The following is a 144,179-nucleotide window of genomic DNA, read 5'->3' on the forward strand; positions in this document are numbered from 1 at the left end:
TGTTTGTGTTTACCATTAAAAGTCACACTTTTATTCACCAAAAGAGTTGCAAAATGAATAGGAAATATAGTCAAGACATTGACAAGATTAGAAATATTGATTTTTATTCCAAATAAAACTGTTTTCAGCTGTGCTAACATCATTGCACAAGGGTTTTCAAGGGTTTTCTAATCATCCAATAGCCTTAACAGTTTTCCCAACCCTGGTCCTCAGGGAACAGTGCCCTGCCATGTTTTAGATGTTGCCCTGCTCCAAAAACACCCGATTCAAATAAATCATCAGCCCGTTAACCAAGCTCTGCAGAAGCCTGATAATGAACTTTTGTCAATAATTATTTTTCTTTCCAAAAATTTAATGTTTCATCTGAATCAGGTGTTTTTGGAGCGGTGGCAACATCTAAAACATGGCAGGGAAATGTCCCTGAGGATCAGGGTTGGAAAACACTGGAAATGGGCCTCTATACACCTATGTACATATTCCATTAAAACCAGCTACACTAGAATAGTCGTTTACCACATTAACAATGTATAGAGTGTATTTATGATTAATTTAATGTTACATTCATTGAAAAAAAGTGTGTTTCCTTCAAAAATAAGGACATTTCTAAGTGTTTAACGTTCAGACATGTTCAGATATCATTTCTTGTGTGTGTCAGTGGTGCTGCTGGTGGTGGCGTGCGTCCTCCTGGTGTCCAGATTCTTCACGGTCATCTGGAGGAACAAGTGGCGTCCGCTGCACTCTCCGGGCTCGGCACGGCTCATGGTGTCTCCTCTGGACAGCAGGAAGTTCCGTCTCTTCACCTAAAAAAACGCAGCAGGAAGTGTTCGACAGGTGCCAATCGTCAGGTTTTACATTCACACAAATGACAGTGGCGTCAGTCTTTTATTAAAAAATCTAGTCACAGGTTTGTAATGAGAAGGCAGGATTAACCTCTGTATCTATAGAGCTTCTTTTTTGTTTTACACGTAAACACATTTTAGTTTGAAGTACTAATAGACTACTATGTTTACCACCACGTACATGAATATCGTTGAAGTATAAAGTACTTTGTGCTCAGTTATCCATTATATATATTGCTATTTTAAGCAAATGTCTGTCTCATATTTACTTAATTTACGTTGGCTTTTTGTTGTTTATTTAGTCACAGATCCGCACTTTTACATTTAAAACACTTTACTGAAGGACAAAAATAACTAGAAGAAGTAGAAGTACTTGGTGCTCAATTATCTTTTTATATATATGTGTATTGCTATTTTTTAGCAAGTTTATTATGCTTGTTTATTTTGTATATGCACGGTGATTATGAATGAGGAAGGAAAATGTGCCTTGACGTCCTTTTATTCTGATAAGACAATTAAAGCTCTTGATGTCAGACTGATATTTTCATATTTTTCCCCCACCTTAAAAAGCCTCGTTTTACTTCATAAACAAGAGATAAAACGACCTTTGACGTCTTACTTTCTGCTCAGGAAAATCCCATTGTTTCAGGCAGCCATTTTATTTTCTTCCCTCTCGTGCACGAGGTGCTAAAATCTGCAGCAGGAGTCATTATTTGAGGTTTTGGCAGCACGTGGAGAAGTTGATCTGGAACATAAACATGTGTCTTAGCAACCGTTTACTTCCTGTTATTCACAGTGAGTTGTCATTTTTTTCACCATGAATTGGATTTTCCCCATTTTTTTTATCGCCTTATTTTGTATTTAGAGTTTTGTTTTCTTAATTCTGTGGAAGTTTAAACAAGTATGTTTGATTTAAATAAGATCAGAACAGAAAGAGCTCATGCGTGAGTGTGTGGAGAGTCACGTAAGAGCTTTAAAGAGTCATCAACGTGTTCTAAATGTGAGCTCTAACATCACGTGTAACGCACTAAAATTACATTTTAAGATTTATATTTGGTTTGTCACTGAAGGTTAAATGTGTGTGTGTGTGTGTTACTGGGCTGACTTGGTTTTTGCATTGTTTTTCTGCCCCCCTGTGGTCATAATTCGTGACTGCAGGCTTTATAACATAAACGTTTTATACACATTAAATCCCTACAACCCTGGTGCTTTTGTTCATTGGGCTCATACTCTTTGTTACTCTTTGTCGGCCGACATGAGGATGAATTGAACCAAAATAAAAGTTTCAACATATGGTTTTATATGTGTGATAAAATAAGACATGATAATAAGGACAATAAACTGACATAAGTGAGGAGAAGGAGATCATTTACGAACGTAACATCAGAATAGGAATGGAACAGAAGGTGATTAAGTGACTGCAGTATATAAATATATTAATAGTACATTGTACATGTGTGTATATATATATATATATATACATGTACAAAGTGTATTTACAATGTGTGTATGAACTGGTTGGACAAGGGGACTTGAACTCAAAACACTTATTTTAATATAGGTCATATTTATCAAATTAAAATATAAATTCAGTATTTAATATGAATTAATAAGCTTTAATGACAATTGTCTATGTGTTATTTTGAATGAATGTTTTGATTCTATTTTTTTTCTCTGTCTGTTTCTGTTCTTCAATGACCTTTTCCCCCTCAGAATTCTTTACTTTTATTTTGTAAATGTTGTTTTGATATATATATGTATGTATGTGTATATACACATATATATATACATATATATATATATATACATACATATATACATACATATAATCAAACTAACAGTTTATTTTTTGCCATCCTTCTCACCAGACTAGAAGTTCTCTGGCCCCCAGGGCATTTTGAGTTTGAGGGCCCCTGGGTTAGATGTTGAAGACTAATCAATAAATACTGCAGAATTTAGAACTGTGTTTATGTGATGTTTAGGTGTTTATGGATCGTATTGGATTGAAGGTAAAGAGTATCCACAAGTACCCCCAAAATCTGCTCGGAGATGCAGCGTCCGATGAGCTGGGGTCCAGATGAGCGCGGACTGTGCATTTAACAGAGGAGGAGGAGGCGACAAAGCAAGAACAGGTGAGAAGGTCAAGTCAAAGCCACACCCAGAGCAAGGCAGCTCTTAACAAGGTTATTATGGGATGAAGCACCACCTCAGCCACGTCAGGGTTTTTTTGTTGGTTTTTTATGAAGGGGTTAGTAATGCGTTGCTGCCTGTTCCTTTAATGATCAAATTAGGATCACATTAGACGAACTCTTACCAGGAACACGGGATAAATCACTGTGTGTGCTGTGGTGTTTTTTTGTGATGTCGTCACCTGAGGGCGATGCTGAGCAGCTCATGTGGAAGACGGGGAAGATGTCCATGCGCTCGTGTTTCTGTGGATCGCAAAACAGAGGTTGGAACCGATGGAAAGTAACTTGGGAACTATCTAAACATAGAACACTCATGTCCTTTTTGGCCTTAAATGTGTCTCAGATGTCATGTTTGACTTCCTTCCGTCTTGTAATGATAATAATAACTCGTCTAGTTTCCACACAGTGGGATGAACATGGAAGTATCTGCGAGTAGACATATTTGTCTGCAGTGCAGGAGAGGACTGCGATTGGCCGGTTTAAGACATTTGTGTTAACAAGTTGTTAAACGGGTTCTTTAATGTGAGTATTTTCTGTTTTCTTTGCTCCATTATAACAAAGAAATCCTTCAAACTGACAAAACTAGAATGAATGTCGAGGTTTGTCGTCATTTTATGGAGCAAACTCAAGTACTCAATTGATCAATTATGAAAATAATCATTAGTTTGAGCCCTAAATGGGTAAATATTCTCCGGGTTGAAGTACAGACCTTTAAAAGACACTCGGGTTGTTTCCGTGATCATTTTAAGGCAACGCTAACTCAAACCGTGATCTATGTGACAGCGAGGATCAAAAAGGTTTTACGGTTCCCCCTGGGGGGGGGGGGGGGGTGGAGTCGCTAAAAAACCTCTACCTCTTCTAAAACAAATCAAAAGTTAAGATAATACCCCGAGCGAACATCTATAATTCAGCACTGAAAGGTCGTTTAAACTCGACCAGAAAGCCCCCACTGCGTTTTAATCACAGGAGCTCTCGTCTGAAACCCTGCTCACCTTTTGACCTCCCGTATCACCGCCGACATGGTACGGTCGGGCCTCTACGACGACGCCGCAGCCCTCCAGTCTGAGTGCTGCCGATCTTCCAGGATGCGCCGTAAACGTTAGAAACCACCCAGAGGACGTATTTGTCGGCATATCAGTTCTTTACGATCGGGCCGACATCCTGGGCCGGCGTGCATTAACATGAGCGTCTTCCTGAGACGATAGAAGCCCTGATGACACCACTAAGCCGACCTTCAGTCATCCCGCTAATGAATGCCATTACCGCGCGCATCAATTTGCGAGAATAAAATGGCCTCTGAAGCCAAAAGTCTCTTACGTCCACGCTGATAACGAGACAATCAGGCCCGTGTTTGCAGTCGAGTCGTTTGGGCTTGGTCCATTTGTCTTCCCCCCTCTTAGTGGAGCAGATTATTGCATTCTTTCACAAGTGGAAAGAAGCACCAGAATTTGACTGAGTTTACGTCTTGGGTCATTCTTTTGAAAAGTCCCATTATTCACGTACTTTTCCAACCGTCTTTTACGTCAGAATTTTCATTTTCTGAGCCGATTTCAGTGATTTTGGTGTCAAATGATTTTTATATCTCTTTCTGCCATTTACTTAATGGTCAATGTATTTGCTCATGAGGAGCTGAACCCTCTGCTTACTACTACTAACAAACAAAATGTCAGAACCAATCAGAATCGGTGTACGCGGAGCACATAACGGCACAGTTTACCGCGCTTTGTTAACGCGCGGTTTGCTATTAACGATCAGCACAATAATAACCAACAACAGGAGGTTGAGTCGCATTAATGCGCGCACATTCTTCGGTTACAACGCAGATTTACTGAGTCTGTGTCTGCGTTCCTGAAGAGACGATCGGCCCCGCAAACCACTACACGACGACGCTAAAAGCCCACTTAAGCAGCAGCAGCACCTTTAGAGTGCATGGAGAGTGCATCCATGTAAATATTGAACACACACACACACACAGAGAGAGAGAGAGTTTAGGTTTCTCTTGTGGATCAATATTGAAGCAATCCTGACACTAACCTCATTTGCACTTCTGTTTTCTTCTTAGCGAACGCTGCTGACGTCAGGCTGCGCGGTATTTTTGTGTTTAACCCTCAGGAGCTCCTTTAAAAAAAACTTCCTAATTTTCTCCTCGCGGCCGAAAACGCCACCTTCCCCAAAAACTGCTATAAAAAACATTGTATATTAATATTTTTCCCCACTTTAAATTGTCAGTCTTTTAAAGCTATTTCAGCCTGAAATAAACATCAAATCAAATATCAATCATATTTGGGAAATTCTAAGTTTTTTATTGCAAAATTAAATAAATAAATACAATACAATAATTTCCATAAAATACATTCCAAGGGGAATTTTATTATACTTACTATTAGGTGTTGAGATGGGTCAATGATTAGCAGATACATTGATTTTGAAGCACTCCCTAATTTGTTCCTTTAATTTGGATCTGTTGAATATATGGTGTGTTGACACACACACACACCAACAAGGACCTGACCTGGTGCACAGAAGCATTGTTACGTCAAAACGGAAATTGGCGCTTCAAAATTAATCTAAATATTACTTTACTCTGGTACTTCAGTGCTACCCTCAGATTGACAGAGTGGCCACATGTTTTCATAACACAACTAGAGAGAGTTGAAAGATTTACTGAGCCCAAGAACCGCAAGTCAACCAAAGAACAACAAAGATAGGATTACAAATGTCCATTTTCTGGGCTGCGAGCTATTGTGACTCTTTTTAAAAGTGTCTCATTCCTCTGCAGTCCACTCTTCAGAAGCTTAGCAGTAGACTGGACTGGACTTTTTGTTGTGCTAAGTTGAAGGCCTTTCACGTCTCATACAAGAGGAAATAGTTCTTCAGAAACTCTGATGAAAGTTCTTCAAAAACTCTGATTAAAGTTCTTTAGAACCTCTAATGAAAGTTCTTTAGAACCTCTAATGAAAGTTCTTTAGAACCTCTAATGAAAGTTCTTCAGAAACTCTGATTAAAGTTCTTCAGAAACTCTGATGAAAGTTCTTCAGAATCTCTGATGAAAGTTCTTTAGAAACTCTAATGAAAGTTCTTCAGAACTGATGAAGCATCTCTGATAACTTGGCTCAAGGAAGTCCAGTTGCCTTCAGCTAACGTCTGAAGATGACTATGACCTGAAGAACCTTCACAGAGGTTATAAAAACACTAAATGTCCACTTTATTAGGTACAAAGGACACAACCGTACCTAATACCTTGACCTTAATTGCTGGTATATGATTGGCTGATTAGATATTTGCGTTTACAAGCCAATAAAAGGTGTCCCTAATAATGAATCCTTGTTGATGTCGAATTTCATGGTGAATTCTGCCTAAAAAGTGGTTAAATGATTATATCTTCAGTGTCACTACCTCTGTGCTCTACTAAATAAGTATTTGAAGGCCTCAAAGAAAAGCAGCTACAATAATAATTCCTGTCGCGTTTATATCACAGCTCTGAGATTAACCTCCGCCGTTTACGCCGGAGTAAAAACTGTTGCGTCCATTTGTCCGAGGGCGAAGCTTATCGATACGTTTGTCTCTCAAGAACGGGATGAATAATGGATCAAAGTCAAACGTTACTTAAGATTCACATCCATCTGAGGGATCAGATCATCAGGTCTGGACTTCAAACAGCAGAGACAAATCAAGGCCTGGCGTGTTTCGAGGTCGGTTATCGATCGACCGCTGGCTTGCGGTTCTGTTGCCGACCGTCCGGAGCGGAGGACCCAGCCCGTCTGGGTTTCCAGGGGCAGGAAGAGCCTGTTGAGGATCTGTCAAAGTCAGCTTTTCCTTCTGCATCATTCAGCTGTTTGTTTGTTTTTTTTGTTTGTTTTTTTGCAGAACTTAATCCAGTTTTTGTGAGTTCTGCCAAAGGTGAGTCATCACATCACAAGCAGGACCTTTTGCTGCTATCGGCGCAGAAAAAAAGTGTTGTTTAACCAAGTGTTGTTTAATCATGGGAAATTATTGCAGATAAAAATCTATTACATTTTATTTGTGACATGTCAACATTTTCTTTTTTTGGAGGGAAAATTCTTACAAAATGGTGGAGGGGACAGTTAGCGCGAGCCAAGCAGCTAACCACAGTTTGAGACCAAGTGCAGGCTGAACGTCTTTGTGTTTTTATGGATTTCCCCATTTGTTATGACTGCGTTTTATCCCAATGACGCACTGTGTTTTGTGATGGACAGGATGCTAACGCCACAAGGAAAAGCCACGATCTGTTCCTGTGCCTTAACCAAGCGTAATACAAGCAGTTAAAAACAAACATCACGAGCTCACGTGTATGTGTGGATTTTTTTAGAAAGGTGAGGATTGTTTAAATGGACGAACTATGGTGGCCTTCACGTGCCAGAAAGGATCATTTTCTCCTTTTTGTTTTTTTGTCGTTAGCTTGCAAAACTCACGCTGTGGCTGGTTTGTCTGTTTAGGCTGCTGAAAAAACACATGAGCAAGAGATGATGACCTCCGTAAAGTAAGCTAATACAATATTATAATAATAATAATAATAATAATAATAATAATAATACATTAATTTGGATTTGGACCAATATGCTACAAGCTAAGTACAAGCTGCTAGCGGCCTCTGAAGCTCTTCTTGGGCGACCCTGAGAGCAGCTCACCTGGCTGTTATAGCTATTATAAGTAGCAGGAAGTTGCGTGATAACTGGTATATACTGTATATTTGGATGTCATCAGCGTAGCATTTAAAACCGCAAAATGAGCGTATGATCTGACCTAAAAGTCCCACGTACAGCGAGAACATTAGCGGACCGAGGGCGGAGCCCTGTGGAACACCACGCCTAATGGAACAGGACTCGAGTAGATGAGTTTGCTCTGATAGATGCAGGATTTGCTGAAATGCTAAAACCCAAACACTTATTATTGTAATTTGATTATACACTTTATATATAAACATACTCATGCGTAGCGTATTCCATTTCGTCCTCCTAAACGTTACGCGATGGAGCTTTAAGTGCTCTGCGTCTCAGAGGCCTCGCCGAAGAACTTCCTCCCTCCCACCTAATGTACTAATGAGGAAATAATAGCATTGATCATTTCCTCGTCAATATAGTTGTCAAACGTGTGCTTGATTGGCTCTAATCATGAGTTAATGCTCCTGTTAAAAAAAACAAAAAAACTTGGCCGCTCCACCTTTGTCCATAAACGAGTAAACACGAGGTCAGCGCTCCTCAGCTTCTTCTTCGACGCATCGCCTTTTAATGGCTGAGCGATAAACAACCTTAAGTGGAGTTTTAAGTGTTTTTATCTGGTATAAATCCCAGTTACAGTAATTTCATACATCTGTACATCATAAATTTCCCCGGGAAAGCGTCTCGGCTGCTGGCGCTTCCTGGCAATCAGGGACTACGACGATAAAAAACACGTTTGAGTTTGTCCTCGATCTGATAACTTTGTAAGTGAGAGGTTTATTTGGATTTAACACGATGGAGATGAACGAGCCGTCGCTGTGACGTTTGAGCTAATGGAGAGATTTAATGAAAATGGACTTGGAGTGAAAGGGAAAGAAAACAATCTGATACTCGGAGTTTGGATGTGGAACATGGAACTGGTTGTTTATTTAAATAAAGATTCACGTAAATGTTTTGTGTGAATGTTAAAGGTGCATTATGTCATAAATCATAAAATCCTCCTAATATGTCACAGAGACTCAGGAATAATGTTCATATAACAAACTGAACTCACCAACAACAACAGTACAGACAAAACATTTGCATAAACAAATATATATTTTGCAGACTGCAAATCATGTTTATGTTTTGAAATCATGTTTTTGGCGTCATGTGGCGCCACCTACCCCCGTCTACCAATCATTGCAGTCAGCAGAGTCTCAGCTGCCGAGCAACCACGGGTTGCCAGTTACGTCAGAAAACCAAACCTAAAAGACCTCTGTGTTTTGAATTTGAATGTAGTAACTGTTTTTGGCCACATTCTTACATATGGCGCCTTTAAAGATTCGGCGGCAGCTCACGAGACTTTTCTCTCTGTATTTTTATTCCACATTTCAATTATTCATAAACGACTCAAACTCTAAATACTGACAGGAACGAAGCGATACATCCTAGTGACGTGAAAACAGCTTAATAACTTTATCTCCTTCATCGACGTCTATTCCTGCACTTTCATTCTCTAAAAGGTCTGTATGTTATTCTATATTCTTATATTATATAATTCTACAATGAGAGTTTAAACACATATTTGACACTTGGGCTTTTTACTTTTGAGTATTTTTATGTCTTTATACTTCATCATTTTTACTTCTTTACATCTCAGTCTTGTACATAACTAGTTTTTAATGTGTTTGCTTTTCTTACGACCATTTAAAAAATAGATGATTTAAACTATTGTCCTGTTGGCTTGCTTTAAATGTTGTAAAATGTTGATTATCTTATTTAGTAATATATATATATATATATATATATATATTTAAATTTTTTTAATAATAATTTAAATATTTTTTAATTGTGTTTTTATGTGTGTTTTATGTTTTTTTGTGCTATACAAATACGTTTTAAAGCAAAAACTGATCAGGAATATGATTTGTTGACTAAATAATATTTTTAAAAAAGTGCATACAATTATTAAACATGACCTAAAATAATCATTCTTAACTACACTGTGATGCAGACAGGCTTGGGGATTTATCCATATTGTCATTTTGATGAAGAAAAGAACACGGAAAAAAACGAGTATTAATCAATAATTAACTGAATTGGTAATCAGATCAGTATTTTCAGATGCTGAGATTATATATGTATATATATTTTATTTTTTATTTTTTTGCTCCATATATGAAATTATTAAAAGTAAATAATTTTTGCTTTGTGGGCAAAATGGGACATTTATTGTCCGTGAATCAGGTCCAACATTCTAATTCATCTTGAGGCCTCATAAAGGCCTGGATTATGATCATAGAATTATATAATCCTGGTCTTTTCTGATCGGTCCTGGTTGCTTTGTTCTGTGCACCTGTAAAAAAACACACACACACAAAAGAAACCGACACGAATGAATCAAATCTAATTTCTTCTCGTCTTTCTTGAACATGAAGAACTAAAAACCCTGACGTCTGAAGCCGAAGCTCAGATTATTGTCATCATTTTTCTCTTGTTTTCGTGCCACGACGACGGCGACGACTTAATCTCGGCACAATGTGACATTCAACAAACGCAACAACAACAACAACAACGACGACGACGTGGAACTAAACAGAAACTCTGGAGATGAATCCGTAAACATCTCCGAGCTTTTGAGTCACGTGACGCGTGTGTTTACTCTGTGTTTACACAAACATCTGAATTCAACCTAAACACGAGAAGATTGTTTCTGTGGAATGATCATTATTGTTTTAACTAATGAAAACATCTCAGTGGAACACTTTTCCTGCCCTGGGAGGAGAAATGGAAACACATTTATACACTCAAGAGAGTGTGTGTGCGTGTGTGCGTGTGTGCACAGTCGCCTGCTGCCAGTGGGTGTCGCTGTTTCTCTCTATAACAGCAGCAGACCTGTGCAGAGACAGTTGTGAGTATTTTGACTTTCATAACATCTGGAGTCGCAGTTTATTTCATATTTTTAGACTTTAAAATGTTGAATTAAAATGGTTTAAATCCATTAAAAACAATCAAAGTAAAAGTTGCGCATGTGTCTCTTCTCTGGAGGTTTGTGTCCACCTCTTGCTTCCAATTATGAAGGAGGGCCGGACCAGCTCCCCCCAGAGGAAGACCTCTGATTGGCTGAAGCATGCGTCAATCACACAGCCTCTCACCCTGTCGTCTCCTGTTGGGTGAATTCAGTCCACGGCACAAGTCAGAAAGTCAAATTTCCTCCAGGGTGTCCACGGGAGCAGGACGCACGGATGCGGTTCTCCTGCGCGAGCTTCACGTTGCGACAGTTTCGCTTCCTCGTGTTTTGTTGTTGTCACTGTTGATCCTCACGTGGTCATTAATGAGCGTTAATTGGATTTGAGGACTTTGTTTGCTCTCTTTTTTCCCCTGCGGTGGTTCTCTTCTCTTCTCTTCTCTTGTCTTTACGCGCGGTGCCAGAGCCAGAGCCAGAGCGCGCCGGCTGTTTGAGCACCTGAGTCCCGGCGGCGTCAGCATGACATTAAATCGCTCCAGAGCCGCTAAAGTGCGCACGGTTGAAAACTTCACTTGACTTCTTCACCGGCGTCATGTTTGCTGTGGTGAATCCCAGTGGATTAAGCACCGAACCACAGGTCCAGGTGTCATCCTCCTCATCCTCATCATCATCCTCCTCACGCAGGGCTGATGTGACCGTTTGCAGGAGCGCACCAGTCTGACGCCAGCTGGAGTTTGGGGATGCGAGAGAGAGAACATTAAGAGACTTCATCTCCTGCAACTTTGACCTGGATTCATCCAGGAGTGCGCGCCGTCAGCCATGGCCTCTGAGATGGTGTGCGGGCTGATCTTCAGGCTCCTGCTGCCCATGTGCCTCGCAGCTGGTGAGTTGTCTTTTTTTTTATTTATAACAGTTGTTGTGCTGTTTTTAAAAATGCAGAGAATCTCAGGGTGACGTTTTCAGTCAAACTGTTTTGTGCAAAATCCGTTTGCCGACTTCATGCATCCAGTAAAATCATCACCAATCAGGACTTCCCACGATTAATCCATGACACAATGTATCTCCAGTCGATGAATCAGCTCTTGTTGTTTTTGTAAATAAGTAAAATGTGGATTTTTTTCTGCGTTCTTTGCTCCACATAATCAAAAAGAAATCATTAAAATTGACTGTTGTTTGAGGGACTAAATAAAACATTGGAGAACTTCATCATGGACCAAACCACTCCATGATGACAGTGATCATTAGTTCCAGCTGTGAAGACAGTGACACAGATTCTTAGTTTTAATTGAATTTGTTCATGTTTATATGATTTGACTCGAGGCTAAACTATGACAAACTGCAAACCTGTTCATTAAAGGCTGAGATGATGAGGTCAGGAGGTCACGTTCATCACTTCTGAAGGAGACTCTTAGAGACCACATCATCTAAATAAACCACAAACAGACACGGATTAAGTCGTGGGAACTCGTTTTTCCACCACGAAAACATTCAAATGAGTCAGTAGACCACGGTGAAAGACACTTGACACGTCCGTACGTGGTGTTTGAATGATAGTAGGCAGCTGTTTTATGGCGTTTTGACATTAAAATCAACCTTTTTGTTTGTATTTGAATCTGTTTTCTTATCCCAGTCAATGGGAAAATGTCATTTCAATCACATTTGAGCTGTCGCTGAGCACTTTTGTGGTTTCCATCGTGGTCCATTAACGTGTCATCATTATTGTTGTCATTATTGATTCTTTAGCTGCTGACTGGATAATGAAGTACATCACAGGTTGTGTGGCGTTAATATTATCGATTAAAAACCAAATGTCCAATGGCGTCGTCAGAGTCTCCGTCAGCAGAGTTTGTTTCCAGCGTTTCTGACTTTATTTGCGTTATTGGACGTAATTTGGACAAAAAAAAAAAAGCAACTTCTTTTGCAGACCGGACGAGTCTTGAGGTCGCAGACTTTAATTGCACGATCGCTCCTCTGACTTTTAGTCTTCTTGATCTACTACGGTGCAAGCTAACAAGGCCAAAAAGCTACGTTTAGTATGCTAGCTATTTCTTATTATATTATTATATATTTCTTATTTCATAAAGAGTTTTCTTCACTCATAATTATGTTGTTTTAGTACAGTACTGAAAGCTACGCTAACTATCACTTTATTGGCCGTGTTTAGCAAAGGTTAGCTTGAGCGAGTTAGCGGTCAGCAGAGTTTGTTTCCAGCGTTTCTGACTTTGTTTGCGTTATTGGACGTAATTTGGACTAAAAAAAAGCGACTTCTTTTGCAGACGGTCGAGTCTTGAGGTCTCAGACTTTAATTGCCCGATCGCACCTCGGACGCCCGACTCTATTAAATGCGATTTACTCGAGCAGCGGTTCTGCGGTAGACCGCAGCTGAAAAGTGATTAGCGTCTAACCGCCGCGGAGCTCCCACTTTGGTGTCTGCGCGAGACTTATAATGCTGACGTAAAAGCTAACAGCATGCTTTCTATAGATAAGACCCACTCAGTACCACCATAATGCATCACTCCGCAGCCCCGACGCCCCCTTTATTTCCAAAAAGCAATCGCGAGGCCATGCATCGTCTCCATTAATTCGTGGAAAGTCGTTTTAACAGTATGAATTAATAATGCGGTTGTGAGGGAGACAAGAATTGCCTTCCCTTTTATCGTAAACATACCTCTTAATATTTTATGTTTTTTCAAAGTGCAAATGAGCAGAGTTGCTCTGCAGCCGTGCAGAGTGGCCGAAGGAGGAGGGAATGTAAAAAAAAAAATAAAAAACGCAGGGATGGAGGACGAGGGGACGAGGTTAGGGGTGAGAGAAGGTCAACACAACCAGTTTGAACTGTTTTTCCATGATTTATCTGCTGTTTTGGTAAAAATGAGAATAACCACCAGACAGAGATGAGACGATGTCATACTCAGTGTTGGTCAAAGTTACTTGATCCAAAAAAACCAGATATTTCATTTAAACGTCTCCACAAAGCAAATATGAGCTGTTTATTTCTTCTTTAAAAGAAGCAGAATACGTGTCATACAATCATCATTTGGGCCGAAGCGTTTACTAATCGATTACTTAATGAATCGTCGACTATTCTGATCATGGATGATTCTATTTTAGATGTTTTTCTTTCTGATTTGTCAGCTTCTTCAATGTGAATATTTGCTGGTTTCATTGCTGCATTTTTGACAAATTAATCATTGGAATTGAAAGAGTTTTGTGTTTGTGGGCAAAACAAGACATTAGAGAACATCATTGTGAGCTTTTCTGACATTTTATTGAGCAAACAAATCACTTTTAGTTGAAGTCCATCTGTAAAATCAACATTTTAGTTTGTTCTTAATTGTTTTTTTGTTTATTTTCTTATCTGTTGTATGTTTCTCGTTTTGGACCAAGATTTCATAGTTTTCTTGGTGTTATTGTACAGAATATTGCGTCACATCTCAAATGACATATACACAATATATATATATATATATATATATGTATGTATATGTACATATATGTTTATATGTATATATGCATATGTAAATGTAAGTATGTATATGTTTGTGTATATGTATATATGTATGTATGTGCATGTGTATATGTGTATATATATATATATATATATATACAGTATGTGTGTATATATATATGTATATATACATATACATACATACATATATTTATTCATATATATATACATACATACAAATACATATACATATACATATACATATACATATACATATACATATACATATATACATACAAATACACAGTATGATGGTGTATGTTGTCCATGTGAGACCTTGTTCTGGTGTCCCAGTGAAGCCTGGTCTGCTGTCTGTGCTTCCTGTTGGCCGTCTGACAGCACCTCTATTGAAAAGCACAAAACTGCCGGGCCTGTGTGTACACAGTGGCCTCTGCCACACACACACACACACACACACACACACACACACACACACACACACACACACACACACACACACACACACACACGCACACACACAATTTGCACACAGTTACAGTTTTCTCTGATCAAACATGGCCGCTCGCCGTTATGTTTATGTGTTTACTGGCACAGTTTTTCGGAGCGTGCACAGACTTAACTCCCCCGTGATGTCAAGCGTGAGACTGTCCCAGACTCAGGAGCAGGTTTTAGCCCGAGCTAAAGACGGAGAGAGAGAGGGGTGACGGTGACGGTGACGGTGACGGTGGGGGTTGGTGGTGCAGCAGTGGAGGTGCGGTTTTGAGAGCATCACTGGGAACATGACGCTTGTTTCTGTTTTTGAGTTTTAATTTGAGGCTATTTAAGACAAAAATCAATGTCTGCCCCCGTGGATGCTGTGCTGGTGCATCACAAATCTCCCAAGCAGCCGCTGTTGGCACAGTGTTGTGGACACTGAAAGAAAACTGGCTGTGGAAACAATTGCTTTTAACTCAATGAGAGTAGTTTTCACCGCTGGTAGCAGCAATACACCAACAAAACACCAACAATACACCAACAATACACCAACAAAACACCAACAGTACACCAACAATACACCAACAAAACACCAACAATACACCAACAATACACCAACAATACACCAACAATACACCAACTGCCTGTTCATATTTGTTATTACATATATATATATTATATTATATTATAATATTATAAACATCATATTCTACTTTAAAGGGGCTCAGGTGTCAAAACAGGTGTCATTTCAGTTGATCCTCTTGATGACAAATGACAAAAGACTGTTTTGATGATTGATTATTCATTTATAGGTTGTTGTTTTTTTAAATCAGTTTTCTAGATTTTCAGCTTCTTAAATGTGAATATTGTCTAATTTCTTTGCTCCTTTTCACATAGAAATCATTCAAACTGAAAACTTTTGGTTTCTGTACAAAACAAGACTGAGAATGTCATCATTATGAACAACACATTTATAATGTCACTGTAAAACATATTATATCCAGTCAGTATGCTAAACATGCTATGCTAATAGCCTTGTTGCTATGCTAACAGCTCAGCTACTAAACCAACTCAGACTTATGTAAACAGCTTAAAAGTGTTCAGTTTTTCAGTTTCTAACAAAAACAAAATCACTCTAAAGAAGATTCACAAACGCATTATAGTGAAAACAGAAACGATGATGATGCTAACCAGTCTAGAGGTAGCAGTTTAGTGCTCTTGATCTACTACGGTGCAAGCTAACAGCTAGCTATTTCTTATTATATTATTATATATTTCTTATTTCATAAAGAGTTTTCTTCACTCATAATTATGTTGTTTAGTACAGTACTGAAGGCTACGCTAACTATCACTTTATTGGCCATGTTTAGCAAAGGTTAGCTTGAGCGATGACTCTGCTCAGCTAAGCTAATTCTCCACCAAACTGGATTTAATGTATTTACTCAATGATTGGCAACGAAATAAACTAATTATTCTTTCTTTAGTTTAGAGTCGAGTGCCTGGAGAAGATTTTCATTTAAAGGCGCCATATGTAAGAATGTGGCCAAAAACAGTTACTACATTCAAATTCAAAACACAGATGTCTTTTAGGTTTTCGTTTTCTGACGTAACTGGCTTGGCAGCTGAGACTCTACTGACTGCAATGATTGGTAGACGGCGGTAGGTGGCGCCAAATGACGCCAAAACATGATTTCAAAACATAAACATGATTTGCAGTCTGCAAAATATTTTTTTTTATGCAAATATTTTGTCTGTACTGTTGTTGTTGGTGAGTTCAGTTTGTTATATGAACATTATTCCTGAGTCTCTGTGACATATTAGGAGGATTTTATCATTTATTACATAATGCACCTTTAAATATAGAGCTGCAACTAACCATTGTATTAATATTCGGCTAATCTGTCGATTATGTTCCAGATTAATCCTTTGGTCCGTAAAACGGCGACAGTAAAAACGATGACGTGTCTCAAATATCTTGTTTTGTCCACAAACCTTTTCTATTCTTTCTTAAATGGAGCAAAAAAACGAGAAAATTAATCGCATTTAATCCATTTTTAAATTAGTAAAGAATTTTAGCCCGGCAGTGAAAATCATTCTGTTAAAAAATAAATGCTTAAATTGACAACATGTGGAATCTCGTGGCCAAAGTCTTCTCTTAATAAGAGTTTTATAGTCGTGATGAGGCACGTCGATGTTCTCTCCCCGTGCTCGACCTGACCTGACACCTTATCTTCTATCACCACATTTATGTTTTTGAGCTTAAACTCTGAAGTCACTTGGCTCTGATTTCACGTGGGGGGTTTTTTATTTTCATTTTTTTTTAAATGTGCGACTGCAATAAAATCTTTCTCTTTGGGAGGAAGAACAAACGCCCGATTCACCGCCGGAGATGTTTTCTTTCGCAGTAATCTGATGTCTGAAAACAATGGCGGATTATTTTCATTCCCTGTGTTAAAATAAATAAAAAAAGAGTCACATGGCCGGTCAGGAAGGACCGCGGTCAAGTGTCTGGTAGATTATCTCAGCATTAAACTGTGTTAGATTTGTAACAGAACAGATGAATTATGAGAGAGTCTATTCACCGACTTTTTAAAAAAACTTCTTAATAAGAAACTAAGTTGTGCTCAATGTCAGTGAATAGGGTCCATTGAGTGTGCAAAGATAAATAAAGCACTATTTTAAGGAGTTAACCTCTAATTTTCTCAGTAGTTCCAGACCAGTATCTGATCCCTGTGACTCGTGACAGTAACTCATCTGCTCGACCGGGTCGTAAACCTTGTGCTTGTTGGCATAACCGCGCAGAGAAGGTTTGTGAGGCCAGACTGTGCTGCTCCATGTTTCACATTAAAGTCGCTGTGTGATTCCTTCCCTTCCTTCGTTTCCTTCCATTCCTTCGCTCGCTGCACCACCGCCTGTTCTTAAGAAAAATAATAACATCAAATAAAATAAGAAATGTACGAAGGAGTAATAGGGCCAACCAGAAGAAAAAAAAGAGCACAAAAAAAACCGGCACAAAAAAAAAATCAGGCACAAAAAAAAACCGGCACAAAAAAAATCTGGCAGAAAAAAATCCGGCACAAAAAAAAAATCAGGCACAAGAAAAAAAATCCGGCACAAAAAAATCCGGCACAAAAAAAAAAACAGGCAAAAAAAACCGACAAAAAAAAAATCTGGCACGAAAAAAAAACGGCACAAAAAAAAAAATCAGGCAAAAAAAAAAATGCGGCCACCTGCAGTATGGTTTCTCCTCCTGAACAAACCAAGTTTCCAACACAGTCTCTTCAGCGTCCTAATACTTATCACCACACTGTTTATGAGCCAAAAGAGAGAGAATTTCCTTATTATTAAAGCCGATTCTGAAGTACTGCTTAATCATAGAGTGTCTGTAGAGGCAGCCGTGGCCAATTCATTTATTTTTTTGTGCCGGATTTTTTTTTTTTTTTTTGAGCCAGATATTTTTTTTTTTGGTGTGCCCTAATACTCCTTTGTAGAAATGTGAGTTATCTGCAGAACTCACATTTCTCCCACATTTCACACACAGAGGAGATGCTTTAAAAGCGACGTGTAGTCGTCAGGTGATTCTGGAGTCGTTTAACTGGTAAAAGCCCTGGATCATCAGCGCGGTCACTCCGGCTCTGGGAAATGAGGTGCGCTTCCAGATCAATACGTCAATGAATGGTTTTTGGAAGTCGGGTTTATGCACTTAGGCATTTTAACTTTTATCACGAGCTCAAAAGACTTCCTTGACGTGCTCGGACAGGGGGGGGGGGTGGGAGTGTTAATGTTTGTGGAGTGTGTGTGTGTGTGTGTGTGTGTGTCAGGGGAGTGTTTGGGAAAGGGTGTGTGTGTGTGTGTGTGTGTGTGTGTGTGTGTGTGTGTGTGTGTGTGTGTGTGTGTGTGTGTGTGTGTGTGTGTGTGTGTGTGTGTGTGTGTGTGTGTGTGGAGTTACATAATCCACTGTTGTGTGTAGTGACACATCCTAAACACGGCAATGGTGCTGAAACAATTCATCAATCAATCGATTATTAATCCATTACTTAATTAATTAGTATACAACTATTTTGATAATTGATGAATCGGTTTGAAGCTTTTTTCATGATTAAAACAAGATTTCCGATTGTTTTAGCTTCTTAAATGTGAATATTTTCTTTGTTTCTTTGCTCCATATATCCAAAGAAATCTTTAAAACTGAATCATTTTGGTTTGTGGACACATATAAGAACATCGTCATTTCCAGGTTTGACTAAACAGTGATCAACGTTTAATCGATTACTAAAAGAATCGTTGTTTAAATTATTGTAAATAATGGACATTTAAAATTATTTCAAATAGTTTAGGGCTACAACTATGTTTTTAGGGGTAGAAATCGACCAATATGGGTTTTTCTATGGCCGATAAATGGCCAATATTTATTTATTTTTTGGTCCATATATCAAGTTGTTTTTCTTCTTTTCCTCTTTCTGATATAATATAAATAAAACTGTTTTAACGATAACAATTACAACAAATTTAAAGGGAAATATTAGTAAACCAACTCAGACTTGTAAACAGCTTAAAAGTGTTACTGCTAACACTTTTATGCTAACCAGTCTCCAAATAACTAGCTAGCAGTTTAGTCTTCTTGCAAGCTAACAAGGCCCAAAAGCTAGGTTTAGTATGCTAGCTATTTCCTTTTCCGCTAACACGACGTACGTGATGGAATCATTTATTTTATTTCATAAAGAGTTTTCTTTACTCGTGATTATGTTGGTTTGTACAATAATGAAGGCTACGCTAACTATCACTTTATTGGGTGTGTTTGGTTTACTGCAATAACTCAGTGATATACAGTACAGTATTTTCAATAAAAAACATTATGAATAAATTAGTTATTATATAAATGAAATAAAAATTTAAAAAAGTTCACTTTTGGATAAAAAAAAAAAATAAAGTTTTAGTGGCAACATTTATCAAGTTTTAATAAATACATTAATAAATAGTAATTGACCAATGCTGATTATTCCAGATTAATTGGTATTGAATAAGATTTTAATCTTCTTTAATCTGAAATCTGTGCATTTTATTAACTGTATGTAGAGTTAAAAATATCATTTTCTTCTTGTGTTGAAAATGTGATTTCACTCATTCATTTGTTTTCTTCCTTGTGTTTTTCTGCAGCTTGCCTCTTCAGGTACAATGCCCTGTCCTTCGTCTACCTCATCTATCTCCTGCTTATTCCACTCTTCGCAGAGCCCACGTGCTCGTCGATGCAGGGTAAGATCCACACTGAAATATCTCTCTTTTTGCATCTTCACACCACAAGTTTCGATTAGAGCTTTTGCCGTTTTCCATCATCTGAATGTTTCCCTGCAAAAAAAAAAAAAGCCTCCAGTTCAGAATCATTTCTCTGTAATCAAAGCCTCCGGAAGGAAAGTTGAATTTCCTGCCACATTTAAGTCCACGAAAAGGTAATATCAGCTGTGTTCGTCGGGGTTCGTTGTCACCATTTGTGCTAATAAAAATGATCCACGACGGCCTGAGATCTGAGATTAAGGGCCAATTCCAATTCCTATCTTAACCCTCAAGCTCAACCCTTAATCTTAACTGGCCTCAAAATCAAGTGTTGAGGGTTATTTTGTCACTTAGAAATGGGACACCCCTTAAATGCAGATACGTCTTCAGACTGTAGGGGGCAGAATAACGCCAAAGCTGCGTCCAGTCTGTCAACTCCAAAAAAGAAGAAGAAGAAGAACACATTTACGTCTTTTTATTATTATTATTTGATTATTTATTCTGATCCGTTTGTCAGTCAAGTTATTAGGTTGTCAGTTAGTTATAAGATGATACTCATACAAATATTCAGCTGACAGTTACCACACACCACGACTTATTGAAAAGTAAACCACACCGGCCGACTATTGACAAAAGATGGTAAAATAAAAATAAATGTTACGCAACAATGACGTCAGTAATCCATAATATGGGCCTAAACTAAGATCATTTTTATATCTCTATTAACAAAAAAAATACTTCATTTGTATCGCACTCGTTTCGCTGCTTTGATGCTTCTCATGGACGCTTCTGTGTGTGTTCCAACCAGAACCGCAACGATTATTGGATTAACCCATTATTCATCGATTTTTTCAATAATTAGCTTAACTTAAATGTGAGTATTTTGAGTTTCTTTGCTCCATAAAACAAAGAAATCGTTGAAACTGAATCATTTCATTTGAGGATATCATTATTTCCAGGTTTGGGAAAACACCGACAAATATTTTCTGACAATTTAGGGACCAAACAAGTACTTTAATTAATCTGTCTCACTTTACTAGCACAGTGTTGTGGTGATCTCCGTCTGTCTTGGACATAAAAAAATACACTGCTCTTCTAAGGAACACAGAGAGAAGAAGTTATGGACTTGTTTATATTAAAACGTTACACATTTCTCTGTGAAAAACCATGTCGTCCTTCATCGAGGAGACGTAAATCCCTGAGCTTTGACTGTGGTTTGTGAACAGTGACTGACTTACACAGGTGACGACCGCGGGTTTGCGCTCGCCGAAGCTCCGCCACGCCTTTACGCACTCGCCTCGCCGCAATCCACTAAACGGCCTCATAATAATAATTATAATAATCTGGGGTTTCTGCAGGAGACCACATGCATCGCTTAATAATACATGAAGCCTTATTGGCAGAGGGAACAAACATCCAGCGCCGAGAGCTGCTCATCTCCAACTGAAATAACAATCAGGAAGTAAAGGAGGAAGAGAGGGGGGAGGAGGAGGAGGAGGAGGAGGAGGAGGGCAGGAAATAATGTGGACCACTTACGCTCTCATCAATAGTTAAAGAGAGAAGTCTTGGAGTAAAGCTCCGCGTCTCGGAGAACTGTTGACCTGGACACTTGTGTCGGGATTTACGTACTCTTACTGCTTTTAGGGAAACATGCGAGTGTGAGCTCAGTATGCTGTTTTTACTGGAGATGAGATTATAGACGTGATGTCACCAACTTTATATGCAGAAGTTAAGAAACCGCGACAAATAAGAAAACTTACAACCACACAAAGTGTTTTCCTGAGTTTCTTTCGCTCGATCGAAACCAGTTCTGTTCCCTGTTATTGCCTTCGATAGCCAGATTTGACGAGGTCAAGATGCTGCACTTTCTTATCACACTTTCCTTTATTTCAATATATCCCACAAAACAAGACGCTTATCTTCTGAGTTGTGTGTCATTAGTACATTCAACAATTCAAAACGTTAAGCCGCAAGCTCTGAAATCGGGTCCTCACATCGCAGATGTCTTCAAGACGGGAGCATAACCAATCCTAGCAAGTTTGATTCAGATTGCTACTTTTAATCCCTTTCTTGTTTAGAGTGACCTGAGCTAATTTGAAGGTGATCGCAGCAAAGCTGTAGGAGGAGTTCATTGAAACATTATACGGGCGCCAAATCACCAAAATTGCCCCTAAAAATGGATCCAAATTCATGGGTCCAAATTTCTCTCAACTTTATCTCCACTAAAAACCTCTTAAACGGCCCCTAAACCTTCAGCTTTCACCTCTTCTTTCTTTCCCCAGTATGTGTTTATATGTAACCTTTTATTCAGGCATCGGTGCGTCGACTGTAAAATGTTGATGTGAGATAACATAAACACTACAGTACGACCTCAGGTGTCTGTGATTAGTACGAGATCGTCTCCGTCTAAATCCTGTCGCTGCATGAATCCACCAGGGAAAAGGACTGATATAGTAGATACTGTGGAGAGAGGAAATGTTTGGCATTTAAACGAAATATAAGATCAATGGTGAGACAATAAAAGTATATGAATTTTACTTCATATAATACATGGATACGCAGACCATAGTACAGCTCTAAATGCCCTATGAATGTATGTATGAATGAATGAATGAATGAATGAATGTTAGAATGGCCAGACCTTTAATGTTATGAATTTAATGAAGCTGCTCTGCTGTTACTTCCTCGTCGCAGCTCACTTTCTTTGCTCGGTTTTGTATCGCTGTAAAATATCTCTGATACATTTTAAGAAATACTTCCATGGCGTTTAAATTATGTATTATTTTTCATTTATCTGACCCAGTAAAGCAGGTAATATATGTGTATATATATATATATATATATATATATATATATATATATGTATATATACTTATATAACAGTATTGTGTCATTTTGTGTGTAAGTATCAGTGTCAGCAAACAGCCCTTATATTTCAGTATTTGTACTAAATTTTTTCATTTTAATTCATAAATTGTTATTTATGTTGATGGATAATAACCCATTCAAATAGTCCAGCTATAATACCAATTTAATATTTTTACCCAAAACATTTCCTCTTTTTTGCTCCAATTTGTGCCTTTTAGTGAAAATGTACTTTTGTACATTTGTACAGTTAATAAACTGTAATGTTATATTTCCCTACAACCTGCTAATGCCCATGTATATCTGTACAGTGTAAAGGTAACCGCTCCATGTTGGTGTCGTTTGAATTAATAGACACGGATTAAAAGCGATTTTAAGACGTTGTGTTTATCTCCTCACGCTTGGATTAATCAGCGTAAACCAAACTGTAAACATTCAGCATATACAACCTTACAAAAACACTGTTATTGTGCAATTAAAATAATTCAATTTCACATTCAATGTTGTTGTTGTTGTCGTCTTGATGGTCCGTTTCATTTTGTTTCCCTCAGTCTTAAAGGACATGTAATCGGTTAAGTTAATTTAAACCAAATGTTATACATGAATTATGCACCGGGTTTAATTTGCTTTAAAAAAACAAACACACAGCTGAACAGTGTTGAGGTCCAAGGATATGTCAGCTTGTGAGACTGTCTTGTTTTGTGATTTACTCTCTAATGTTTGTCTCCCACTCTCTCTCTCCCAAGGCTTTCAATGAACACAACCTAAACTAATCCTCTCGTATGAGTCGCCGGGCGTTTTAACAGCCTTTACAGCGGTTGCTATATGCCTTGTTGAATGGGCACTGACATGACAGTTTCCCTTGGAGAGTCTTTTAGTGGTGTTTGCATGAAGTTGTATAAATATTTGATGTTATGGCTGATTTATCAGGTTCAATGTTGCAGCAAGTAGAATTCTAAGAGAGAGGAGAGAGGACGTGAGTTTGGCCTAAAACATCCATCTTTATTGATTGAGATTAGAGAATGTTCTTTATTTAAAGTTGGAAAAGCTGTGAAAATAGTTATTTTATGTATTGTGTTTGCCGCTCTCTGATCTGCTCAGGTTCTTCCCCATCACTTTTGTCTCCTCACGATGCTTCAATTTAAATGTCCTTTTCAATTGAGGTCATTTTGAATCCCTCAGGGATAAATAACTAAACGACAAAGATGGATATCAGGAGTTTTAATTGCTAATGTTTAAAGCTCACATAAAGTGGTCCTGTTGCACATATATGTTAGTTATGGAGGTCTACTTACATACATTAACTTGTTTTTATGCTTGTTTTTAAACCTCCTAGTTGCTGTAAACGAGCCGATAGAAATCCTCTTTTCTGACGCTGTTTCCCCTGGAGATTTGAGACTCAACTCTCTCACCCAGAAAACAGTCTTGTGATTGGCCAGCACCCGGAAGTGACATATTCAGCACACCCGCTCTCAGAAGCGCAGCTCCCCCCTCTGGAATGGTGGATGCACTGCTCCTCATTATCAAAACAATGTTTAAAAATAGCTTCTTCACGACTCCCCGCCGCTGTCCCTTTGACGACCTTTGACCCGGAGTCAGATTCGTCGATTGTGAAAATAATCGTTATTTGCAGCTATAATCATGAAATGTCTCTATAGGATTGTCACAGAATTGTTGTATCGTGATATATTATCGGTATCACGCAGGCATGGGACGAAGAAGAAGAAGAGAAGTTTAGCCTTTCGTCTGCACTCTCTCACGATATTAGCTTTCTGACGGTAAATTTAGTTCCCTTGGATTCGGTTAATACCCATGAAGTAATGGAAAACGAGTGGAGCCGAGCAGTGCTAGAACTGTATGGAAAAGCGTCAATAGACGTCATTGAGCCGTCATACCTCGCTCCGCCTCTCTAGCTCATCAAGAATCGCCTTTAATAGAAACTGGAGGATGTGCGGAAGTGTCCGTCTCGCTCATATCATTAGATTTACATGACTCTGATAGCAAAAATTCAGACTCAAATTTCTGTTTTCTAGCGTGGACTTCTATTTTCTGGCCAATCTGCAGTAACTGTATCCTAACAATGCCTCCTGTTTTGAGTGTATTTAAAAACACTCTGGGGACTCAATAATGAAGCGAAGCAAAACACTTCATTTAAGATGAGCATCAGGGAAACTACGACAGATGGTCGTCGGACAATAAAAACGTTTTATATCAACCGGGGAGGGAAGCCAAACAAGTTTGTTAACAGTCCTCGAAAAAACCTCCGTATTTACAAGCATTCTTTTCCCTCTTGGTGAAAACCCGGGGAATTGCAAAGGGAAATTTACCCCAAATTGTTTTGGAGTTTGCCGTCAGTTGGCCTGAGGCTCGGCACAAGTACTGCGTTGGTTTTTGCCAAAATATTGTGCCACACTACAGTGAAACAATTGTGTGTTCCCGGCAGTAGATTAAATGAGATGGAAATGCTTCCCCCCCCCCCCCCCCCCCCCGCAAAGAAGCAGTGGACCCAACCGGTGTAGATATGTGATATGCACTTTAATCCGTCACCGGTGATTTATATTTCACCGTCTCATTAAGCTCATCCTTCCCTGATCGGGAGATTCCAACTGAAGAAAACGATCACCATAACAACTCCTGAAATTATCCCAAATACCTGTAGGTGCGCTATAAAATGGCCATGTGTTGAGCAGCTGCAGCAGCTCCTTCTCCACCTCCTCCTCCTCCTTCTCCACCTCCTCCTCCTCCTCCTCTATCCCTTACAGCATCAGCACTGTTCAGCTGACAACTGTAATCTTAACCCAGACTAGTGCATTAGAGGAGATGGTTCTCTCGGTCAGCACATGCATGTGGCACTTGTGGTTTTTGGGGAAAAGCCACATCTTTATCTGTGAACTTAAATAGCTTCTCGCACAGGAAACCAACGAACGAGATAGGTATTAAGTGTCTAGTGTTGCTCCTTTGATGATTAGCTGGGGACTTGGAGGGAATTAGTGGTCTTGTGGTTCACCGGAATGTTTATTTGACTTTGCAACCATTATGAGCTTTGCGCTGTAGCCGTGTTGCCAGTTATTAACGTGCGTCTTTATCCACAGAAAATCTCCTTTGGGTGCTCTCCCAGTCTCCAGTCGAATCATTGGGAAAAAACAGTTTGATCAGCTGATCACACGGATATGAATCATTGTTCTCTGCGTTCTGTGTGCCAACACAAACCCTCGATCTGCACTAAAAAATACTAAGGGCGCTTTCACACCACTAGTTGGATTATTTGATCCGCACCAGGCAATACAATTGTTATTATGTAACATATGACTCCAGTGTGGTCCGCTTTCACACCAGCAAACCAACCAAAATTGGCCCGATTGACGTTTCATTAATGTGTTTATATCTTCTGGTAGAAAAGCGCCAATTTTGACTCACTATGGAGCAACACGTTTGCACACACACACACGAGACGCGCTATTTTCATGAATGTGGTCGTCATAACTATGAGACGAAGATTGCTTCAAAGACCTACAAGGTAGGCTATGTCCATGGCATTTACTGCAGAATATGGTGGGACCACACCAGAGTCTGACATTTGGTGGAGTCAAGCGGACCGGGACCACCTCTTTTTGGCGGTCTCGGTCCGCTTGATTTGGTGTGGACCCGAGTGCGATTGATGTTTTCACACCAACGAAAAACGAAATGAACTAGAGTTTTTGGGTCGAATGGATCGTTTGGTGCAGTTGGTGTGAAAGCACCCTAAGAATGCAGAAATACCACGTGGCCCAGATCCTGGTATCTAAAACAGAGAAAGAGCTGTGTTTCAGTGCACAAAGAAAAGAAAGAAAATAACATGTGGAAATCCTTAAAGTGAGTGTCTGTTGTCGGCGGTGAACTCACTTACGCTGTTCTTCTCCTGCTCTAGGCCACACAGGGCGTCTGCTGCAGTCCTTGTGCTTCACCAGTATGTCCTTCCTGCTGCTCCACATCATCTATCAGATTACCGTCAACAGCCTCTTGGCCGGGAAATCCATCGCCTCGGACTTCAACTGTGAGTAGCGTTTCGCGCACACACACACTGCAGCCTTTATAGGTTTGTGAGGTTTGAAGAAGTACAAGTGTGTTTTTGAAGACGGTTTGGCCGACCAACAAAGCTCAGTCAACTCTTCAGAGAAGTGTCACCAATGCAACAATCAATTCTCTGCAGATACGTACAATAAAACACTCTTAGGTTATTGCTCTAAACGTACCAAAATTAAAGAAACCAAATCCACGTGAAATCAGTCACTCTCTCGGTACTTATCTACGAGAGTTATGTAAACACAGAAGTAAGAGAGAGAGAGAGCGAGCGGCGCAGCTGTTCTGGCTCATCATGAACCTACCTTTGTGCTCGAATCATCGAGTGTATATAAAAATTTATGTAGTGTTCTGGCAACAAACGAACTCCTGCTGTGAAAACCTTGTGCTTCGCAAGTCGAGTGGTGCCACGACATTTTTTTGGAAAGCCAAAAAGTTAAGAGGCATCATCAACATCTGCAACCAGGCATTTATGGGGATTTTTTCATTATACAGTTAGTTCTAGCTCTTTATTTTTCAGTCAACAGACTGCCGGCCACTGATTGGTCAGATAGTGTCGTCACTGGAATATTCACGAGCGCGACAGTGTCCGACACAGGAATCAAACCCCTAAGAGCTGTTTTCGCAAAAATACACTGTGGTCCGTCAACGAGGTGCAGACTTTCCCGAGAATCCAGGAATCCGGATTTCATGCTAGCTGTCAGTCACCTATATGTGTCGAGCTTAATCTACGACAAAATTGTCGTCATGTTCTATTAAAGAAGACCTGAAAGAAGCGATTGAAACCGTTATAAAGCACACGAGACGTAGTCTCATTTTCCCATTGACTTTCTGGTAACTTGTGGAGTCGCCCCCTGGTGGCTGACGGAATGTTCTTTCAAAGTTAATTTAAGAATCACAACATTTAAAACTTAAACGGCTTGACCCAACAGGAGCTGCGTTATGTACTCTAATATTTGCCCTCAAAAAGCTGTAAAAAGTTTTGGAAGTTTGAGGGAACCGCTATTGAAAACGTGACGCGTAAACAAAGCTATTGCTTCAAAACTTGCCGTTGCAAAATAGAATAAAAATATAATTTTTGCGGAAATGGACACGGAAAGTTAACTTGGAGTCTCATAAGTGTTGGCAATTTAACGTGGTTTAAAAACCCCGACAATACCAGAACTGGGAGTCTGTTTTATCCGGATCATTTCACTCACTCTCTTCCAGACATGTGAGACCAAAATACTGAAGAAATCCAGACTGTGTGTGTGTGTGTGTGTGTGTGTGTGTGTGTGTGTGTGTGTGTGTGTGTGTGTGTGTGTGTGTGTGTGTGTGTGTGTGTGTGTGTGTGTGTGTGTGTGTGTGTGTGTGTGTGTGTGTGTGTGCACATGTGACCGATCCGTCACGCAGCTTAAACTCCGACCTGAGTGATTGACGCGTCTCTGGATTGTTTCACCAGCAGAGAAGAAGGTGTTGTTGCTGTTTTCACCCACAACACAGAGTGAAAGACGTGTTTCTTTTTTCAAAATCTGCTCTGCGTTAATACTAAACCGACTCTAAACCAGACATCGAGCCACATATCGGGAGATTTACGGATCCAACACATTCTTTAATGTCACGGCGTAGAAAAGGGGATTTTCTTTTTTGAAGTTCAAACACTGTGTTTGGGGAAGGTGTTAACGGCTGCTGTATCAAACACATGTGAACATCTGAACTTGTCTAGACAGGACAGAGTCTGACCTTGTGTGACTTATTTTTACTCTAAATATGAGCAAATTCACTTCCCTGAAAATCCCTGAAGTGCAGCCAAACCTTTAAAAACCTCATCATCTGCAGCAGAAACACACACAGAGTGAACTGTCGACTGTTACTGAGGTTCAACGTGGGGTCAGCGTGATGAAACCATTCATTCAGTCCATCTTAACATGGTTTATCCACATATTACTCGCATTAACGCGATCGTAAATCGGTAAACGGATGTTTTTGTTTGCACAAAAAGCTTCCAAATGTATATTTAAACGACATTTTTTTTTTATTACGTCCATCATTTATTTATTTATAACTCCAAGTTCGGCTCTCATATTTTTATGTATAAATCGAAATCTACATAAATCAATACATAACGTTAGACTTAATCATTTACAAATTGAAATTGCGGTTCAGATACAAATACGACACGAAGCAAATCACAGAGGCTGTAATTCATTGTTGCGTTTAGCATCGATCGGCTTTCAACTTTATTACATTATAGTGTTTATTTATCCAGCTGTAGTTAACGTGATTGACGGAGCGTCGGTCACTATAAAAGTGTTAAAAACACTAAAGCAGAAGCAGAAAAATTAGTGCTGTGCCGTTAGCGGCGTCAACGCTAACGCATGAAGCGTTTCCATGACGACTGGCTGGAAAAAGACGGGCATGACGTCATGTTTACGTGACTCCCGATGAGTCTCTAAAGTAACGCTAAACTTTAAAAATAGAGACACACATACGCGGTACACAGGTACGCTAGTTATTTGTAGCGCTGCTCTTTTCTTTTAATAAACACACCGCTCCAGTTCAACTGTTGGCGTGCTAGCAGCGCTAAAGGAGCTAACGGAGCTAACTGGTTAATGGTGCCTGGACTCCGGTGCCGCGGCACGAAAACATGACATCACACGCGTCTTTTTCCGGTCAGTCGTCAGTCAGTGGCCAGCAGTGCAAGAAATCTACATGTTATATTGTGTGTCCAGTGTGTGTAGTGACGACTTTGACGTCGTTTGGAAAACATTCGAGGTTCTTTATTGTCACGAAAAAAACAGCCGTGCAATTCCTTGTGCTCAGCGTCGTCACCTAAACTTTACAAAGTAGTGTAGTAGTAGCTAAAACTATAATTTTACGTCATTACAATGGAACATTGCTCGTGACTAGAAGGTTTGTTGGTGGTTAATTGGATGCTAGCAACAAGGACTACATCCAGTGTTGTACTCATGCTAGTGCAGACAACTTAAATCTCTTTCAAATCATCTGCTGTGGCGACCCCTCGATATCGGTATTTATCTTTCATATAAAAAATATCAGAACCTTTGTTGTGTTATAGTAACACTGACCCACACTGCACAGTGTTGCGTGTTGCTAGCAGCGGAGGCTATACCCTCCGTTTGTGCTCCAAAACTGAAAAAATGTGCAGAGTAATTGGATGAATTACCACAAAATGTGTTGCAGAAAGTGGATTTAAACAATCCCCTGACGGTTTCCTGTTGCACCCACGCCAGCAGGTCAAGAGAATTCGTTCACGTCGTCGAGAGGGTGACGCAGGCTAACGTTAGCGTTTCAGCTGCGTGGGAAAAAAGGACCTGTTGAACGGGTGATTTTTAACGTCTCTCTCTCTGACGTCAGACAAATAAAGTAGCGGATGGTAAATATAGCACCTCCGCGCCGTAAAATAGAGAGCGATTTTAGACACAGTTATAGTCTTGTTAAGTTTTATGTCTTCAGAATGAAGGAACGGCGTCTGGAGGTGGTAAAGCGTTAACAGACTCGCACTCGGCACTTTGATGATTTCAAAATGAACACAATAACAACACAACCAGCTCGGATTATTACGTTGGTATCTTTGAGGTCGTGTGAGGAAGGTTTAGTTTGTCTGTTTGGGGTGGATGTAGGTTTTGGCACTGGTTTGGTTTGGTGGTGATCTGGGTTCCAGGAAACAATGGTTGGAGATGGCGCTTTTTCCTTGTTCCAGACTTAATAAAAATAAAAGTCCATTGAAGCTCAAATGAATAACACATTGAGCCATTATGGACGTCATTGAGCAGCAGCAGCAGCAGCAGCAGAGTCGCTGTACGAGCACTGTAGCACTCCCAATCACTCCACAGTGAACAGCTGGTGGATCAGAGCTCTTATTGGGACAAATTAATGAGGCACACAGTGAGGGAGTGTAACTCAGAATGTCACATAAAAGAAAATCATTGTCATTCTGTGTAGAAATCATTCTTATTTTGTACGACACTCAAACAGGAAGCCAGACGTTACTTTAAGTCCACTAAATCCACCGGGGGGGGCCTTATCTCAAGTTTCTATATCTGTTGTTTGGCCCCTTGACACCCTTTTCCTTTTGGCCGCCAACTGCAGTATAAACAGGGGAGTCCTTCTTCCACGGCGAGGCGGTTACAACACACAGATGACTTCATATCATTTCCTCTGTTTGCTGTCGCCAAACACAACCATTAGAGGAGTAAACTGAGTGAGAAAAACCTTCACTCACAAGGGACGACGCCTCCAGCTGTTAGTGCAGGTCAGACACTGGACACCACACGAGCTGGGGGGGCGGCTTTCTTCTGAGTCATCCATCGCCTATCATTCCTCTGTGCTGAGTCACCGTCAGTGGGAACTGCCCTTTTTTTTTTCCTCCCTTGACTCATAAAACTTCTGTTATGAACCGTCAGAGAACACCTGACGGGTGGAGGCAGTGTTGTTTTTGACAACCATCTTAGATTAAGTCTTAGTCTTAGTCTTTTGGACGAAAATGCTTATTAGTTTTAGTCACATTTTAGTCACTTCTATATGTGATAGTTTTAGTCCAGTTTTAGTCGACGAAAACTCAAAAAGGATTTAGTCTAGTTTTAGTCGAAAAAAGAAGTATAGTCTTTTAACAAATGTATTTAGGTCAATAAGTATTGGAGATTGTTGTTGGGCAGTGTCACACATAAGTTGAAAATAGCAGCAGATCTATAAGTTCAACACACTGTGAGCTTGTACATTGGCTATTATTACACACAAAGAGATCACCACACTGTCACTGAATGTAAACATGGCTAAACATGCTGCTAAAGAAACACACACATAATGAATTGATGTTAGCGTAACAAAAGCTAACTTTAGCCACTACTACTAACTACTGTGTCCAGTTATTGTCATGTCCTGCTTTCTTTCTGCCTCTAAAAAATCTGTTTGTTGTTTGCTAACACGTTAGCATAAAGATCGCTAGCTTAAAATGCGCACGCACACACACACACACACACACACACACACAGCAGAAGCAGTAGCGGGGTACGTGCATATTAAGTAGCCATGTGCTTTCTCCGTGACCGTTAGGTGATTGGCCGAAAAATCTCGTTGTCATGCGTTTCAAACGTCTGACAGACCACACCCACTGACATGTTCGTCCATTCTCGTCTCGTCAACGAAACTCACACACGTCTCGTCATGTTTTCATCATCAAAGAGTCGCGTTTATCTCGTCACCGTCTCGTTATCGTCATGAAAAAAAGTGGCGTCAACGAAAAAGATTTCGTCATCGCTGACGAAAACAACACTGGGTGGAGGTCGATCTGTCGATTAGTACATGTTATAGTCTGCAAAATGGTAAAAAAGCTTAAATAGTTGTTCAAAATAGTTGACGATTGATTCTTAGAGCTGCAGCTAACTCGATTATTCTGTAGATTATTTTCTCAATTAATCGATGAATCATTTGTTCAATAAAATGTCGATCTGACTCTGTTTTTTCTCTCCTCCACATTAACTACAGACCTTTTTTTTTTTTTAAACACATAAAACACATTTTAGTTTGAAGTACTAATAAACTACTATGAGTAGAAGTATATATTCAGTATATTTAACCAACGTATGACAGTCTGTGTAAGGGTTGTTTTTGAGAAAATCTCCTCAGGGAACGTCTTTATCAAGTCCTGACGTCTGTATTTTTGCCGCCCGTTTCACTCCACATCCACATTCTGTGATAACACTGAAAAGTCGACTAACTCTGCGTGATCTCTGTCTCTGTGCAGCAGGACGAGGCTCCACAGAGACAGAAGCAGTACCAGCGTAAAGAAAAAACGCTGAGGCCGAGAGGTTAAATGGACCGAGTACAGAACAGAGCGTTTTTATGACGCTCACATAAAGTTTGAGGACATGTATTTTTGGTTTGCTCTGCTCTGCTCATGTGGAAAGTGGCCTCGCCTCAGCAGGAAGAAAGTGTCACTTTAGTCGCGCAGTATTTGTGTCTTCATCCCACTGTGGACCGAGCCGATGCTAACGTTGCGTTTTCTCTACAGTGGATCTGCTCCAACAATTGGGTTACAGTAGTTTCGCGTTAGTGTTTGTGAGAAGTTGCACATGAAATACTGGTTATTTCAGTATTTTAACTCGCGCCGTTGCAGGAAGTCGGAGAATCAGCTTCATCTTTTTCATTTCCATTTTTTTAGGGGCCTGTTTTTGGACACTGAGACAATTTAAAACTGTTCAAATTTCTAATTTATCAACGCAAAATCTGGTGTTTATGTACAACTACAACCTGAAATTGTTTATATCCTCCTGTTTACTTTATTTATTACATCTCTCTGGTTTACTTGTTTACAGTTTTCAATGAGGACAAACGTGGTTTGGTTTTGAGGACAAATGACCTTCAATAATCTGGTGATAACCTTGTGAGTGTAAAAGCAAAGTCACAGCTGGGTTTGCATTTTTTTTGCTGGCGTCAGATGTTTACGCCACAAATTACAAAACCATCTGTGGACCCATCGGCCCACCCACTGTGTCACCTCAGCCCCTGCTAATAGGTGTCATGCAGAAGCTAATGCTAAAGCTAATGTTTATCAGCAGTAAAAAAAAAAAAATACACTCAATGTCAACATTTTAGCCTGAAGTTTAAAAAATACACAGAAATTAAAAATTAGAAAAGAAAATGAGAGGTTAGGGCTGATGCATCTGATACAATAACACAACTGTTTAATAGTGACAAATAATACACAAACAACACTGATGTTTTATGTCTGCACTGCAATTATATACAGAATATGTTATAAAAAACAAGTTCTTTAAACCTAAAATTAGAATATTTTATGTTTTGTTGTTTGCAAATTTTGTATATTGAGGCTCTGGGTCAAAGTTCACCAATATTGATCGAGATTGAGTAATTATGGTCGTTAAAAAAAAAAAGAGCAATAGTCAATGACATTGTTTTATTTACATTCAGTATGAGAATTGATTATCAGCTAAATTGTCAGATCACAGTCAACAACAGAATCAATGATTTAATGATAATTAATAATTATAAACGCAAATAATGGCAGTCATTTAAATGTGAATACAGTTTATTATACAGCTCCACACGTGTGTGTGTGTGTGTGTGTGTGTGTGTGTGGGTAATGAAGTGTTGGTAACGCTTTCTTTTACAGTCCCCTAATTACCTGGTATTTAGCTGGTAAATTCATGGTAACACTAAAGTGTTGCTAGGTAATTACCAAGGGTAATAAGATAAGTAAATACAGTGAAACAGTTGCCAAAATACTGGGTAATGCACGGTAATGTACTCGGTAAGTAAAGTAAAACTGTACTGTAAAAGAAAGCCAAGCTTGTTTCCATGTAATTACACACATTTTTAGGGTTAGGTTTGTTAGATTACCCCTTGGGTAAATAGCTAGTAATTAGGGGACTGTAGGTACCTGCTTATTACCAGTTTATAACCCAATAATACACTTACATTTACCATAGTTTTGCCATAGTTTAGCTGTACATACCTTCTTATTAACAGCAGTAATAACACGCTATAATTAACTATATAGTTACCAGGTAAATGCCCAGTATTTTGGCAACAGTTTCACTGTATTTACTTTCTTATTACCATTGGTAATTACCTAGTAACACTTTGGTGTTACCATGAATTTACCAGGTAAATACCTGGTAATTAGGGGACTGTAAAAGAAAGCGTTACCGAAGTGTTTTATCACTTATTCTTTGAGCTCCACTTACAGGAAGTGAAGTCACAGCAGTTAATTTACACGAGAGCGAGAACAACAGGATATATTCGTATAATCATAGAGTCTTGATCCTCGTGTTTGTTTTTCTCTGGCAACAGAACAAAAGGCCGAGCGTCCGTAGTCGCTCCTGCTTTTAAATACCTGGAAGTGTCTCTGCGACGTTCAGGAACACTTGAAAACAGATCCCAGGACTGTGGATACACATGCTTTTTATTCTCTTAGTATTATTATTATTCCAACAGTCACCTGGAAATCAAATGAAACCAAACAAATAAAAATAAAGTTGTTTTCTTTTGCCAAAACAATAAAGTATAACACAGTGATTTATGTTTCTCTGTTTTTCAGGTTCCACGTGGGAGAAATCCATACGACAGATCGGCTTCGAGAGGTAAGACGTAAAGAATTCACCTCCTGACGAATGTGTTCAATAATGTTCTCGTTCGCGTTTGCCATTTATTTTTTTGTTTTGTACAATTTTCCCGTCAGGCAGGAGGCCGATGAATTAGCGATGTGACACAACATTATTACTGCTGCACAACTCACAGTTTATATGAAATACTGGAACACACACACGCACACACACACACACACACACACACTGATAAAGGGATAACTGTAATAACAGCAATACAAAGTTATAATGTGGTCATATAATGATGTTTATTCATTTAATAAGTTTCTATTTCTGTAATGTACGGCAGAAAAAGAAATAAAACAGCTTAATCTCAGCTGTGGCCCAAGAAAAATCTGAATTATTGGATTGAAGTCAAAATTAATGTCAGAATTCAATTAATTTTGACTTTAATCCCAAAATATCAATTTTAATTCTGTAATTCTGAGATTAATGTCAGAATTCTGACATTAATCTCAGAATTCTGGGATTAGTCAGACATCTGGGATTGAATTAAAGTCAGAATTCTTCAGCAGGGGTGTAATGTTTGACACCCCTGCTGTGGACTTTTCAATGTGACTTCCCTATGTCAAAATAATGTTTACTGTAGTATTATCATAACATATTATTATTATTATTATTATTATTATTATGGTTCTCTTATGTAATAAAACAGTAAAATAATATTTCTGGACAGTATAATGTTATATATAAAAGATAAAAGATTTGACGATTTCTCATTTTTATAAACACTCGTTCCTTAAATGCCTGCAAATCACTTTTTCTGCAGCCAGAAAAATAAAAAGCAGTCGTAGGTGGCGACGTTTTTGGACTCTGTGAGTTCAGCACTATCAAAACTCTAAAGTCTTTCTCTTCTTTTAACGTCAGCACCTTTCTCTTCTTCTCTTTCCTCACCGCTCTGTCTTTGTAAAGCTTTTTTTTTCTTCTTCTTCTTTCTAAATATAGCGACGCCCACAATGAGATTAACCTCCACTTTTCGGCGTATAAAACGCGGTGCGGCTTCTTGGACGAACACTAAACCCCACTTAGGTCTGACGATGCGTTGACGAGGCCTAACCAGCTTTTCTTTTTGTTGTTTTTTTTTGTTCCACGGCGTCTGTCTCCTCACACTCTTTCCCTCCCCGTGATCGTATTAGCTGTGGTTTCCTGTGTACGGGAAAGCGTCCGCACGACGTCAGACACGCGGCAGACTCTTCTTTTATTTTTCCAGTACTCAGCCGCTCGCAGACAGCGCAGTAAGTGGGAGCGGAAGTCGAAGCACAAACACTGCGCGTTCACCTGTTTGTGTGCACGCGGGATGGTGCGGCGCGCACATAAACATGGAATCGCTTTACGGCCTAAATGGAAGACGCAGCTGTTGTTGTTTTCACTTCACATTTTTATGTTTATACCAAATATTTAGACAGTGTCGTGTAGACACAGTTTGTGAACAGCAGGTCTGAGGAGTCGTCGGTTTTAGAGACGATGACTAAATGAAGCGATTATTCATCAAGTAAATGAATTCACATTTCTCAGTTTCTAAAAGGTTTTTTTTTTTGCTCCAGAAAAGAAATAAATAATTCAAACTGATTTTTGGTTTGAGAAACATTTAGCAAATAATGGGCAGATTAATTCATTATGAAAATAATCCTTAGCTGCAGCCTTAGTAGGTTTTTATTGACCGAATTTGAGCAGCAGCAGCAGCAGCAGCAGCAGCAGCAGCAGCAGCAGCAGCAGCAGCAGCAGCAGCAGCAGCCAAAGACCGCACTTGTTTATCTGAGCCTTTTCCATTGTCTTGATTTGTGCTTTTGTTTTTGCGACTTGTAAACTTTCATAAGCTTCCTCTGCAGCCACACACACACACACACACACACACACACACACACACACTCGGCATCTGTGTGTGTTTCATTCAACCCAATATTTGAATAACACTGGAAACAGAAACGGTTTTGAATGAACACAACGTTCCTTGCTTTAATTGCGATCATTGCAGCTCATAAATCCGTGTTCTTGTCTGTGGATCCTGCAGCTTCCTGTCGCCTCTGTTTAGTTTCCTGTTTAAACCATTTGCCGTTTCTCAGCGCTCGAGCAGACGCGTCAATGCATCAAATGTTACAAAAGCTTTTGTTTGCCCGCAGAGATTAACGACCAGACTCTGCGTGATGCGCCTGCGATGATTAAGGATTCGGTCTCGGTGGATTAAACCCCCGCGCCGAGCGAACGCAGCTAAATATGAATGAGTTTACGAGTGTTTTATAACACGACGGAAGCTCCTTTATCGTCTCTGCGCTACGACCAAATTGCAAATGCCCGACAAAAGCAAACATTTGTCAAGCAAATGGAAACGAGATCTTGTTTTGTCCAAAACAATATGAAGTTTGAATGTTTTTTTTTTTGTTATTCATGGAGCAAAGAATTAATTCTTGGAATTCTTTTCAGTGAACTTTTTCACTCAGATTTGAATCATTTTGAGTACTTTTTTTCTCAGGTGGGTTTAACCGCAGGAATTCTGAGATTAATCTCAGCTGTTTTGTTTTTTTCTTTCAATTTTTTCATTAGTTTTTTACAAAGGCAGAATTCTGACTTTAATCTCCGAATTTTGAAATTAAAGTCAGAATTCAGAGATTGAAGTCAGAATTTTGGGATTGAAGTCAGAACTCTGACTTTATTCACAGAATTCTGGGATTAAAGTACAAATTCTGGAATTGAAGTCAGAATTCTCACTTTATTCTTAGAATTCCCGGAATAAAGTCAGAATTCTCGGATCAAAGTCAAAATTAAAGTCAGAATTCTGAGATTGAAGTCAGAATTATGGGATTAAAGTCAAAATTTTGAGATTGTCAGAATTCTGACTTTAATCTCAGAATTCCGAGATTAAAGTCAGAATTCCGGGATTAAAGTCAGAATTCCGAGATTAAAATCAGAATTCCGAGATTGAAGTCAGAACTCTGACTTTATTCTCAGAATTCTGGGATTAAAGTCCAAATTCTGGAATTGAAGTCAGAATTCTCACTTTATTCTTAGAATTCCCGGACTAAAGTCAGAATTCTCGGATCAAAGTCAAAATTAAAGTCAGAATTTGGAAATTGAAGTCGGAATTTTGAGATTAAAATCATAATTCGAGGTAGCAGCCTCACGCGGCACGGATCTGTGCACAACTCCTTATATGGACATCCTGGGTGTGTGTGTGTGTGTGTCCGTTTTTCTTTTGAGTGAATTTTGAACTGTGACGTATTTCACAAATTTCACAAATTCAATGAAATGAATGAATGAAAAAAACACGCCTGTAGGTTGTGCAGAAAAAAAGGATAAAACCCGTTTTATGCTGCACATTTTATAGCCTCTGTATAAACTGTATATTTAAATACAATAATGTGTTAAAAAGAGGTTTAAAAAATGATAATCAATGAATTGTTTCAGCCCTCAAACCATTCATTGCAATCATAAAACATGTATAGTATCAGTATAACTCTATAGTATTATTAATAAAAATATAAGTACAGAATAAAATCACTGTATTTGAACAGGTATAATATTAAAAATGTCCTTGGGTTATAAACACAGTTGCTTTATTAACCGGAGTAAACATGTTTTTCACACACACAAAAAACCCCATGACCTTTTTGTTTTAATGGAATTCGCTCGATTTTAACAGCCGCACATTTCTGAATTAAAATTCATTACAGCGGGGTGTAAATAAACACATAAGGTTTAAAAAAATAAGGTTTGTGTGTTCACTGACAGATTTAATATCCACAGAGACGTGGAGATGTTTCTTAAAAAATGATGACTGCCATGTGGAAGATGAGGGACGGAAGAGAGGAAGGAAATGAGTGATAAATCAGATCCAAAGACACAGAGGAAGAAAGAAAGAAAGAAAAGTCCCTGAATTTCTCAGAAAAGTCAGGTTGTTGTTGTTGACGTTGTCTCACGTTGTCCCTCCTGTTCTTCTTCTTCTTCTTCTTCTTCTTCTTCTTCTTCTTCTTCTTCTTCTTCCCCTTCCCACCGTCTTTGTGTCCTCAGTGTGATCGGCGCCGACGCCGGGAACGGCATCCGAGTGTTCATCCCCGACATCGGCATGTTCATGGCCGGCCTGGCCATCTGGCTGCTGTGTCGCAGTCTGGTCCAGAAGAGGCCGCCTGAGGACATGGCTCAGTACAACGCCGACTTTGACGCAGACGAACAAGTGGGTTTCATTAAAAACGTCAAACGTCCTCGCGTGTCTGTCTTAGATTAAGGGTGAATTCCAATTCCTTGCTTAACCCTCCATCTCAAAAATGTGCGCTCCCTCTAGTGCAAGTGCTGTCCCGATTCTCAGAAAAATTAAGTTGAGTTAATATATCATATGTATATATATATATATATATATATATATATATATATATATATATATATATATATATAAGCATTTTTTTAAAAGTGAAGCCCACAAAGAATGAAGAAGTAACCACCAGGGGGCGACGATTGGAAGTCTATGGGGAAAATAAGCTTAATTAACACTTGATTTATACCATCATTATAATTTTGCTTCGTCTAAATTGCTAGATTAGGTCTGTTTCAGTGAAATACAGTGTCAATTTTGGACATTATGTTTCCAAGTATAGGAAAATGATCAATAAAGCACCTTCCAGTTTAAAAAAAAACAACAAAAAAAGATCGAATTACGCTTACTCACGAGAGGACAAGGCACTGTAGTTCCATTTTTACACCACCAGGGGCCTCGCGTGGCGCAGACGATCTGTGTAATCTGATGTTAGTGAATAATAAAAACATCACTCAGATCTGCTGCATTAATTCATAAGTGCAGCAGCTCCTTGGTGCTGGAGGAATAAAGAGTCATGAGGCGTCGCTCGCATTTGAGACGCGTAAATGTCGCCATAAAAAAGAATTGCGTGTGTTTTTTCAGACGTACGAAGGATGGCGTATTTAGTAACTAAAAAGGATATTTAATTCATAAAGAATCAAAAAATATCCACATTTAGTGATAGTTTTCCTTCCTCACTGACGCTGAAGTGGCCCAGCAGAGTCAACAGTCCTTTGTGCTGCTGTTTACATACTTACTTCACACACTGAGCATCTCTGAATGCAGAGCTGCTGCCTGAGTGTTGATGAGCTCAGCCTCCTCGTTCTGTGGCAGGTTCTCTCCCTCACTTTATGACTCAATGTTAATTAAAGCCACGTTCACGTTCGCTCGCGCTGGCACAGATGGCTCCATCTCAACGCCACAGAATCCATTCATAGACGCTGTGTTGAAGTTCAGGCTTTTATTTGCTTCAGTGAGCTTAAAACTGCCGTTTGATTTCAAACAGTGACGCTGAGCCACCTGTGACTTCACTTTCCCTGTGCTTCGTTTTGTTTTACTGTGCACAAAAACACTGTCACGGTGTCATGTTTTCTAACTTTTCATGTTCTCATCATAGAAAATTCAGACCCTAAACACACAAGTGTTCACACACACTAGTGGGGACCAAAGTAGGTGCTCTCTGTCGCCCCCTCTGTCTCCATCAGTGGTACTGCAGCCTCACAGCAGGAGTCTGCTCCTCTCTCTGTTCTTCTTCTCTACTTCATTCACAACGTTCTACTGTCTTTAAAGACCCTACACACACACAAGGATTCACACACACTAGTGGGGACCAAAGTAGGTGCTCTCTGTCGCCCCCTCTGTCTCCACCAGTGGTACTGCAGCCTCACAGCAGGAGTCTGCTCCTCTCTCTGTTCTTCTTCTCTGTCTTTATTGTTGCACCACTGGGCCAGAGCAAATTTGTAGTATTGTGTAATTACGTGCTGTGTAACTTGCAAAAGGTGGAGTTGGACATGCTATCGATTGTAGGGCCCAGAGAGTTTTGTGGCTAAATCAGCATTGTGTGAATCCACTAGATCGATGGCTTCAGTGTTAGATTCTACACCTTTTGAGTCCCTTAATGTGAGTAAAATCGCAGAAAGACTTATCGATTTCTCTCAAAAAGCTGCCACCAACTCTCAAACCCACTCCTGAAATAACAGGCCTCCTGCAGCTTTTTCCGCTCACGCATTATTTTGTGTTTGCCAATCACAATACATCGTCTGGACCAAAATAGAAATCGATGCAACAGCCAAGGACGCGCCGACTCAAAGCAGCAGCACAGGCCGCACATGCTGCACAATATATTTATTTAAGCCGCGGCACATTTTTAAACGCTGTGATGTGCTCACCTGTAGGAAACTGTTGTTTCAGCACCATGGAGAGCTCTGACCTGTAAATGAATAACAATAATAATACGATGTTTGTTCACTGTGAACTTCTGTCAGGAGGAAGAGGAGAAGATGAGCCTGGAGGACAACATCCTGCTGGAGGAGGACTACGAGGCAGGCTATGAGGCCGGGGAGGACGAGGAGGACGAGGAGGACCTGGAGGGGGAGGAAGAGGAGGAGGAGGAAGAGGAAGAGAAGGAGAGCGCAAAGATGAAGGTCTTGCGAATCGTGGCCGAAGTGGCCTCCAAGGTGAAGGAGATCATCGGGAACCTGATCACCACTGCGGGGAAGGTGGTGGTCACCATCTTGTTGGGCATGACCGGTGAGCACTCACTCCTGCTTCATCAGAAACCAAACTTCAGACTTCCTGCTCAGGTTGTGTAGAGAGAGAGAGAGAGAGAGAGAGAGAGTAGAGGGAAGCCCAGCTTCTGGATTCTGAAAAATTGACATTATCAACCACGTTGTCATTGGACAGGACTTTAAGTTTTGTTGATAACAGCTCTTAGCTTTAGTAAATTGAGCATATGTAGTTGCAAAATTGTTAATTTCAATTGATAATACATCGTACATCCTCTTTAGATATGGGTGTAAAATGACCTATGAGTCCTTAAGACAAAAGAGAACCACAATAGAAACTTTTTAAAGGTAATAATCCACCTATATCTTTGTTAAATTTAAGAAAAATACATTGATATATATTGTTTTTGAGTTAGTTTTAGAGAAACAAGTTGTTTTTCTCTCCTGTTTTATAGATTAAAAACAGAAAGAGGGTTAGCATTGATCGTGGGTTAAAACAAAGGTGGTTAAATATTCAGGGTCATAATTCTACTTAATCTCCCACTATATATTGATTTGATGCATATTTATATCAAAGCAATAATATACTGTATATATATAAACACCCTGTGTCCTGATAATCAAACCTCTCAAACACCTCTGTTGCTTTCGCAGGCGTCATGCTGCCCTCGATGACCTCGGCCGTTTACTTCTTCATCTTCCTCTTCCTGTGCACCTGGTGGTCGCTCTGCCGGACCTTCGACACGCTCATCTTCAGCTGCATGTGCGTCCTCATGGCCATCTTCAGCGCCGGACACCTCATCATCCTCTACCTCTACCAGTTCCAGTTCTTCCAGGAGGCCATTTCCCCAGGCGATGACTACATCAGGTCGGTTTTTTTGTTTTGTTTTCAATTGGGTTTGTCTGATTTGTTTTTTTTCATGGTCTCGTGGTTCCCTTCATATTACTGAAATCATATGGGACCTGCTTCAAACCCATGCCTCACTTATTACCAAGCTACCCACTTGGGACCCATATTGTAAGCCTGAAAATAACCCTTATGGGGCCCACTATGCTGGCTGGGGAGTGAGGCAGAAGAAGCACACGGCGTGAGTAAAGTGAGACAGCAGCCGGAAGAACACCAAGGAGTTCCCATGAAAGGTTTCAGAAGTGATTTAATCCCAGCTGACGTAGGGCGACGGGCAGGAGGGGGTTCACCATGAAATCCATGCGCTGCCCGAACACCTACCTGCTCGTGCCAGTAACAGCTGCTGCTGTTTCCTTCACCATGCAGCTCCAATTCAGCTTCCTGGTTTGTCGTCTGGGAAAAGTAACGCCACGCTAAAAGACGAGGCCGCACTGTTTTGGTAACTGCTCAGAAATCCACAGGGAGCGATAGAGGTTCAGCTCGGGGAGCTCGAAGCCGTAGATTTAACTTTATTTTATTTATTTACGCTTGACAATAGCTCTCTGCATACACACAGTTAAATCAGATGTTGGCAACAAAACACAAACCGTCTCTCAAACAACAGAGAGCCGACGATAAACTCATTAGCATCAGATCTCCCGTCTCTCTTGTCGCATTAATGGGTACTTGGGGGGGGGGGGTATTTCACTTGTTAAACAGCTCCACTTTACACTGACGCTTAATAATGTGAAAATACAGACATGTCGCGGCGACGGTGCACAGCTTTGACTCGACAATATTTATCTCAGGCCTGGCAAGTTTGTTTAAACGTGAATAAACATTTACTGTTGTTACAAACAAGAAGGCAAAGGAAAAGGCAAAGCCAGCTGCGAGGGGAAATGCATAACTCCTACTCCGCGGCGCATCGGTGTCAGAGGCAGAGCTTTTAGGCTCCTCGCTACGACCACTCTTGTTTTATTATGCATGAGAGAGGAGACGATCAGCTGTCTGTGGCTGCGGCGGTGAAACGTTGGGGTTGGAGTGAAGCCACGTCGCTGCACGTCTCGCCAACGCGCTGCGATGAAGGAAGGCGGCAACGCGGTGACGACCTCACCGCTCCCTGACTTAATTAATCGTCAACTATTTCGTTAAAAACAATTTGTCAGATTGAGTGTGTTTTTTTAAATCATTAAAACAATGCTTCCTGATTTTTCATTCAAACTGATGCATTGTGGGGGTTTGTGGACAAAACAAGACTAAACTATAAACACTGATCAACTTCTTTCAATGTTTCTGATATTTTATAGACTAAACAAGTACGTGATTAATTAAAGTCAGACAGTTTGGCGTCAATGTGAGAGAGTGAGAAATAAAATATCTACTGTTTATGATCTGTATTTCATGATCTTAAAATACACTTATTATTATTATAACCCTTCATACCTGATTCGTTTCTTTGGCTTTTTAATGTTAAAAGAAGGAAATCTTCACGTGTTAGAAACAGTGAAATTGACTATAAATATGGTCAAATTCTGCTATCACACAAAAAGGTGTGACTTTTTTTAAAACGCGATTTTGTTGATCACATGTATTTGTTTAAAATCAAGATACAACTCAGCTTATTTCACTAATAATAAAAAAAAATCTGAAAAAAATTATTCTTTTTTTTGGATTTACCTACGCTTCAAACACTACTGCACTCAGCCTGAGTCGCTTCAAATGCAAATTATTTAAAAATATATTAAAACTCAACTCAACTCACATGTTACAGAATGATTACAATCATTGTAGGTGTAATAAAACAATATATGACAGCCGTGATCTTTAATTATTTGCTTTTTAAACTTTCATCTGGGGGTTGATTTGCTTTGTTTCTGAAACAAACAGCTGGGGAATACAAGTAGCTTTCAGCTAAGATGCCAAATGTGAACGGCTGAAACGAAGCAAAGCATTGAATAATAATAAATAATGAATAACCAAGCATCCAATTAATAGTTTCACTAACTTTTAACTGCACCTTTTCAAACATCACCAGCGTCTCTATCACTGTTGTCTCCATGTCCTTGGTGTTACTTGGTTTTATTGATCTCTGTGTGAGTCAGGGCCGAGGCTTTTTAACTGCTATGTTTAGCTGCAGCCGCCATTGGACGAAACCTTGTGTCCTGACGGCGGTGAACGGTTTGATGACGGCGCCGCAGTGACAGGTTTCTTTATTAGACAAGACAAACTCATGAGAGTGAGTGGACTCTGCAGTAACGGTGATGTAATGAAAAACGACCCAAGAAAAACTGGGACCGCTCGTAGGAAATTTCAAGTCGTTCTGTTAACATTAAAGCTTTCAAAAAGTAAGGAATTGTAAAGTAGTTTTACTGCCATTTTAATGTCAAATTTGTCGGAGTGCAGAGGCCACGCCTTTTGACGTAGAGAAAATCCTCTGACAACTTTTAATCATTAACTTGTCTAGAACATATGTACTGAGTTTGATGTGGCTTTCTCAAACGTGCTAGGACGAGTTCATTCAAATGCACTCTTAGAAATAAGGGTTCCAAAAGGGTTCTTCTACAAGGGCTGAGGTTCTACCTGGAACCATTTGCTTCTAAAGAACCCTTTGTTCGGGAAAGGGTTTTTCAAGGGTTCTTGGTAACACTAATGGTTCCAGTAAGAACCATTTTGATCCAGAGAACCATTTGAAACCCCTTTCCTGAATAAAGGGTTTTAAAAGGGTTCTTAGTGGAGCCTTCCAAAAGGGTTCCAGGTGGAACCTTTATAAAAAGGTTCTACCTGGAACCAAAAAGGGTTCTCCTATGAGGACAAGCCAAAGAACCTTATATGGTTCTTCATAGCACTTTTATTTCTAAGAGTGTGCATACACTAGCCATTTGTGTTTTTCCAAAATGGCCGACTTCTGGGTGGGCGGAGCTAATGGAAGTACATTAGAAATGTGTTTGGAATCATGAGAGCAACGAGTGAACCAAGCTTGGTTAATATTGGAACAACTATTTGCGACTTAGACACGGTAGAAAATTTAGCCACATTCAATTTATTAGAGCCCCAATAAACATGGAGCTCTGAAGTTAGAAAACACAATATCAAGGCGAGTCTAACGCTAACTCATCGATTTGCCGTGTTTGGTTTCCAGTGATTGACTGGAGGTGATTTTTAAAACATGGACTCCTTGTGCGTTGACTTTCCACAGCGCTGTGGTATTTCTGTCCCAAAGCGTTAATAAAAGAACCCGAGGTTCCCCCTCCGTTTCCTGCCTCCACTCCCTCAGAGACAAACTCATATGGATCTAATATGTTTAGTCCGCCGACTGGACAATAGGCCACCGCCACCTCACTGCCCGCCCTGCTGTCCTGCTTGTTGACATTGACTTGGCCTTGCTGTTGGGCCGGCGCTGAGTGAGGCTGTTGACTGGCCTGGCTTCCACTCGGGTTTCCTGCCTCTCCGCCTCACAATGGAAGTCCCCCCCCCCCACCACCAAGTCATGTGACCACACAGGCCTTCTTCCCCAGCTGTGAGACGAAAGTGTTCAGGAAGCATAAAAAAAAGACTCTTAATCTGTGCGTTTGTCACTGTAAGACGTCAGCGCGGTTCCTGTCGAGCAACCTGACCTTTGTTCTGCTTGGCGGAAAAAGAGCCGAGTCATGTGACATCCTCTGTGGCACACACAGGTCCGGATTTAGATTTTTCTACTTCTGATTGTTAATGTATAACAGAAAAAAAGTGGACGTAGTCTGGTCAGGATGTAACCACCAGATGATGAATCTTCTCAAAACATGGAAGCTCTAGATCGGCCAGTCTTCTGAATCTACCACGTGACAAAAACCACAAGCATGTCCAGTTGTCTCTGGAAGTCCACACTGGTACAGACCACATCTGGGTGTTTTCTCGTCATTTTCAGACGGCCGGTTTAATCCACAATCTCCGTGTCAGTAAGGATAACTTTCATCTCTTCTCTTTAACTTCATGTAAAAGCTGCTTAGTTCCAACAGGACGTAGCAGAGAGTCTCGATCACGAGTTTCACGTCTTAGATGATCCATCCATCCATCATCTACCGCTTTATCCTCCACCAGAGGGTCGTGGGGGGTGCTGTGTCTATCTCAGCCGACATTGGGCAATAGGCGGGGTACACCCTGGACACCTCGGCAGTCCATCACAGGGCCACATATAGAGACAAACCATTCACTCACACTCTCACACCTACGGTCAATTTAGAGTGACCAATTCACCTAATCCCCATATTGCATGTTTTTGGACTGTGGGAGGAAGCCGGAGAACCCGGAGAAAACCCACGCACACACGGGGAGAACATGCAAACTCCTTGCAGAAAGACCCTTGTACAGAAGATGATGGCGTATGATTTCATCCTGTCAATATTTCCTTTCCAATATTTGAAAAATAGGTGCCTGATTGCAGGTGACGCCTGTGAACCTTCTGTCCCCCATTTTTTCCTTTCACCCCAACCGGCTGAGGCACATTTGAGTCTGGTTCAATTAGAGTGTGTTCCTGTTAAAAGGGCATCGTCTTCCACACCGTTGGAGTGTTGTGTTTCTAAAACGGCTTGTTATGGTTAGAGCTTTCTTAATAAACTTGAGATTATTTAAAGAATGGTGCAGTGGCTAGCATTGCTGCCTCACAATAAGAAGGTCACCTGGTCGAATCCCGGTCGACTGTGTGGAGTTTGTACTGCCCGTGTGTGTGCGTGGACTTTTTTCACAGGTTCTCCAGTTTTGTACAGAGCTATTTGGACACTCTTAAAGCGGACCTAGACCGGAAGTTCCTATTAACGCGGTTTTTTAGTGTGTATCTGCTTCATTACCTTGTTTATGAAGCCCTGAAGGTTCTAAACAAACAGTTCAGCCACTGCTGAGAACACTGTGTTTTATTGTAATCTCGGGCTCAGCGAGATCTCTGAAAAAACCCGGTCCGGTTACGTGAACAGCGGTTCTCCTGAACAGCAGATCCTCCTGCTCCGGGCACTAGTCCGGGCACATCCGGTTGCGTACATTGAACCGCAGAAGAAGAATAACGTCCGTTGTGGAGGTGTTTCACGAGCGACAGTGTCTTCTGACTCTGGGTCTGACTCCGGGTCAAAGGTCGTCAAAGGGACTGAGGCGGGGAGTCGTGAAGAAGCTATTTTTAAACACTGTTAAAACAATGTTTTGATAATGAAGAGCAGTGCATCCACCGTTCCAGAGGGGGGAGCTGTGCTTCTGAGAGCAGGTGTGCTGAATAGTACTTGCCAATCACAAGACTCTGTCTTCTGGGTGAGAGAGTTGAGTCTCAAATCTCGCGGCTGGGAAACAGCATCAGAAAAGAGGATTTCTATCGGCTCGTTTACAGCAACTAGGAGGTTTTTGACCATAAAAACAAGTAAATGTATGTAAGTAGACCTCCATAACTAACATATATGTGCAACAGGACCACTCTATGAGAGCTTTAATTGACTGTAGGTGTGAATGTGAGGGTAAATGGTTGTTTGTCTCTGTATGGGCTGTATGTTGGCGCTGTGGGTTAGGGTTAGGTTTATCCTAATGAGAAGACACAGCTAAATCCACTGATGGACGAGATTTAAGATCCGATAATCTGAACTGAATAGACGATAAAGTTAATTTATCCTCAATGAGCACAGTTTTATTGACCGTTTCATTTCCTACTTCTTTCGAGAAGCGAATGCTGGAGCTGCTGGTGTCCTCATACAGTGTGTGTGTGTGTGTGTGTGTGTGTGTGTGTGTGTGTGTGTGTGTGTGTGTGTGTGTGTGTGTGTGTGTGTGTGTGTGTGTGTGTGTGTGTGTGTGTGTGTGTGTCTCTGTTACTCCGCAGTGTGTTTGGCATCACGCCTATCGTTCAGAGCAACTGCTCGTACACGTGGAAGCTCATCGTGCACCCGAAGACAAAGTGGAACCATTTCGTGAACCCCATCATGCTGCTGATCCTCTACTACACCCTGGCCACGCTGATCCGCCTCTGGCTGCAGGAACCCATCGAACAGCTGACGGTGAGGAAAAAAACACTCTCTCAATCAATCAGAAATATACAAATCCCAACAAAAACTAGATTTTGTTTATTTCATGCATGTGTTTAAATTCTCACCTGTGGGCGACTCCATATATGTACCTAAATTAAACATTAATTAATGTATATATATAATGAGTGCTGGACACGTTAACGTGCGTTAGCGCAGACGCCGTTACCGCTAATGCACATTAACGCATCGCGCGTTTCCATGACTTCACGTGACTCGTGATTGTTAAAACGAGTCTCTAAAGTAACGCTAAACTTTAAAAACAGAGGCACACATACGCAGCACACAGGTACGCTGGTTATTTGACAGACCGCTCCAGTTCAACTGTAGGCGCACTAACGGCGCTAAAGGAGCTAACTGGTAAACGGTGCCTGCACTCCGGTGCCGCGGCACGCAAACACAACATCATGCGCGGCTTTTTACGGTCAGTTGTCGTGGAAATGCGCCATGCGTTAACGTGCGCTAACATTGTTCTCCATGTCAAACGTGCCCAGTACTACATATAATAGTTTTGTTGATTTTAACCCTGAGACGTGCCGTCAAAAATATATGCTAACACACGTAGAGCACCGAAATGAAGCTATAAAAATGTTATTAATTATTATCTTTTGTTTTATTATTATTTTATTTTATTACAACATCAAATATTAATGCATAAAAAAAAAAAAAAAAGTATTTTTCATTTTCCACTTATCAGCCAATATGGTGAACAAGGAAACTCCCTTGCGGCCTCGTTTTGACAAGAAATATGGAAATCCTCTCCGAGAGCCTCCGCGTTGTGACATGATGATGATGCGTGCAGGTCACATGACAAAGGCAGCACACGTGAAACTAGAGCAAAAGCTTGTGTAGCTTAACCGCCAGCCTGTGTTAATCAGAGTGCACTTTCACATTAAAAGTCTTTTTAGGACATCATTTACACAGAGCGGGAGATCTGAAATGGACCGCGCCCACTCCATTTATCTGCGTCAGACTCCTGAAGTCTCTTCCACATCAGATAAACTTGAGTGAGTGCATTTTTACACAGGACTGTAGATTTTTATCTTCCCGCCTCTTACTCTGAAAATGGATCTTACAATAAACAGAGAAAACGAACAGCAGGAAAATATTACTGTGCTGAGAGGGGAAAACCAGGCCCGCTCTTCAAAAAGACACCTGATGATGATGATGATGATGATTATTATTATTATTATGAAACAGACTTAACAGTGAGGAGAAGATTGACGGACACTCTGTGTGTGTGTTCTTGTACTTGCAGCATACTGAGGACCAGTGAGGGTTTTTAACCAACAAAGTGAGGTCATTTTTACAGAGTTTTGGCCGGTCCTCACTTTGTTTTCATTAAAATCACTGCCTTAGGTTGCTATAACATGCTATACTCAATTTGTCAAAAAAAAAAAAAATTTTGGACGACATAGTATGACTTTTTTGTCAAATTTTGGACCAAAATGTCTTTTTCAATTTTTTTTTTCAAATTTTGGACGACATAGTTTAGTATGACGTTTTTGTCCCAAAATTTTTTTTCGCATTTTTGGTCTTTTTTTTTTTCAAATGTTCGACCAAATTTATTTTTTTCAAATTTTTGACCAAATTTTTTTTTTCAAATTTCCGACCAAAATGTTTTTTTTTTAATTTTGTGTGTGTGTGTGTGTGTGCGTGTGTGTGTGTGTGTGTGTGTGTGTGTGTGTGTGTGTAGAGAGGCCGCTCTGAGACTGACCTTGTCTTTGACAAAATCTTTGTGTAGGATTTTATTATTATTATCATAAATTCACAAATGTGTGATCGACATTCGATTCAGCTCCTTCACTCGCATTACAAACACAACTTAAAGTGTAACTTTTGAATATAAAATGCCCGTTTACACAAAAACTTGGAACGGGGGAAGAAGCGCACAACGCAAGTAAAGCCAGGCAGCTTTTTACTCTCTTTGTGTACATATTTGTGTGTGACTGAGGAGAAACATATAAGTGTGATGACTTCACGGACAAATCTCGATTGAGCAGACGAGAAGCGGTGGAAGAAGCACACAGCTCAAGTAAAGCGAGACAGCTTCAAGTAGCAAAGACTTGCTTTTTACTTTCTCTGTGTACATATTTGTGTGTGACTGAGGAGAAACGGCGCGGAGAAAAAAAAGCCGTGTGATGACTTTGCGGACAAATCTCGATTGAGCAGACGAGAAGCGGTGGAAGAAACGCACAACGCGAGTAAAGCGAGACAGCTTCGAGTCTGGAAACGGAAACAACGCGTCACTGAATTTAAGTTAAATTAAGCCTGTTGCCTTCTTATGAATCGTTTACATTAGTTTAAATGATATTCACACACAAACATACTTTAACCATGTGTTATCTGCACTCAATTCCTTATTTATTTATTTTTTTGAGTTATAACCTCTTTCAATAGTTGGGTGCAGTCTCATTGCCTGGTCTTGTGTGAGGATGCGTCCTCTCAAATCCCTGAAACACAGGAAATTGCACCTAGAACAAAGGAACCTGAAGAGAATGCCGTCATTTGTCAGAAGGATTACTTGCTCCTGATGAAATGCAGAATAATGTGTGCTAAAATGTAGATAATGTTAAAGGTCACCCTGCTCCTACGCCGCGTTCAATAGCGGTTTAACTGTCCTTGTCTCTGGGCTCAGCCCCGTGATTCACCGTGCGCAGATAGACGTCGTCTGAAGTTTTCTATCGCTGTTGTTTCAGGACGACAAAGACAGCAATGTGTGCGAGGAGGAGGATCTGGTCGGAAACAGAACCGGCAACTCGGCCAACAGGAAGCGGCAGCTGTGGTGGGAGTCGCGCCAGGGCACCGATGAGAAAAACGTACGCGAGGGTGAAAAACACAACACACACACACGCCTGACAAAGCACAGATCACTGCGCGGGTCGTGAATGATTCACACTGTAAACAACGTGAATTGCTTGAGTATTTCATCAACTTTGCGTTCCTTTGAACACACTCCTGGTTCCTGGCTGCGCTCGTACAAATACAACAGATAATAGATACATGGATAACAACAGGAAACCGAGTCTTTGTTAAAGTGTGAACTCAAGCCGTTGCTGTTTTCACCTTCAGTGAAAGTAGACTCAGGAGGTTCGGCTGTATAAACGCACACACACACACACACACACTGACCTTGCTCCCATATTAAGGAAGGAAAGTAGTCTGTCTCCATCGTCCACCTCCTGAGGTTTAAAAGCTTTTAGGGTGTGCAGACACAGATGAGCGATAGGCTCGATTTACAAGAGTAATGCTGCTCCTGCTTTGTTCCTGCTTATCAGCGACTATAAAGAACAAGGAGGCCCTTTGACTCTCGGACCGCTCATCGATAACACACCTTGTCTTGTATGCTTCTTCTTTTTCTTTTTTTGTCTTTCTCCTCCCAGCTCCTCTCCACCCAGGATGGCATCAGTACGACTGAGGTGGGAGCTGCTCTGGATGTGTCTTAAATCTGTACCTCAAGAAGGAGTCTCCGCAAAGTGCTTTTCACACTGCACACAACGCAACGCCGCCGCTATTACCTTGAGCGTCTTGAAAGGCGCATTCAAATATAATGCATTATTATTATTATTATTAGCTTGATCGTCATAGAATGTAGCGGCAGTAAGCCGCGTAAGCTAAATACGGTACGAAGCGAGAGCAAAGGATGCGCCGCCTCGTATAAGTCGGAGGTTGTAATTGTTTGTTTATTTTTTTGCACAACAAAAAAATACATAATATATAATGCGATACACAATAGATAATAACAGGTGCAGGAAGAGGGATAAAGCATCTATAGTCTATGCTAGGCCCTCCTCCTCTATAGTAATCAAAATGAATTATAATCGATAAGTAATATAGCAAAATAAAACATAAAAGGTAATAACAATCGATAAGGATAATCAATTAGTTAATGGTGTAAATTAAGATAGAATAAAAACTATATATATAAGATTACTACAGAGGCTAGGATGACTTATGAAGTCCATGGAAACATATCTTGGGCTAGTCATTGTTAGCGATACCACTCAAACTAGGTGTGGACGAGCTAGTTTTTCCCAAACATTTACGAAATATTGGCGTCCAGTTAGCAGTAGTAGTGTCAGAAGGGGGTGGGACACCTCTGAGTTTGTTAGCTCGATTATTTGAAACCTTTGGCGAGCGACTTGGAAAGGGACCTGGAGGGGACCGTACCTATGTTCCCCGGGTCCTATGTTCCCCGATTTGTATGTGACTGGGGAACATAGGACCCTTTCTCTAAACCTAACCCTAACCCTACCCATTTTCAAAAAAGGGTCCTATGTTCCCCTGTCACATACAAAGTGGGGAACATAGGACTTTTTTTGGAAAAACGGGGAACATAGGACCCAGGGAACATAGGTACGACCCCACCTGGAGCTATTGTTAGCTTGCGAGCTACGCGCATTGGAGAAGGTACGCGACATAAGCAACATGTCCACGGACAGAACTAGAACAGTGCTATGTCTACGACTGTTGTATTGTTAGACAAATGTAGGACCGTTTGTGCGTTTACATGCATGTTATAAGTCTGGTTTTTGTCGGACTAAGGCAATAATTTGGTTTTCCTTAATGTCACAACTATAATCAAGCTAGTCTTAGTGGGGTCCTACCTATGTTCCCCTTGTTTTTAAAAAAAGGGTCCTATGTTCCCCACTTTGTGGAAGCCTGGGTGTGGAGCTCCAGGGTAAAGGATTAGGGTTAGGGGTTAGGGTAAGGGGTAGCCTCCTATGTTCCCCGGGTCCTTTTGGGTGAACAGCGGGGAACATAGAACCCTTTTTTAGAGAAAGGGTCCTATGTTCCCCTGTCTCATACAATGCGGGATACATAGGACCCGGGGAACATAGGACCCGGGGAACATAGGACCCGGGGAACATAGGACCCGGGGAACATAGGACCCGGGGAACATAGATACGGTCCCGTCTTAGTCGGGCTAACACAACTGGATAGTGCGATCGATAGTCCGATTACTCCTGCATGTATACGCTTAGTCGGACTGGAGTCGGACTTGTCGTTCTTGGTCTTATGACCCGAGGTAGATGGCGCATAAAAGTGCTGTACTGTTCGTGGAAATCATACGGCGGCGGCGTTATCTTTCTTCGGGACGGCAGGTACAAAACATACAGAACCGCGGTTCGATCCATCGGCCGATAAATGGATTTTCTCCCCAGCATGTACAGTATAGTCAGACCCATCTTAGTCAGACTACGGCCTTAGCAGACCATCGTGGAATTCAATGTCAGGGGTTGCTCTAACTTTGAGTTGTAAATCTGATTAGAAGGAAGTTCAACCGATTATTTGATCGTCAAAACAGTCCGTAACTACTTTTGTAGTTTGTTCATCCATTGACGATCTGATTAAATCGCAGCTTTTGCGTTTTTGCTTATTGCGTTACTTTAAAATGTCTAATTGTTCAGCCGCAAAGTCACTGACGCTAATTAGAAAAGACGCCTCCGAAGAAGAAGAAGAAGAATTGTAAAAGTTGAACAGTCTTTTGGGTACAGTTATGCCTCTCTCCTGTCTGCAGGGTCTCATTAAGTTAACACAGAGAGGGAATTTCATAGTAAAATGGCTGTGAACGACGCTAAAGCCTCACATTAGTTTTGTAATAAAGGGATTACAAAGGGATAGATGGGAGGAATAAAACATCCACTGCAAAGTTTTTAAATACACATATGGGTACATAATAAAATAAACAAAAACATGTGCAGTGTGAAAATCAAAGGGAAAAAGAAAAGCTTTTTCTGCCTCACAAAGTCACAAAGTGTTTTCACAAAGCAGCTTCTGTGATTAAGAAATAGAAGCTCAACTGCTTAATATCCAGTTGGTGAATAATTGAAGGGCAGAATAATAATAATCGTCTTTGTGAGGCAGAATTCTGTGCAGTGGTTTAATCCCGCGACACTCAAACGTGACGTTTGTTGAAAATGTCGTTTCCCCAGGCCGTGCCCACGTCAAACGGGACGTCCTTCGAGTTCGTCACCACCGAGAATGGACCGGTCTGCCTGGACTTGTACTCCACCCCCCAGTATAAAATGGACCAGCCCAACGATGGCACAGGTGAGCTGAGGAACCTCCTCCGTCTTGTTAAACGTCATTTAACAACGTGTTCGCTAACTTTTAAGCCCAGTTGATGAATTAAAGCTTGTTTTTTTTGTTCCAGTCTCGTGAAAGTCGACGTTGTATAAGAAGATGAAAATTGTCAATTTACTGCCACAGTTATGGTGTTTTTTGTTATTGTTTACTGTCAAGAGGTTAATCTGTTTGCCGTAGTCACAAGAAATAGCCGTTTATGTCATCAATGAGTCAAGAAGCACAGAACTGCATCATAAAAACGCTGCTTTATTACTATATAAATAATGATAACACAACTACCAGAGCAGAATAAAACATAATGGTGGTTTTGCTCTCTTCCATGATTCTGGATCAGGTTTGTTAAGTCATTCTTTTTTTGGCCTGAAGGTTACGACGTTTAAGAAACAAGCCGCTGTTATTACAAAGTGGGCGTGTGGAGTTTGGATAATGTGAAGACATATTTTTTTTTCCTGGCAGGGTTGTGTGTGTCTGTGTGTCTTAACACAAGAAACAGCTTGTTGTTGCATTATTGGAAGTGTTTTTAAGTTTTTAGTGTTTTTGTCTGATGTGTCGACCGCGAGTATAGAGCTTGCAGACGTCATGTGACTCGGTTGAGTCGACTCCGCCATGTTGGCAGGAAAAACTTCTGCAAAAGTGCCGGTTTTAAGCCGTCAGAGTTCACTGCACACCCTAAATCCACACTTAGACATCACAATAAGTGTGTAAAGTAAATAACATGTTAAGATTATTAATAATAATAATAATAATAATAATAATAATAATTACTTCAGTTTTAGTAGTATCCTCCGGATAGGAAGTGGAATCCGGCCAATTCCCATGGTTCCGTTGTCTTTGCTAGCTTAAAAGCGGCTTTGATCTGCTGCCTCTTGGGATCTCGTGTGCTTGTCCCTGACTGTTTTGTCCTCCCAGGGCACCATAGATAACCACAATTGTCACTTTTTTTAATCTTTTATTTATGAATACAGCCCATAAACCGATGAGTGGCCTGACATATTAGTTGGTATATTTATGATTATAGGGGAAAAAAACGCAGCTTCCTAATGTCAAGGCATTGCAATTATAGAAGGTGCCCCTCATCTGGTGCGGGCCTTTTTTTTCTCCACACCGCCCCTGCTGACTCTGCACTTTTATTTCTAAGAGTGTACCGATGGCTCTATAACCACTATTCAAGGCTTGTGTTTTGTGTGTCCAACCAGAGAAGAAGGACGAAAGTGTGTACGAGGTGTGTTTGCCGCCGGAGGATTCGGCGCTGGACGGCAGCGGCGGCGGCGGAGAAGAGAAGTCTGAGGGAAGCGAGGACGGCATAAAGCAACGAGGAGTGAGCGCCATGGTCAAAGTCTTCCATTTCATCATGAAACAGAGCTACATCTGCGCTCTCATCGCCATGATGGTGAGTTTTGTCCCACAGGTGGTGTTAACGCCGTTAACGGCACCAACGTTAATGCACACTAACGTTTCCATGTCAAAAAAGACTCACGTGACGTCATGTTCACGTGACTCCCGATTGTTAAACTGAGTCTCTTAAGTAACGCTAAACTTTAAAAACAGAAGCACACATACGCAGTACAAAGGTACGCTGGTTATTTGTAGCACTGCTCTTTTCCGCTAAAGGAGCTAACACAGCTAACGGAGCTAACTGGAAAACGTGCCTGGACTCCGCTGCCATGGCACGTAAACATGACCTCACACGCGTCTTTTTCCGGTCAGTCGCGTAAACGCGTCATGCGTTAATGTGCATTAATATTGACGCTGTGAACCACCGCTAACACGCTAACTACGGCGATACAGAAACTTGTTTATGCTGCGTTTTTTGTTTGTGTGTTTATAAACTGACCCCAACAATCACAGATCCTACTTTTTTTTTTTTAGACAATACTAATGGAGACGTGTCTGCTTTTACCCAGCATGTATTTATAGTTTTATAGTTTACCGCAAAAGCAGCAAAATAACTCTAATCTGGACAAGTTTAAAGCCACATAGTTGCTGGAAAAATCCATCCGTTTGGTCAGTAAACACCAAAATATCACTGCTTTCCTTCATCAACTTTTGACCACGATGCCCTTGAGCAAAGCACTGAACCCATTCTCTTGCTTTAGTAGTGGAACGACTGTGTCAGCGTGGACACTTATTTTAATATGATAAAAGGAGCGTCTGATTCCAGCTCAACATTCCTGCATGAATCATAGTTTGAAAAATAACAGAATCTTGTTTTGATTTCGAAGATGACTTGGAAACTCAGATTATTGCAACATACGCATATTAATCATTAAATCAAATCGATAACAGTTGTAAGTGTTGTGTAAAAAACGTCTGCATCTGATTGAGCAGAAGTTTTTCACAGCAGCTGCAAATAAAAACAAGCTCAGTTGAAGCACTGTTGCTTCCTGTTTAACAAGTTTATCTTGCTTTATATTAAAACTGCAGTGCTTAAACCTTCCTTATTGCGCAGTATAATACAATTTATAATATGGTCAAGATGTATTATTTCCAATAATGCATGCTTAACGTTGTCACTGGGCCTTAATGTGATTTTTAAAGAAGTTGGAAATCATGAAAATAAAGAAATAGTGGAGAGTCGGTTCAGCTCTGATTAATAAAATTAAGATTTTCTATCTTTTTCCCCCTCCCTCTTCTTTTTTTTGTTAAAAGTTGCATAACTTTCGATTTCCTCATGTTCCATACAAACAAAAAGGGACTTTAATTTAATTTAATTTGAATATAGACTGCACAGAGATCTAAACTTGATTTTGTTCTTCTTTAAAAACCACACTGGCTGCCCCCAAAACCATCATGGAAAATCCCCATGCCAAAAGAATGCTTGAATGGTTAAAAAAAGGAAAGTAATAAAACTGAATAATCCTGTTCACACACGCTGACGTTTAATATGTGGTCTGATGAATCTGTGGAAACAGAGGAGAAAAAAACACAAATTAATAAATAATGTCGTTTTGAGCCCAAATGCCCAAAAAGGTCACTTCTCATACTCGCTTATTTATTATTCATGCGGCGTTTGTTTTTCCCTCCTCAGGCGTGGAGCATCACGTACGTCAGCTGGCTCACGTTCGTCTTCCTGATCTGGTCCTGCATGCTGTGGATGGTGAGGGACCGGCGGCGCTACGCCATGCTGTCGTCGCCCTTCATGGTCGCCTACGGCAACCTGCTGATCGTCCTGCAGTACATCTGGAGCTTCAAGGGCATGCAAGAGGTCTCGGGGTTCTTTGTGCGGAAGGAGAACCCCTTCCACTCGCTCTCGTCCAAGGTTTGTGCGTCTTAAAGGGGACGTATTACGCAAAATCGACTAATCGTTTTAATACTTATATTTGGGACTCTGGTGGCCCTATGAGTCGGCAAAGTATGACAAAAAGATGACTCAGTCATGCCTCAGTATAAGTAAGCAATGCGCTAAATTCCTGGAATTGTTGTCTCACAGAGCCTTTGATTAGTCGCTAAAAGAGAGTGCTGGCAAGGGCAACGGTATCCGAAAAACCGGAAGTCCGCGAAAAGTTCTCTTCTTGGCTCCACAGTGCAGCGCAGAGTTCTACACAAACTTCCAGCATCAGAGGATTTATCTGTCCAGTGGATACATGTTATATATGACGACGATAATGTGCCTGCTGGAGCCTGCAAATGATCACTTTGCCAAATGCTAACTGCTGTTAGCTCCCAGTAGCCTCTGTGTCTGATGTCATTTCCTGAAACAGGTTTTTGTGATCCTCCTCAGTCTAAGTACAGGAGATAATACACGCGATGTTGACGTCCGCACTCACTGGGACGTCACAATGCGCTAAATTACTGGAATTGTCTCGCAGAGCTCCGCTTTGTCCCTAAAATACGTGAGATTGCAGGCGAAAGTATCCGTGTTCTATTCTCCGCTGCACAGTGCAGCACAGAGTTCTACACAAACTTCCAGCCTCAGAGGATTTACATTTCATATACGACGGCAATGTGCCGGCTAGAGTCGACAAATGTTCGCTTTTCCAAATGCTAACTGCTGTTAGCTGCCGTTAGCCTCAGTGACGCTGATGTAGTTTCCTGGGTCTCATTTGCATATTTAAAGAGACAGGCACTCAAAAGTGAGCGTTGTGAACAGGGCTGTTTTGGCAGAGTGATTGAACTGCTGTGGTGCTTCGTGCTTTATTTTGGTATTTTGACCAAAGCATGTCACAGACATGTTCATTAGGACACCAGGGAACTAGGTTCACTTGTAGAAACAGGGTATAAATATGTCTACTTTAAATTGTGACGATTGCCGCATTGGAACGAGAGCAAAGCAAAGTCACAGACTATTGACTGTTGAAAGTATGACAAACAGTTTCTAGTATTTGGACATATTTTGGACGCAGTTCAGTCCTTTCATGTTGGCAGCGACTGAAGCTGACCTAAAAGTGTCTGAAATGATAGTTTCATACGCTCATCCCTTTCATATTTAAATCACCGCACCTCGTACGTCTTCTGGTGCAAAACTGTATTTCAAAGTTTATTTAAAGTCGTAGATGGACGTCGCACTGACACGCTGATAGTTTAGACGACTCAATGCAGACGTTCCGATTCAGTGTATGAACAAATTGTGTCTCAATTGTGATGCAAATGATTTGTCGTTCGGTCTGTTGTCCCTCATGTGTTTGTGTTTGTGTGTTTGTGTTTGTGTGTGTGTGTGTGTGTGTGTGTGTGTGTGTGTGTGTGTGTAGGTCCTGTGTCTGCTGAGCTTCTGGCTGCTGCTGAGACAAACGCTCACCGAGCGATGGGAGAAACAAAAGGACGACAGCGCCGGCCTCTCAGACGTTTACGTGGAGGACCAGGAGAAGAAGGGTAAGCCGGGGAATCTTATTCTCCAAGATTGTCGTTGTGAATAAAAGGTCATTTTTTGGGGGTTAATGGTATTATATATATATTACCACCAAATACAGATTTGCCAGTAAGAAAGACGCAGGATAAACCTGTGTTGTGGGTACACTCTAAGAAATAAAAGTCGAACCATATAAGTTTCTTTGGCTTGTCCTCATAGGAGAACCCTTTTTGGAGGGTTCCACCCTCAAGAACCCTTTTAAAACCCTTTATTCTGAAAAGGGGGTTTAAAGGGTTCTCTGGATCAGAATGGTTCTTACTGGAACCATTAGTGTTACCAATATGGTTCGGGAAAGGGTTTTTCAGAAGCAAATGGTTCCAGGTAGAACCTCAGCTCTTGTAGAAGGACCATTTTGGAACCCTTTTCTGAGAGTGTACCGCTCATCGTCTTCTCAGTAGAAGCTTACAAAGTTTGATTCCTCGTCTAACGGTTCACAGGTGGACGTGTCTTAAGCCCAAATGACTTACTGGTGCTCTGAGTTATCGTCAAATCCAGAAAAATGCTACAAGATACAAGATACAGATAATTTTCACAATTTATTTTAGAGCTGAAACGTTTAATCAATTATAAATTGATTACTAAATGAATCGTCGACTATTTTGATAATCGGTTTGAGTGTTTCAGCTTCTTAAATGTGAATGTTTTCTTTGTTTCTTTGCTCCACATAAACAAAGAAATCACTCAACATCGTAATTTCCACGTTTGACAAACACCAATCAACGTTTTTTGGACATTTTATGGACCAAACGATTCATCGATTGGGAAAATAATCGCTAGTTGCAGCTTTAATTTATTAATTACAACAAAAAGCAAAAGGAGCACAGGAAAAACAGGAACTAGAAAACACTTCTCTGATTGGCTGCTGGTGTTTTATAGAGGAGGAGGACTCTGAAGACCAAGGCGAGCAGGACATCATGCACGTCCTGGGCAGCATGGTCATGGCCATGCTGGTCAAATACTGGATCTACATCTGCGGCGGCATGTTCTTCTTCGTCAGCTTCGAGGGAACCATCGTCATGTACAAGATCATCTACATGATGATGTTCCTCTCCTGCGTGGCACTCTACCAGGTACCAAAAACACACAAGAGAAAACTGACTAAGGGCGCTTTCACACCAACCAGCAGTTGTTGCGCACCAAACGATCCATTCGAACCAAAAACTCTAGTTGGTTTCGTTTTCTTTGGTGTGAAAGCATCAATCGCACTCGGGTCCGCACCAAATCAAGCAGACCGAGACCACTAAAAAGAGGTGGTCTCGGTCTGCTTGACTCCGCACCAAATGTCAGACTCTGGTGCGGTCCCTCTGGTGAGAACGCAAACTCGAGTCCAAACCATATTCTGCAGTAAATGCCATGGACATAGCGTACCTTGTAGGTCATTGGAGCAATCTTCGTCTCATAGTTAGCACGACCACATTCATGAAAATAGCGCGTCTCATTGGATAGTTTTGCCAAAAATGGCCAATACAGAGAATGTAATAAACGAAGATCAGAGCAAGTAGCAATGTGCGAACGTGTTGCTGTAGTGAGTCAAATTTGGCGCTTTTCTACCGGAAGATATAAACACATTGATGAAACGTCAATCGGTCCGTTTGCTGGTGTGATAGCGGACCACACTGGAGTCATATGTTACATAATAACAATTGTATTGCCTGGTGCGGATCAAAGAATCGAACTAGTGGTGTGAAAGCGCCCTTAGTATGCACGTTGGTGGGACCACTGTCAAATCTCCAAATCCAATTTCCCCCCAAAAACAGAAGGTGCTGACACTTCTATAGGCGTCGTAAAGTTTGCGTACAGCAGGCTCGTAATCCACAGAGTATTCTCGACTGTTTTTTATATCCTCTACCGCCGCATTAAAGCGGCCCTAAATCCAGATGCCTCCCTCGTTTAGGTTGATTCATAAAAGCTGTTCCCTATTTATTCACAGCGTACGTACGTATGTAAAACACGTGTGTTTCCTTTTTCCTTTCTCCAGGTGCACTACGAGTGGTGGAGGAGGATCCTGAAGTACTTCTGGATGTCGGTGGTGATGTACACCATGCTGGTACTCACGCTGGTTTACACCTTCCAGTTCCGAGGCTCGGTGGGTTTCTGGTCCAACATGTTAGGCATGGACGAACAGAGGTGAGCACAGATCCTTTGTCAGGGATTTTCACCAGGAAAAACATAAAATCAATACTTCGTCAATACGTCGCCACAAGGGAATCATCAGACACCAATACTGCTAATTAAAACCAATACGTACACTACCGTTTAAAGGTTTGGGCTCACCTATACAAATTTTGTTCATCCAAAGAGTTGCAAAATGAATAGAAAATATAGTCAAGACATTGACAAGACTAGAAATAATGATTTTTATTCAAAATAAAACTGTTTTCAAGGGTTTTCTAATCATCCAACGCGATTAGCAAACCAATAGAACAGTGGAAATGGGCCTCTATACACCTATGTACATATTCCATTAAAAACCAGACGTTTGCAGCTAGAATAGTAGTTTACCACATTAACAATGTATAGAGTGTATTTATGATTCATTTAATGTTATATTCTTTGAAAAAAAAAGTGCTTTGCCTTCAACAATAAGGACATTTCGAAGTAAGCCCAAACTTTCGAACGGTAGTGTAGGTCTCGTCTATCATTAAAACTGACGTGCATGGGCCCGTGCAGCTTGATGGATCTGGGTCTGGAGCAGTTCACCGTGTCCCAGCTCTTCACCAGGATCTTCATCCCCACCTCCTTCCTGCTGGTGTGCATTCTCCACCTGCACTACTTCCACGACCGCTTCCTCCAGCTCACCGACCTGCAGGCCGTGGTGGCCAAAGAGCAGAGCACGATCTACAGGTGACACACACACACACACACACACACACACACACACACACACACACAGACACACACACACACACACACACACACACACAGAGCCTTTGTTTCAGATCTTCCTTTCGTGCCTTGAAGTTCAAATGGAAAGGAATCTGATTGGAGTTCAGTCGTACGTTTTACTTGCTCACCTTTTTTTTGCAGGTTTTCAACATTTTAAACACGTTATATATATACATATATATATATACGTATACGTATATATATATATGTACACACACACACATATATACACAGAGTTCTACGCAAACTTCCAGCCTCAGAGGATTTACATTTTATATATGACGGCAATGTGCCGCCTAGAGTCGGCAAATGATGGCTTTTCCAAATGCTAACTGCTGTTAGCTGCCGTTAGCCTCAGTGACGTTTTGGCAGGGTGATTGAACTGCTATGGTGCTTTATCCTTAAGGTATTTTGACCAAAGCATGTCACAGACATGTTCATTAAGGACACCAGGGAACTGGGTTAACTTGGAGAAAGAGGGTCTAATATGTCTACTTTAAAGGTGCATTATGTAATAAATCATAAAATCCTTCTTATATGTCACAGAGACTCAGGAATAATGTTCATATAACAAACTGAACTCACCAACAACAACAGTACAGACAAAATATTTGCATTAAAAAAAAATATTTTACAGACTGCAAATCATGTTTATGTTTTGAAATCATGTTTTGGCAGGTGGCGCCGTCTACTAATCATTGCAGTCAGTAGAGTCTCTGCTGCCGAGCAACCACGGGGTTGCCAGTTATGTCAGAAAACGAAACCTAAAAGACCTCGGTATTTTGAATTTGAATGTAGTAACTGTTTTTGGCCACATTCTTACATATGGCGCCTTTGAGCTGCGTCAGCACGTTGTGTCCAGTGTTGTTTTTGACAACCATCTTAGATTTAGTCTTAGTCTTTTGGACGAAAATGCTTATTAGTTTTAGTCACATTTTAGTCACTTCTATATGTGATAGTTTTAGTACAGTTTTCGTCGACGAAAGTTAACTTTAGCCACTACTACTAACTTCTGTGTCCAGTTATTGTCATGTCCTGCTTTCTTTCTGCTGCTAAATAATCCATCTGTTTGTTGTTTGCTAACACGTTAGCATAAAGATCGCTAGCTTAAAATGCTAACAAGTCCACTTACATAAGTGTCGGGTTAGAAGAAGTACAGACGCAGTTCAGTCCCTCTGTGGGATTCCTTATCCATCGTCATTCAACGGTGAACGCACACACACACACACACACACACACACACACACACACACACACACACACACACTGCAGAAGCAGTAGCGGGGTACGTGCATATTAAGTAGCCATGTGCTTTCTCCGTGACCGTCAGGTGATTGGCTGAAAAAACAAAATGTCATGCGTTTCAAACGTCTGACAGACCACACCCACTGACATGTTCGTCCATTCTCGTCTCGTCAACGAAAACTCACACAAGTCTCGTCATGTTTTCGTCATCAAAGAGTCACGTTTATCTCGTCACCGTCTCGTTATCGTCATGAAAAAAAGTGGCGTCAACGAAAAATTTCATCGTCGACGAAATCACGTCCACATCCCGACGAACCGTCCGTCACATGCGTTCCCGCGCAGCTCCTCTGTGTCACTGGGTCGTCTCGTTGCCGCTTGCTCTACTCGCTCGGCCGCCGCCGCCGTATCTGCTCCGCCCTCATCTGTCTCTCTCTCTCCTCTGCACACTCTCACATTTCCCTCTCGCAGCCACGCTAAAGTCAGCGGGCGACTCGCTCTGATCATGGACAGGTTGGTAAACTTCGCTTTTCTGTGGCATCATCCACCACTTCCTCCCCGGGATTATTAATGTCTCCCTCTTGACCTCTTGACCTCTTGACCTTTTGACCTTTCACCAGTGAACGCCTGGAATCCTTAAATTCCTCTGGTTTTTTTTGACACTTCACTAACAGGAATGACGCTCTTTCTTCCCCCTCCCCTCCGTGTATTAATTGTGTTGTTTTGCTTGTAACCCTAACCTTAACCCTCTCGTCCTCTTCGATTCGATCACTTCCTGTATCCAGCCCCTCTTTTCCTTCTTCTCTGCAGTAGTTTGACAAACTGCGGCCTTTTGCGAGACGTGTCTTTCTCCAGCATGATTCAATCCGAGAGCCAACAACCCTCACTCCCCCTCTGTGCGATGAACTCCTGAGACACCCTCCCTTCCCGACAAAGCTCGTCCCCCTCCCCCCCAAACCCCCCCCACCCCCCCCCAACTCCCCTCCCACTAAACCACAGGATTCTTCATGTCAGTTGATATCTGGATATTTTTGGAGTGTTTGTGTTCATTTTTTCTTGGTTTTTCTTCTGTGTAACTAACTAACGTCAATGTTCTGTAACTGTGTGACGTTCTGAGCAGCATCAAGCAAAAAATCCCCGCTCCACAGAGCACGTAAGTGTAACCGCTGGATCGCGACATTGCCCCAAAAAAACCCGACTGTTGCCCATTGTTGCCTGAGACTGAATCCTAAGGGTTAATTAATGCCTCCCGTTTTAAAATTAAAAAATAACAACAGAAACAATAGGAAAGAATGCAGAAGGAATGTGTGCACTGCTTTTTTCATATCAATGCCTGACGTTCACAAAGCTGAAAAACGCCATCCTTACGTTTGCATCAGAACCTTTTTTATTCCCATGCGTGTCCTGTATTTACGTACTTGTGAGGACAGGATTGTCGTCAAAATTGACCTCAATTTCTTTATTTTTCACACACTGGACTCAGTGAGTAAAACACGACGAGAATTATATTGTTATATGTAAATCGACAGTCGTGCAGAAATAGCAAATTATCAAACTCTTTAGAGGCTTTTTCTTCTTCTTCTGCCGTCAGAAAAACCAAAGTCCGAATCCACAATCATCAATCTGAAGCTTTAACAACACCTACACACATTAACACTTGTAAAAATGAGTATATTTATACATATACAGAATATTTGAATCCACTAAATGTTTTTATTCAGGACTTTAACCTTACACGGTGAAGATAGCAATTTTAGGAGAATCCAAAAAAATAAAATCGACTTTTTATCCACAAAGAATCTTTTTGACTTCTTGAATTTTGCGTCTTTCGAAGTTTTTTTTTGTGTGTGTATTATCTGTGGCAGCGTTACAGCACCACACACAGGCCTGGAGTAATGAACTACAGTGGTCCCTCGTTTATTTTGGGGTTACGTTCTAAAAATAACCTGTCAAATGTGCAAAATCTGCAAAGTAGTAATATATAATGTTTTTTATAATTATGACATGTTTTAAGGCTGTAAAACCCCTCACCACACACTTTAGATTGTTTTCTCTGACAAGAATGAACATTTTCAGGCTCAAACATTTGTTTGAGAAATAAAACTTTAAACGTTTTTTTACGATCAATAAATACGTTCGCTTTTAGAAATAACAAATTTAATCCGAATGATCAACGATCATTTTTCACGGTTCCTCTGACCGTGCCGCGGCCTCTTCGTCCTGTCGCCGCAGTGTTTTGGAGGCGTTTTTTACCAAAAGTAAAAGATCATATTGGAAAAGTTTGAGTTTGTGTGAAAAAATCCTCCTTAATTTGACTTTTTTGCCTTAATCTAATCACTCAAAGTCCTCACAGGTATAGAAATACAGCTGACTGCCACTGTCATTGTGCGTGTCCGTGTGCTAACACTCTGTCGCCCGTCTTTAGACTGGTGCACCAGGACGGCAGCCTGGCCGACCTCACCATGCTCAGCGCCAGCTCGGTGGACGCGGCGCTGCCCCGAGAGCCAGAGCGGGAGAAGCCGGAGCCTGAGGACGAGCAGACGCTGGTGGTGGTGATGGACGACGCCGACGCCGCTGGCGAGAAGACCGGGAGCGTACCCGACCTGCGGCAGTCCAGCTCGGAGGAGAGCCATCACTGCAGTGCGGGCACCGGCACCGGGACCGAGCCGGAGCCCAGCACCGAGCAGAGCTCAGGTACTGACGATGAAACGCTGAAGGTCCCACACGCAAGTTATTGATCATTTATAAAAAAAACACAGAGGAAAGAGTTTCTTTAGACTGAAATGATTGATCTGACAGGGAAAAGAGTGTCTGCTCAGCCACTCGTTGATTAATCCTTTAATCACTTAAACACAAAGTGATTAAATCTGGCCAAACGCCCTGGCTCCGCCCCCATCTCATCATTCATCTCAGTGAAGATGCAGATGGAAAATTGCAGCCAATCTCCAATAATTATAAAACTACTTCCCCTGTGTGTGCTCTGTCTTTGAGTCAAGAGCAGGCAAAAAAAAGTCATCATCAAGTCTGAATTTAACTAATGAATTCCCATTTAATGCAGCATTGTTCTTCCATTCTGATGCATTTGTTTTAGACAAAAATGCTGCACTTTTAATAAAATATAGCTGATTATTTATGCAAAATATACAGAATATTAAATGATAAATGAAACAACATATTACCCAGTAACTTTCCTAGTAAGTTTCTCATAGAAATTACCCAGGGAAAAACTTTGCCTGGACCCCAAACTTTCACCTAAAGAAGCACCTACTCGCCAAAATAAGGACTTTCCAGATTACCAGGAACCCGAGAGGACTTTTAAGACCGTCATGATAATCGGGTCGCCTGGATTTATTTTGATATAATGGCTGTAGAAATGTAAAAAAAAATTCAATGTAAGTGAGGCAGAAGAAGCACACGGCGCGAGTAAAGTGAGCCAGCAGCACATTGCCCCGAAAACACCCAAGAAGTTACAATGAAAGGTTTCAAAAGTGGATTTTACTGCGAAAAATGAAGCTGGACATCCGTCCATCCGTCTTCTACCACTTTATCCTCCACACGTGGGAGGTGATGTGCCAATCACACGGTTGGACAGATCGCCAGCTCATAGTTTTTTTGAATTTTCTAGATATCACAAACGGTCTATAGGCGTTACAGTAGCGAGAAGTGCACATTTTGTTGATGGTGGAAGTGACAAACCACACATATTAGAGGTCATTTCCCCTGGAAAAGGGGATTTTGATGCTGCGATAACGACTGAAATCTGGACTCTGGCTCCACCGGCGCCCGGATGCGGACTAGCGTGGTTTTAATTTATGAGCGGAAGCGCAGACGTGTCATCCTGCGTTATATATACACAGTCATTAGGCCCCCGATTACATTGCGTTTTAAACACTTAACGCTGTCTCGTGCGACCCTGTTGTTGTTTTCCAGAGTCTATTAACGCGTAAAAACCAGATCGCTGGGACGTCCCTGTGTCGCATCACTTTCATCCGTAGCTCCTCTGTCTCCTCGGAAGACGTATGTCGCACACAGACTTCTAAAGGCCGAGGCTTCTGTTACAGAAGCCGCCGGAGCATCTGCTGCCTGTTTTCACTCCAGGCAGCCGCTCAATCTTTCCGAGCGCAGTCGGCGCTGGCGGGATTTATCGGCCCACTTGTGCGAGGGTTTCTCCTCTCGACACGTCGCACAGCTCCCGGATCACTTTTCACACCCATTACGTCTCCCTGCAAACGCCAAACCAACGCTGTGCCATTAGCGTGTTTACACAGACAGTCGCACGGGCCCCTAAATTAAACTGTTGTTTATATACACAGAGAATAAAATAGGTGATAAAACCTAACCCTGCAGAGCCTCTCCATTTATAATGAGCTGCAGGCCATACAAAGCTCTATATGCGCTCTCACAGTGTATAATCTAAACAATGAGGCCTCTATTGAAGGCTGAGATAATCTGTCTTAGGTGAAAACACACACCCGCCACCACCTCAACTGTGGCAGAAGCCTTTATTTTTAATATCCTTTGTGAGAATATAAAACCCAGATATTACAGTCTTTATTCTCAGGTCGTTAAAGTTTGGAATTTGCTCGTTAATCGTGATTTTTGGGAATATTTCCAATATCCGTGTGGTGTATGAGGAAAAAGACAAGTAAAACACTCCTTTATTGATTCTTTTTGTGTGGATTCAAGCACTAGCATTCAAAAGTTTGGGGTCACCTATTCAAGTTTAGTTGTGTTTTCCATTAAAAGTCACACTTTTATTCATCAAAAGAGTTGCAAAATGGATAGAAAATATAGTCAAGACATTGACAAGATTAGAAATAATGATTTTACAGCTGTGCTAACATCATTGCACAAGGGTTTTCTAATCATTCAATAGTCTTCTAACACCATTAGCAAACACAATGTACCATTAGAACAGTGGAAATGTGCCTCTATACACCTATGTACATATTCCATTAAAAACCAGACGTTTGCAGCTAGAATAGTCGTTTACCACATTAACAATGTATAGAGTGTATTTATGATTATTTTAATGTTATAGTCATTGAAAAAAAGTACTTTTCCTTCAAAAATATGGACATTTCTAAGTCACCCCAAACTTTTGAATGGGAGTGTATCGACATAGACAAGGTGATCGCCATGATTTTGTGATAATTTGGTCAAACGGTAATAAAAAAGGCATCATAATTTAGCTTTTAGTTCATTATCTTTCAACTAACAAACTCAAACAATCAAGATTTAACTCTCATGGTGTTCATTTCATCTTTTTTAAGTCTGGAAATGAATGTGTTTGGGATCACTGTGGTTACCGTGAGGTACACCACAATAATGAATTGCTAATGCTTAATGCTAAGAACAGTAAATGTGTTGTAACAATAATAATAATAATAATCCACAATAATGACATGTTTTATGTCATATCGTCTGCCCGTTCCAGTCTCGACGTCACTCCAAAACAAGTTGGGATAACGGTGTTTATACTGCGTACACATTACTGTGATTGTGATGTTAAACCTGTTAAAGCCTCTTCAAAAAAAAATCCAGTACCTGGTTTGTATCCCCCCCCCCCCTCCCTGTGTCTCTTTAGATCTGAAGAACAAGTGGCATCTGGTGGTCGACCGCCTGACCGTGCTCTTCCTCAAGTTCTTGGAGTATTTCCACAAGCTGCAGCTGTTCATCTGGTGGCTGCTGGAGATCCACGTCATCAAGATCGTGTCCTGCTACATCGTCCTGGTCTCAGTCCAAGAGGTACGACGGCTCCAAGACAGAGAGTTTGTGATGTTTGCGCTTCCTGTTTGGCTCTGATTTGACTCAGGTGGTGAAAGTGTGAGGCGTCCGGATGTCTGTGTGGGTACGAGGCGTGTGAACATGTTTTCATACCGAGGCTTGAAAACTTGAACCAACGAGAACTCGACCACAATTCTCTTGTTTCCCATCAGACTACTCGGATAATATCGTGGGGCAAAATCAAACTGAGTGGTTTAGTTTGGGAAAGTTCCACAGACTCAGACGATTAGATTCCTACACAAATCTGCTTTTTATAGTTGTATTTTATTTATAGTTGACCCTGAGCTTTCAGTTCCAGTTTTATGGGCAGGGAAGTGAGAGGGAGTTGGGCTTGAAATCAGAGGGATGTCGACGTTGAAGAAGGTTCAGGTTAAATACGGAAGTAATTGGTCTTTGTGTAAATGAAACCAATTCTAATTTTAACTCAAAAAAATATGCTTAATTTGTCCATTTTTGGGCCAAAATTGTGGGCTCTGTCATTCTGATTCAACAAATCAGGTGATTGTACACAGAAAAAGTACGTCTATAGCCCAGTTTTGGACGGGATTGGTTTGACATGGTGAAGTGGAGTAATGTCCTTTTACCACAGGACTCATCTGTAATATCTGTAATATTAATGACCAGTAAAACGACCACGATTGGGAGGCGTAAATTGGCGTAAAATCACTCCCAGGATCCCTTTATCCTTTATTGATATCACAAGTGCAGACGCACATCCAATCCAATCCAACTTTATTTATAAGGCACTTTAAAAACAACAGCAGCTGAAACAAAGTGATATACATCAGAGATAAATAAACGTGTGACCTAATGTACCTAAGAACAAACAATAAAACAATAAATAATACTGTAGAAAATATAAAAAAACAACACAAATATAGTAATAGTCTCATACTGGGTCGAAAGCCAAAGACTAAAAATGGGTTTTAAGATGCGTTTTAAAAGTGGACAATCAAGGGGTGTGTTAAACAGTGAAGGGGCGTGTCTTACAGGGAAGGGGCGTGTCTAACATGTTGCGGAAGATTGCTCCACATCAACATACACTCTTAGAAATAAGGGTTCCAAAAGGGTTCTTCTACAAGGGCTGAGGTTCTAACGTGGAACCATTTGCTTCTGAAAAACTCTTTCCCGAAGAAAGGCTTTTTTTAAAGGGTTCTTGGTAACACTAATGGTTCCAGTAAGAACCATTTCGATCCAGAGAACCCTTTAAAACCCCTTTCCTGAATTAAAAAAAAAGGTTCTACCTGGAGCCAAAAATGGTTCTCCTATGAGCACAAGCCGAAGAACCTTATATGGTTCTACTTAGCACTTTGCTTGAAAATCCACGGGAAACTACTTGTAAACAGGATATAACGGCATATTTAAGCACATATTTAATGCTGGACAATTCGCACAAGATTAGTATTACCCGGGGTCATTTTTCCCGCCCTTTTTCATGCCAGGTAAAAGTCGCCATAATTAGGGCAGAACAGTTGAAATTGAAATAATATCGAAGTGGCAATACGGCCTTTGAAATTTGAAAATTGCAGTATTTGTTGATTACTGATTTCTGCTAAATTAAAAAAAACTTCAACAAGATTTTACTCACCGACCCTTTAACTGTTGAAGACTCTTCACAAAGGCTGTACAATGACAAAGTCGGGTCTCGTCCACCGTGGAGAACAGATGAGTTCTTTACGTTGAGCTTGTGTTTTTCTCTTCCCCGTCTGCTTTGTGTCCCTCGCAGGTGTCTTTGTTCAACTTTGTGTTCCTGGCGTCGTGGGCCTTCGCGCTGCCTTACAGCCAGTATCGGCCGCTCGCCTCCAGTGTTTGCACTGTGTGGACGTGTGTCATCATTGTGTGTAAAATGTTGTACCAGCTGAAGTCCATAGACCCTCCGTCTTACTCCATGAACTGCTCGTTGGTAAATATTTGCCCGTGTGGGGGGGGGGGGGGCACGAAAAACGCAAATTGTGTAGATGTGTGTGTGACGCCCGTTGTTACAGAGACACACATAACAGTCAGTCTTTTCCGTCCGCAGTCAGAGAGATACTCCAGCGTCCAGGAGGAGGAGCTAAAGGAGTCGCTGCTGTATGATGGACTCGTGGATCCAGCCAACTGGGTGGGCTTGAACAAGGCTGATGACCTGCTGGGTTACCTCAGGGTAAGAGATTTAACGTTTAAACACTGTCGCTTCAATTCTACAACATGCTATTTGTAAAAATCAGACAATAACACAAATTGATCTACACTAGCGTTCAAAAGTTTGGGGTCATGTTTTTGAAGGAAAAGCACTTTTTCTTCAATCATAAATACTCTCTATACATCGTTAATGTGGTAAACGACTATTCTAGCTGCAAACGTCTGGTTTTTAATGGAATATGTACATAGCGGTACACAAAAGTGCTAAGTAGAACCATCTAAGGTTCTTTGGCTTGTCCTCATAGGAGAACCCTTTTGGAGGGTTCCACCAAGAACCCGTTTAAAACCCTTTATTCAGGAAAGGGGTTTTAAAGGGTTATCTGGATCAAAATGGTTCTTACTGGAACCATTAGCGTTACCAAGAACCCTTGAAGCAAATGGTTCCAGGTAGAACCTCAGCCCTTGTAGAAGAACCCTTTTGGAACCCTTATTTCTAAGAGTGTTCTAATGGTACATTGTGTTTGCTAATGGCGTTAGAAGGCTATCGGATGATTAGAAAACCCTTGAAAACCCTTGTGCAATGATGTTAGCACAGCTGAAAACAGTTTTGCAGGTTCTTTGACAAAAGGGCAAAATTATTATTTTGAAAAAAAAATCATTATTTCTAATCTTGTCAATGTCTTGACGATATTTTCTATTCATTTTGCAACTCTTTTGATGAATAAAAGTGTGACTTTTAATGGAAAACACAAAAAATGGTATAGGTGACCCCAGACTTTTGAACGGTAGTGTAATAATAACATGTACTATATTTATATTAATGTTGGAAACAAAAATATAAAAAGAACATCACAATAACAAAAAAATTTTTTGACGTGCATTATTATATAAATGTTTTTCTGCTCTATATTAAGTTAAAAAACGTAACTTGGTACGGCCCATATGTAATAAGTTCATTCATTAGCTCATGTTATTTGAAAGTGTGTACATATATAGAACATAACTCATATGCCATTTTTTTAGTGTATATAATGTATTTCATGTTCTATTTCTCTTTCCCCACTATCTATAATGCGCTATAACCCCCATGGTTCTCAAACCGAGGCACGTGTACCACCAGTGGTACGCAGGCAAATAGTGGATCAAATAAAGATGACTATAAAACAAAAACCTAATATGTAAAAGTCCTTTTCCGTGCGTTCAGAACAACCTCTTGATGTTGGCCATCCTGGCCTTCGAGGTGACCATCTACCGCCACCAGGAATATTTCAGACTGAGGAACAAGCTGTCGCCGCCGGCCGCGCGCATCATCTTCCACGACGTCACGCGGCAGCACCTGGACATCGGCATCGTCAGCTTCATCAAATACTTCATCAACTACTTTTTCTACAAGTTTGGACTCGAGGTGCGGACGGACGCAGAGTTTGGTCGTGAAAGGTCAAGGGGTTGGATGTGAAATGTGATAGCTTTAGTGCTGGGCACGTGAACGGCGTCGACGCTAGCGCACAACGCGTTTCCATAACGACTGACCAGAAAAAGAAGCGCTGTGACGTCATGTTTATGTGCCGCGGCACCGGAGTCCAGGCGCCGTTTACCTGTTAGCTGTGTTAGCTGTGTTAGCTGCGTTAGCTGCTCTTTTCCTTTAATAAACAGATCGCTCCAGTTCCACTGTAAGCGCTTACAGTGGAACTGGAGCGATCTGTTTATTAAAGGAAAAGAGCAGCTCTACAAATAACCAGCGTATCTGTGTACTGCGTATGTGTGTCTCTGTTTTTAAAGTTTAGCGTTACTTTAGAGACTCATTTTAACAATCGGGGAGTCACGTTAACATGACGTCACGCTCGTGTTTTTCTGGTTGGTCGCCATGGAAACATTAATGCCTTAACGCACCCAGCACTAGATATTATCAGGGCATCTTTGCCTTACTTGTTGAACAGATGGACAGATTGAAAAGGGAAAAGAGAGGACAAAGGAATGCAGTAAAAAACCTGGAACGGACTCAAACCCAGATCCATGTGTAAGGGGTCAAAATTTGGCTCAAATTTTAAGTGAGATTTCACTGATTGGCGTCAAACTGGTGTTGGTTTTACACCTGCAATATAAATGTCATGGCTTTGTTTTATTCCTCAGAAATATTTCTTAAAAATCCCTCTTGAAAGCAGGAAGTTTTTAAATGCTATTTTCCAGATTTTAAAGCTAAAGCTCAGACTAGAATTGTAGAATCTTCCCAAAATTGCACAAAAGCATCTTAAAGTACGTAAAATATCAAGAAAAGCAAATAAAAAACGTCATGTTTTTGAAAGATTTTTTGTCAGTAAAACACATTTTACTGTGAATTCTACATTCTCATTCAATCGTGCTTTTATTAAAATAAACCTTTCTACCGAACACAACAACAGGTGCAGTACAGTCTCAACAAGAAAGTAGGCAAGCGAGTATAAAATCGACATATAAAGTCATCAAGGTCTTGTTTTCTTTCTGGAAATGTTTATTTGGGAAAAGGGCAAGCATGTAAAAACTTAATTATAAAAAAACCATAGTTATTTATCTCGATTTAACGACCTTTCAAGGCTAACGCGGGTCGATACGCTCGTGTTACGATATCGAATGTTGACTCGTGTGTTTCAAACGCGCAGACCTGCCTGCTGTTAGGGGTCAACGTCATCGGCCAGCGCATGGACTTCTACGCCATGCTTCACGCCGTGGCGTTGATAGCCGTCATGTACCGGCGGAGGAGGAAAGCCATCGCAGAGATCTGGCCCAAGTACTGCTGCTTCCTGGCCTGCATGCTCACCTTCCAGTATTTTGTCTGTATCGGGATCCCGCCGGCGGCCTGTAAAGGTCGGTGCTCTTTGTACCTTTGTCCTTTATCGTCGTGCTTCGATAAAGAAACTCGTTAAGACGTGTTAATTGTGCCCGTTTTCTTTTTTCAGACTATCCCTGGAGGTTCCCCAGCTCTTTCACGGACTCCAACGTGGTCAAGTGGCTTTATCTGCCAGATTTCCACACCAGGCCCAGTCCGTCCTTCCTCATCTGTAGGTGTTCAAGTCAAACACAGCAGCTTCATACAGTATATGTGTGTATATATATATTTATGACATGATGTCTGTGCTCTTGTGTGTCAGATGACTTCATGCTGCTGCTGTGCGCCTCGATGCAGAGGCAGGTCTTTGACGACGAGAACAAGGCGGCGGTCCGAATCATGGCCGGAGACAACGTGGAGATCTGCAGGGACCTGGACGCGGCCTCCTTCAGCGTCCACAACCCGGTCCCCGACTTCATCCACTGCCGGTGAGACGAGTTAGCGTCACTTAAGCTAGCAGTTTTAACCATGAACCATATAAGGTTCTTAGGCTTGTCCTCATAGGAGAACCCTTTTTGGCCCTTTTAAAACCCTTTATTCAGGAAAAGGGGTTTTAAAGCGGAACTAGACCGGAAGTTCCTATTATCGCTGTTTTTTTTGGTGTGTATCTGCGTCATTACCTTGTTTATGAAGCCTGACGGTTCGAAACAAACAGTTCAGCCATTGCTGAGAACGTTGTGTTTTATTGTAATCTCGGGGCTCAACGAGATCACTGAAAATCCCGTAATAGTTACGTAAGCAGCGGTTCTCCTGAACAACCGATCGTCCTGCTCCGGGCGGTAGTCCGGGCACATCCGGTTACGTACATTGAACCGCAGAAGAAGAATAACGTCCGTTGTGGAGGTGTTTCACGAGCGACAGTGTCTTCTGACTCTGGGTCTGACAATGTTTTGATAATGAGGAGCAGTGCATCCGCCGTTCCAGAGGAGGGCGCTGCGCTTCTGAGAACGGATGTGCTGGATAGTACTGGCCAATCACAAGACTCTGTCTTCTGGGGGTGAAAGTTCACTCTGAAATCTCGCAGCGAAAAATCACTGTCAGAAAAGAGGATTTCTATCGGCTATTTTACAGAAACTAGGAGGTTTTTGACCATAAAAACAAGTTAATATATGTAAGTAGACCTCCATAACTAACATTTATGTGCAACAGGACCACTCTATGTGACCTTTAAAGGGTTCTCTGGATGGTTCTTACTGGAACCATTATGGTGTTACCATTAGTGTTACCAAGAACCCTTGAAAAACCCTTTCTTCCGGTAACATTTTCGTTACCGGACACTGTCAGTAAAGATTACGGCTAAGGCTGAACGATTTTGAATAAATATCTATTTGCGATTATTTTGACAGGAATTGTGATTGCAAAGAGGGAATGGTGCTTTTTTTTACTCAGTTTAATTTTCATTGTTCTCTTCAGTCTGTAGAGTAAGATGTGTACAGATCAAGACAATAATGGATCTAAAATGATATTTTGACACATTTTGGCTCCAACAAATACTGCAATTTCCAAATTTCAAAGGCCGTATTTTGCGATTTCGATATAATTTCAATTTCAACTGTTCTGCCCTAATTACGGCGACTTTTACCTGGCATAAAAAGGGCAGGAAAAATTACCCCGGGTAATACTAATCTTGTGTGAATTGTCCAGCATTAAATATGTGCTTAAATATGCCGTTATATCCTGTTTACAAGTAGTTTCCTGTGGATTTTCAAGCATGGAACGAGGCAAGCAAAGAAGAACCATATAAGATTCTTCAGCCTGTCCTTATAGCAGAACCCTTTTTGGCTCCAGGTAGAACCTTTTTAACCCTTTTGGAGGGTTCCACCAAGAACCCTTTTTTTATTCAGGAAAGGGGTTTTAAAGGGTTATCTGGATCAAAATGGTTCTTACTGGAAGCATTAGTGTTAACAAGAAATTGGTTCCAGGTAGAACCTCAGCCCTAGTAGAAGGACCCTTTTGGAACCCTTATTTCTAAGAGTGTATGTGTATGTACATTAGAACACTTGAAATGGGCCTCAATACACCTATGTACATATTCCATTAAAAACCAGACATTTGCAGCTAGAATAGTCGTTGACCACACTCTTAGAAATATAAGCGCTAAGTAGAACCATATAAGGTTCTACGGCTTGTCCTCATAGGAGAACCCTTTTTGGCTCCAGATAGAAACTTTTTACCTTTTGGAACCCTTATCTCTAAGAGTGCACATTAGCAATGTATAGAGTGTATTTCTGATTCATTTAATGTTATATTCATTTAAAAAATGTTTTTCCCTCAAAAATTAGTTCATTTCTAAGCCAGCCCAAACTTTTGAACGGTAGTGTCGCAGTGAAGATCAAGAGAAGTTACTGAATCATGCAAACAGGCGTATTTAAGTCCAACTTTCTACGCGTCCACACGTGTCGGAGCCGCGGCTCGGAGGCTCCAGTACAAAGCTGCTGTTGTACTTGGCCGCTGACCGTGTAACTGTAGAAGTCTTAAGTGTGGCGGTGCTGAATAAGAACGTACAAGCTCAGCAAATCTCTTATCATAGGTAAATAAAGGTATGAAATGAAAAAAAAAAAAAAAACGACAGATACAGTGGCTCATGTCAGTAGCTTAGCGAGAGATGTAATTGGATACGCAGCCATATACATAATTCAGAATTCTGGCTGCGGTCCCGTGTTTGAATCCAGGCCTTGATACTGACTTTGCACATTAAAAATGAGTGAACAGAGGGTTCTGGAGGGGAGGGGGGGGGGAGCATCCTGACCTGTCCACAGTCATTGATTATTGTGCTCTTCACATTCCACTGTTTTGATGCGCAAAGTGGACAAGTCTTTTATTAACGCACTCTGTGTCCATCAACAAACCCTCGCAGAGAGAAGGCAAGAGCGCCGCGGCAGCGTCTGTCCGCGCCGCGGCAGCGCTGCACTTATTCCATCGTTTCCCTCCAGGATCGAATTACGGATACGGGGGGGGGGGGGCGGAGAAATCCATAATCCGCAAAAAACACTCTGTCCGTCACTCGGCGACTCAGACGCTCTTGCCCTGTACTCTAACTCGATAAATAGCTTTTATGTATGGAAAAGGTATTTTCTCCCCCCCTGCGTGATGAAGGACACTCACTCAGCGATTCCGGCCCATCGACGCATGGCGTGATCCGAACCCACTTCATCAGAGCAGGCTAACCCTAAAGGGTGCACCGCTGTTGTTGTGGTCCCGTGTTTTCCCGCAGGTCCATCAGATTAGAGCATGTTTGCTTCCTATGTTTCAGGAGGAGACATCCCATTAACGCGCTGTAACACAGGATCCATGTTTTTCAATTGATTTCCATTCATTCGGAACAGCGCAGACAACAGTGTTATTCCTAAAGCTTTACCGTAACCAGTTTGTGCCGAGCTCTAATCCTAATTCTCAGCCCTAATCTTAACCACACACTTAGGGCGCAGCACTTTTTTTTACGGTAACATCCATAGTCCATAGTTTTCTTTGTTTGATACGTCAGGTAATGATGGAGCTGTCCAAAATACCGACGCAGGATTAAAATAATAATAATAATATAAAAAGGTCCCATGGACCTGGGAAACAAGTACGTCGTATCCCTCGTTCCCAGTTATCTGCTCATCGCAGAGCGTCATGTTGACAACCCTTGACTGGCGCAAAATCCTCATTTAAATAGGGCGGTCTTAACCACTTCTGCACCTGTAGTCAATTGCAGTCGCAATCTAAGTAGTTCACCTGCAAAACGTGATCCAGTAGCAGGCGCAGTCTTTCTGCTCGCAATTTATCGCTCTCTATTTGGAATCTTAGTAAATCAGGCCCATAATCTATTACAAAGCTACTAACTTGAACCTTAACCATCACAACTAAATGCCTAATCTGCCTAATCTTATCCCTTAACCTAGCCCCAATTCTATTTGTAACCCTTAATCCAGGTCTCTTCAGAAACCCCTGCTGTCATTCAGACAGCACAAACAATGTCTTATTAGTGTCCAACTCTAACCCCTAATCCAAATCTTAGCCCTAAATTTAGCCGTTTCCTCAGAAATGAGGTTCTGCCTGATTCACCAGGTCCAGGTTTAGGTCTCCATGAGGACTACTGGTCCCGACAAGGCCAGTGTTTATACCAGTAAAGATCTTAATGACAGCTATCACTCACTTACCTTAACCATCACAACTAAACGCCTAATCTTATCCCTTAACCGAGCCCCAATTCTATTTGTAACCCTTAATCCAGGTCTCTTCAGAAACCCCTGTACCAGACAAAATGTCCTCACTTTTAAAAAAAAACGACCTTATCCAAAACCATAATTAAAATCTTGCAGCCAAACTTTAAACAGTTCCTCACAAATGAGGTTCTGCCTCTTTAGGACCAGGTTCTGGTCTCCATGAGGACTGCTGGTGCTGACTACTGGTCCCACTCATAGCCATTGTGCATGACCTAGCTCCTCACCTGACACAACTGAAGGTCTTATCTTATCCCTTGACCTAGCCCCAATTCTAATCCTAACCCTTAATCCAGGTCTTAACTTTACCTTAACCTAACCTGCCAAAATGTCCTCAGCTTTTATTTATTTATTTATTTATTTAAATCGACTAACCTTTACAAAACCACAATTCAAATCTTGCACCCAAACTTTAACCAGTTCCTCAGAAATGAGGTTCTGCCTCTGTAGGACCAGGTTTTGGTCTCCATGTGGACTGTTGGTCCTGACACGGTGTGTGTTTATGACAGAAAAAGGTCTCTAAGAGGAAACACACACACACACACACACACACACACACACACATATGGAGGACATGTAGTAGTGCACATGTGCTGAGAGTGACAGGAGTCAGGTTTCAACTCCACATTCATTGATTGGACTCTTACCGGCGCTCTGACACTAAGTGAAACACTAAGTGTGATTTATGCTCAACAACAAATGAACGGAAATGTTGTTTTGACTCTTGGTTTTTTTTTTTACTATGTGGTAAACATGTTTTTTTAAGTGTTGGAGAACGTCGACATCTCCCAGCATTCCTATCGCTCTGCTTTGGATACTTACGTTCAAATACTTTCAAATCGTGTTATAGAAGAAAATAACACTTGAAGTCACATTATGTAAATATACACTTACTGTTCACTAGAGGTAGACTAATAATTCAGGGTTAATCGGGATAAAGTGGGCCAATATTTGCCAATATTTTATATTTTATTATCATCAAATTAGTTATATTTTGTCAGATGGAGGAAAAAAAGAAAAGTTGTCTTAGTTTTGGGCCAAAAAAACAAACAAAAAAGAATGATTGACTGTCAGCTCTCCTGAAGTCATACATTCTCCAGTAGATCAGCAGTTTCTGAAATACTCATACCAACATCCCTGTTTCGCTAAATCTTACAAAATCACCTTTCTTTCTAAATACATGCAGTTGCTGCTGTGTGATTGGCTGGTTACAGATATTTGGGTTTACGTGCAGTCAAAGAGGTGTACCTAATAAAGTGGCTCTTTAATGTAGATCTTTCTTTAAGATTTGCCTTCACTTTACATAATAATGGCATTTAAAGCAGACCTAGACCGGAAGTTCCTATTAACGCTGTTTTTTAGTGTGTATCTGCGTCATTACCTTGTTTAAGAAGCCCTGAAGGTTCTAAACAAACAGTTCAGCCACTGCTGAGAACACTGTGTTTTATTGTAATCTCGGGCTCAGTGAGATCTCTGAAAAAACCCGGTCCGGTTACGTAAACACCGGTTCTCCTGAACAACCGATCGTCCTGCTCCGTGCACTAGTCCGGGCACATCCGGTTGCGTACATTGAACCACAGAAGAAGAATAACGTCCGTTGTGGAGGTGTTTCACAGCGACAGTGTCTTCTGACTCTGGGTCTGACTCCGGGTCAAAGGTCGTCAAAGGGACTGAGGCGGGGAGTCGTGAAGAAGCTATTTTTAAACACTGTTAAAACAATGTTTTGATAATGAGGAGCAGTGCATCCACCGTTCCAGAGGGGGGAGCAGCGCTTCTGAGAATGGATGTGCTGGATAGTACTGGCCAATCACAAGACTCTGTCTTCTGGGTGAGAGAGTTTAGTCTCAAATATCGCGGCTGGGAAACATCGTCAGAAAAGAGGATTTCTATCGGCTCGTTTACAGCAACTAGGAGGTTTTTGAGCATAAAAACAACTTAATGTATGTAAGTAGACCTCCATAACTAACATATATGTGCAACAGTACCACTCTATGTGAGCTTTAATCAATGTTGGTTTTTTTTGGTTGCTTTTACCAAAAAAAAAGATTTTTATGTTCAATTTTGCAATGACACTATTTGTTCCACCGTTCCTCTGTCTTTCAGGTCCTACCTGGACATGCTGAAGGTCATCATGTTCAGTTACCTGTTCTGGTTCGTCCTCACCATCATCTTCATCACGGGCACCACCCGGATCAGCGTCTTCTGCATGGGCTACCTGGTCGCCTGCTTCTACTTCCTGCTCTTTGGCGGCGAACTGCTGCTGAAGCCGATCAAGAAGATCCTGCACTACTGGGACTTTCTGATCGCCTACAACATCTTTGTCATCACCATGAAGAACATTTTGTCCGTGAGTTTGCCACCGCTGTCGTTCCTAAACGGTCGTTGAACGGTTATCTTGGAAAAAGGAAGCAGAAAGAACATTTCACAGCCATAGAATCTAAATAAATCCAGGGCGGCCTGATTATCATGATGCCCATAAGAGGGTTAAAACTAAATCTTCTCAAAAACTCTTCATGAATCAGGAAGAAAGTATTTTATGTAAATATATTTTTGGGTGTTCCAGACACTAATAAGTATTCTAGTTACAGATGTTTCCCTCTCTGTCTCCAGATCCTGGCCTGTGGCTACATCAACACCCTCGTAGAGAAGCAGTGCTGGTTGATCCAGTTGTTGAGTTTGGCCTGCACCATTAAAGAATACAAGATCGAGATCAACCAGGAAAAAACGCGTAAGTCCACGCTAACGTCTCTTACATCTCGTACAAGGTGTACAATATTATTGCTTTTATTTGGAAGTGCTTCGTTGCGGCGCGAGGTTGTGACCTGCAGTATTACAAGCAGCATAAATCATTGTTTTGGCTGCGCATTGTTGTCATACCACAGCGTGTCTGTGTGATTTGTGTGTTTGAGATTATTTCTAAAGAAAAATATACACACCCTTTTCTTTTCTTCTTTTTTAAGTGTTTGTCTTCATCCTAGAAAGAAAGAGAAATCACTACTTTATGTTTAGGATTTATCATTCATTACACTTTATAAATCATTAATAAGATGCTATAACATTAAAAGTGGGACAATGATTTGCTGCTTGCCAAATAGTGAGCCCGCATGTATCTGCACTGTTCCGATAGCGTACTTTCCCCCTCTCCATCAGTCACCACTATTACTAAATTTACAGTAATATGTTACTAAAGTCAGTTTTAAATTTTGGTTACTTGCCAAATAGTGAGCCCACATGTATCTGCACTCTTAAGCATACTTTTCCCTCTCCATCAGCCACCACTATTACTATATTTACAGTAATATGTTACTAAAGTCAGTTTTTAATTTTGGTTACTTGCCAAATAGTGAGCCCACATGTATCTGCAGTGTTCCGATAGCGTACTTTCCTCCTCTCCATCAGTAACCACTATTAGTAGATTTAGAGTAATATGTTACTAAAGTCAGTTTTTAATTTTGGTGAATCAGAGTCATACATTATTGCTTTGGAAATGGTTCTCAACCTGGAGTTTGCATGTGTCACTTGATGGGTTTTCACACTGCATTAATGTCTGAAATCTGTTTTTTAACCAGTGTGTAATGTGCTGTTATTATTATTTACAGGTAAAAACAACCAAATTGTTGGCGTAGTAGGCAGCGCGTCAGTCTCATAATCTGAAGGTTTTGAGTTCAAGTCTCACACAGGGCATGTTTTTTGAAGTGGAGTGGAAGGGATTTGGGCTTGTAACCACAGGGTGAGAAAAAAAATAAATATATATATATATGCAAAATAAAATATAGAATATAGAATAGAATAAAATAAGAAAGGAGTGCGGTAGGAAGAGGCAAGTTGTCGTCTCATCCTGACTTAAATGCCTTTTACTACGTCATAACATAAATAAGTTGAGGCCAACACATTTAAAACCCTTAAAAACAAGCGATATTATCTTAAAAATGAACCCTGAACTGGACGGGAAGCCGGTGGAGGACGAAGGACAAAACCGGTGTCATGAAATGTGACCGATATTAAAAACAACAAAACTGGTGGTTCCTTGAGACCTTTAGCACACTAAAGTAACTCTGTGTGTTTCCCAGCTGCCGACCAGCGCTGCGACCTGCCCAGCGACGAGGCCGGCATCATCTGGGACAGCATCTGCTTCGCCTTCCTGCTGCTGCAGAGACGAGTCTTCATGAGCTACTACTTCCTGCACGTGGTGGCCGACATCAGAGCGTCGCAGATCCTAGCGTGCAGGTAACATGAGGTCCTTGTTTTGTTCCTGGATGCAAAAATTTTATCAATTTTTCCAACCCTTTGAGTGGGAAACCTGGGCTTTGACCCGCAAAAAGAAGCACTCATATTCAGTGTGTTATTATGAGTTTTATACAGTCTGCATTATGTCATCTGTTGAAAAAGTTGTCTTGATTTGCTGCTGCTGGTGTTTGTGTGTTTTCAGAGGAGCTGAGCTTTTCCAGGCCACGATCGTGAAGGCGGTGAGAGCAAGACTGGAGGAGGAGCGTAAATCTGTGGAGCAGCTGAAAAGACAGTGAGAATCCAAACTGTTTAACCCGCTCCATGTTTTTTATATACGTTATTCTGTTTAATTGGTGTTGAGGAAGATCCAGTTAAGGCTTTGGAAACAAGGTCTTTGAACTTCCTGAGACACATTTAATTGATATTTTAGTGAAATTTCTCTAATTGATGACAAAATTTGCTATAATTTAGTGCATATCCAGATAATGGTCTGGATTTTACAAGAAAACAACCACTTTATGTTTAGAATATATCAATACACTTTATAAATCATTAATAAGATGCTATAACACATTGGATTAAAAGTGTAATAGTGCTTTATTGCTTGATAAGTTTTTAAGCATACTTTTACCTCTCCATCAGCTGCCACTATTACTAAATTTACAGTAATATGTTACGAAAGTCAGTTTTCAATTTTGGTTACTTGCCAAATAGTGAGCCTGCATGTATCTGCACTGTTCAGATAAGTTCTTAAACATACTTTTCCCTCTCCATCAGCCGCCACTATTACTAAATTTACAGTAATATGTTGCTAAAGTCAGTTTTTAATTTTGGTTACTTGCCAAATAGTGAGCCCACGTGAATCTGCACTCTTCCAATAAGTTTTTAAGTCAATAAAAGTGTCTAGATATAATTCACAGATATTGATAACAAAATGATCACAAAATGTTGGTGCATATCCAGATAATGGACAGAAACATATATTGTTCTATTTTTATTGCGGTAGAAAGGCTTTGTTTTATCTATCTGAGATGCGATCAGTGGCTACACGACACATTCGGAGGCTCTAACAAGTGGTTTCGATGCTGCTGAATGTGCACAGGTAACACTGGAACAGGTCCATTGTTGTTTTTTGGTCTTTTCAGTGTGGTCTCTTGGTCTATTTTAGTTGTCATTAGGTTTAAATATATAAGGAAACATGAGTCAGAAAGCCATTTGAAAGGTTTTGAATTAAACGTCTTTATCGTTTCCTGGAGGCGAGCTCCCAGAGTATATCATACTACATAAAGTCAATGTATTTCCACCACTTATAGGTACCTCAGGAGTCACTCATGAGCTCTGATAATATCCACTTACTCACTCTAATGAGCACTCTACTGTTACATAACAATCGCTAATTTCTATATGACGCCTGGAGACGTTCATGGTCAGTCTGTCAGGGCCCGTCGTCGGTGCTGCTGATGCTGCTGCTGCTGCTGATGCTGCTGCTGATGCTGCTTCTGTGTCGATACTCCGGTGTCTCTCTCTTCAACGTCTCTCTGATCTAATCAGGATGGAGCGCATTAAAGTGCGGCAGGAAAAGTTTAAGCGGGGAAAGGAGAAGATGCTTAGCATCGCACAGGAGTCTGGAGAGGGACAGACGCTCGTCCAGCCCGAGGAGGACGACGACGACGGTATGACGGGGGCGTCTCCACGGGGGGGTGAAAACAGTTTTAATGTTAGGATTTAAAGGTCCAGTGTGTGAGGATGAGCGACACCTAATGGTGAGGCTGTGACAAATAAAGTGCGTCCATATAAACGTAACGCTTTTATCCCTATAAATATAGTTATTTAGCTCAATTCCCAGCTTATTTAAATACGATTTTAAAATAATAATAGTAACTTTTGTTTTAAACTAGTTTACTGTACATTGCTGTTTGTGTGGTTTACATATCTGCAAGTATATTTCTATCATTTTTCTACTTATTATATATATGTATACATAACCATATACCATATACACTTGTGTATGTATACATATACATGTATACATGTGTATATAGTTATAAATACCAATGTACATGTGTATTTGTTTGTATACGCATACATATACCTGTATACATATATGAACAGTATATATACATATAGACACGTGTATCTATATACATTTATATATACCAATGTACATGTGTATTTGTATGTATACGCATATGTATACATATACATGTATACATATATGTACAGTATATATACATATATATACACATACATTTATATACACACATACATATATGTGTGTATATAAATATAGATGCATTTGTATACGTATACAAATGCAAAAGCGTATACGTATATATGTATGTATGATGTATACATATACATGCATATATATATATATAATAGAAAAAATTATATACATTTATTTGCTTATATGAAAACCATGCATGTGTATGTATATACATATAAATGTATATATATAAGTATTAGGGCTGACAATTAATTAATTACTAAATTCATCTGATCGATTCATCAGTTTGAGTTGTTTTTTAAAATAATTAAAAGAAGTTTTCTGGAGGAAATCATTAAAACATGAAACAGACATTTTTGATAAACGTCGTTTCTGAGTTTTTCAAAAAAATTTTGACATTTTATGGGAAAAAAAGAATCAACAGATGAATTGATTATGAAAATAATGGACAAATTGTAATTTGAAACTTTTTTGTTGTTCTTTGAATATTTACATACTGGACCTTTAAAATGAATGATATGGTACGGTGAGTTGTGTTTAAAGGTTAATGATCATGTTGTGTGATTATTTACGAGCTAAAAGAGCAGCTTCATGGAGAAAAAAAAAAAACTATGGCTTGACTTAAAAAACTGATTTTCTTAATATGAAATGTTGCTTTATTTGTGAAATTTTAGGAGCACAGCGAACGAAAGCCAAGACCAAAAAAAAGCAGTGGTGGAGGCCGTGGGTTGACCATGCTTCCAGTAGGTTGACCCCCCCGAACCCTCTTTTTTCTCTTCCTCCACTCTGATTGGCCCTTGTGTCCTTGACCAGAACGCTTAGGATTCCCATACTGCACCTGGGCTCTGAGGGCGCCAACATACGCCGTTTTTTAGTCCTTTTCTGTGTCTATTTAAGGCTTCTGTTGTGACTGCACACCACGTGCACTTGAGTTTAAAGACGTGATCTTTAAGATGGTGTCAGTGTCAGCGCCGGGGGGGGGGGGGGGGGGTGTCTGGGGGGTTTCCTTAAATAGTCACGGCGACGAAGGAAAGAGGGGAAAAAGACTAACGGCTGCAGGGTTTAGCGCTCGATGTTGGTTGAAGGTGCGAGCGCTCGGCACCAGTCTGAGCCTGAAGAGCCCACAGAGCGGTAGAGAATCAACGTTTTCACGCAAAGACATGAAGTCGACTCGCCTTTATTCTCAGTACTGGAATAAAGGACGGAGAGGGTTTGTTCATTCTTTGCCTGCAGACATGATCACCAAACAGGTATTAGAAAAAAATCAGTGTTTCTAAGGGCCAATTCCAATTCCAATCTTAACCCTCAAGCTTAACCCTTAATCTTAACTGGCCTCAAAACCAAGTGTTGAGGGTTATTTTGTCACTTAGAAATGGGACACCCCTTAAATGCAGATACGTCTTCAGACTGTAGGGGGCAGAATAACGCCAAAGCTGCGTCCAGTCTGTCAACTCCAAAAAAGAAGAAGAAGAAGAACACATTTACGTCAGGATTATTTATTCTGATCCGTTTGTCAGTCAAGTTATTAGGTTGTCAGTTAGTTATAAGATGATACTCAGTTACACAGTTACCACACACCACGACTTATTGAAAAGTAAACCACACCAGCCGACTATTGACAAAAGATGGTAAAATAAAAATAAATGTTACGCAACAATGACGTCAGTAATCCATAATATGGGCCTAAACTAAGATCATTTTTATATCTCCATTAACAAAGAAAATACTTCATTTGTAGCGTACTTGTATCGCTGCTTTTGACGCCATCTTTCTTATGTCAAAACACGCAATGCATTCTGGGTAGCCCTTGCTCCCAAGGGTGGTCTCGGAAAATCTCAATATTGAGGGTGATACAGCCCTTAAACTTGGCCTCAACTTAATATTTCTGAGAATCAGGACAGAACTTGCACTAGAGGGAGAACATTTTTGAGATTGAGGGTTAAGATTGGAATTGGAATTCACCCAAATACATGAACGAGATTTAAAAAAAAAAAAAACGATTCTCATGGTGAGCGTCCGTTGCCTGTTTGGTTTCAGCTCATGCCTCACGTCGGACTCCATTTTCCCCCTCACATGACATTTTTCAAATTATTTCTCCATTTTTATCACTTTTTGTATTTGATGTCTCATCTCCATTTCCCAGCATCCCCCTCTCCCCGCTCCCGCAAACCCAACCTCCCCCCCCCCACCACCCTCGCCGCCCCTTCACCTCCCGCCCACTGTGGTTCTGTTCAAGGACATAAGTCAGCCTTTGTCTATCCCAATGTCTCTAACACTTAACCACTGTAGACACTGGAGTCTCACTCGCTCTGTCAACACTAGTTTTCAAGGCCACTGTGCGCACACTTTTACCTCAGCCATACTAATATTCTTTATTATTATTATTATTATGACTATTCAAAATGTGTTTGTGTGTCTTCTCCGTTTCTCTCTTGTGTTGTTGTTGTTGTTTTTTAAACGTTTGTCTTTAGTTTATACGTAGAGCCGTTTAAATGTCAAATGTCAAAGTGTTTTCCTGCATCTTTCTCTCAACAGGAAAAACCGTCGCGGGTTGTTAAAGCTGCAGTGCGTAATTTTGACACCGTCTCGTTTGCTTGAATCGGCCTCTGTCAAGCAAAACTATCAGACCTGACAGAGGAGGTGCGCTAGCTGCAGCACAGGAAAAAACGGGCGGTCGGGGGGACGAGAAGTCTTCATTCCGTTGAGCTGCTGCAATTTTCACGGGCGCTTCTTTGCGCTTAACGGCGTTAACATCGTCAACGTTAACGCACGTTAGCATGTGACGCGTTTCGATGACGACTGACTGGAAAAAGACGCGCGTCATGTTTACGTGACTCCCGATTGTTAAAAAGAGTCTCTAAAGTAACGCTGGTTATTTGTAGCGCTGCTCTTAACATTTAATAAACACACCGCTCCAGTTCGACTGTAGGCGTGCTAACGGCGCCTAAAGGAGCTAACGCAGCTAACGGAGCTAACCGGCCACCGGTGCCTCGGCGCGTAAACATGACGTCACACGTGTCTTTTTCCGGGTCAGTCGTCATGGAAACGCGGAATGGTTAACATGCGTTAACGTTGACGCCGTTAACCGCCCTTAACGTGCCCAGCACTAGTTTTCAATCACGTTCCAACTTCCTGTGTGCAGCGACCCCGAGATCTAAACAACAGAACCACGTTCACACAGAAACAGAACAAAATGTATTTATAAACTGACCAAATGACCAACTCCTCTTCTTCTTCTTCAGATTGTATTTGGTAGTAAAGAGTAACAAAGAGAGTTAGAGGAAATGTTGACCTCATTTTTATTTTCTTATATATAAAAAAGTTACGCACTACAGCTTTAATGTAAAAACAAACAGGTAATGTCTTCAGCCACAGTTTGACTGCATGTAACAGCGCTTTGCCCTCTGCCCCCCAGTGGTTAGAAGTGGAGACTATTACTTGTTTGAAACTGACAGTGAGGAGGAAGAGGAGGAGGACGACAAAAAAGACGACGAGCCACCCAGGAAGTCAGCGTTTCAGGTGAATCCAGGATGAAACCTGTATTTATTTTTGTTATTGTTATTATTGTATCTCGGTCGCAGGTGATCAGCTGATCATCTGAGAACAGGTCAAGTATAATGACGTGTGGTTATTTATACTTTTATGAAACTTTTATATTGGTAAAAATATCAATAATACAGGATTTACATTTAGACTATTGTGAGTAAAAATGTAGATACAGTTGCTTTTTTTATGGCCAGAGCTGGACTGTATTTAATAACCTTTATTATAACAGTTAAAACTTTACAGTCACAGCTTCGCTGTGTAAACCAATCACAAGATTAATCTGAACCATTTCTCCTTGAGAATTTTTTATTTTTTTGGACGTTTTTGCAGCTACTGAAAATGGAGAGAGGGAGTTTCATAAGTTCACGGTTTCACCACGACTCCTTTAATGTCAGTGCACTCACTGGTTCACTGATGATCCATCTCCAAAGTGAAGGAGGTGACGTTTTTTTAACATCTCCAGATTCTCCTCAACCGCATGGAGGATTTCATGGGACTTTGTTTTTCTGGGTTTTTCCCTCACACACACACACACACACACACACACACACACACACACACACACACACACACACACACACACACACACACACACACACACACACACACACACACACACACACACACACACACACACACACACACAGTGATTTTCAAAGGTCATCACTTGCAAACAAAGTTTTGTGGACAGTGTGGAAGTTCCCGTCAAAGACTCCCTTAAATCTGCCTTTTAATAGCCTTTAACGTGATTCTGCTTTTAGTCAACAATGTTGGAAAAGCTCTGGTTTTTACCTTCAACAGTGTAATGAGTTCATCAGGGCTTGTATTTGTAGGATCGAAGGTCAGGTGTGTAAGTGTTAGCGACATCTGATGGAGAGACTGCAGGTTGTAAATAAATGGAGGACTGTAACACTCTCACACTGTAACACTGTAACACTGTAACACTGTCTCCTCTCACACTGTAACACTAACAATGTAACACTGTAACACTTTAACACTGTCTCCTCTCACACTGTAACACTGTAACACTAACACTGTTACACTCTAACACTAACACTGTAACACTGTCTCCTCTAACACTGTAACACTAACACTGTAACACTGTAACACTCTAACACTGTAACACTGTAACACTCTAACACTGTAACACTGTAACACTCTAACTTGTTTCTCACCGTATGAAATGTTTCCTCACTACTAATCCTCTCCCTCTGTGTTGCCTCTCTGTAGCGAGCAATTGGGAAGTTTGTCTCTGCAGTTCTGGCTTTGCCCAGGTCAATCATAAAGCTGCCTAAAACTATCCTGCAGTATGTAATGAAGGCAGGAAAGGTACTCACTCACTCACTCACTCACTCACTCACTCACTCACCTGCAGCACTAACACTAACACAGCTCATCTATCATCTGCCTGCTCCTGTAACGGCTAACGTCATGTCACACTCACGTGTCGTTACCTGATTTCTACTTCCTGTTGCTGCTAATGAGGACTAACACTCTGAATAACATTTTCAAAAAGTGTGTTTTATTTTGCAGGAAACTGATTGTAAGCTTTATCGTTAAGCGGTATGACAAAGTTTTATAGAAAGAGCAGTAAAAATGTCAGTGGCTTTTATTTTGAAAGCCAGGTTGAAAGGAACCACTGTGATACATTTCATGTAGCTCTGTTTACGTTAAAGCTTTCAAAAAGTGGAATTTTTAAAGTAGTTTTCCTGCCATTTTAACGTCAACTTTGTCGACTGCTGAGGCCACGCCTTTTGAAGTAAATAAAATCCTTTGACAACTTTTAATCATTAACTTGTCTCAAACATATGGACCGAGTTTGACGCGGCTAGCTCAAAGGTGCTAGGACGTGTCCGTTCAAATGTGTGGACTAGCCATTTTTGTTTTTTCAAATTGGCCGACATCTGGGTGGGTGGAGCTAATGGAAGTACATTAGCAATTTGTTTGGAATCATCAGCGCAACAAGTGTATGAAGCTTGGTTAATATCGGAACAACAATGTGCGACTTTGACACGATAGAAAAAAATCGAACATTTTGCATTTAACGCAACTTTGGCCACTTTCTCTCGCGTCAAAAAGCCAGGTTGAAAGAAAGCGGTGCAACTAGTAACTTGAGTTCATGTCAGCATCATTTTTTTGTTTTTAAATGCTCTGTGACACGTAAATAAAATCCTTTTGACAACTTTTAATCATTAACTTGTCTCAAACATATGGTCCGAGTTTGACGCGGCTAGCTCAAACGTACTAGGACGTGTCCGTTCAAATGTGTAGACTAGCCATTTTTGTTTTTTCAAAATGGCCGACATCTGGGTGGGCGGAGCTAACGGAAGTACATTAGCAATTTGATTTGAATCATCAGAGCAACACGTTCACCAAGTTTGGTTAAAATCGGGGAAAAAAGTTTATGTGACTTAGACACGATAGAAAAAAATCAACATTTTTGAATTTAACGCAACTTTGGCCACTTTCTCTGCGGTCAAAAATTCCCCAAAGAATAAGCTGAATACACATTTGTTCCTATCTGGGGGCGCTATAGAAGAGAAATTCACTCCCTAGATTCTCCAAATACATGAATAATAGAAAATCAACTTTGAATACATTAAAAAATAAATAGTTTGGCTTGATTATGAAGCGTCTGCAGGTTGATTTTTATACAGAAACTACATATATATATACTACTATATATAAACTACATCAACTACTACATTTGTAAATCAAGTATTTACAAAAAAGGTCATTGATGTTATTTTGCCTCAGTGTCTCGTAGCCTGGACGTCTGGTGCTAAACTAAAGTGCTGCCTCTGTATCTGTGTAGTTTCTGTATCACGCCTGGATCACCGACCCTAAAGCTGCTCTCAGAGCTCGAGGCAAAGAGAAACGCAAGTTCTGGAAGAAATACACGAGAGGCGTGAGACACAGGAAGAGTAAGAAAGATGGTGAGTGAACATTTCAACCTTGTGAATTAGCACAGAACAACGATGGTGGAGGATGAGTTAACGCGTTGTCTCTGCTCTCATGTCAGCAGGTCACGTGACCATCGAGGTCGGCGAAGCGTCCGACGGGCAAGATAAAGACGACGATGAAAATGAGTCGAGTGGTCCAGGTTGGTTCGCAGATAAAAGCCTCAAATGATATCGCAACAATAAAATTTGTGACCGTTTTAACATTATTTCAACATAAAAGTGTTTTTGGACGTTTTGTGGACCGTGTGTGTGCGTTTGTTCGTCTCTTCTCAGACAACATCATCAAACGCGTGTTCAACATCATCAAGTTCACGTGGGTGCTCTTCCAGACGACCGTGGACAGCTTCACGCGCTGGATGAACGAGATGTGCCGGGAGTACATCGACATCTCCACCGTGCTGCGCATCGAGCGCTGCATGCTCACTCGAGAGGTCAAAAAGGTGCGGCGGATCCTCCATTTTGGCTCTTTAAAAAACACTCGCTCGTCTTCATTTATGGTTTAAAACATGCACAAGCAACTTCAGCTGTACTTTAACTTACTTTTAACTTACTGACAGGTTGAATACCAGATATCTACCTTTTATAAGTTAAAGTATAAATGTATTTACTTTAAAACAACCAATAGAACTACCAAATATTAAAAGTAATTATTGTGCAGAATGCCTGAATGTCAATAGTACTGCATAGCTATTGTTTCTTTTGTTTTTTTTCGTAATCTGAATCTGCAAAATAACTTCTTTAATATAAAATTACATTACATTACAATACAGCTGCATGCTTTCAGGCACTTGAAGATACCATATCATACCATACCATACCATACCATACCATGCCATATCATGCCATACCATTACATACCATACCATATCATGCCATACCATAACATACCATAACATAACATACCATACCATACCATACCATACCATACCATACCATACCATACCATACCATACCATACCATATCATATCATGCCATACCATACCATACCATACCATACCATACCATACCATGTCATCTCATACTATACCATATCATACCATACCATACCATATATATCATATTATATCATACCATCTATATCATATCATATCATAACAAAGGCATAAAATGCTTAATATTAGATATACACACTGAAATGAACCCTTAGAACACAGCTATATGGAGTGACATCTATATGGATTTTTAAACACGCAGATTAAACTAAATTAAAGCGAGTCAGAAAAGCAGACAGTAATGACCCTCCGTCCTCTCATCCCACCAGGGTAACGTGCCGTCCAGAGAGAGCATCCATGTTTACTATCAGAAGGCCATGAGGCTCAACATGTCACGACAGGCCAGCATGGATCAGCTCAGCGACGACGAGTCCGGCTGCACCGGTGTGCGGAGGCGGCGTGGAGGTTACCGCATGGAGAGCCAGGACTCCACCGCCTCCAGAGACAGCATATCCAGGTAGGCCTTAGTCTATACTCCACCGAAAGTCCACGTTTGGTTTGATGTGTTCCAGAGTTTTCTTTTTAAATAACGGCTGGGAAAAGCCTCAGAGGTTCAGTCAGTGTGAAAATGTGTTTGTTTAGTTTGGCCGACGGTCCACGGATGGCGGTGAAGGTTGTGGTTATCGTCGCATTTCATTCAAACACTTTCTTTGGCTGAATCTAAAATGTTTGGAAGCGAAGACTCACGCTGACTTCCAGAGATCATAACAACTGTTATAAAAACTTTTATTTTCTCTGTTTTTGGGGCATAATTCACGACTGTATGCTGTGAGGTTTCATGTTGCACACGTTTACCCTCAATAGTTTGGATTCTGCTGTAATACTTGAGACAATATTTGGTTTTTGGGGTTATTTGTTCATTTTGTTTTCATTTATTGAACCTTTATTTAACTCAGGAAAACCTGTTATTGGAGGGAAATCTGTAATAAGCAAATATTAACTTACTGACAGTTTGAATACCAGATCTCTACCTTTTATCAGTTAAAGTACAAATGTATTTAAAACAGCCAATAAAACTACCACATTTTCATAATCTGAATCTGCAAAATAACTTCTTTAATGTAAAATTACTGATTCCAAAAGTGGGATATTTTTTGTGTTACAGCTGCATGCTTTCAGACACTTGAAGATACCTTACCATACCATACCAGACTTTACAAAGTCCAGCTTAGAAATGGCGGCAATTCTATTTTTAACTTGGAAACTGGGAAATAAAGTCGTGCAAGGAAAGGGATTCTGGAATTTTTCAACCTGGATCTTGTGTTTTTAAAATAAAAAAATAAAAAATATATTTATACTGTATGTATTTATAAATGAAGCCACAAATAAGAGGTTTTAACGAAATAATATAGTCATTAAACCACAGGTCTACGGACGACGTAGAACAGTATGTCGAAGTTTAAAATCTTTCTATTTGAACTTTTGTCCAGGAATTTTGGAAATATTCCAAAATAGTAAACTTTCCATTTGAACGTTTGTATGGGAATTTTTTTAATATTTTAAATAATAAACTTTCCATTTGAACCCTTTTTGCGGGAATTTGGGGAAATATTCCAAATAGTAAACTTTCTATTTGAACTTTTGTATGGGAATTTTTTTTATTTTAACTTGGAAACTGGGAAATAAAGTCGTGCAAGGAAAGGGATTCTGGAATGTTTCAACCTGGATCTTGTGTTTTTAAAATAAAAAAATAAAAAATATATATATACTGTATGTATTTATAAATGAAGCCACAAATAAAAGGTTTTAAAGAAATAATATAGTCATTAAACCACGGGTCTCACACTCAAATAACTGGTCAGGAAGGGGCCGATCAAGTGAAGGGGAAATGTCAGTAATTCATAGTAGTATTTCAAAATAAAAGTGTTTGTTTTGATATGGAACGATGCATCGATCACAATGGAAACATATTTATGATGCAAAAGGAATCCATTAATTAAAAAGAGTCAACTTAAGGTCACCTGTGACAATGTCATGGGCCGTATAAAATTAGTTTGCGGGCCATATCTGGCCCCAGGGCCTTATGTTGCCCTGGCGTGGTACAGTATGTCTCATTTAACCATTGCTGTGGGAAAAATAAACAACTCCTTATATGGACATCCGGGGGGCATCTTAAAATATGACTTCATGTTTCATGGATGTTTAGTCCACACATTTGGATTCAGCCTTTTACTTTCTTTAATTTCCCCTCTCATTTTTTACTCTCAAACTTGGTTTCAAGTGGTTTTTATCTCACAGAAAATTCCCCCACCACCTCACCCCTTCTCATCTGTCACTCTCGCCTCTCGCCTCCTCTCAGTGCCGTCACTGAGGCCACCACGCTGTTCTCCCGCCAGTCCACGCTCGAGGACCTCGACGGCATGTCGGAGAGCATTCCCAAAACCAGCGAGCGCGCCAGGCCCAAGCTGCGTAAGATGGGCGGCCTGGACGTGTCCACGTCGTCCGTGGACAGCGGCAGCAGCGTCGTATCCAGGTCCATCGCCCATTTACATCACTATCATTTCATTTACATCCACTCACTTTTTGATTTGTTCATCACCTGAGAAACGAGGCTTTTTAGGTTCCTGTTAGGACGTTTTTCCAGTAGACCACAAACTCAACATCTTTGAAGTGCACACAGTGAATCGATATAAACTTGAACAATAACTTAAAATATAACCTTTTAAAGCACTGACCCTTTGTTATGTATTTGAAATTGATTTTTTGGTTGTTTTTTTAGCCAAAACCAGTGATATTCATTCTGTCATCATTCTGCTTTCTGAAGGTCACTTTTCCTGTTTCATTGTTCACTGAGCCTTGATGAATATTTGTAGAAGTACATAAAATGTATTATTTTCAGGGATAGCATAAGATGTAGTCACAACATAGTTATATTATATAAAAATATTAGATATTAAAGGTGTAAGAATGTGGCCAAAAACTGTTACTACATTCAAATTCAAAATACAGAGGTCTTTTAGGTTTGGTTTTCTGACGTAACTGGCAACCCGTGGTTGCTCGGCAGCTGAGACTCTACTAACTGCAATGATAGGTAGACGGCGGTAGGTGGCGCTACATGACGCCAAAACATGATTTCAAAACATAAACATGATTTGCAGTCTGCAAAATATTTTTTTAATGCAAATATTTTGTCTGTACTGTTGTTGTTGGTGAGTTCAGTTTGTTATATGAACATTATTCCTGAGTCTCTGTGACATATTAGGAGGATTTTATGATTTATTACATAATGCACCTTTAAGATAATTAAAAAAAAATATTAATAAATAAAAAATAGAATTGAGGTCTATGGTTAAAAATTAAACAGTCTTCTGTTTATTACTGATTTACTGTGACGGTGTCATCAAGTGTAAAACATGAATGCATACATAAACAAAACCCCCGACACCTGAATGCTGTTTTTCGCGTTTGTCCACCTGCAGTGAGGCGACCCAGTGCGTCACACTCTACTCCAGACAAGGCACGACAGACACCATCGAAGAAGTGGAGGACGAGCAGGACCAGGGAGAGGACAAGCGGCAGCAGGTTCTGTGGGAATCCCAGCAGCTGGAAGACGATGACGAGCCTGAGGTGGATCTGTGGGGGGAACCCAGGGAGACACAGGAGAGGATGGAGAGGGTGGAGGGTGAGGAACCTGTGGAGGAATTACCACAGAACTATGAGAGAGAAGAAGAAGCAGAAGCAGCACCTTGGGAGTCTACTGGCCCAGACGAGGGCACCTCCCTGAGGCTGGAGGTGGCTGAGTGTGTCCCGTCTGTCCACGACCAAGACGTCACGAGTGGGAGTGAAGACGAAGGAGGAGGAGGAGGACAGCGGGACTTCATGCAGACAGAGGGGCGAGCGGGTCTGCTCTACACTCCCGACACGGACGTTTCCAAGTTGTCCGACGCCGACGTTCCTCCCAGCTACAGCAAGGCGGTCAGCTTCGACCGGCTGGAGCTGAGCGACGACGAGAGCGACACGGACCGCAAGAGGCGCATGATCATGACCTCTGACAGCCACTCGGACACCAGGTCGGACATCGTGCTGCCCTCCATGACCACTGAGCTGACCGCCAGCGAACTCCTCCTCAACAAGTAAGTCCGTGAAGCCGCGCGGGAAATCTCACGTTTATTCAACCTGTTCTTAAAGTCGCTGTGAAGAGATAAAAATGTCACACCCGCAGAAACAAGTGCTACTAACCACTGTACTAGGGCTGCAAACCTATGGAAATTCTCAAAATTGGGAATTTTCCATAGGAGATTTTACGGGAATTAACTAGAAATTTTGTCAGACTTAAAGGTGAAGTAAGTAGTTTATAGTGCCATCTACGGGAGAGGCTGAAATGCTCACCCCCTCCCTTCCCTGAGCGCTACGGTGTCTTTCTCCGTGTCAGCAGATGAGGTTCTAGTATTTATTCAGATGTATAAGTGTGTCTTTTGTATATCGTATTAGCTCCGTCAGTGGAGGCGGGACTTCCGCTACAAGTAAAGAGACGCTTGATTTGTTCTCTCGCGTTTGTCCTTACAGAATCCGGTAGAAACATGGCGTCTCGCAGTGGCTATGCAACCGCAGCCCACGACCATGTTATTTTACATGACTTTTTGAAACACTACGAAAATGAAACAAAGAATATTATACAGCGACTAGACAATGCAGGAGCACATAATATGTATAAAAAAGTGGATTTTGGGTAATATAAACCCATAAATACTACATATTGTCCCTTTAAATATAGCTGTTAAATAATATATTGTGGCTAGCAAACTACTTTCTGCAGGGCTGTTGAGGCCACGCCCCCCATCACATGACATGGATTTATTATAACTGGAAATTCCCAAAAAATGTTTTAAATATTTTGAATAATTTAAAAAAACATTCTGAACGACGCATGCTAACACACACATACAGGTTTATAAGCTTTAGTGGGGACCAAAGTTTGTCCAGAATATAAACGTAAACAAACTTCATGGTTCTTCTTGTGCTCGTGTCCGTGGACAGAATGTTTTATGACGAGGAGCTGGATCAGTCGGATCACTTCTACCAGTGCCAGCCGCTGATCCTGCAGCTCTGCTATGCCCTGTACAACATGCTGGTGGCGCACTCGGAGATGGTTTGTTACCTGGTCATCATCATCAACCACATGGTGTCGGCCTCCTGTGCCACGCTGGTTCTTCCGATCACCATCTTCCTCTGGGCCATGCTGTCCGTGCCACGGCCCAGCAAACGCTACTGGATGACCGCCATCGTATACACAGAGGTACAGTATATATATTATATGTGTATAATGTATATACATATATATATTTATACACACACCAGTCACTGGACTTCCTTTAATTAAAGCAAGAACTAGGATAAGAAGTTTCAATAAAAGACAGAAGCATTAGCGAAATACGAAATCTACAATCCTATTTATTTTAGATATTAGATACTTCAAATAATAAACTTTCCATGGGAACTTTTGTACGGGAATTTTGGGAAATATTCCAAGGAGTAAACTTTCCACGGGAACTTTAGTACATGAAATTTGGAAAAATTACAAAATAGTAAACTTTCCATGGGAAATTTTGTGCGAGAATTTTGGAAATATTACAAAGTAGCAAACTTTACATTTGAACTTTTTTGAACTTTTGTACGAGAATTTTAGAAATATTCAAAAATAGTACATTTTACATTTGAACTTTTGTACAGGAATTTTGGGAAATTTTCCAAATAGTAAACTTTCCATGGGAACTTTTTTAGAACTTTTGTACGGGAATTTTTGAAATATTCCAAAATAGTTCACTTTTTAATTGAACGTTTGTATGGGAATTGGGGGAAATATTCCAAATATATAAACAATATAAACACATGTGAGACGTCAAGAGAAGTAGCTTTACTTCACGACGGACGTTGTTAACCAACAGAATCAACAGAATCTTGAATGGCTGTCTTTCCTTGCAGGTCACCATCGTCGTCAAGTACTTCTTCCAGTTTGGCTTCTTCCCTTTCAACCAAAACAAGATCGATAAGAACAAACCCTATCACCCTCCCAACATCATCGGCGTGGAGAAGAAGGACGGCTACGTCCACTACGACCTGGTGCAGTTACTGGCGCTCTTCTTCCACAGGTCCATTCTCAAGGTAAATCTGTGTGGTCTGCGTCTCACGTCTTTCTTAACTCTGGTTTCTTCTTGAAAGACGTTTTTATCTACGCCTGTTCTCTGGAAGTTTTCCACAACAACTTTAACCCAAACTTCAACCCTCGCAGTGTCACGGTCTGTGGGACGAGGACGACCCCAAAGAAAAGAAAGCGCCGTCTTCCTCTTCTCATCACAGCGAGTCGGAGGACGAGGGCAGGGACCGGGACAGGGACTCGGACCACGCGTCCTCGGTCCTCAGCGAGAGGAGCGGGTCCAATCACACCCTGAGGTCCATCAACTTCGGCACGTCCATCGACTCGGGCCACGTCCAGGTTCACTTCCCGCAGCAGCAGACCTACCAGCGCCGCAAGAGCTCCAGCGGCGGCTCGCACATGTCCTCGCACCGCTCGCTGCACTCTTCGGCCAGATCGAAACGAGGTAACGAATATTCTCCGCCATGTTTGAGGTGATTCTTGGTGTCTGGACTTTAAAGGTCACATAGAGTGGTCCTGTTGCACATATATGTTAGTTATAGAGGTCTACTTACATACATTAACTTGTTTTTATGCTCAAAAACCTCCTAGTTGCTGTAAACGAGCCGATAGAAATCTGTCTTTTCTGACGGTGTTTCCCAGCCGCGATTTTTCAGACTCAACTCTCACCATATGTGCACATATATATAATTATTAAACTGCAGTTTTAAATATTCAAGTTTCTGTCAAAATTAAACAGCATTGTTAATGATCAAAACCATATTTTGTGTTTCTATAAAGGTTTAAAACACCAGTATGTTGAAGATCTTTAGCTTATAATGCTAATATAATATATTAGCATTATATATTATATATTATATATTAGTTTTAAAATATACTGTTTTACAAAAAAACAACATGACAAAACAATAACAGTTTTAGTTTAAAACACGATTTTGAAAGATTTAGGTCCCCTTTAATATTTGTTAAACACTGTTTTGTGATTAATTTTTCCCTCCGAAAGAGTTAAAATAAAATATGTAATTCACACAACAACAACAACAACAACAAGAGAAGTGACTCAAAAACAACAACTTCTTGTGGTTTGGATCGTTATCCGAGAGTCTATGACTTCATCGGCGATGAGTAAATTCCTTCCTCGCGCTTTATTTACGGCGGGAAATGTGAAATGTGTGTGTGTGTGTGTGTGTGTGTGCGTGCGTGCGTGCGTGCGTGCGTGCGTGCGTGCGTGTGTGTGTGTCCCACAGGAAGCACGGCGTCCCACGGCAGCAGCCGCAGAGACGGCAGCGAGGCAGGCATCCACCTGAAGACACGCAAGCAGATGATCGTGGAGAAGCTGAGGGAGCAGCTGTACAAGGCCAAAGCGATCATCATCAAACTGTACGACCGCGCTTCAGTTTGTTTTGTTTTGTTTTGTTTTTATTTACGCCGTGTACTCGGAAAAGACTGTGAGACGATAAGAGGGCGAGACGACGACGACGATGATGATGAGGAGGAAATACATAATGGAGGAACATCACCAAAACCTTTCAAACGTCTAAATTTAGAGCTTTAATTACAGCGTTCCCGTCAGCGTGAGCGCAGTAAAGTGCTGTGATTTAAAAACACGTCAGCATCTCTAAATAGAAACGGCAGCAGAACTCGTGGTTTTTCTGACGTAAACACAACAATTAAGATAATTTAATTATGTTTAAGGGAATTAGATTTAGATTCCATAAAGAACGACACATGAATGAGTGAGTCCTTTGTCGTCCCAAACAAGAGACATCGTTATAAACTAAGTACATTCATTAATCATTGATTGGAACTTATTAAGTCGGCCAATAAGTCAATGGTCAATAAAATGGATGTTTTCAAGTTCAGACAAACCAAAATTATTTAGTTTTTATGTTTGTTTTGTTTATTTTATGGAGCAAAATAAACCAAACATTTGGTAGATTATAAAATAATTATCTTGATTAATCACTACTGAACTCATATTGGAGCCACATGATAACATTTATAAGAAATAAAAACCTACATGTGTAGGTGTGTACACATGCTTCATATTTCTGTGCCCGTTGTGTTCTGTAAGAATAATAATACATGAAACGGAGTTTTGGTCCCGTGGCTGAAAAACACCAACTTTTCTCTGCAGGTTCTTGGAGATCTACCTTCCCATGAGGCAGTTCTTCTACAACCTGATCCACCCAGAGTACAGCGCGGTGACGGACGTCTACGTGCTCATGTTCCTCGCCGACACCGTCGACTTCATCATCATCGTGTTTGGATTCTGGGCGTTTGGTGTATGTCTGTTATTTCAAAAAAATAAACCCTCTGAGTTTGTTCCAACATGACATATAAATAATGCTCATTACTGTTATTATTATTGTTTCTCCCGTCAGAAACACTCGGCGGCAGACATCACCTCGTCTCTGTCGGAGGATCAGGTGCCCGGACCGTTCTTGGTCATGGTCCTGATCCAGTTTGGGACCATGGTGGTGGACCGGGCCCTCTACCTCAGGAAGTCTGTGATGGGGAAAGTCATCTTTCAGGTCATCCTGGTTTTTGGCATCCACTTCTGGATGTTCTTCATTCTGCCGGGAGTCACGCAGAAGTAAGAGCTCACTTCCAATCCAGTCCAATATAACCCAGTCCAATCCAATCCACTATTATCCAATCCTATCCAATCCAATCTAATCCAGTCCAATCCAGTCCACTCCACTATATTCCAATCCTATGTAATCCATTGCAATCCAGTCCAGTCCAGTCCAGTCCAGTCCAGTCCAGTCCAGTCCAGTCTAGTCCAATCCAATCCAGTCCAATCCAATCCAATCAAGTCCAGTCCAGTCCAGTCCAGTCCAATCCAATCCAATCCAATCCAATCCAATCCAATCCAATCCAATACATTCCAATCCATTCCAATCCAATCCAATATAATCCAGTCCAATCCAATCCAGTCCAGTCCAGTCCAGTCCAGTCCAGTCCAGTCCAGTCCAGTCCATTACAATCCAATCCAATATAATCCAGTCCTATCCAATCCAGTCCAATGAAGTCCAGTTCAGTCCAGTCCAGTCCAGTCCAGTCCAGTCCAGTCCAGTCCAATCCATTCCAATCCAATCCAATCCAATATAATCCAATATAATCCAGTCCAATCCAAGCCAATCCAATCCAGTCCAGTCCAGTCTAGTCTAGTCTAGTCTAGTCTAGTCTAGTCTAGTCCAGTCCAATCCAATCCAATACATTCCAATATAATCCAATATAGGTTTATTTATAAAGCAATTAAAAAAAATAAAAACAGTTTCAGTTGTCCACAAGAAATATAAACACCTGGGCAGATTAATCCGGCCGATATTTGCTGTTAATTAACACATTTTAACATTAACATTCTTATTCTCTTCTCTTTGTCCCGTAGGCGTTTCATAGAGAACAGAGTGGCTCAGATGTGGTATTTTGTCAAGTGCATCTACTTCGGACTGTCGGCCTATCAGATTCGCTGTGGTTACCCCACACGCGTTCTGGGAAACTTCCTGACCAAGAGCTACAATTATGTCAACCTCTTCCTGTTTCAGGGGTGAGTTCATACGGGAGAGGACGGGGGAAAAAAAGATTTAACTTCAGGGGGAGATGGAGCAGGGTCATCGCTACGTAGGCGGCCATTTTGTTTTTACAGGTGCCCACAATAGACAAACAACACATGTTTTGAGTTTTGGAAGAGGAGGATACACCTAGATTTGGTAGAATTGGGTAAGGCTTAGGTTAAGGGTTAAGGTCAGGGAACCTTTCAGCCTCTCGTTTGACCAAATCTGTTTTGTCCGTCCCAGTTTCCGCCTGGTGCCGTTCCTGACGGAGCTGCGAGCCGTGATGGACTGGGTTTGGACGGACACCTCGCTGTCTCTGTCCAGCTGGATCTGCGTGGAGGACATCTACGCGCACATCTTCATCCTCAAGTGCTGGAGAGAGTCTGAGAAGGTGAGTTTCCCCATCGCGGGCATCAGTGGAGCACGGACTTGAAATGACAAACGTCAACTGATGTGACCGAACGCGATCCCAAACCAGGGTCTGATCCGAATTACTCCAGGGTTCCTCAATCCTGGTCCTGAGGAACCCCATGCCCTTCATTCTTCAGGTGTTTCCCTGCTCAAGAAACACCTGAAGAATTAGGGTTTTGCAGAGCTTCATGATGATGAGCTTACAGTTTGGTACCAATCAGGTGTGTTGGAGCAGGGGAACATCTAGTACATGAAGAGCACTGGGGTCCCCAGGACCAGGATTGAGGAACCTGGTAAACTGTGCAACAACAAGGTCCAAAAACAAAAACATAAAACACTATAAATCACGCTCAAAGTAAAACGGTACAAGAAATCGGGTTAAAGTAGGAGGAAGTGAAGGCTACAGAGAAGACGTGGGTCTTTTAGGGCCAATTCCAATTCCTATCTTAACCCTCAAGCTCAACCCTTAATCTTAACTGGCCTCAAAACCAAGTGTTGAGGGTTATTTTGTCACTTAGAAATGGGACACCCCTTAAATGCAGATACGTCTTCAGACTGTAGGGGGAAGAATAACGCCAAAGCTGCGTCCAGTCTGTCAACTCCAAAAAAGAAGAAGAAGAAGAAGAACACATTTACGTCAGGATTATTTATTCTGATCCGTTTGTCAGTCAAGTTATTAGGTTGTCAGTTAGTTATAAGATGATACTCATACAAATATTCAGCTGACAGTTACCACACACCACGACTTATTGAAAAGTAAACCACACCAGCCGACTATTGACAAAAGATGGTAAAATAAAAATAAATGTTACGCAACAATGACGTCAGTAATCCATAATATGGGCCTAAACTAAGATCATTTTTATATCTCTATTAACAAAGAAAATACTTCATTTGTATCGCACTCGTTTCGCCGCTTTCGGCGCCATCTTTGTTATGTCAAAACACGCAATGCATTCTGGGTAGCCCTTGCTCCCAAGGGTGGTCTTGGAAAATCTCAATATTGAGGGCGATACAGCCCTTAAACTCGCCCCTCAACTTAATTTTTCTGAGAATCAGTACAGAACTTGGACTAGAGGGAGAACATTTTTGAGATTGAGGATTAAGAAAGGAATTGGAATTCACCCTTAATCTGTTCACTGAGACTCACCTGATTTCCTAAACCTGCAAAAAGTTCCACGATTTGTGGCGGTAAATCTGTGCGTTCTCTCTGCAGAGGTATCCTCAGCCACGGGGCCAAAAGAAGAAAAAGGTGGTGAAGTACGGGATGGGAGGAATCATCGTGGTGCTGCTGATCTGCATCGTCTGGTTCCCGCTGCTCTTCATGTCCCTGGTGAAGTCCGTGGCCGGCGTTATCAACCCACCGCTGGACGTCTCCTTCGAAATCACCCTGGCTGGCTTTCAGGTGTGGACTCAATGACCCCTTCTCCTTCTCCCTTTTCAGAATCAGCAGCGGGTTCTCAAACAAATATACGTTTGAGAAACTTATATTTGTAGTGTGTAGTTGTTGTTCTTTAAAAAATGAGTTTATTTCCTCTCCTCACAGCCCATCTTCACCATGAGCGCTCAGCAAAAGCAACTGCAGAATGTGACAATGGCTGAATATCAAAAATTTAACAAGCTATATGTTGGCGACGACGTAAGTACAGTTCCACTAACTATCCACTAATCCACTGACTAAGCGACTCGTCATATCCGATAACTGTGAGAAATGTTGTGTCGTTCTGTTTACGTTGATTTTAAGGTCAAGTTCGTTGGAGCGTTGAGTTGGACGCGGCTAGCTCAAACGTGCTAGGACTAATTCGTAGATTAGCCATTTTTTGTTTTTCCAAAATGGCCGACTTCTGGGTGGGCGGAGCTAATGGAATTACATTAGAAATTTGTTTTGAATCATGAGAGCAACAAGTTTACCAAGTTTGGTTAAAATCGGAAACCAACTATGTGCGACTTAAAGAGAGTTGAAATTATGTATTAAAAATTCATCATTTTGAATTATTTTGAGGAAGTTTCAAATGAGCTTCCATATTTACACCTCATTTCGTGTCATTTTCATAAGCTCTTGATATTGTATGGAGTAGATAGAATATTATTAAAAAAAAAACAATACAATATAAAACATTATGGTCCAGCTGTTGTTTAGTTTGTTCTGTCTCTGGTTTCTTAAGATTAACATTTTTATGTTGTGCCAAAGTCTCTGAAACTGAACTTTTGACCCGATCACGGTGCAAGACGAAGCGTCGGTGCGCGTCCAGAGGGTTTTATGTTTGGTCCTGAGGGAGACATAAATATCCCCACACCAGATTTTATTGAGGTCCATCTTAATAGATGTTGAGGCATTTAACTCCAAACCACAAAGTGGCGCTCAAGAAAAGAAAAGAAAGGTGGAGGAGGAGCAGGACGTCAGGGAGGTTATCTGTCTCAGATGTTGTGGACATTCCATCAATATGACGTTTAGAACGTTTAAAATGAAACTTTATTTATTTATTCATGTAACGCTTATTATTATTACCATTATTCACCAATTTCTCCAAAGGCATGTGTGGAACTAAGGGGTCAATATAAGCTAGTGCTGGGCATGCTACAGTGTTAGCGCATGCCGCGTTTCCATGACGACCGACCGGAAAAAAGATGCGCGCGACGTCATATTTACGTGCCACGGCACCGGAGTCCAGGCACCGTTTACCAGTTGTTGTGTTGTCGTCGTTGTCGGGGTTAGGAAGCCCTGCAGTGGCTGGAGGGTTACCTCCCTGAAGATCTGATCATCGCCCAGCTGAAGGGCAGCTCCAACTCTCTGTGGACCATCAGTCCACCGAGCAGAACCAACCTGATCGAGATGCTGAGCTCGGCCGAGGACTTTCCCATCACCGTGTCCTGGTCTGTGCAAAGGTACGGTCACGCCCTTCCACCATGGCTCACTCTTTAAAATACTTTTACTTCTAAAACTTAAGTACATTTTAAGTGATACTTAAGTACAGTAAGTAAAGTAATATTATTAAAAAAAAATTACTTCAACTTGAACCAAAGTCATTTTCTGGTAAGATACTTGTACTTTTTGCTCAAGTAAAGTACCTTTAAGGGACTACGGTGGCCTTGGCAGACCAGAAAGAACTAGTAAGCTTCTGCTTTTGGCACGAAATGGCGGCCTCTGTTAAGAAATGTCCTTGCCTAAAGCACATATTTAGGAATATGGTGCGTTCCAGTTTTAGTCCGAAATCAAAGATTAAAGTCAGATGTTTCAACCAAAGCAAGATCACGAGGCTTGAGCGTCGTCTTCATTTGTTTCACATGAATTTAGTTGTTCGCATAGTTCGTGTTCAGTTTTTGTCTGGAGCGTACACTTATTTTTTCAATGAATATAACATTAATTAATCATAAATCCACTCTATACATTGTTAATGTGGTAAACGACTATTCTAGCTGCAAACGTCTGGTTTTTAATGGAACATGTACATAAGTGTATAGAGGCCTGTTTCCAGTGTTCTGATGGTACATTGTGTTTGCTAATGGTGTTAGAAGGCTATTGGATGATTAGAAAACCCTTGAAAACTCTTGTGCAATGATGTTAGCACAGCTGAAAACAGTTTTATTTTTTTAATTTTTATTTGTTTTAATCTTGTCAATGTCTTGACTATATTTTCTATTCAATTTGCGACTCTTTTGATGAATAAAAGTCTGATTTTTAATGGAAAATACAACAAAAGACTGTATAGATGACCCCAAACTTTTGAACTGTAGTGTTTGTTTAAAAGTGACCAACACAAAGACTGCACTGTTTCCTCATCAGTGTGAATAAAAGGCAGATTCATTCACACACAATGCACGACCTTTAATTTGACCTCTTGTTGTGACGTCAGAAACCTCAGCCGCGGCGCCAAGGCTGAAATAGCGTCTGGGAAGCGAGTGACGTCTCTGGACCAGGACACAAAGCTGGAGCTCATCGCGCTCCTAAACGGGACAGGGAGCATCTCACAAGTGTGAGTAACAGTGTGTGTGTGTGAGAGTGAATATAATATTACAATAATAATAATAATAATATGATTATTGTATGTAAACTCCTCTTCTCTGCAGGACCCTGAAAAACATCTTCCCCCGTTATATTCGAGCCCCCAGTGACTCGGACGCCAAACCTGTTGATCCGCTTTACGCAGGTACATTTAAACCTTTATTAAATTAAATGAACTCCTGTCGTAGGCTAGGCAAAAAAATACACCTTTGAACTAGTGCTGGGCACGTTAATGCATGACACGTTTCCATGACGACTGACAGGAAAAAAAGATGTGTGTGACGTCATGTTTACGTGACTCCCGATTGTTAAAATGAGTCTCTAAAGTAATGCTAGACTTTAAAAACAGAGGAACACATACACAGTACACAGGTACGCTAGTTATTTGTAGCGCTGCTCTTTTTGTTTCATTAACAGACTGCTCCAGCTCCACTGTTGGTGCGCTACCTAGCTAGCTAACGGAGTTAACTGGTAAATGGTAGCGAGGCACGTAAACATGACATCACGCGCGTCTTTTTCTGGTCAGTCGTCATGGAAACGCCGTTTACCCCCTGCTGAAAAAACCAGCTTAGACCAGCTTAGGATGGTTGATGGTTTTAGCTGGTTTTAGCTGGTTTTAGCTGGTCATAGCTGGTCTACCAAGCTGGACAAGCTGGCCAAGCTGGCCAGGCTGGTGTGTCAGTCGCTGGCCAGCTGGTATGGCTGGTCACCCAGTCAGGCTAAGCTGGTGTCAACCTGCCTGACCAGCAAAACCCGGCTGGTAGGCTGGAGTCAGCTGGGGCCTCATGTACAAAGACTGGCGTGGATTTCCTACTGAAACTTGGCGTACGCCAAAACCCAGAAACTGTCGTACGCACAAATAAATTCCGATGTATCAAAGTGTGCGTACGCATGGATCCAAGCACGTTTCCTTTGTACATCCCAAATCAACGTGGAATTGAGCGCACATGCAGAGGTGCCAAACTCCTCCCTGTCCACGCTCATTTACATATGCAAATCAATTTAAAAAGACCTCTTTGATCAAATAACGCACTGAACAAAGAAAAGTAAAGGAATTTCACACAGTCTGAGCAAGAGATTCAAGAGTGAATGAAAAAAGTGAATGAAAACGCGCAGGGAGATTTTGTTTGACACCCTGTCAACAGGTTTAAATGTGACAAAAAAGACGTGAGTGGGAGCGTGTGTGTGAGTCTGTGGGATCAGAGCAGCACACGCACGCACGCACACACACACACACACAATACACTCACAATATACATCGCTCGTGCGTAAAGATGGCAGGACATTAAACACTTTGACTCATGTTTAATTTTTTTATTTTTATTTCTCACAATTAAAGAATGCAGAAGTGCGCCGCGGCTGACATTTGCAACTTTACGCCCGCTTTTACTGACATGAATACTGAACACAGAGAGACAATCAGGGGCTTGTTAGAAAGCTCTGTAGCTCTAATTTCACCAGCAGAAAAAAGCAAAGTAAACCAAAAACATGATATGTGAATGGTTTTCATCATACGGGACAATTAAAATAATAAACTATTTACTCACCCAGAAGCCACCCATCGCGCACTGTTCCAGCCTCCAGCCTGTTCAATTTGCGCATCACATACGATTTGAACATTGATGGAATGAAAATGTTTCCTATTAACGTAAACACATTCTGTGACGGCGCTTTTATAGCGATGTGTGTGCAGTCAATAGCTCCGATTACATGAGGGAAACCGGCTCTCGCTGAAAATTGCGCTTTAATGTTGGCCTGTTCAACAGCATTGTATGGGAGTGTGATGTACCTGGATGACATTCGGATGATTCCATCCCACACAGCTGACGTGGCTCGGCTCAGGGTTGACTGGCTCACTCCTGACCGCATCGGCTTATGAGCCAATTATCATTATTTGCAAGTAAATCCTTGCGTTCCCTAAATACTCGCTCACGTCAGATTGTTCATAAATGTGTCTCTGATGTGCGCATCACTCTGATGACTCCATGTTTTCACATTATTAACAGTTGCCCAGCATCACCACTAAGTGTCGCCAAAGGAACAATAACTGGAGAAACGTGCGTACGCCAGCCATGAAGTTGGCGTGGGCACCGCACATTTCCACGGTCATTTCAGGTTTCATACATCTGAACGTGAGCGTGGAAAAGGACGTACGCCACGTTTTTGTGCGTACGCGACCTTCGTACATGAGGCCCCTGGTCTGTCCAGCTTGTCAGCTGGACAGACCAGCAAAACCCGGATGGTAAGCTGGGCAAGCTGGTTGATTGGCCAGCCTCTTAGACTGACCAGGCTGGACTGGGCAAGCATGGCTCATAATTGTCATGATATGTATAAATAATACATCCTGATATATATATATATATATATATATATATATATATATATATATATATATATATATATATATATACATATATATGTGTATATATATGTATATGTGTGTATATATATATATATATGTGTGTGTGTGTATATATATATATATATATATATATATATATGTGTATATATATGTATATATATATGTGTGTGTATGTGTGTGTAATAGGGAAGCCACAAGGCAGTGCTGGTTAGTAGATTAAAAGTTATGGCTAAAACCTACAACAGGTCTATCGTGTTTGCTCTACAAAAATATATCAAAACAATAATAGTCCCTCTTTCCCATGAAGAGGCAAAGGCAGGTTGAGAAAATGAATTCATGAACTATTGTTTTTAGAGGATTTACATGGACTGTCCTAATACCTGTGATCCATTCAAACCATGAAGAGCAATGAAAAATATTTCCTCATATTTTGTTTCACATTTATATATTAATAATAATAAAAATATCATTATTTTGGCACATGTACTTTATGTGCCAAAAAACTTCAAAACTTGATTGGGTCAAAATCCATCAACGTTGCCTGTGCGTCGAACGTCATCACGTCATCACGTCGACAGAAGATGACGCAACACACACCTCGCCAGGTTATGAAGACCGCGAAGCGCGAGCCACCACCGGGGAACCGTACCGGCGAAGGAAAACGGGAACAAAAGGTCTGTGCACACTACATACGGTATATAATTCACAGTTTGTGTTGCGTTTTCTATTAAAGTAGTATATTCATATTGTCGAGGCTGGTGGGTTGGTTTGGATAACAACGTAGCTAGCCATTTAGCCGCTAGCATGGAAGCTCACAAGCTATCGTCTCCACCGGAACGTCTCTCTCGTCGCGGGCTTAATATCATGTAACGTTAACTCAATTTACTTTATTATTTATGTATGCAATTTATCACCTACACGTACACACACGTACACAGACACACGCACACACACATACACACACATACAGTTTTGAGGTGAGTTCGGAGTGGGATTGGGAAGGCTGTATATTATGTATGTATGTGTATATTACATATTACATACGTATATATATGTATATAAATGTATATATTTACACACATATGTATGTATATACATATATATGTGTATATATATACACATATATACATGTTTATATGTGTATGTATATATGTGTATGTATATATATATATATGTAAGGGGGTGTGTTTCGGGGTTGATGGCAGACTAAGTGCAGTGTTGGGAAGGCTGTGAAGGCTATGTATGTATGTGTATATTACATACATTTATATATACATATACATATATATATATATGTATATGTATATACATATATATATACATATATATATATGTATATACATATGTATGTATGTATATATATATATATATATACGTATACATATATATATATATGTATACACATATACATATAAATATGTATATACATATATATGTGTATATACATATATATGTATATATATGTATATACATATGTATAGAAATGTATGTAATATACACATATATGTATATATATATGTATATATATATATGTATATACATATATGTATATACATATATATGTGTATATATATGTATATATATGTGTATATACATATATATGTATATATTCAAGATTCAAGATTCAAGATGCTTTATTTATCCCGAGGGAAATTATTGTGCAACAATTGGGAGGTAAAAGTGTAGATGTACAAGAGTTAAAAGATACATTAAATAAAATAAAATATTTTATATATTTTAATATATACCATATTATACCATATTAAATACCATATTATATATTTTAAATATATATGTGTATATACATATATATGTATATATATGTGTATATACATATATACGTGTATATATATATGTGTATATACATATATATGTGTATATATGTGTATATACATATATATATATATAAATGTGTATATACATATATATATATATATGTATAGGGCGAGAGGGAGGATTGGTTTCTTTCACCCACAAACAAGCTTGTTATATTCACATTGGATTACATTCTGCTGCTTGAATGCATTGCTTTTTGCATGGTGATATCTGAATAGTTAATATAGAGCTGAAACAATCGATTGCTAAATTAATCGTCAACTATTTTAATAATCGATGAATCGGTTTGAAGCTTTCTTCATTATTAAAACAAGATTTCTGATTGTTTTAGCTTCTTAAATGTGGATATTCGCTTTGTTTCTTTGCTCCACATAACAAATAAATCATTAAAACTGAATTGTTTAGGTTTGTGGAAAAAAACAAGACATTTTAGAGCATCGTCATTTCCAGGTTTGACAAACACTGATCAGGTTTTCTGTCATTTTATGGAGCAAACAATTTCTTTTTACGTTTGTTTCAGATCAATCGCGCATTGTCACCAACACTCTGACAGAGTGGCAACTGGCAGAGCTTATAGTAATATTTAAAGGTAAGAAATACCATTTTTCCCCCCATTCACAGCATATTAATTCTGCACCACTCATAGTGATAATTTGGATAGTTATGGAGTTGACTGCATTCCTTTTTTGTATAAATTCTTTTTTTTTTTTTTTTTCATAGGTGGGCTGCACACATTTTCAGAACATGTTTATTGTAATGATAGACCCTCAATCAATTTGTGGCTTCTTAGGTCAGTTCAGGTCTGAATCCTTTTTTTAATTGTTGAGCTATATGCCATAACCATTAAGACTTAAACAAAAAAAGTTTGGAATATTTTGTTATGTGCAGTGAAAGGTAGACTATTAAAGTTCAACTTTTTGAATTATAAATGCACTGAATCTTTTCCAAATAGTAATCCTAACAAAGACTCATTGTTCTTGTGGGCACCAGGAAAATGGTCCTCACAATGTCTAGTTTTAATTCTACTATAGTTGGTAGGCATTTGGTTCTTACTCACTCACATTTGCTCTCTTACATTCTTTCTTCGTTTCTTTTTTTTTTTAGCCTGGAACAAACATGGTGGAGTATCTTCATGAGGCCAGATCCAGACCCTACACCTATGTCCTGACACTGGGGAATGACAATCACAATCCATCTCAGGCTATTACTATTGTTGCCGGAGAGGCTTTGGAGCATGATTCAGGCCATTGATGTCTGCTTTAAGGCAATTTCATCTTCGACATTGAATATCCAAAGCAGTGTAAGCATGTGTGGGAATTCCTACAGAGCGCAGTCTATAAAATGCCAGGAGGGGAGTCCAAACAGGTGAAGTTCCTTCAGACAATAGTACTTGCGTGCAAGTAGAGCTAACTACCTTTTCTAATTTAAAAGCTGTTCTTGAGGCCAACAGGTGTTGATTGTTGACTTATTTTATTGTTTGTGTTCCAGTGACCTGAAAGATGCTGAATTTGATTTTATATTGTAGATAATTTTCAATAAATGTTTTCCAAGATTCCAGTATTGTTTAAGTGTTTATTGCATAATATATGCTTTGCGTGACCAAACTCTGACCAGCTTAACCAGCTATACCACTGTGACCAGCTTAACCAGCAATGGTGACCAGCTTAAGCAGCTATGGGGCCCAGCTAGACCACTTTGACCAGCTTAGCCAGGTATGGTGACCAGCTATACGACTGTGACCAGCTAGACCACTGTGACCAGCTTAAGCAGCTACGGTGCCCAGCTAGACCACTGTGACCAGCTTAACCAGGTATGGTGACCAGCTAGACCACTGTGACCAGCTTAACCAGCTAAAGTGTCCAAAACCCCTCTAAACCAGCAAACTTCCCAGCTTAGGCTGGTCAGGCTGGCAGACCAGCCTAAGCTGGGATGGTTTGCTGGACCACTGTGACCAGCTTAACCAGCTAAAGTGTCCAAAACCCCTCTAAACCAGCTTAGGCTGGTCAATCTAAGCTGGTTTTTTCAGCAGGGCCGCCATTAACGCCACTACTTAACATATTTAGGAGTAAAATCTTTCCTTTGAGTGTTCATATTGCTATTTCCCACTGTTCAAATCACAGTTTTAAAGTGTTTTTTTGTCAGTGAGAATCTGTTCAATCGGTGTTTGACTCTTCGACTTCATCTCCTCTATTTTTTGCCGTAGAGCAGACGCAAAGCTATTTCTTTACGAGCGTAAACTGCTTCTTCTGCCAAGAATGTCTTAATTAACCCGGCAAGACCTCCTGACTGAGTTTTCTCACTAACAGACAGTAGGGGGCAGTGGAGACAGTTCCCTGTTTCCCCCGACTGACTCCGATCCTGTCAAATAAGGCTCAAAATCTAATTTGAGTGGCAAAAAAAGGCTTCACAGAGACTCAAATAACTCTAATTTTTCGCCTCCACAGTTACAGATGAACAGATGATGGACATTAGCTTGACTCTGAAGCGAGCTCAGAACATCGGGGACCAGATCCAGGAATGGTGGATCGTCAACCAGACTCAGCTCGGCCCGATAGAAAAGAGGAGTCCCAAATACAAGTATGAAGCCGGTCTGGAGCTTTACGTGTTCAGTGACCAAGTCAGTCCGCCAAGTCTGGGATTTCTGGCTGGATACGGGTGAGTGACAGTCGCTGGTTTTTGAGTGTTTTTTTCAGATATATACATAACGTCTGAATGTGCAACTTTGGCAACTTTTTTTAGCGTTACTCATTTCAACAATCTGTAGTCACATAAACATGACGTCACGCTTTTCTAGTCAGTCGTCATGGAAACACATCATGCGCTAATGTGCGTTAACGTTGACGCCGTTAACGTGTCCAACAATAATATAAACATTTAACGAGAAATAAATGTTGATATCTTTAGCTATGTTTAGAATAGTGCTGGGTACGTTACAATGTTAAAGGCGTTAATGCATGACGTGTTTCCATGACGACTGACCGGAAAAAGACACGCATCACGTCATGTTTACTTCACCAGAGTCCAGGCACCGTTTACCAGATAACTGCGTTAGCTCCTTTAGTGCCGTTAGTGCGCCTACAGTCGCACTGGAGCGGTCTGTTTATTAAATGTAAAGAGCAAAATGGTTACAAAATACTAGCGTACCTGTGTACTGCGTATGTGTGCCTCTGTTTTTAAAGTTCGCCGTTACTTTAGAGACTCATTGTAACAATGGGGAGTCACGTAAACATGACGTCACGCGCGGCTTTTTCTGGTCCGTCATCATGCGTTAATGTGTTATTCTGAGACGTTTTGTTTTTGAGAAGAAAGTCAGCTCACTGTCAAAGTGCATCAGGGCAAATGGATCATTTCCTGAATTTCAAAAAATTATTAAAATTATTCCTTAAGAGGTTTGCAAATATTTTCAACAGATCCTTGTTCAGGGCGATGCCAACTATTATGATGGTAAATTTCAAGTAATTCCGAGATACTTTTTGTTTTTGAGAAGAAAGTCAGCTCACTGTCAAAGTGCATCAGATCATGTGTGTCCAGGTTTATCGAGGACTTGTTTGGTCCAACAAATGTCAGAAAACGTCCGTCTTTTTCCCCAAACCTTGAAATTAGGACGTTCTCAAATGTCTTGTCTTTGTTTCATTGAGCAGAAAGAAGAAGAAGAAAGCCAAAAAAAACACTTACTATTCCATATATTCTACTTTTTTATATGTTACTTTAAAATGTCTTTTTTTTTATTATTATTATCTTCTCCCCCGCCCAGGATCATGGGCCTGTACGCCTCTGTGGTGCTCGTCATCGGCAAGTTTGTGCGCGAGTTCTTCAGCGGCATCTCTCGCACCATCATGTTCGAGGAGCTGCCCAACGTGGACCGCATCCTCAAGCTGTGCACGGACATCTTCCTGGTGCGAGAGACGGGCGAGCTGGACCTGGAGGAGGACATGTACGCCAAGCTCATCTTCCTCTACCGCTCGCCGGAAACCATGATCAAGTGGACGCGCGAGAAAACCCAGTGAAACTCTGAAATGGAGCCTTCTTTTTTTACAGAGACGCTGGGGGGGAGGAGGGGGGTCAGTTGCTCTTGTTGGCTCGAGCCTGCACATTTCAGTCCACCGGCCAGCAGAGGGAGCACAAGTCCGTCCTCCTCAACCGCGAGCGCTGACGGCCAGCGACGCGACACGTTAGCTCAAACAAAGAAAACACTTTTGAGTTTGAGTTATAAACTGGTGTTTTTTTTTCTACTCTTATCTGGTGAAAACACGGGGATAATATTACGAACAAGTGAGCACAAATTTTTTTGCTGGTGCTCTTCTTCATTGTCACGAGAACCCGGTGGAGAACACGATTGTCAGTTGGAGATGGGGACAATTTTCTTAAGTTAACTGTAAAATAAGAAGGTAGATTTTTTTTTAACTCTACGTGTCTGTCGTCTTTACATTTTCACGTTGAGGCGGTGAGAAGCTCAGACTGGCTGCAACGTTACACTTTAAAGGGCTTCCCACCAAAAAACAAACAAACACAAGTACAACAACAATAACGACCACATGAGCACAATCGCATTGTTCTTCTCCAAACTGGAAACACTTTTGTTTGTGGGACTGTGCAATACCGAGCTTCTCCTTTCTCCCTGGGGTTCTCAAAGGTGGATGTGGAACTCTGATCGAGACACATGAACATAGTCCCACGTTTTTTTTTGGTTTGTTTTTAAATGTCCGAGGCGTCACAGGAGCCTCTCCGGAGACACGATATCAGACAATCCTCACTTGCCTTATTTTGTTTGTATGAGAAGAACTGAACCTCTTTATCAACGACATATCTTTCTCAGGAAGAGCTGTTTTCACAGATGTTATTGTATGTGTTGTGTGTTACATCGCGTCGGCTTCGATGGATTTTAAAAACGAATGAAAAGGAAACGTCGAGGACTATTTAAATGGCATGAAACTGATACTTAAGTATGTTTACGGACGCAGGCTGCGTTTTTATCGCTGTGGACTTTTTTTCCATTTCCTCACAGAGAATGAGATCAATAATTGCCAATCACCCCCACGTTCTGCACCGTCCGCAGGTTGGCGAGAGTCGAAAATAAACCAGCAGAGGGGGGGGGGGTCTGTTCTCTGAATCAGGGTCATGTGCATCCGGTGGTGAACCTCTCGCTGTTCTTCAACCTCCAATACTGCGACACACGAACACTGCAGCTGTGCATTCATCAAGGAGACGGGGGGCAAAAAAAAAGACACAAAAAAGATGAAGGGCTGAAACAGGAAGCTCTTTGGTCCAAACTATGCATTAGAGGACACTGTTAGCATGAAAGAGAAACTTCATTTATTAATTTTCATGACATGTACATTCAAGTTTTAAGGAGGGGAGGGGAGGGGGGAGGAAGCGGAGGAATGAAATGTGAAAAATGTACCTGTATGTTAAGGCAATGTGGTATTATAGAGGTGCAGAGTTGTGCAAATAAAACATCTGGAAAGGTGTGGAGGTTTTTTTGTTTTTTCTCTTTGACTTGTGAATCTGTGTATCCACAAACATCAAAAACAGCATTCTATACTATGTCGGCCAAAATTGGATCTTTTTTTGAAAAAGAGAAAAAAATCCAAAATTTGAAAAAAAAATTGAAAAATCTTTTTGGTCCAAAATTTGACAAATACTTCATACTAAACTATGTCGTACAAAATTTGACAATTTTTCTGAAAAAATGTTTTGGTCCAAAATTTGACAATAATGTCATACTACACTATGTCATCCAAAAATTGACAAAAACATCATACTGTACGTTGTCATTCAAAATTTGCCGAAAACATTATACTATGTCAATCAAAATTTGACAATTTTTCTGAAAAAATTCTTGGTCCAAAATTTGACAAAAAACGACATACTATACGATGTCATCCAAAAAAATTTGAAAAACCTTTTTTGGTACAAATTTCACAATAACGACATACATACCGTGTCATACAACATTTTTTGAAAAAGATTTTTTGATACAAAATTTTACGAAAACGACATACTATACTATGTTGTCCAAAAAAAATTTACATTTTTTTTTACTTCCAAAATTTGACAAAAAACGACATACTATACTATGTCGTCCCAAATTTCTTGAAAATAACTTTTTTGGTCCAAAATTAGACAAAAACAACATACTATACTATGTCGTCATAAATTTGACAAAAAACGACATACTATATACTATGTCATCCAAAAAAATTTGAAAATAACTTTTTTAGTTACACAATTTGACAAAAACAACATACTATACCGTCATCATACATTTGACAAAAAACGACACACTATACTGTCATCCAACATTTATTGAAATAAAAAGTTTTGGGTCCCAAATTTGACAAAAATGACATACTATGTCGTTGCAAATTTCTTGAAAAAAAACTTTTTGACATAGTATAGTATGTCGTCACATTTTGGACGACATAGATAGTATGACGTACTACATAGTGTTACGACCCGGCTAGTTTTAGAGGTCAGTAACATGTAATTGGGAGAGGAAATGAGGTGGAATATGACAATTGGACAGGCTTAGGGTAAAGTCAGAGTCACATTTTGGACGACATAGATAGTATGACGTACTACATAGTGTTACGACCCGGCTAGTTTTAGAGGTCAGTAACATGTAATTGGGAGAGGAAATGAGGTGGAATATGACAATTGGACAGGCTTAGGGTAAAGTCAGAGTTTTAATTAACAATGACAGTGCACTTGCACAAGAAAATATAACAAAAGGAGGCTGTACAGGTGCTGACAAATAACGAATACACAGAGTGAAAACAGATAAACGACAGGTATTTAGCTCATGCTAACAAAAATAACATTAAAGAACAAAAGGAGGTCAGCACCTGTAAGCTTACAAAAACACAAAATCAAACTAACAGTTATACTGCAACTTAAAGGTCTCAAAACAAAAGAGTGACCAACTCTTGGTACCAAACAATTAGCTAATGTTCCCCAGAATTACTGTCTAAAGCCACTCAGACAGGCAACAGTTAGAAATACTGAGAACTTTGAATACTCTAACAAGCCACACAGAGATACACTATAGGTAAACCGATCACAGGTTCACAGCCGCACAGAACTGTGGGCAGACAGGCTATTTGTAGTGCAGCTGGTGTTGATTGAAGAGTTCTCATTGGTAGGTTCGGTGGAAACTCAGCCACACCAATCAGATGCCAGTACCCAGGAAACAGGAAGTAGGCGGCCTCAGCTCCAGATGGACCAATCCTCAACAGGGAATCCCACAGCTACATTTGCATCCCTGGCATCGTCACTCATGGCAAACACACGAAAGTACACACTAAACGTCAGGCATCGGTAGCCGTAACAATAGTAAAGTATGATTTTTTGTCAAGTTTTGGACCAAAAAAATGTTTTTCAAAAAAAAATTCAGATTTTGGACGACATAGTATAGTATGTGGTTTTTGTCAGATTTTGGACCAAATTTTTTTTTTTTAAAAATGGTCACATTTTGGACGACATAGTATAGTATGATGTACTACATAGTATAGTATGACGTTTTTGTCACGTTTTGGACCAAATTTGTTTTTCAAAGAATCGTCACATTTTGGACGACATAGTATAGTATGTCGTTTTTGTCAAATTTTGGACACAATTTTTTTTTCACAAAAATGGTCACATTTTGGAAGACATAGTATAGTATGACGTACGACATAGTATAGTATGACGTTTTTGACAAGTTTTGGACCAAAAAAATGTTTTTCAAAAAAATGGTCAGATTTTGGACGACATAGTATAGTATGTCGTTTTTGTCAAATTTTGGACCCAATTTTTTTTTTCAAAAAATTGTCACATTTTGGAAGACTTAGTATAGTATGACGTACTACATAGTATAGTATGACGTTTTTCTCACGTTTTGGACCAATAAAACGTTATTCAAAAAAATGGTCAGATTTTGGACGACATAGTATAGTATGTCGTTTTTGTCAAATTTTGGACCAATTTTTTTTTTCAAAAAATGGTCACATTTTTGAAGACATAGTATAGTATGATGTACTATAGTATAGTATGACGTTTTTGACAAGGTTTGGACCAATAAAACGTTATTCAAAAAAATGGTCACATTTTGGACGACATAGTATAGTATGTCGTTTTTGTAAAATTTTGGACCAATTTTTTTTTCAAAAAATGGTCACATTTTTGAAGACATAGTATAGTATGATGTACTACATAGTAAAGTATGACGTTTTTGACAAGGTTTGGACCAATAAAACGTTATTCAAAAAAATGGTCAGATTTTGGACGACATAGTATAGTATGTCGTATTTGTCACATTTTGGACCCAATTTTTTTTTTCCAAAAATGGTCACATTTTGGAAGACATAGTATAGTATAACGTACTACATAGTATAGTATGACGTTTTTGTCACGTTTTGGACCAAAAAAATGTTTTTCAATATTTTTTTCAGATTTTGGACGACATAGTATAGTATGTCCTTTTTGTCAAATTTGGGAACCAATTTTTTTTTCAAAGAATGGTCACATTTTGGACGACATGGTATAGTATGACGTACTACATAGTATAGTATGACGTTTTTGTCACGTTTTGGACCAAAAAATGTTTTTTCAAAAAAATTGTCCGATTTTGGACGACATAGTATAGTATGTCGTTTTTGTCAAATTTTGGACACAATTCTTTTTTTCCAAAAATGGTCACATTTTGGAAGACATAGTATAGTATAACGTACTACATAGTATAGTATGACGTTTTTGTCAAATTTTGGACCCAATTTTTTTTTTCCAAAAATGGTCACATTTTGGAAGACTTAGTATAGTATGACGTACTACATATTATAGTATGACGTTTTTGTCACGTTTTGGACCAATAAAACGTTATTCAAAAAAATGGTCAGATTTTGGACGACATAGTATATAGTATGTCGTTTTTGTCAAATTTTGGGCCAATTTTTTTTTTCAAAAAATGGTCACATTTTTGAAGACATAGTATAGTATGATGTACTACATAGTATAGTATGACGTTTTTGACAAGGTTTGGACCAATAAAACGTTATTCAAAAAAATGGTCAGATTTTGGACGACATAGTATATAGTATGTCGTTTTTGTCAAATTTTGGACCAATTCTTTTTTTCCAAGGAATGGTCACATTTTGGACGACATGGTATAGTATGATGTACTACATAGTATAGTATGAAGTTTTTGTCACGTTTTTACACCAAAAAAATGTGTTTCAAAAAAATTGTCAGATTTTGGACGACATAGTATAGTATGTCCTTTTTGTCAAATTTTGGACCAATTTTTTTTTCCAAAAATGGTCACATTTTGGAAGACTTAGTATAGTATGACGTACTACATACTATACTATGACGTTTTTGTCACGTTTTGGACCAATAAAACATTATTCAAAAAAATGGTCAGATTTTGGACGACATAGTATAGTATGTCGTTTTTGTCAAATTTTGGACCAATTCTTTTTTTTCCAAAAATTGTCACATTTTGGAAGACATAGTATAGTATGACGTACTACATAGTATAGTATGACGTTTTTGTCACGTTTTGGACCAATAAAACGTTATTCAAAAAAATTGGTCAGCGTTTGGACGACATAGTATAGTATGTCGTTTTTGTCAAATTTTGGACCCAATTTTTTTTTCCAAAATTTGTCACATTTTTGAAGACATAGTATAGTATAACGTTCTACATAGTATAGTATGTCGTTTTTGTGAAATTTTGGACCAATTATTTTTTTCAAAAAATGGTCACATTTTTGAAGACATAGTATAGTATAACGTACTACATAGTATAGTATGACGTTTTTGACAAGTTTTGGACCAAAAAAACGTTATTCAAAAAAATGGTCAGATTTTGGACGACATAGTATAGTATGTTGTTTTTGTCAAATTTTGGACCCAATTTTTTTTTCCAAAAATTGTCACATTTTGGAAGACATAGTATAGTATAACGTACTACATAGTATAGTATGACGTTTTTGTCACGTTTTGGACCAATAAAACGTTATTCAAAAAAATGGTCAGATTTTGGACGACATAGTATAGTATGTTGTTTTTGTCAAATTTTGGACCAATTATTTTTTTTCAAAAAATGGTCACATTTTTGAAGACATAGTGAAGTATGACGTACTACATAGTATAGTATGACGTTTTTGTCACGTTTTGGACCAAAAAATGTTTTTCAATTTTTTTTCAGATTTTGGACGACATAGTATAGTATGTCCTTTTTGTCAAATTTTGGACAAAATCTTTTTTTTCAAAGAATGGTCACATTTTGGACGACATAGTATAGTATGTTGTTTTTGTTAAATTTTGGACCAATTATTTTTTTTCAAAAAATGGTCACATTTTTGAAGACATAGTATAGTATGACGTACTACATAGTATAGTATGTCGTTTTTGTCAAATTTTGGACCCAATTTATTTATTTTTTTAATTGTCACATTTTGGAAGACATAGTATAGTATAACGTACTACATAGTATAGTATGACGTTTTTGTCACGTTTCGGACCAATAAAACTTTATTCAAAAAAATGGTCAGATTTTGGACGACATACTATACTATGACGTACTACATCGTATAGTATGACGTTTTTGTCACGTTTTGGACCAAAAAAATGTTTTTCAATTTTTTTTCAGATTTTGGACGACATAGTATAGTATGTCGTTTTTGTCAAATTTTGGACCCAATTTTTTTTTTTTTAAATGGTCACATTTTGGAAGACATAGTATAGTATAACGTACTACATCGTATAGTATGACGTTTTTTCACGTTTTGGACCAATAAAACGTTATTCAAAAAAATGGTCAGAGTTTGGACGACATAGTATAGTATGTCGTTTTTGTCAAATTTTGGACCAATTTTTTTTTTCAAAAAATGGTCACATTTTTGAAGACATAGTATAGTATGACGTACTACATAGCATAGTATGACGTTTTTGACAAGTTTTGGACCAAAAAAACGTTATTCAAAAAAATGGTCAGATTTTGGACGACATAGTATAGTATGTCGTTTTTGTCAAATTTTGGAACCAATTTCTTTTTTTTTAAAATGGTCACATTTTGGAAGACATAGTATAGTATAACGTACTACATAGTATAGTATGACGTTTTTGTCACGTTTTGGACCAATAAAACGTTATTCAAAAAAATTGGTCAGCGTTTGGACGACATAGTATATATAGTATGTCGTTTTTGTCAAATTATGGACCCAATTTTTTTTTCAAAAAAAGGTCACATTTTGGAAGACATAGTATAGTATGATGTACTACATTGTATAGTATGACGTTTTTGTCACGTTTTGGACGAAAAAATTTTTTTCAAAAAAATTGTCCGATTTTGGATGACATAGTATATAGTATGTCGTTTTTGTCAAATTTTGGACCAAATTTCTTTTTCACAAAAATTGTCACATTTTAGTATAGTATGACGTACTACATAGTGTAGTATGACGTTTTTGTCATGTTTTGGACCAAAAAAATGTTTTTCAAAATTTATATCCAAAAATCTTGGAAAAGTAGACCCCGAAAAAATCTCATTTAAACTGACTTGAAATAAGAATCTTGGAAGAACAGAAGTGGAAAAATATGAGGCCCAATGACGTAAAACACAATTTGAATGAATTAATCTATTCAGTGATGAGCTCCAACATTAAAGCCAACAATCTATTTTAAACTGGTGTTTAATCATCAATTATCCTTTACAAGGTGAACCATTTGGTGACAAATACAACATTAATATAATAAGGAAGTCAATAAGCAAAACCAAACCACTGCATGGTCCCTTAATCTTTATTTAGAGTTTCAATTTTCCAGGATCATACAACGGAGATGATGAAGATTACAGTCATGACATTGTTTTTATTCTTGGATGGATACGACACAGACCGTTGAGGTAGACGGAAAAAAAAAAACAGTCTACGTTTGGCTGCGAACTGTCATTGGGAGTTTTTTTATTTTTTTTATTTAAGTTAAGCGCTTGTGTTCAAGACAAATCGTGCGAATCGTTCATTTTAAGTGTAAATTTCACTTGTTCCAAAACATGCATGGACTGAGTATAATATATTGCATATTGTCGCAGCAAATCTCCATCAGCCATCAATACTGAGAATAACTTAATACAAAAAAACTAAACAGAAAAACACCTATACATAGATATTTGTTATCATCATTATTATAATTATTCTTTCTGATTTGAATACACCTCTGTGAACCGACCCACAGACTATGACAGCAACATTTACAGCGTCACAGAGACACAGAGACAATAGAGCATTTACAAACAACAGGCTTTCATACATTATTAAACAGTGAAGAATACATTTTTTTTCCAGCTGAAATAAACAATATGATGTTTATAATCGACTCCTGTGTGACACCTCTGACGGTCGGCGTTTCTAAATTTGCACAATTAAGATCACAACAGTCGCCTCATGTGGGTTTCAGAGCTGTTTTTGTTTGAACTCTTACACAGAAGGTGCAGTGATGGGAGCAACACACGGGGTAGAGTCGACGTTTCTGTTTCGGGACAAACAGCTGGAGGTTAACACAAACCACCTTCATAATCGTCCTCCTCGTCAGCGGCAGACGGCGCCCCACTACCGCCCCCCTGTGGAGCGGCGGCAGCCTTCTTTTTCCCTCCTCCTCCAGGTACTCGCAGGGAAATGGACAGCTTGGCATACTGCGAAACAGAGGAGAGAAAAATATGCAGCGTTGTCAGATTTGACTGACAGAAAATGGTCCCGTCACAAATTAGAATCCAAGCGTAGAATCAGCGACAGCATTTTAGCCGAGTCATGTTGTGGAGCTGCTTACTTTACAGGAGAAGAATATTTGTTTGGAGAATTAAGTCTTTAAAATAGCTTGAAATGGCACAAATGTGCATACACTTTAAATGTTAAATGTTAAATGTTTAGATACTCGAGTGTGTGATATCAGTATCGGACATTTTTTTTTTCTCTAATAAAATATAACTAAAAAAACAGATTCCATAACCAGTTATTGAACACTAATCCTACATTTTATTCTATTCTGCAGTATTTTCAATTAAAATAATGTTAATTGGATTATTTAATACATGAAACTGGTCTTTTGTTTTTTAATTATGGATGAAAAAATTAAGTTCTAGTGACTTTGCAACATTTATCAATCATACATTTTTTAATAAGTGGCCAATATAAAATATTATGGTATTTTACAAAAAATGTCATAAAAACAGAACCGAAAAAAAAATCTCGTAAAAACTGGCCCGAAAAAAAATCTCAAAAACAGTCCCGGAATTTTTTGGGGGGAAAAACAGACCCGAAAAAAAAAATGTCGTAAAAACGGACTCGAAAAAAAATATCGTAAAAACAGACAAGAAAAAAATATATCGTAAAAACGGACCCGATATAAAATGTCGTAAAAACAGGCATGAAGCAAAAATTGTGCAAAAACGGACACAAACATTTTTTTTTCATGAAACATCTAACCCACAACCAGAAGGTTGTGGGTTAGATTCCCTGGACACAAAATGTTTGCAAACTGTTCGCTGTTACTCACGCGCTGATTATTCCACTGAGGCCAAAAAGCATAAATAACACTCGTGATGAGTTTTAGAAGTCACCACTCACATCGTTGTCCATGTATTTCAACAGAGGCGAGTTGCACACGCGGTAGACCTGGTCCTCGTCCTGCTCGTCGTAGCCCTGCAGTAGCGTCTCCATGGCAACGCAGTCTTCGCTTCCACTGTAGCCGGGCAGACTGGCGGAAATCGAGTAGCGTGGCTGAGTTAGATCAACTACTTAGCTTTTAAATTGTAAAAGAAATAGTAGAAGAAGTAAGTTTAAGAAAATACTCATACCTGTAACTTTCTCTCACGCACTTATCAGCTGCGACATAGTCGCCTCGGTGAAGATGAACCAGCACTTGGGCAGTCGTTTTCTGAAGAATGAGGAAAAAACATGACGACTTAGGTATTTTTAAAAAAAGGTTCAATAAATTGCGTTCTTCTCTTCCGATGAATCAAGTCAATGTTTGGTCGAGAAAATTTTGAAAAATGTCAAAACCAAGATGTTGTCAAATGTTTCTGAGGATTATGCTCTGTTTTGGTGGTAAACAGGGTTAGGGTTACAGATTACAGATTTTATTTTGATACAAATATTTACCTTGCAAATGGAGGAGTGTATTCTATGGAGGACGGAAAGTGCCAAAATTAAATAAATAAATGAATGCGTCATTAATTAATTAAATGCATCATTAATTAATTAAATGTGTCATTAATTAATTAAAATACCAATTCATGTCATGTAAAAAAAAAGAAACGTATATAATTATTTATTTCATTTTATTTTATTTTGATGTTCACTGCAGTGTTGACGCACTGCAACACAGACCATGAAATAATTAATTAAATAGTTAAATAATTATATGTTGTTTGCATAAAATGAATTGGTGTTTTAATTAATTAATGACCCATTTCATTAATTGATGACACAAGTATTTATTTAATTTGCCTCCATAGTCCTCAATAGTATTCACACTGTGGGGAATTAAGCTCAAGTTGTGTGTATAATATATAAACTAACTACGTAACTGACCTTAAAGCACATGGGGAAGTTCTCGATCTCCTTGTACATGTTCTTCTCTTTCTGCAGAGCAACCGTTGCTTCATCCAACCTGGTGAGAAAAGATCGGAGCAGCTTTAAAGGACCAAACGGAAGCATCAAACCTCGATTCTAAGGACATTTAAAGCAGAACTATGCTAATTTAACAGCTTCAGGGTCATTGTGATGGTTAAATGTCTTGTTGTGGGCTAGTAGGAGTTGTCTCTACTGCCCCCTGCTGTCTGTTAGCAGAAAACCAGCCTTGCAAGATCAGGGATACACAGAGAAAAACACAAAACGGATGCAGACCGGCATGAACATGGCTCTGCAGCCTGTGTTTGTCGGCTACGACGGAAACAAATGCACAAGGCCAGGATGGATGGATGGATGGATGGATGGATGGATGTTATGGGCGGTGTCGTAAAAATATGCACCGTACGGTTCCTCTGAAAGATCTAAAATTGTCACCAGAACTCAAGGCAAGCTCATCATCTCAAAGATAATTAGTTGTGAGAATTGAAATAAGACGATCTGGGCACAAATGACATCACATTTGATTAAAGGCCTCGTCGTGTCTTTTACCTTCTTAACCTGACCAGGAGTCTGGAGGCTTTGCCCAGAAGTTCAACAGCCTGACGCAGACGGTCTTCATTCTAAAGACGCACACACACAAAAAAACAACAACAACAACAATGCTATTAATTAAATGAAATGACACTACTGTTCAAAAGTTTGGGGTCACTTACAAATGTCCTTATTCTTTTGGGTTGGAGCAAAGGAAAAGCACTTTTTTTTTCAATGAATATAACATGTTTTGGTTCACGCCTGCAGTACACACTTGCAGCCACTGTGTGGCATCGTTTGCATGTGAATTGTTGTCCCCTATAGGCATCTCCTTTTTTTTTTTACCTCCGTGTAAGAACGCCCCGGAAGCGTGTTGCCTTGTGTTTTTAGCTTCTCCGTTAGCTTTTGTGTGTTAGCCGGATGATCGTCTCCGTACGCCTTATTTGCATAGATGCAGTTTAATCATATCAGACTCGTTGAAACTACACTTTCCTGGCATTTTGTCGTTAAATAGAGCTCAAAATCCATGTGAGGACTGGAGGGTCGCTAAGCACGGCGCCAGTGATCTGCTTGTTTCCACAATTTTAATTTTAATCGCACATTACATCATTTTATTTATGTTTTACACATCCAAAATATTATCCATGCAATATTTCCATGACTTTTCCAAAACTTTACAGGAAATTTTGTTTTTCATTAACTTTTAAGGGACCTAGAAAATGCATTTTTCAATTTCCAAAACCTTTCCAGGTTTTTCATACGAACCCTAATGTGGTAAACGACTATTTTAGCTGCAAATGTCTGGTTTTTAATGGAATATGTACATAGGTGTATAGAGGCCCATTTCCACTGTTCTAATGGTACTTTGTGTTTGCTAATCGCATTAAGAGGCTTTTGGATGATTAGAAAACCCTTGTGCAATGATGTTAGCACAGCTGAAAACAGTTTTATTTTGAATAAATATCATTATTTCTAATCTCGTCAATGTCTTGACTATATTTTCTATTCATTTTGCAACTCTTTTGATGAATGAAAGTGTGACTTTTAATGGAAAACACACACGAATTGTATAGGTGACTATAAACTTTTCAACGGTTGTTTATATTAAATGAAATCAGCGGCTGTGAAATGATTCTGTTAATCGTCAGCAGATTTATCCTCACCTCAAACACACCAGCAGCCTTCTGATACAGGTCCACTGCTTTCTCCAGGTTTATGGGCTCAATCAGTCTGAGACGAAAGGAACAAAAGCATAAGTGTTTTATTATTAATTGAGGGATAATCTCCTTTATAGATTAAATGAATGATGTAATAAAAGGTTGTTTTTCTTACTTTCCAGCTCGGTCCAAAGCCATAGCAGCAGTGTCAGGAGTCCCGTTCTCCATGTACATCATACATGCTTTCTCGATGTACTGAATGGCCTCGGGCATCTTCTTTTGTTCCTGTTGCAGCGCAAACACAACACCGTTGTAGACGCGATATCATTTCCCACCTATTGTTAAACTGGACGTGTCCCACATACTCACCTTCATCATCATACCTGCCTGCTCCAGCGCCCTGAAGAGGAAAGAAAGGAGTTAGAGGATGTTTTTGCAGCAGTCTTTGTGTTACGGTTATAAAAGTTGACACTTACTTTGCAGCATGAAAGAGCCTGATGGGGGGAGGGGGAAGTTAAGGAAATGAAAACAGACTTAAACAACAGTGATTTGTTGAGAGGGCAGAGAGGATACGTCTTGTTCTCTGTGTGATATTCCGCTTCTTTCAGATAAGCATCCTTCGCTTGCTCGTACTGTTTGGCATTCTTGAAGCACACAGCTGCAAACCAGAAGAATTAAAGATTTAAAACATGTTTCTCTGGTTTTTCCAGCTTCTTAAACGTGAATATTTTCTGTTTTCTTTGTGGCAAAGGAATTTTTTTTTTAAAGATATTTGAGAACACACATATTTGAGAACACACATATATACACATACATACACACACACACATATATATATATATATATATATATATATATATATATATATATATGTATATATATATATATATATACATACATACACATATATATATAAACACACACATATATATATAAACACACACATATACACATAAGACAAGGTCTGAAGAAGCCTGTGTATATGTACACATGGTCATGACTCAGTTTTGGTCTTAAATCATACATATATACAGTATATATATATATATATATATATATATATATATATATATATGTGTGTGTATATATATATATATATAAACACACACATTTACACATAAGACAAGGTCTGAAGAAACCTGTGTGTGTGTGTGTACATGGTCACACACACATATGGTCTTAAATCACTCTCTTCTTGCTCGTCCTGGTCTCAGAAATCATGATCCTGTCTTGGTTTCAGATCTTGTTCCACTGTTTGATCCTAGTCTTGTCTTAATCTCAGTCATGGTCTTGAGGTCTTAGTCTTAGTGTAATCTTGATTACAGAACTGGATTCAGTGGATTTACCTGCTTTGGCGTATTCTGATGCAGCGCTGTCGAAATCGGGCTTCCACTTCGTGAAGCTCGTCTTTAAGCTGCGCACACAAGCAAACACATACGATTATAAAACATTAATTATAAACAACAGCACAGGAGCAGCAAACACGACACGTCTATGACACTGATCTGTGTTAAACATGTCGCGTAACCGTTTCTACTTTCAGATGCTACAGTGGCCTGACAGCTAGCTAACAAACCGGCGTTAGCGACAGATAAACTCACCATTTCTCCGCTTTAGCCATGTGCTCGTGAGCTTCGTTAATCTTCTGCGCGGCCATGGCGTAAAACAGAGTCCAAATAATGTGCCAGAAGAAACAAGAGAACCCGGGAGACAGAAAATCACCGAGGAACGATGTTGATGTTGCTCGGTGTTTGGATCAGGAGCTCCGCCTCGACCGCAACATCACCTGACCACTACGTCACAAAGCCGCGCCTACACCCGGAAGTCATCGTTGGATCATATTGGGACAAAAAAGAAATCATTAAAATGTTTTCAATATCAGTCATTTATATCGTAATAATCAACGACAGACGCACCACAAACTACTAAAATGTGATTCCGTGCTATACTGTCCGCAGAGAAGCCACGATGTGAAATGAATTCGAAGAAAACGCAGTTTTTTTTTTCGCGATACCGACAAGTACTACACTACCCACAATGCTCTGGGGTCGTTGCGGCAGTGGCGGATCTAGGATTGTTGTGGGCTCTTCCTGAGTCATCATCCACAAACATATTAATATAAATACAAATACCGTCCAGTATGGAGGACGAGACCTGACATATCAACAAACAAATAAATAAATACAGAAATAATTAAATAAATACATGAATAAATAAATGCTTTACATTTATTTCTACATTTCTGTATTTATTTATGTATTCCTGTATTTAATTATGTATGTATGTATTTTTTTATGCATTTATTTATTGATATGTCCATAGGTCCAGACTCAGAGAGTTTGCAGCTCTTATCTTTTCTACAAATGCTGAGTCATCACATTATTTTGCTCACACATTTTGCACTAATTAGTTATAAACATATAATGTCAATATAGTGTCAATGGTGGAATTGACCAACATTGACCCTATATATTTAATCTGTTTATTATATACAGGAAATGTTGATATTAATAGATGTCAGTGGATAGAACAACAGTGAAAACTCCAATAGCCTTTTATGTGCTTTGTAAAATACCTCGATGTATTAAATGTAATTTCATTTATATAATAGTGTTTTGACAAAAGTGTAGTTTTACAACTGCAACACCAGGTGGCAGCAACAAGCCTTCTAACTTCTAACTATGAGGGGAAAAGAGGAGGATTATTAATAAATCAATCATCAACTTTTTGCCTTCTGCTCCATAGAACAAATAAATCATTCAAACTGAATAGTTTTGGTTTGTGGCCAAAACAAAACATTTAAAAAACATCATCATCTCCAGGTTTGATGAACGCTGATCAACAACTTTCAGCAAACAAATAATAGTACTGACAAATAATCATGATTATGAGCAATAACAGAGAATAATAAAGCATTTGGAATAAAACAACACCTAGTTTTGTTTTGTTTGAACAACTGTATTGAGTCTTTACAGCAGAGCGACTGCTGTCATTGCTGCACTTTTACAGGACAATAGAGAGGAAATACACTGTGTTCTTCACGTGACAGCTGTCAGTCAGTCAGTCAGTCAGTCAGTCTGTCAGTCAGTCAGTCAGTCAGTCTGTCAGTCAGTCAGTCAGTCTGTCAGTGTGTCAGTCAGTCAGTCAGTCAGTCAGTCAGCCAGTCAGTCAGTCAGTCTGTCAGTCAGTCTGTCAGTCTGTCAGTCTGTCAGTCTGTCAGTCAGTCAGTCTGTCAGTCAGCCAGTCAGTCAGTCTGTCAGTCAGTCTGTCAGTCAGTCAGTCAGCCAGTCAGCCAGTCAGTCAGTCAGTCAGTCAGTCAGTCTGTCAGTCAGTCTGTTATTCAGTCAGTCAGTCAGTCAGTGAAGCCTAGCATCCGTCTTGTATAAAGTACCTTAAAGGCGATACTTGAGCAAAAGTACAAGTATGATACGAGAAAATGAATTTGGAGTCATTTTTTTTTTAATCGTAGTATCACTTAAAAGTGCATTATGTAATAAATGATAAAATCCTCCTAATATGTCACAGAGACTCAGGAATAATGTTCATATAACAAACTGAACTCACCAACAACAACAGTACAGACTAAATATTTGCATTAAAAAATATATTTTGCAGACAGCAAATCATGTTTATGTTTTGAAATCATGTTTTGGCGTCATGTGGCGCCACCTACCAATCATTGCCGACGGCTGCACAGTCTGGTTCTGGCAGAGATTTCTTGTTCTTCTTTTAAAAGGGAGTTGAGATAATGTATGTTATGATTTGGTGCTATACAAATACAATTTATTTTGATTTAATTTAATTAACCATAACCCCAAAACCAAGGACCTTACTTCCTGTTTTTTAAGATTTAAGAAGATAAGTGTTGGGGGCAGCAGCCGCCTAGTGGGTCATGACAGTACTGCAGTTGGGCCGTGAAAGGTCATTAAATGTAAATGAATGAATTTTTTTATTTTTATTTGAATGCCTATAAAATGTGTATGATAGGTGTTTTACTGTTATTTTATCTGACCTAGTATAGCAGGTAAAAAGTGGACCCCGACACTCAAATTTAGGGAAACAATTTGGGAAAGACCGTTCTGGTTCAATCTAATCCACATCTGCAGAACAGTGAAACAAAGGTGTCACTTTACCTCGTCTGTAATGAGGTTTTTTCCCCAGAGTCAGATTGATTCTTGAGAGTCTTATTACAGCTCAGCTGGAAGAGAGACAACATGTCCGCTAATGAGATCTGATGTTGAATAGGCAGCGATATTCAGCAGCGCTGGATCAGAGGAGATAACATCTGTTCCGTCGTCCTCCTCAGTCTGTCTGCTGACGACCAGTGCGGCTCAGGGCCGTTTCAAGGAATTTGGGGGCCCCAAGCAAAATGGACATGGACATGGAGGCCCAAGGCAGCAGGGATCATGAACCTGGCTGGCTACTGTCCGCGACTACTCAGAAGGGCCCCCTTGTGGGGGATCCCGATAACAGTGTCGTTGCACCAACTGCATCTATCACAGAAATTAAAGGGGGCGCTCGCACACTTTTGTCATTGCATTTTATTCAGAACCAGTCGCTGTCTTGGGGCCCCAGGCCAGCTCGGGGGCCCCGGTTTGCAGCTAAAACATCAGCGTTTGTTCTTTCAGCGCATGGTAAAGCACGGTTGTACAAAGTGGTAGCATTCCATTTAGCCGATTGCGCTTCCCTACTTTGTTCTCAAGCCTCAGGAGCCCGTCCTGCAATTCTCATTCTGTCCACCAGATGTCCCCAGTGTCACTTTATCTGTAATACTCTGTATTAAAAAGTGACAAATAAAGGATAAAAAGTGCATTCATTCTTGATTAATCAGATCCAGATTAGAGGTCTCAGCTGCTCTATACTTGTGGCCCACACACATCACATATAAAAAATAAAAAAAAATTAAAAATACTATAAAATACTTGACTAAAGATCAAGTAAAAGGGCAGAAACAAAAAACCAAGAGAAAACATCTACAAAACCATCTCAATCTCGACTCTGTTGCTTCATCTCCAGACTCCAGCTAATTTCTAATCCTGTCAATCCTGTTGACTCCCACAGATCTCAGCATATTCAGTTTTGCCACCTCATATACAGTAAAACTCACATTTCTTTCATAATATTGTTGACAACTTGGCAAACTGATGGTTCTCCAATGATCTCGGTTCTAGGTTTTTTGTTTTGACCATATTTCCTCTTGCCGTCATTAATTTATGAGTTTGCTATAAAGAAATATTCCTGGAAAAACAAACAAACTGCACCTCCCCAGCCGCTGAACAGTTACTGCCACTGTTTTACCTCCACCATAAAGTCCCTGAACCTGCAGGAAAACAAACGAAGGTTTCTTATTCCCATCAGTCTGAACCTAGAAGAACTTTGCGGTGTGTTGCCCAGACAACCAGAGTGAAGCGAGCGACAAAGTTTGGATGAGACACAGACTTTGGATGTTCCTCCTGACCTCAGGTTGAGGAGGAGGAGGAGGAGGAGGAGGAGGAGGAGGAGGAGGAGGAAGCCTACAGAAACATTACTGTAGGCTTTTATCGTAAAATGGGGGAGAAAACGCTCCAATATTTTTATTAGTTTAATGACTGAAAATAAAGGCCACACAGATTACAGCGCTCGCATGCTGAGGAATGAAGCTTTTTTCGGAGGTTGTTGCCATGGTTACAATAACATACATGTGCTACAGTGTTGTTATCGTGCGCCTTTTGTAAGGTCACACCGGGAAAAACAGGTGTGAATAATCGAATCAACTACGGGTGTGGTACATTTCGCTTGCTCGGGGTGGTTCACCGTCACACTGTCCTGGCTCACATGTAATGAGCAGAGACGTAATTACCGATGCATGGTGGTGGAGATGAAGTCCAGGCGGCTTCATCTGCTAGAGACACAGAGTCAGACCTTTTTATAAAGGGGTTTTAAAGGGTTCTCTGGCTCAAAATGGTTCTTACTGGAACCATTAGTGTTACCAAGAACCCCTCAAAAACCCTTTGCTTCTGAAAAAAAGGTTTTTCAGAAGCAAATGGTTCCAGGTAGAACCTCAGCCCCTATAGAAGGAACCCTTTTGGAACCCTCATTTCTTAGAGTGTAACTGGACACTAATCTGTGAGCACAATTGGGGAAATTTAACATACGATGATATCACTTCAGATATCATTAACCCTAAGATGACGTCATCGTACCAAAAGTGTCAATTTCACGCCGGGTCAGCTTCCATTGGTATTTGTGGTTAAATTAAACTGATTTAGCGTCAACATAACACTGCTTTACTGTGTGTATGTATTTCTTAAATAATAATACATCTTAAATAATTAAATTCAACTTTTTAGTGGTTACTTTAACACCGTTAGACGAAGTAGACAAATGTACTCTATGGCTTATTTAGCCACTTTATTAACTTGGCTACAGACTGTGAATCTGTGAAAAGCTCTGAGGCAAATCAGTATTTACACAGCAGTAAGAACGGTGTCGGCGGTGGGACAATTTATTTACATTTATTTAAAAGGCAGTGTCCCACGTAAATAAGTAGTTTCATCTTCTGGTGATTTTTCAAAACAGCAGGAAAATGCTCATGCACCCGTGACACCATGTAAAGTCAAATGTTTAACTGAATTTCCTTCTTCAACAACAGTGAGCCTCTTTAGCCACAGACTCCTCTGTTAAATATTTTGCGATTTTAGACATTTCCTTTGCTAATTGTTGGAGATTACCGCATGTTTTTTAAACAAGTGCTGGACACTAACGGCGTCATCGTTAACTCACGCCAACACGTGATTCGTTTCCATGGACGTGTAGCCTCACTAAAGAGGATTCTAGCTCAAACCCCTCGAAACTGGACTGTACCATTTTACTCTACCCCAAGGGTACGGTGCATAACAATGGAGCAGTTGGGGCTGGATATTTTGGTATATTCCTAATGAATGTGCCAAAAAACTAGTGCTGGGTTAACAGTGTCAACGTTAACGCATGGCGTGTTTCCATGACGACTGACCGTAAAAAGACGCACGTGACGTCATGTTTACGTGAATCTCGAATGTTAAAGTGAGTTTCTAAAGTAACGCTAAACTTTAAAAACAGAGGCACACGTACACAGGTACACTGGTTATTTGTAGCGCTGCTCTTTTCCTTTAATAAACAGACCGCTCCGGTTCGACTGTAGGCTTGCTAACGACGCTAAAGGAGCTAACGCAGCTAACTGGTAAACGGCTCCGTGATGTCACGCGCATAGAATTTGTTTGCTTAACCTACACTTACTGAACGTGACGTTGTTGTGGTTTTATATGTATGATATTTAGCGTTTTAGGGATAGTTTTGGGTTTTCTTACTTTAACCGATATCTGATCCAGTGATTCCTGATTCTGGTATCGTGTATACCGGTTATCGGAGGAGGTCGTAACTCTGCGGTATTTCATGAATCACTTTGTGCCGTTTCCTTGGAAACTTTCTGAAGAACTTTGGTGAACGAGGCCGATGAGGTTGTCAAATAAAACGTTGCTCACTTCCTCTCTCACTTGTCCTGACCGACAGTCGGGCTTTGAAGAGCCGTTATCGCGGCATTGTCGGGAGAATGACATTCACCAACCCCGAATATGTGTTTCTGCACTAATGTAGGTGAATCTAATTAAATGTGATAACAATGTGTGTGTGTGTGTGTGTGCACGCATGTGTGTACATAAGCATGCGTGTGTGTGTTTTTTTTAATTAAGTCAGTCGACACCCCGAGGACAGTGTTATTACAGAGGTGACAGAGACCTCCTGGACAGTGACTTAACACACAGCATTTTCATTTACGCACTCATGCAGAGCATATGTGCTCATTTACTGTGTGTATGTGTGTGTGTGTGTGTGTGTGTGTGTGTGTGTGTGTGTGTGTGTGTGTGTGTGGGTGGGTGGGGGATAATGGCTCCAGGTGTCACACCATATCAGCCTGTCTTTTTATTAGACCCTGACTGTAACAAGTAATTAACTTCCCGCCGAGAACGTTTGTTCCTGCGTAGAAGTCATAAAGAGAGCTATTAGAAAGCCACGGGTCAGATTTTACTTTTCCATACCTGGGGCAAAGGAAACTAGTGTGTGTGTGTGTGTGTGTGTGTGTGTGTGTGTGTGTGTGTGTGTGTGTGTGTGTGTGTGTGTGTGTGTGTGTGTGTGTGTGTGTGTGTGTGTGTGTGTGTGTGTGTGTGTGTGTGTGTGTGTGTGTGTGTGTGTGAGTGAGTGTGCGCGAGAGAGAATTTTGCACTGTAAATCTATCAAATGTGTCCACTGTCATTTGTAGATAAGTTGCATCTTACACCACATATTTATTCCATTAATTCTACCTTTAAAGGTAATTTATGGTGTGTTTGCGTGTGTGTGTGTGTGTGTGTGTGTGTGTGTGTGTGTGTGTGTGTGTGTGTGTGTGTGTGTGGGTGTGTGTGTGTGGGTGTGTGCCTGTGTGTGTAATGAGTGATCTGAAGGTGGCAGGGTTTTTTTTTTCCTTCATCGTCTCCATTTATTTTGTTGTAAGGGAATAGAATAGAGCACGGTGGTGATCGCGCACTCTAAGAACATCTGTGTTTCCAGCAGTAACCAAGTCCATCAGCTAAATGAGATTCAGAGCAAAATGAATCATTATAATCACAAAACATGATTGTCATCTCTTTTTCATGTTCAAAAAAGGGACATCCTGATGTCTGATAGTGCAAACTACTCCACTCTATGCATTAGTAAGAACGCAGAAATGACCAAAAACAACAACAACAACGTACAACGAACATGTCCTTCTTGAACGTCCTGGCTCTCCGATGGTTGACAGATCACAGTCAGGTCGAACAAAACAAACAGCGGCTGTTATCAGAGGTGTTAAAACAGGACTGGGGGGGGGGGGGCTAAACTCTTTATTCCGCACCCACAACAATTTTGCCGCCATCCCCTTCAATTCGACTATCTGTCATGTACAGGAAATTGCAGAGACAATGTGGTCAAAAATCTAGTCGCCGCAGCTCGACTGAGTCAGGCAACGGGACAACTTGCCCATAAGTTTGGGTGTTTTGACCGTGTACATCCGACTAATCAGTTTCCTGTTGATCTTTTTCGTGCTGTGGTTCTGTATGTTTTCGTACCTGCTGTGCATGTTAATCTTGAGCGGGTCTCCTCCACAGCTTCCGCTCTAGCCGAGGCCATGTTGATAGTTATTTTCCTGCAGTTTGTCCGTCGTCGACTTCTCCGTCCGACTCCAAACACCTGTTTTGGGCATAAGTGCAGGAGTGATCAGACTTTTAATCGGATTATCTTGGTACTCAGACTATGTTTACATGTAAATAAGACCGTAGTCTGACTAAAATTGGACTTTTAGAGTTTGCTTATGTCAAAAAAATTAAAGGAAAGTCAAAAAAGTCAAAAAGACACATAAGCTAAAGCACAACGATTAAAATAATCTGCAAACATCCACACAAAATTATAATTTTTTTGACCCATTGCCTATCCCTCCACAAAGTTTAGTTAGGGGTCGGTGTGTAACATTTCGGATGCCTGACTGGCAGATAAAGAATATATATATAGATATAGATATAGAATAAGACTTGTACTTTAGGAGTAGAGCCTTACCTACGCATACTCCTTTCTGGTGTACTGTGAAGGCCACCATAGGCTCCCAAAGGTAACACCTCTGGCTGTTTGTGTGTCAGCGCTGACAAGCATCACGACAACTGACAAAGTCATGTTGTGGTGTCGTGTTTGTGGGTCATGTTCACAGCGATGAAAGGTCCATCACAGCTGGAGACGTGCATCGGAACTCGATAGGACAAATGGATGTGACGTCCGCCTTCACCACATTCTGACAGAGTTACAGCAGTGTTACGGAGACAAGATTTGCGGCGAGCGAGCAAACGGCTGTAACGCTGAACCATCAACCTGATAAAGTGAGTTCATTTACTGCGAGACTTATTCTAAGGCTGCGAAAAAACAAATTTATTTACATTTAAATGCAGTTATGCACTTACACAAAAAAAAACGTCAACGTTAACGCATGCTAACACAAGTCATGCATGACGACTGACTGGAAAAAGACGCGCATGACGTCATGTTTCCGTGCCGTGTCACCGGAGTCCAACCACCGTTTACCAGTTAGCTCCGTTAGCTCCTTTAGCGCCTGTTAGCGCGCCTACAGTCAAACTGGGCTAACCCTGCGCTACAAATAACCAGCATACCTGTGTGTACTGCGTATGTGTGCCTCTGTTTTTAAAGTTTAGCGTTACTTGAGGGACTCATTTTAACAATCGGGAGTCACGTTCGTCTTTTTACGGTCAGTCGTCATGGAAATGCATCATGCGCTAACATTGACGGCGTTAACTTGCCCAGCACTACTTTTTTGGCATATGCATTAAGAATATACTAGTGCTGGGCACATTAAGGCATGACTCCGTTAGCTTCTTTAGCGCTGGTTCGCGCACCTACAGTCGAACTGGAGCGGTCTGTATATTAAACGAAAAGAGCTAGAAATAACCAGCGTACCTGTGTACTGCGTATGTGTGCCTCTGTTTTTTAAAGTTTAGCGTTACTTTAGAGACTCGTTTTAACAATCGGGAGTCACGTAAACATGACGTCACGCAGGTCTTTTTACGGTCAGTCGTCATGGAAACGCGTCATGCGTTAACGTTGACACTGTTAATGTGCCCAGCACTAGCTTTTTGGCACATCCGTTAGGAATATACCAAAATATCCAGCCCCAACCGTTCCATTGTTAGGCACCCTACCCTTGGGGTCAAGTAAAATGGTACAGTCCAGTCAGGGTTTGAGCTAGAATCATCTTTAGTGAGGCTACACGTCCATGGAAACGAATCACGTGTTGGCGTGAGTTAACGATGACGCCGTTAGTGTCCAGCACTTGTTTAAAAAACATGCGGTAATCTCCAACAATTAGCAAAGGAAATGTCTAAAATCGCAAAATATTTAACAGAGGAGTCTGTGGCTAAAGAGGCTCACTGTTGTTGAAGAAGGAAATTCAGCTAAACATTTGACTTTACATGGTGTCACGGGTGCATGAGCATTTTCCTGCTGTTTTGAAAAATCACCAGAAGATGAAACTACTTATTTACGTGGGACACTGCCTTTTAAATAAATGTAATAAATGTTTACGGTCAGTCGTCATGGAAACGCGTCATGCGTTAACGTTGACACTGTTAATGTGCCCAGCACTAGTTTTTTGGCACATCCGTTAGGAATATACCAAAATATCCAGCCCCAACCGTTCCATTGTTAGGCACCCTACCCTTGGGGTCAAGTAAAATGGTACGGTCCAGTCAGGGTTTGAGCTAGAATCATCTTTAGCGAGGCTACACGTCCATCGGGGACAGTGTACACTCCACCTACCAAGTAAAGAGCTTTACTATTCCAAACCGAACCGTACCATGATGGAAACACAGCAATAGACGGAAAAAAAACCTGTGTTTTGTGTGTGTGTGTGTGTGTGTGTGTGTGTGTGCTGCAGGCCTGTGCTCTGACAATTACTCCTGCCATCTGTGTGTCAGAGGGTGGCAGCCACACGGCCTCTGTCCTGTAGCTGCCTCCAGCGATCAAACTATAAAGCAGAGTGATCTGCTCCACCACTGCAGAGAAGTGACTCAATGTCACGGCACAGTCAAGTCACTGGAGATGATTCATCAAAGACACCACTCAAGTTTTCCAGGCCTGGTAGTTTAGGATGTTTTTGTCAAGAGAATGTATGGCTTAATTTTGTTTCTTTTATTTATTAGCTTATTTAGATCTTAGCTACAGAGGCCCACACTGTGCTCTACATTTACGTCAAAGCTTTGGTTTACCGGTCCCTGCAGACGTACTTTACAACGATAACCAGTTTCGCCGCACACGTGCTGCTTCTTTAGCCGAGATCACATGCACCGACACACGTTGTTTACCGTCAGTGTCGAGTGTGCGGCCTCTTCATCCCATTGTCGCGGCTTATTTGGGCCAAACAGCTGCTGTATCCGCTGCACTCCAGCGTGTACAACATGGCTCAGCACTTCACCATAGGTCAAGGATGGGAACACTTTTATTTTCATGACATTTATCTCTCTCTCGCTCACTCGCTCGCTCTCGGTCGCTCTCTCTCTGGTCTCCAGTGAATTCATCTTTTCCATCATAACTCTTTCTTATAATCAGTCATGGAGGGTTCAAAAACAGAGCGACAACAACAGCAGCGACGGCACAATGAAAACACTCTTTAGTAACATGATACAGGTCATGCATAGAGAGTATACCCTCAGCCCACAGAGGCTTACAAAACAACATTATTTAGACCAGCAAGTAGAAAGTAGAACACACTGCATATAATATTGGACAAATAAACTTTTCCTACTGCCCTCTGCAAGGCACTACCATTCAAAAGCTTGAGCTCACTTAGAAAAGTCCTTATTTTTTAAAGGAAAATCACTTTTTTTCAATGACTATAACATTAAATTAATCATAAATACACTCTATACATTGTTAATGTGGTAAACGACTATTCTAGCTGCAAACGTCTGGTTTTTAATGGAATATGTACATCGGTGTATAGAGGTCCATTTACACTGTTCTAATGGTATATTATTTGCTTGTTTGCTAATGGCGTTAGAAGGCTATTGGTTGATTAGAAAACCCTTGAAAACCCTTGTGCAATGATGTTAGCACAGCTGAAAACAGTTTTATTTTGAATAAAAATCATTATTTCTAATCGTGTCAATGTCTTGACTATATTTTCTATTCATTTTGCAACTCTTTTGATGAATGAAAGTGGGACTTTTAATGGAAAACAAAATGATTGGTGACGCCAAACTTTTGAACGATAGCATATACATATACTCGACTAACAGTCATGGCTAACGGGCAGGCATTTTACCTGATCCCCACAGATCCAGAGAGATGACGGACGAGGTGATTCACTGCCATGAAATGTGTTGAGAACTTTGTGGTGAACTCTTGGTAAATCCTGGACTCAGACTACGTGTAATCCCGCCCCACACTAGAGGACAATTGGCCAGATAGGGACGGAAATCTCGCTAATCCTCGGACAATTATGTAGGCCTTCGGATTTGTTTTAATGTCATCTCACGCCGTAGAGTCCAGCCCCTTAAATAATACACAGCTGGGCGAGAAAGACATTGGGACACAGGTGTAAGTTAACCGGGGCGGGGGAAAGCAATCACACCAGCGGGAAACTTGACAGGATGTTGTGGATGAGAACAGGCCGCCAAAATAAAACCAACAGAAACAAATGACAGAGCCTACTTTGCAGTAACATCACACACAAAGTCTTTAAATGTGCTAAATATGAATTACTCTGAACGCAGAACGAATCCTCTCAGGATGCTCTGTGTTATATTTAAACCTTTCTTTATTAGGCCTGGGTTATTTTTTACAGCTACATTACCACATATACAACATTTAATGATGCAGACAGTGCAGAAGGAGACGGTTTTCAACTACTTAGAGGAACCTGTTCGTATTAATGCTTTAGAGCTCTAAACGACTGCTGCACTCAGTGGAGAGAGAGAAAAAAGCCTTTTCAGAGTAACCGTTTTCAGCGTCTTTGATCTTTTATAATAAGAGACGTTCTTGCTCATTAACCTTATTGATTTGACATGAATAAATCTCAATAGATTAAACAAGAAGCACATTAACATGTGAATAAAAGGAAGCATCGCAAGCAAGGTTTGGTTATAATGAGGAAGTAAAAATTCATCACTAGTGGGCAGAAAAACACAATAAACTGCCTGGCCAAACAAGAACCCAAAAAGAAAGAAAACATACTCTAATATTACGTTTGACCGCCTTTAGCTTTGTCACATCATTTATTTCCATCCAGAGTGGAATTACATTGCCGTGTAACGTCTTCTCCGGCACATCCCATAGATTGTCAGTGGCGTCCAGGTCTGAAAACGATGGCTCATGCTCCCTGAATCATCCTTTCACAACTTGATGCGTAATGAATCGTGGTGTTGTCATTTTGGAATAGAGCTAAAGAAAAAAAAATCACCCTGGAACAAGGTTATGCTGCGTTCTGTTTACATTGGAACATGGAAATCAGAAGTGGAAATAATGTCACCCCCAATTTCACTGTGAGCCAGTTGAGCCAACAACACTAGAAATAAGGGTTCCAAAAGGGTCATTCTACAAGGGCTGAGGTTCGACCTGGAACCATTTGCTTCTGGTTGCTGGTTGCTTCTTGCTTTACCAAGGGTTCTTGGTAACATTAATGGTTCCAGTAGGAACCCTTTAAAACCCCTTTCCTGAATAAAGGGTTTTAAAAGGGTTCTTGGTTCTACCTGAAGCCAAAAAGGGTTCTCCTATGAGGACAAGCCGAAGAACCTTATATGGTTCTACTTAGCACATTTATTTCTTAAGGCCACATTATACTTCTCCGACTGCGTAATGCGTTATCCGACTGCGTAACCACGGAGACACCTCGAGCATTCATACTTCTCAGTCATGGTGACGGATACGCACTGCAATTTCCCGCCCGATCAGTAGGGGTCGCTACGCAAGGTTGTTGTGCTTCTGGCTACAGTGAGCAATGGCGTCCAAGAGAGAAAGACTGTTGTTGTTGTTGTTGTTGCAGCTGAATAACATTGAAACAGTAGCCGTTTCTCACTTTTCTGTGTCTCTGAACGCAGTTTTAAGATAATTTGAGGCGAGAAATTGTCCATTTAGAGTCTAAACATGTGCTGTGTGTGTTAAGATATGACGTATTTATAGTTTGGCAGCGACGTTGTCGGCGGTGATCAGCTCCACCTCTGTGGACGCTCGGTGCTCACTGTGAGCCGGCACAGAGCAGCGTTAGCTCGGCCTGTCCTGAGGACCAATCACAGCTCTTGCCGTCTCCGTTGTCCCTTGACGGAGTGACGGACTCTTAAAAAATATTTCGTGCAGCCGGAGACGACGTAGAGGCTCTTCGACAGGCTCTCCGTCGGAGTATAAATTGGGCTTAAGAGTGTATGGTATTTTTTTAACCCTAACCCTCATAGTACAGGGTTCCCACTCCTTGAAATCCTTGAACCATAACCAGTTAATGCCTAACCCTAACGTTAAAGGGATAGTTCAGAATTTTGGACTGATTCCGCTGCTGCTGAGATAGTAGTCTCTCAAAAATGGATGATTCATGCGATGCGAGGTTAGTTTTGTTTCAAATATTATTCTATCAACACGGATATGTACATTGATAGTCTGCCGTTACAATAGATTTGCCTCGGGTGAACTGTGGAGTCTGTATGAGTGTTTTTAATGCCATGCTAACTTGTATCATTGACTTGCGCTAGTCATAGCATCAGCAAACTCTGCAACTAGAAGAACTGAATTAAATTTCTTGAAAACGTCTCCAGACGTCTCATCACACCGGCTGAGTTGGAAAATAGGTCTTATGGCCAAAATTCCAAACTATCCCTTTAACCACCAAGTAAAATCTTATCAAATCCCAAACTTTACCAATTCCTCAGAAATTAGGACCAGGTTTTGGTCTCCACGAGGACTCCTGGTCCTGACAAGAGGTAACAAATGCAAACACACGTGCTCACACACATTGCCGTCGGGCTGTCTAACACCTGACAGACAGACAAACAGATAAAGAAAGAAAGCAGGGCCTCAGGTCCTCGTTCACTGGTTGTCACCTATAAAGTGAGCGTGTCCTTTTGTCCTCTTCAGCTTCAGGGAAACTGTCTGACTCTCTTTTCCGCGCTGATCGACGCTGCAGATTAAAGTTCACCTGCTCTGTTCCTCTTTGTTGAATCCATGCAGCTGCACAGACACACAAGAGGTTTGTGTTCAGTTCTTCTGGGTGAACGGGTTAGAAGACCTATTTTATTTTGATAGTCCATTGTTGACTCTTGTTGTCACAGATTTTTGGGTAAAGTAGAAACTATGAAATGTCCTTTATCCTTGTTTTTTTTTCATCATCTTTGGTCCCCAATGTGTTGCATAGCATCTGCTGGCTTATGCCAAAAAAAATAAATTCAACTGTTCAGGGTTGTGACTGAATTCATCCAATTGGAAGTGGTTAGTTAACTGGTTACATGCTCTCACTGACAATAATGAATACTCGCAGGTTCAGCTCTCTTTGTGGCCATAAAACCCTCAGCCGTAATGGATGCACACAATCAGCATTAATGGATGCTGTGACTTGTAGTGGACTAGTAAAGGGTTAACCTCACCACAGAAAGCTTTCACTTTAGTACATGAAGGGTTTCCACTACGACGACAAAGACATCAGTTAAAACCATGTCATCCATTTCTCTGAACTCTACATGACCTGTGATGAAAACCTCTGCCCTTTTCATCTGACCCCTGGACCAACACATGGGGTGGACCGTGGACTCCAGGCATCCGCCTCTTCTTACTCGGGTAATTGTTTTTATTATGTGGACATCTGCACGTACACTACCGTTCAAAAGTTTGGGGTCACCTATAGAATATTTTTGTGTTTTCCATTAAAGGGGAAATACATAGTTTATAGTGCCATCTAGAGGAGAGGCTGAAATTTACAACAAAGAACTGCTCCTCTGCTCACCCCCTCCCTTCCCTGAGCGCTACGGTATCCTCAGCTGGTCAAATGTCGTCCTCGTCGTCTTTCTCCGTGTCAGCAGATGAGGTTCGTGAGGTGAGGGAGAGGGCGAGCTACCGCGGCCGTAGCAGACGAAGCAGAGAGAGAGGAGGCGGGACTTCCGCTACAAGTAAAGAGACGCTTGATTTGTTCTCTCGCGTTTGTCCTTACAGGCTCCGGTAGAAACATGGCGTCTCCGCGGTCCGCGGTCATGTCATTTTACATGACTTTTTGAAACACTACGAAAATGAAACAAAAACTATTATACAGCGACTAGACAATGCAGGAGCACATAATATGTATAAAAAAGTGGATTTTGGGTTATATAAACCCATAAATACTACATATTGTACCTTTAAAAGTCACACTTTTATTCATCAAAAGAGTTGTAAAATGAATAGAAAATATAGTCAAGACATTGACGAGATTAGAAATAATTTTAATAATTTTGCCCTTTCGTCAAAGAACCAGTAAAAGTGTTTTCAGCTGTGCTAACATCATTGCACAAGGGTTTTCTCATCATCCAATACCCTTCTAACGCCATTAGCAAACACAACGTACCATTAGAACACTGGAAATTGGCCTCTATACACCTATTTAATGTTAAAATTATTGAAATCATTGGCTCGACCCCTTATCTCCAATGAAAGACAGTCTTAACAAAAGGCCCTTTTCTATTCAAGGTTCAAGGTTTCTTTATTGGTACACAAGGGTAAAATTCCATCATGTCT

The 144,179-nt window shown here is 40.4% G+C and overlaps 3 protein-coding genes across 3 annotated transcripts in view; 2 read left to right on the top strand and 1 right to left on the bottom strand.

Annotated features, from left to right (window-relative positions):
* Positions 1-2,044, top strand: part of LOC310927835 (uncharacterized protein) — a 5,766-nt gene extending 3,722 nt beyond the window's left edge. The window contains exon 7 of the mRNA XM_083890239.1: positions 656-2,044. Coding sequence (XP_083746365.1) covers positions 656-804 — 149 coding nt within the window. The 3' untranslated portion in view covers positions 805-2,044. The remainder of the gene's footprint in view (positions 1-655) is intronic.
* A 9,432-nt stretch (positions 2,045-11,476) lies between these two features.
* Positions 11,477-114,618, top strand: piezo2b (piezo-type mechanosensitive ion channel component 2b; the record flags this gene model as incomplete). The annotated part of the gene is made up of 54 exons (XM_083888982.1): positions 11,477-11,540; positions 19,758-19,853; positions 26,644-26,769; positions 34,858-34,900; positions 38,930-39,092; positions 41,195-41,459; positions 42,089-42,302; positions 48,148-48,322; positions 51,049-51,168; positions 51,733-51,768; positions 54,286-54,403; positions 55,636-55,829; positions 57,468-57,698; positions 59,128-59,248; positions 60,162-60,355; positions 61,264-61,412; positions 61,956-62,129; positions 65,839-66,107; positions 69,001-69,161; positions 70,927-71,103; positions 71,221-71,343; positions 72,526-72,726; positions 73,958-74,162; positions 74,255-74,356; positions 74,447-74,612; positions 80,493-80,736; positions 81,000-81,117; positions 82,460-82,616; positions 82,819-82,908; positions 84,168-84,289; positions 85,518-85,586; positions 88,259-88,362; positions 89,620-89,718; positions 91,205-91,325; positions 91,412-91,492; positions 91,626-91,792; positions 92,615-92,802; positions 94,645-94,818; positions 95,765-96,418; positions 97,323-97,581; positions 98,268-98,447; positions 98,575-98,884; positions 99,687-99,819; positions 100,577-100,724; positions 100,824-101,035; positions 101,834-101,992; positions 102,243-102,390; positions 103,627-103,815; positions 103,957-104,049; positions 105,127-105,296; positions 106,265-106,384; positions 106,479-106,558; positions 113,062-113,266; positions 114,366-114,618. 54 exons carry the CDS (start codon positions 11,477-11,479, stop codon positions 114,616-114,618), a joined length of 8,934 nt encoding a protein of 2,977 aa, XP_083745108.1.
* Positions 114,619-122,389: 7,771 nt separating this feature from the next.
* LOC310927541 (gamma-soluble NSF attachment protein-like) lies at positions 122,390-128,661 on the bottom strand. Its single transcript, XM_083889852.1, has 12 exons — positions 128,507-128,661; positions 128,252-128,319; positions 127,479-127,563; positions 127,382-127,399; positions 127,275-127,305; positions 127,081-127,190; positions 126,912-126,978; positions 125,767-125,837; positions 125,179-125,257; positions 124,443-124,522; positions 124,213-124,342; positions 122,390-123,281 (listed from the first exon to the last, which is right to left on the bottom strand). The coding sequence occupies exons 1-12, from the start codon at positions 128,560-128,562 to the stop codon at positions 123,144-123,146; spliced, it is 933 nt and encodes a 310-aa protein (XP_083745978.1). The 5' UTR covers positions 128,563-128,661; the 3' UTR covers positions 122,390-123,143.
* Positions 128,662-144,179: the final 15,518 nt, after the last annotated feature.

The sequence above is a fragment of the Microchirus variegatus genome, assembly GCF_963457635.1.
Source record: "Microchirus variegatus genome assembly, chromosome: 5".
Lineage (NCBI taxonomy): Eukaryota > Metazoa > Chordata > Actinopteri > Pleuronectiformes > Soleidae > Microchirus > Microchirus variegatus.

Bases quoted from the DNA above. Each gene is read 5' to 3' on its own strand.
- LOC310927541 (XM_083889852.1), bottom strand. From the start codon at position 128,562: ATGGCCGCGCAGAAGATTAACGAAGCTCACGAGCACATGGCTAAAGCG. The intron at 127,564-128,251 runs GTAAATCCACTG...TCTGGTTTGCAG, and splicing joins ATCAGAATACGCCAAAGCAG to CTGTGTGCTTCAAGAATGCC. The intron at 125,258-125,766 runs GTAAAAGACACG...TTTTCTCACCAG, and splicing joins CTCCTGGTCAGGTTAAGAAG to GTTGGATGAAGCAACGGTTG.